We start from the raw sequence: 133,648 nt of genomic DNA, 5'->3' as shown, positions 1-133,648 counted from the left end.
CCTAGCCAGGAATGGGGTGGGAGCAGTCAGCTGAGATGCTGTCCATTTCTGACAGGTCTGAAACTGCTCAGCTCTGTGTCACAAACCCTTCAGCATTAAGGGAAAACCAAACAGCTCTTTTCTGCTGGCTAAACAGGGTTATCTGGAGTGGGCTTGTCAGCCTTTTAACTCCCTCTGTGATACGCTGTGTGAGTCCCCACACCTGATCCCTCCTCTTGGATTGCCACCAAGAGAGGCTGACAGGTTTTCCAGAGAAAACCTGGAGAAACAGAAGGCTACTACAAGGGCCTCAGAGGGGTGGGAGCCAGTCTGCATGCCCTCTGAGGTTGATGGTTTGTGTGGAAAGCAGCACAGCCCTGCTGTATGTGAGATGGTTTGAATGGCATAGGCAGTTCCTCCTGTCTCCCATCCTTTATGTTTGGTGGCTGGAAAGCACCTCATCATCTGAGGGTGGGGGACCCACCATGGTACTTCCTCCTTCTTTAAACTTCCTTTGAGCATGCATTTCACACAGAAAGTTCAGAGCAGAAAGCCAGGAGCCTGGACAGCTTTCTCTGCTGCACCTTGTGCTGGATCACTGTCTCCAACCGAACAGAGGGCCAGTCTGAGGGGTTAGAAGAAGCCCAGGCAGAGCAGGGTTGAGACCTGAGCAGCATTTCTTGGAGTGTCACTGCTGTCACGTCTGCAGTGGCTTTGCTCTAACTGCCTGCGACAGGGGCATGCAGCAGTCTCATCTTGCCATGCCATTCCCAATCCTGCTGCCTCCCTGTGATGAAGATGAATGTGGCCTGTCCCAGGTTATCACATTCCTGTGTGTGAGGCTGTGCGCACACACCGCTTGGCTCCTGAGAGCTGATGCTGTCGGATCAACCACAAGGAGGCTGTGTATGATGCAACAAGAGGGGGCTACAAGGAGGGAGTCAAAGAGGGTGGAGGAGCCTGGGTGTTGTGTGGGTGGTTGATGAAGGAGAGCTTGCAGTGACAAGATCAGGGCTTTCACCTCAGTTCCAGAGCACGGGTGACAAAAATGTCAGGAGCAGAGCGTGACATTCCTTGAACAGTCTGCAACCTTTACCACAGCCACTGTGTCACAGCACCAAGGGGCACTCCGTGTCACAGCAGCTCTCCTCTCCCTGGGGCTGCAGGGTGGTGTCGCTGGACCTGCCAGCCCGACACTTTAGGCTGAGGGTGGAGGTGGTGCAAGGTCTTGCAAGTCTTGATGACGCAGGCATGTATGGAGAGGAGAGTATGCCCTGCTAGCACAGCCTTTGCTCCTCTACCTTGCTGCATAAGTGGGGTTGCCTGTGAGTGTGTGTGAGTACAGATAGAGATGTGCATGTGTGGTGTCCTGCACGCTCAGAGCCACATCCACACAGTCCACTTGCATCCCAGCTCCATGCCTCTCCTTAGCCTCTCCTTGCAGAATGGCTCTCTGGCAGAACAGTCTGTAAGGGAAGAGCAGGGATCAGAGGAGCAGGGAGGGACAGTCCTCATGGGGTTTGACAGCAAGCAGTATATGGGGAGATGGAAGCAGGACAGACTGCAGTGAGGGCTACAGAGACCATAGGGCTGCTGCCCCATGAGGGCTATACTAGTGGGAGGGCAGCCCTATGTATGAGGCAGAATCTGGGGAGGGAATGTGGAGGCTATTTGAAGGGGCTTTGCAAGGTGAGGCATTTATCAGTCACCCCTTCCTTCTGAGGTACTAGGCTGACCTTAAGGAACCTACAGAAAAGACGTTTTCCACTGTCTCTTTAACTGTGATGGTGGCATCAAGGTTCCTGGGGTTGGCTGAAGAGGTGGTGCAATTTGTGCAATTAATGTCTAATCAGTTCTATGAATATTTATTGCTAGTCAGCAAGCCCCTGAGTGACAGTGAGGTCCTATCTGATTGGAATCACATTCACAGGTAAAGCAGAGCCTCTTTGGGGGTTCACAGACCTCACCACTGGGGCAAAAAGAGAAAGGGCCCCCAAAGGTATCATCACCATTCTGCTGCACAGGGGAGGCAAATGCACAATGTGCACATGGAAAATTGAATTCACTCCTGATTGAGGGAAGGAAGAAAAAACCCAAGAAGAGCTTTTAAAATTGACTTGTTGAAGAGAGGCACCTTGAAATAGTCTGATACATTAACAAATTTAACCCATGACTGAGTCTGAGCTTGCTCTTTTTCCCCCCCTTTCTTTTTAGTGTTGTGTGCCTGTGCTCTTTTAATTTCTATTGCCAGGTAGGAGAGGAAAATACAAGGGAGAGAAAAACAAACTCCTGCAGCTGTTTGAAAAGTCATGTACCAGGAATTTCTTGGAGCTTGTTGATTGATCCTTCTTCCAACATGACATAAAGTGTGCAGAAAGCTAGTATTTTATTTCCCAAGAAATATTACTTGGGGGGGGGGGGGAGGGGAGGGGGGCTATCTGTCATCATCATCAATTTGACACATCTCTCGTTTGCCCAGACTTTTTCTCCTTTCCAGAATCCCTCATTCTTTCCCTTTATTTATGTGGTGGGAGGATTAAACCCTCACGTTACCACACCCCCCTGCTCTAAACCTTTCACTTCAACCTCTGTCCACGCCTTCTCTTTCCCATGGTGACTTCTGCCCTGTGTTTTGCTCATCCCTCTTTATAAATATGTCACTGTCCTCTCACCCTCAACCAATGTCCCTCTTCCTTTTCTTTTATGTTTCTGAGGAGAGGTGCTGCCATTCCTGCCCTCCTGGACAGACTCAGTCTGCCTTGGCAGAGCTCTGGGAAAACCCCCTATTATCAGTGGAAAGTGAGTTGCTAAACCTGAGCCAAACTCTTCAGCTCCTGCTGCTCACCTGCAGCCTGGGTTTGTGCTGGAGGCACTGCCAAAAGCCTGTTATTACCTAAATGAAAAAGATACACAGCCCTCCCTCAGAAAGAAGAGACACAGATAACAGTGATTTGCCTGGTGCCTGCTGCCTTCTGGCTGAGAAAAACACCCCAAATTCCAGCTGGGCTTCCATGACCAGCCCTCAGCAGTAGGAGAAAAAGAGAGACAGCTCTGAAGATTTTCACTTTCTGCATGGAAAGGATCCTGTGGCTTCTGGTGGCAGAGTGAGAGATAGTCCTCTGGATTTGCACCACAGGTATCCCCACCACAGGTATTCCTTTCCTCTCATGGGATTGTTTGGCCTTGAGCTAATACAGAACTTGGGAAATACCAAAATGAGAGCAAATAACAGGCCCAAAATAAACAGCAAGGTAGCCAGGGAGGGCTGGCAAGACTTTAATCATGATCATAGTGTACAAGGACTCTGTTGTGCAGAGCTGTTTTCCTTGCTGCATTCTTCAAGTTACCTCACCAGCTGCACCACTGTGCTCTGGAGTCGTGATTTCAATATCCAGGAGCTAATGGGCAGCTTGACCTCCTTTCCAGAGGACATTCAGCAGAAGAAATTGTTCTTCACACACAAAGAGGCTATAGGAACTTCAAGGGAGGCAATGGAAAAGGACAAGGAGAAGCAAGCAGCTCAGAACTACCGGCTGTGGGGAAGAAGTGCACTCAGAGGTTCCTGAAAATGCCAGTCAGCCCCAAAGCCCAGACACAGACAGCTTTGTGTCTCACAGCTTGGTGTCCCTACAGTCATCCCCTTACTCTGATGCAGCCAAGGTTCAAGTAAATGTGGACAACACAGTGGGGGTGTAGACAATCCTTAGTCACCCAATGGAAGACACTCAGCAATGAGTGGCATCTCTGTCCTGGGACCAATACTTTTTAATCTCTTAATTAATGATACAGAGAGAGGGAGTGAGGACACCCTCAGCAAGTCTGCAGATGACACCGTCCCTGGAGGTGTTCAAGCGGGGATTGGATGTGGCACTTGGTGCCATGGTTTAGTAGTCATGAGGTCTTGGGTGACAGGCTGAACTTGATGATCTTTTCCAGCCTTATTGATTCTGTGATTCTATGATCATTCTGCCCGACTAGGAGAAAGCAAAGCTACCATTTTCATCTCAGACCCCTACACCTGCCCAGCTCACAGCTCAACCCACTTCTGACAAAACCTCCAGCCCTTTAGCTGTGGGTTAGTATCCAGCTACACTGTTATACCCTGGGCAGCTCTCACCCCTCCAGGCCCAGGTTTGTTGTCCTGAGCAGCCAGCATCCGGAGACGCAGTCAAAACCATGAAGCTCTGGTAACCCTCAGCACACCCTTGGGATCCTTGCTGTGGGGGAGGAAGGAGAAGAAGAAAGTCTCTGTCTTCTATGTAGGTTTGTGGGCTGCTGCATATTTCCTCTTCTCTCCCTAGAGCAGGCAGGCTGTGCCTGGGAGCTGGGAATTGTTAAGAGATTGAGATGCCTGGCAGGGGCAGCTGGAGCAACGGAGGGTTCAGCGTATTAAACTGAGCATACTAAAGCCATAATGGGATTTTACATGCTGCTGCCACCAGAATACTCAAACTAGCTCAGCAGCTCACCTCATCAGGCACGCTTTCAATACCTACTTCTTGCTCCAACCCCTCTCTCCCAAACTGTGCTGTGTCCCAGCCTCAGGGCTTTGGAAGAGTATCTATCTATGGAGAAGGGGGGGGGGGGGGGGGGGGGGGGGGGGAGCTTTACACCTTGGGCCCACCCAGGTCTCATAGGATTTTTGTCTTCTTCCTCTGCTCATTTTAGGAATGTCATTAGCATCATTTATAGGCAGGGATACCTCAACAGCAGAGGAGAGGGTAGAACTACTCCCTAGGAAGAAGGATAAGAAAAGTGACTTTCTGGGGAGGTGGGTCAGATGCCTGTGGAAGAGCAGCTTGGGAAGAGACAGGCCAAGTGACAAAAGGGACATGAAGGAAGGGCATGATGAAAACTGGGAAGAGGGATGCTTCAGGGAAAGAACTTGGGATGGCTTAGATTTAGATTGGAGATCAGGAAAAAGTTCTTTGCAGAAGGAGTGGCCAGGCACTGGAATAGGTTGGGCTCGATTATCTTAGAGGACTTTCTCAACCAAAACAATTCTATGATTCTATTTCCAATAGGATAAATTTCTCTTAGAAAAAGCCAGTTTGGAATCAGGAAGCTGGGATTTGCTCTCCTGCATCTGCCTCTCCTCTGGAAACCATTTGAGAGAATTCACCTTGTTAAATCCTCTGCTCTGGAGGAGCTGAGGAGGTCAGATGCCTTCTAGGGTACAGACACTTAGCAAAGATGTTTCCCTAGTGTTGCTGAGACCCCAATCCCCATGTCTCCTTCCCTATTTCAGGCTGTAATACCCAGAAGGAAGGAAAAAAGATGAGAAATAAAGGTGGATGTGAGAGTGAAGCCTCCTTCCATCATGCAGAGGACTGCCACAAGGAGCCCAACAACCCCTTCAGAAATGTTCTTTAATCCAAGAAGGAATTTTCACTCCTTTAATTCTTGAGCACCTGAAGACCAAGAATTCACCTTGAATTAGAAGACAATGAATTCACCTGTGGAGAGCTGAGCCTCAGACCTCCCAGTGTTGTTGGAGGTTAGCTATTTCATCTTTACCTTTTCCTGCCTTTATAAAGCAGCACTGAAGTAGCTCTCACTTTTCCCTGGGTTGCCTCATCTACTAAACTGCAAACTCTCTGGGGTGAGGTAGCTGCAGCAGCTGCATGCCATGACATTGTAATTCTTAGGAATAACCCCAGCACCCTAACTGAGGGGATGGACTGCAGACTCACTGATACCTTCTTTGTCATAAGCACAATCGCAGCTTGATTCCCTTTCTGGAGAATGTGACTCGTGCCCATGCATGCTTTCCTTCCTCTTCCCCCCTGGCTTTTCCACTCTTCTGTGGGTTTGGCCACTCCCTCTTTCTGTGGATTATCCCTTCCTCTCTTCTGAGCTCTTCAGGGAGATTGTGTTTAGCTGGCTCCTAACCAGTGCAGCGTCTCCCTCGCTGCAGTGGGAAGGTAGTCAGGGAGAGTAGGAGGGAACTTGCACTCTGCCTCTGGGGAAACTCCCTGCCACACTGGTTTGGTTTGCCTGCCATGAAGAACCATGCCCCAAAAGCCCACTTGATCCCAGGGCTTGGCCATCTTAATAGAATCAGAATTAGCCTCCCTCTCTCTCCAGTTTCCTGAACCCCAAACACAAGCCTGAGTGGAAGTGAGAGAGATGTGAGTCAAAGTAAGGCAACATTTGTCAGTGTCAATAGTTTAGCAAGTGGGAGTATTTAGGTGGCTACCTCTGACACAGTGGGCCCTAGCACAAGGAAGGTGTGAGACATTTCTGTGCACACTGCTCCTTTCTTACCTAGAGGAAGCCAGGAAGGTACCTGAAGGTTTGGTCTTCATCTGTGAGCAAGCTTGCAAGGAAATCTGCACTGTTTGGATCACTGACAGCTTGACTGGCCAGAGCCCCAGGGGCAATGCTCCCTAGCTGGCTGGGTAACAGGATCATCCATCTCCGAGTGCTGGCAGAGTGGCAGTCAGCCACTTGGTGAAAAGATGGATCAAATCGCAGCACAGCCAAGGAAAACCTGGGAGGGAGATGGAGTCCAGCTCTGTCAGGTCACACTGTGGCTGCTTAGCAGTAGAAGGACAAAACTCAGCTGTTTTTTCTCCTTGGCACTCTGGAGCATGAGGCCTGAACATGGATAGATGGAGCTGAATACTGTCACTATGAGCAGGAGGGAGAAGGGGCATTATACTTATCCCTTTATTAGGCCCCCCTTCCAGTATCCAAATCAGACACTAGTTGTGACATTGCTGTGCCAATAAAGCCCCACCACAGATATAAGGGGAGGGTAGAGCAGACTGAGGGGAATGAGTGGAATTAGCAAAGGGAACCTTGCTCCCTGATTACTCTTTTCTTTCCCTTTTTAATTTTGGTACCCCATGTGCAGTGGAGTTCCATCTACTCAGTGAGGAAAGGCAGGCCAGTTCCTTCCTTTCACCACCTTTCCACAGAGGGTCTCCAAGGGCTGGGGAATGACACTTCTCATTTTCTCAGTGTTCTGCCACAAAGAAGAGAGGCAAGTCACACCTGAGTGAGGGTGGTACTGTCATCAGAACAGAAAGACCCACGGGTCTCCAGCCATGTCTGTATCTCACTCCGTGGGGCAGGGGCAGACAACTCTACGCTCAAGCTTCCTCCTTCCCTTTGGGGAATGGACATGCCTCCCTTCATTCTCCTCTGTGCACTGTTTGGCATAAAGGAGAGCAGGTCTGTGTGGATTTTGGATGATGGCTTCTCACCTAGGAACAAGCATGCTGTTAGAATACAGCGTAGGATTGTCACCAGTACAAGCAGAGTGACAAAAGTAAGGTCCCTGACAAGAGGAAAGGGCAACCCCACACCCAGCGTGTACAGTCTGTTGGCCCTAATTTCTCCTCTGCTCTGGGCTCTGTGTGCCAGGATGAGATGCATCAGGATAGGTACCATTTTGCTAAATCTTGAGGCTGACACTTTTAATATCCATTAGTGCTGCTACTCTGCCAGGGAGCATTAGCTGAGACACATGGACTGTTCTCTCCCTGATCCCTAGCCCCAGCCCCTACCATTCCTCCTTTTGTCTCCCCAGCCCAGTCTGTCTGCTGTTCCCAGTACCAACAACATCAGTCACTGTAGGTTCAGCCCCCCCTGTTCAAGAGATCTGTCATTGCCATCTTTCACTCCACTTCTTGTCGAGGGTTTTTGTATCCTGAGGAAAATGTTTTTGCACGCAACGCACATGGATCACACCCAGGCACGTACCTAGCAAAGGACAGAAGGCAAGATTTACTCTCTTTTGCCTCCAAGAAACAAGGCAAAGGAAGGAGCAAGTTTGAAATACAAGATTCTGGCATTCCCTCTTGGCTGCATTTCAGGGGTCAGCAGAATCCTCTGCAGAGATTTGGTTTTGAGGCACTGTGCAAATGAGTTGTCAGAGCTGTGCCTGCCATCCCTCCACTTGCTGGGACTACTGAGCATTCAAAATCAGAAGAGCTGGTGCTTCTCTGCTTGGGGATGAACAGAGGTGAGGAGGGTGAATAGGATTTGGTCTGGATGTTTGTGACCAGGTTAGAAGATGGAGTTGGCCCTCTATGAATTGGCCAATTTGCCATAGACGCAGGGCACTAATTGTCAAATCCAGGTGGCCTGAAGCAGCACATACAGTTCAACTCTCCTTTCCTCTGCCTGAACAGGAGGCCATACAACGGCCATTTGCATTGGCTCTCTCTCAAACTAGGCAGGAACCTCATCCAGAGGACTGCTGATTTGTACCAGCCACAGCCATGCTGAGGAGTGAACAAACAATTGCAGTGTGGACATCCTGAGAACAGTGCTCAAAGTGCCCTGCACGTGTTCGGTGCAGACAAAGCCTCAAAGAGCTGTGGCCATGGGCCTTCAGAATCTTCTAGGCATTGAAAAGGCTTTGGGAAAAGAAAAAGGAAGAGAATGACAAGCAAGACAAGGGCTTTCTGCAAAGGGCTTTCTGATGAGATGACGTGAAATTATTCAGGCAAAGACAGCAGATGATTTGGGGAGCAGTGCGGTTTGTTCCGCACTGTTTAACCGCGGAGCTGTCAAATACCAGATATGGGAAGAAGATTATATCAGGATTCCTATTTTGGCTGGGTGACCATGAGCAGCAAGGCATGTGTGCAACCAGCAAGTGCCAAAGGCTGTGCTTCCACCCACGGTATTTTATTCTACCTCATAGGCTGTTATCAGGATCCAGCTCTTCCCCTCCCTCTCCGAGAGGTTCAGACAAAAGGAAAAACAAGGCAATAATTACCCACTACATGTAGCCACCCAAGATCAGCACAGTACCCTACAATCATTATGTTACCTCAGTGAAGAATTATTGAGGAACATGTATGTGGGCATGTGCTTAATGATGGAGAGAGGGTTTTTTTTGTGGCAGTAGAGGATGATGTACTTATATTTCTTTGTGTTCATAAAGAACAAATAGCCACCTGCTTGCAGTAAAGCAATGCCTTTGTAATTAGCCTGCATTACCAGCAGCTTTTTCTCCTCTCTTGTTTTCAGGTGATACTGTCCTCACCAGACAGAGTGGCAGATATGCATTTAGAATCATAAAGCCATTTAGGTAGGAAAAGACCTTCAAGATCATTGAGTCCTACTCTACCAAATCCACCAGGTAAACCATATCCCCAGGTACCACATCTACACAACTTGTCAACACATCCACTCAGCAGCCTCCCTGGTCAGCCTTTTCAACCCTTTCAATGATTTCCCCCCCCACACTAATGTCCAGCCTAAACATCCCACTGGTATATCCTGAGGCAATTTCCTCTTGTTCTACCACTAGTTACTTGGCAGAGGAGACCAATACCCACTTCACAACAGCCTCCCTTCAGGTAGCTGTAGAGAGCAGTAAAGATTCCCCTCAGCCTCCTTTTCTTCAGGCTAAACAGCCCCAGTTCCCTCAGCAGCTCCTTGTAAGACTTGTTTTTTAGGCCCTTCACCAGCTTGGTTGCTCTTCTGTGGACCCACTCCAGCATCTCAATGTCTTTGTGATTTCTTATGGCCAAAAAGAAAGATGAAAGCCAACTGTCAGAGAGCTACAAGAGCAGGACTCCTCCATGAAAGGGATGAATCAGGAACCAAGGCTAACATAAGCATGGGCATGCAAGTGACAGGAAAGGGGCAGGAAGAGTTACAGAGTGCTGTCAGATCCATGGGGTGTACTGGAGCCAGGAGAAAATGGACAGGAAGGGATCTAGGACTTTATCTGAGCAAATCAAAGAACAGCAAAAGCAGCAGCTTGTAAGGCCTTTCTAGTGCACATGCCAGGCAAGGGAGAGCTCCACTTAGCACACTGCTAAGTACCTAATTCCTATTTAGGCATCTAAAATCCCATTGATCAGGAAGGACTAGAAATGTGAATACTGGAGTCACTTGTCATTCCCTCACTCTGGTTTGCAAGGGCCAGATTAGCACAGAGACAGACAGCCAGCCAGCAGGAATGAATGAACTCTGGATTAATCTCAAGTTTAGCAACTTCCTTTTGTCCTCAGGAGGGATTAGATAGCCAGCATGTTGGTATTGACCTTCAGGATCTACTTGATGTTAGTCTAGGCAGCCCAAGGTTGATTTCCCTTGGATTTGAAGCAACTGCTGCCAATAATATGAACTCCAAGATGTAACAAGCCTCCTCATGAGATCTAATTTCCCCCCCCCCCATCCATTCTGTCTGCTCCTGCATCTTTAAACCAAATGAAGGAATGAATTTTGTTTGGGTTTCTTTTTTTTGATGATGATTGAAAGAAGGCTGATAAGAGGTAGGTTTTCAGATTAAGAATCCAATACTTGATTGCAGCTCTTGTATTTTCCCATCTTTCCCTCTTCTTCCCAACAGAAAATAAATTGCTTCAATAAATTACATCTTCAATTTGCATAGGGGACCAGCAGTCTGGGCTCTCCTTTTAATAATGCAGCCCATTGCAAGATAATCAACCCCTTCCTCTCACTGCGTGGAGCAAACTAATAAGATTCTAAACAATTCCATTATTTGATGATTTTTGCCCATTATTAATACAAACTGCATCCACTCCTTTTCAATTAGGGCATTTTTATTTCCTAACAAATCCCAGCCAGCTTCTCTCACACACCACCTAAACCTGGGGAGATAGACACACTTTCCATTTAAGCAAAGAATCCGTCACACTTGCATGCCTCACCTCCCCCTCTTTCTCATGACTTTCCTTCTCTCAACCTCTTCTTCCATTTTCCTCTCCTCTCCTCTCCTCTCCCTGTCAGCAGAACCTGCTTATTTTCTTCCATTACTGCTTTCTCCTAAATCTAATTCTGTGACCCTGTCTCTGGTGGGGAAGTCAGTCAGGCCACCCATTCACACTATTGATTTGTGCTGCTCCCTATCATTCTGCCTGCATTCCGGAGGCTGGTACAGCTCACAACTGATACAGATCCCTCTCTCCACAGGGCCTTCTTTCTCTGACCTGCCACATGAAAATGAGAAACTCTGCTAACCTTCAGGGGAGGGCTGCCCCTGTCCCGGTGCCTGCTCTGTGTGCAACACCAGCTCCAATTCCTTGCTGAGATGTTTGTGATGCATCTGTGCTGAAAGAAGAATTTCTGTGGTTGTTCAAAGTGGAGAGAGTGTCTAATCTAGGGCCAGCTGTAGCAAGCAAGGATTGCAGGAGTTTGCTGCTGCTGTGATTATGCTGATCATGCTCAGCTGCCTGCTCTCCACGGATTCTTGGGCAGATAGCTTGGCTTTAGAGGTTTTCCATCAGCTTTCTGGGTTGCTGACCACTGAGAGATTTGCTCAGCTTGGCCATTGGTGTGTCATCACTCCACACTGTGCTTATTTCTTTGTTTTCTGTCTCAAGCAGCACTAAGACCAATGCTGAAAGGAAGCAAGAAGGAGAGGAGTGCAGGCAACAGCTTCCCATCCCCAAGCCCTGGACCCTGAGGCTAGTGGATGAAGAGGCAACATGGTCACCATTATCTTAAAGCTGAAGGAGAAGGCTGTGGTTTGCCCCACAGGTCTATGACAGAACTAGAATCTCCCAAATCCCATAGGGCTGTGATGCTTCTTAATCTGAAGGTCTTGGGGGTTTTGGTGTTGGGTTTTTTTCTGGTGAGGTTGGAGGGTTGTGGGGTTTGGGGCTTTTAGGTGGGAGAAGAAGTGTAAAGGCCCTGAGGCTCATAAATGAAAGTTATTGAAGTGTTTGGGTGAAAGAAGTCTGAAGATGTGCACCAGGACTTACTGACACAGTAAAAATATAAGAACTGCTGTCTCAGGGTAGGTCAAAGATCTAGAATCCTGTCCTAAGGAAGGAGTGCTTAAAAACCCACAGAAATAAAAGATTTCATCCCCAAAACGGGACACTATCTTTTCAGAGGACACCAACTGTTGCACAGAACAGCACCAACTATCTTAGTGCTACCAACCAATCAAGTACATTCTCTAAATGATGCTGCTTAGAGCAGACAGAGGTGGCATTCAGCTCAGCTTTTAATGCAGCTGCTTCTGGGGTGGAAGCTGATGATGCCCTCTTCACTTCTGCAGTGCAGTGGCATGACAGGGAGAGAAGGAAAGATTCCTGGAAAGGTACCATACAGAGCAAAGGATGCCTGCAGTGCCAGCCAGGAGTGGTCTGGAGAACCCTTCTTAATGCTGTCATAGCACAGTTTAGGTTTCAGAAGAGTGCACTGCAGCTGGACAAAGCTGGGTGGGAGGGAGCCGCACCATGCATGCCCAGTACACGAGCAGCTCTCCCTTGGTACAACGCCTGGATGCGTCTGAGGTGACTACCACCAGCCTCAGAAGCTTACCAAAGGAATCCAAGCTGCTGTTCCCAGAAGACAATGAAACAAACAGGCCATAGGTTTCTTCCTACAGCCCATCAGCCCCTACAGCAGTATTGCTGCTGGCTGTCCTCCTGAGAGGTAGGCCAGTGGAAGCTGTCAGCTGCTATGGCAACACTGCTTTGTCTGGCAAGGAGTGAGGAAGAATGAGAGTGAAGGGAGGGATGGGAAAGGGTGTGAGGAGAGATGATCTGAGCCTGGTTCAGGGTAATCAATATGCAGATGTCATTAGCCCTCATCACTACAGCACAGCTGGGGCTCCAAGGGCTGCATGGCAGAGGAGCAGTGGATTGGTGTGGGGCGGACAAGCATAAGAGTGGGAAACCTGGGCTCCTGCACATGAACGGGCTGGCCATGAACTTCACCTCTTGCACTCTGGCCACATTGCTGGCAGTGTGTACCATGCAGCATTTCCCTCCAAACGGCTCCCCGCTCCACCTTGCCTCTCAGCCTGCTGGGTGACACACTGCTGTTGCACATCTGCATACCTTCTTCACAGCTATCTCCTTGACGTGCACAAAGACACACCTTTGCCTCCACCTTCGGGCAAAGCTGCCATGCACTGACCAGACCTGCAGCTGCACAGCTGTAGAGCTGTGGCTCCACATCCTGACGTAAACCCCACCCTGTGCCTGCGATCCTAGCCCCTCGACACCCGCACACAAAACTCGCACACAGACAGAAAGCACAGCCCCCTGCTCCCTTCCTGCATTTACACACACTGCCAGAGCCAACTTTCTTCCTCCCCTCCCGAGCAAATTTGCTCAAAGCTCAGTGAGCTCTCCAGCCGGCACACACACACATCCTCCCCTCCACCCCGATACTCCCTCCTGCCACGCCAGCCAGCGCCAGCCACCCCCGCAAAGACACACACCCGCAGCTCGGGAGCGGCGGCGGAGCCCTCGGTGAACTGCTGGAGCAGAACAGATGGCTTAGCAACCAAAAAAACAGTCATTTGCTCCACAAGTTTCTTCCTCAACGTTCTGTTTGTTTTCAGAACACGTTCAGCAGCGGCATAAAACCCGGGCAAGATGGGCTGATAGAAACACTCCAGCCTTGAGCCCCCAAGGTGTGAAGTCCCACCTGCTTTTTGTACCCTTTTGTTTTCACAGATCCCAGCTAACTGAGGCACACACTCCCCTCCCCTTCCCCCCCCCCCCTTCCTTTTCCCACTTGCAAATTCTTCCCCACTCATTGGCATGCAGATTAACTTCATCTTCCTTGGGAGACAATACACCCACATCTTGTCTTGTTCTTGTCCTCGGCTGGCAGGCACCTTCCATCGTTTCAAACGCTCTTTTTTCCCACTTCAGGTGTGCACCTAACCCAGAGGGGCACTTCAGCTCTTCTCTCCTGCTGGAGTCACCTCCTCAAGAAGCATTTAAAGGTTTGAGGAAGCTGCATGGTGGATGGGCAAACTGCCAGCTCTGTGGCAGTGGGTATAGTACCAATTGGGTAGCACCTGCTGCTAAAAGGAGGGAAGAGTTGGGAGTATGTTGCAGCTGCTTCTCTCCTACAATGAACTTCTGACTGAGATTTGGGCTATCAGATAAAGAGGGATTCTTATAAGTGAGGAGAAACTCTTGCTTTTACAGGCAGTAAGGAGAACATCCTAACCTTTTTCTGCCCTGTATCACAGCCAAGTAGGAGTTGTAGCTATTCCCTAGCACACAGGTCAATTATCAGGTCTGTCTTTATCCAGGACTTTTGGCAAGGGAAGAGGGAGCCTTAAATCCTGCCCCACCACAGGTCTTTGTCCTCTATGAGGTTTGGGGGTAACCCATTCCTTCCATGCATCAGCAACTGAGCAGTCCTGTCCATCACCAGAGGCTTCTGGGTCAAGCTGAGCTGCAACCCAAGGCAGGTCTTTGACTCCCTCTAGTGCTGTACAAAAAAGATGTGGGCAGACTAGGAAGTGTCCAGAGAAGGGCCACAAGAATGATCAGAGGACTGGAAGACCTACCTTATGTGAAAGGCTGAGAAGAGAAGGCTTAGGGGAGACCTTATTACCATGTACCAGTACATAAAGGGAGGCTACCAGGGGGCTGAAGAATCCCTTTTCACAAGGAGGCACATGGAAAAGACAAGGGGTAATGGGTACAAGTTATTCCTGAGGAGGTTCCAATTGCACTCCAGAATAAAATTTTTCACACTGAGAAGAGTCAGACATTGGAGTAATCTCCTGAGGGAGGTAGCAGATTCTCTTACATTGGTCAGTTTGAAGACTCAGCTTGCCAGGGTGCTGGGCCATCATTTGAACTACACCACCACCTAGAAAGGTTGGACCAGATCATCCTTGATGTGCTTTCCATCTTGGCATTCTGTGATTCATCTGGGATAAGGCCTCACTCCCCTCACAAAGTCACCAAAATCCAGGGCTGGCTGATCAAGATGCAAGGTCCAATCTCCCCTACCTGCTGAAACCAGGCTATTTATACAAACAACCAATTAACACTTAATGATGATGCCTCCTGGGAGAACTCGCCATGTGCATGAGGTGGGAGGTGGAAAAGCCCCAGGAAGGCAAACAGCTGGCTTCAGTGCAGTAGGAGAAGAGGAGGGTTGGGTTTGTTTGGGGTCATTCTATGCCTTCTTAACAAATTGTTCCAAACTTTGCCTCACCTACCCCTTGAGGGGGTATCTCTGCTCTTGCAACGTTCTCTGCTGTGAGAGAAGTGCACACCTGTATTTCATCACTGAGGACGGGCCCTGGGGTCCCACAGTGCAGCCAATTAAGAGCCATGCCATGCACAAGCTGCCTTTGTATTTCTAGCAGTGGCTGGGGTAGTGCCCTCCCCACACACCATCCCTCCCTACCACCCTCCCAGGAAGAAAGGAACACGTAAAAAGCTGCTGCAGGATGAAAAAGAATTTTTGAAAAGAAAGGCTAGATGAAGAGGTAAGTGATAAACACAGCCAGGGTGAGAAGAGGCAGGGAGAGGGGTGGGGAGCCCGTGGGTATGGGAAGGCAACGGGTTGTGTCAATGATTTATGAGGAGAAAGTGCTCCTGTGCTCTGGAGGCTGGTGTCCTCAGGCAGTGATGAACAGCTATCAGGCCAGGGCAGCAGGGAGGGGAGGGTGTCAAAGCATAGCTTGCTTCACATTAAACACTTGGTCCAGGCAAGCAAAGAGTGTGCTGAGATGGGGATTTGGTCAAAGGAGGGATGGAAAGCTTGCCAAGAGAAACTACTCCCTTCTGGGAGATGAACAGGGCTAAGGAGTACACATGAGGCAAGGTAGGATCTCTTAACCCTAAAGAAAAGTTGTGCTCCCACATAACTACCTCTAACTAACCCATCCTTTTATACTTAGGGGATCACAGTCACAGCCTCTGTTGCACTGCATTAAGTATTCCATAATGTGACCACTTTCTAGGACAGCAAGTTTCAGCACAAAGACAGGGACAGGGCTTTCCTGGGCACAAACGTGCTGTATGTGTCTGTGCATTACCAGCCTCTGCTGAAGGCTTGAGCCTGTCTGCTCTGTGAGGCTCAGTTGTGCCCCTGCCAAGGCTTCATCTAGACTGGATGAAGCATACCTTGGTATTCCCATCTCACCTCAATGAAGCCATGGAGACTGTAGCATGCTCACCTGACTCCCTGCCCTGCCACAGCAGGCAGGCACAGATGGTGTGGTCTCGCCACACAGAGGCTTGGCACAGCACAGGGGCAGTGACCACAGGGCAATGACCATAGCTGCACAGTGGTCTGGAGTGTTGAAGCTTAAATGTAGCCTAAAAGAGCTTTTCCTCTGTCCCCAAGGGCCCTTCCAGGGGAAGTGGCTATGAGTGCCAGCCTTGGCACCACTGTGAAATTGTAAGCAGTCGTGCTACGCAGCACAGCAACAACTGTGAAATCCCAAGGGGACTCACAGATTCATTTTACTGTAATGTATCTGGGTTAAAACAGGGCAGGCAGGGGGAAGTGACAGGACAAGGACAGTTGAAATCCTTCCTCCCAGACTGTCTCCCTGGTGAGTAAGAACAAGCACCCACAATGCCAATCTGGCTGCTGTCCTGGCTTGCTGCTGGAGGCGGCTGTGGCTCTTGCCAAAGGTGGAGAGAGGTGTTACCCTTGCACCTGTCCTTGCCAATTGGTCAGAGTCCCTGGGGGCTGCCCCTGCACCAGGCACTGTAGTAGCTCTGCCTGTCTCCTCCTAGAGTTGAGGCCAGGACAATAAGGAAGGCCACAGCCCAGGGAGGCTGGTGTGGATCACTGCCAGCTCTGCCATGTCATGCCATGTCAGAGAACATGCAACTGCACAGCAACATCTAGGCTTGGCCAAGTACCAGGGAAGAAGGGAGGAAAGACAGTCTCACTACATGTGCAGGGCATTGCTTTATTCCCTCTATCTCCCACACTCTTAGCTGGCATGCTTTGAGACCTCCCCTGCTTCCCTTCCAGTTCCAGCAACCTTCCTCACATCTCCAGGGGATGATTGTTGTCTCTGTCTCTTTTTCTCAGCTTCTTTTTTCTCCCAAAGTACTGACAGGTGCTGTTTCTCCACATTGGATAGCCCTCTCTCCAAAAAAATGGTACTGGCCATGTGCTATTCTGTCTGTGGGCCCTGGACATCATGGTGCTGAGTGTCCTCACCAGCTGCCAGGCTGAATGACCAGGGAGAATGAGAGTTTCTGCACAAAGTCAGTTGGTGCTCAAGACGCCAGGAAGGGCTTCTGATCCTTTCACATCTGGTCCCATGCACAATCTGCCATATGCCTCTTTCATCCAGTGACAACTAGAATTTCACCTGTCTCCTGCTTATCCTGGGAGCTCTTCCCCAGCCTCCCAGCTCTGCTTCAGTGGAGTGCAGTCTTCACCCCGCTCCATCATTGTGGAAGAAGCCAGCAGGGTGTGAGAGCAGGTCCAGGGCAAGAAGGCTGCATGAGGATTGACTTCTTCACCGTGGGAATGGTGAAGTCCTGGAATGGGTTGTCCAGGGAGGTAGTTGAGGGCCCATCCCTGGAGGTGTTTAAGACCAGGCTGGATGAGGCTCTGGCCAGCCTGATTTAGTGTGAGGTGTCCCTGCCCACGGCAGGGGGGTTGGAACTAGATGATCCTTGTGGTCCCTTCCAACCCTGACTGATTCTATGACTCTATGATTCTGTAGCAGAATAAGCTAAGGTATGACACAGCAGATTAACCTTTGGGCCTTCCCTGTGCTTCACCCATCCTTGCTGGTACAGTCCTCTCCTAACAGGCTCCCCCACAGCCCCCACCTGATGTGGTCCACAGCTGGTAGTTCTACCACCACAGGGCCATCTTTATTTTGGTTACCTTTTCCTCCTCGACACACCCACAAACAAAAAATGTGTTATCACAGAGGGCCATTATGGATAATTGATCTCCTGACAGCTCTGTTTACCAAGGGAAAGAAGCAGGAGCCAGCCTGTGTGGGGGCGGGGGGCTGGAGCCACTGCTCCAGCTGACAGCAGCATTCATCTGCAGAGCTGTGCAGGACCTAATGAAGGTGCAGTGATGCTGCCTGTGGCAGGTAGTGCCACGGCAGGACACCGGCAGGGAGGCAAACAGATTGGGAGGGAAATGGCAAGAAGGTAGACAGACAAGTGGAGAGAGAGGGAGGAATCAGGGGAAGGAAAGCAGGGTGATAAGGGCAGCCCATGTCTTCTCCATCACCTTGTGGCTGCTGCCCTCCCCCTGACTTCCCTAACAAATTCTGAACTGCAACGATTTTTTGTTTGTTTGTTTTCACCTGGCTGCTGTGGAGTGACAGCCTGTTTTTATTATTGCAATGTTAATGATGTCTTCAAAGCCCAGAGCAGCAGCCAGACCCCATGAGGGGTGGTAAGAGGTGCGGAGGCGTAAGGGCAGGGAGAGGAGTGGAGCACACAAAGAGTTTTTATTCTTTCATAGGAATTTTCTGCGCTGGGCTTTCGCTTGACACAAACAGCTCCACTCTGGGTCTGGGGAGCCCTGACCTTGTCATCTGTGAGCACACACCTGGCTGAAGTCTAGAGCACAGGGACAAAAAGGTGTGGAAGAGGAATGGAGCAATGTGCACGGACATCCAGAGGTGGCAGTAGGTTTTTGGCGTGAGAAGGTCAAATCGACTCATTTCACACAGCTGAGGGAGTGAGTGACACAACCCGTGATGTGGCAGGGGCAGACACAATGTCATGCAGCAGAAAACAAGATGCACTTAGAGTGACTGGAGAAGAGAGGTAGGAAACACACTGTGAGGTGCCTGTGCCTGTTTGCTGCCCATGTGCACACTGCTTTGTGCCCATGTGCCTTGTGCCCCTGCACACACAGACCTCGCATGCCCACGTGCTCAGGCTGTGTGTGTGCACATCCATCCACCCTGTGTGCCCAGCTGCTCATAGGCAGCCTATGAAAGATTAAGGGGCAGCTTGGATTTGTGCCTGCAGGGCGCCAGCCCAGGCTGCTGTTGCACAGTAGTGCAGCTAAGGTGGTGTGTGTGTGTGTGCACAAGTGTGTGCTGCTGCTTGCCTTCTGTGCCAGCTGAGCTGCCAAGGAGCTGCAGGCCACACGATGCCTGGACAGCAGCTCTGTGCTCATGGATGCTGTGAATGATACAGGCTAGCTGTGGCAGTTCTCAGCAGCTCAGGAGAAGGCTCTTAACTCACATAGACAGCTGGTGCTGGGGGCAGCTGGCACGGGGCTGGAAGCCAATCCATTGTGACAGCTGCTCTGCCAGGGGTGGTTGGGGGCTTCTCTCTTCTTGTTTTCACCACAAACTGGTTACCTAGTGTGAGGCTAACAGAGCTGCTGCTAAATCCAACAGAAATCAGATCCAAGGGGACAAGCAGAGAGTGCACTAAGCAGAAGAGCATCAGGAAAACAAAGTACTCGAGAGCTGCATGCTTCTTGGTTCATGCATTACTGATAATACACTCCTCATATGCTTGCTGCTTCTCATAGGGCTCCTCTTCCTTTCTATCTTCCACTGCTCCTCCTCACCTCCACCATCTCCTTATGTTTTCCCAAGCACCTTCCCTCCATGCTGCCACTGAGCACCCAGTCAGGAGGCTGAAAGCTGGAGCTTCCAATGTAGCCAGGAGTGGCTCTTTGCATAGCTTTTGGCAAAGAAATCTGTGTGGGGACTACAGTCATCTCCTACTGTTGCCACACTTCATTCAGCATCCCTGGCCTTAACCACTCTGGGAGGCCCCAGAGCTGGGCAGGTTGCCAATTATCACAGAAAGCTGCTGGGTTTCTGCTTCCCACCAGGCTCCTGAGAGCACTGGTGAGCCTCATGCTATGAATGAGGGAGAAAACAGTAACACCTCTAAGCCTACCGAGGATATCCAAGGGGGCTGTGATACCTCAGCATAAAGTTCATCCTTGTGGATAGGTAGAGGTGAGAGGGAGGAGGGCTTGAGGGCAAGCACAGAAAGGCTGATGCTCTGGGTTACTCTTGAAAATCACCCTGAGGTTACTCTGATTCTTTCGGGCTCCCTCATGCCCCATGCTGATCCTTCTCCACAGATTCCTTTTTTTCCCCCCTTGTCTGCTGCAGGAATGTTGGCCCTTTCTCTGGTCTCACAACCCAGCTGGAGGAGTCAGTGAGGAGCCAGTTTTCTAGCTCCACAAAGACTGGGAAGGGAAGAAAGAAAGAAAGAGAGAAAGAGAGTACAATACGTGACTTGGCAAAGGAAGCAGCTCTGTCGCACATTGCCCCATAAATCTCATGCCTGACAGAGTTTCTAATGCTGGAGTCACTTAAACCCATGGCATCGTGTTGGGTTAAATTGATGAATAGCACTGAGAGAGGGGACAGCCTAGAGCAGTGAACAGGGACCCTGCTGATGGCAGGCTCCCGTCCTCGTTCACATGCTGCTCCCTCTCTCTGCTAATGGAGCCTCATCTCTTTAATCAGAAAGTAAGTGCTCTCCAGATTACTGCTTGAAATGTTTGGAGACACTCTTTAGGGAGACCTGGATGCAGCAATGCTTGCCTTGGAAACTCTTCAATCAAGAGAGGACAAAGGAAGGTAAAGGACGAGTTGGTTCAGAGCATTTGTACATGAAGGGTTATGCCTCCTCGGTTGTTAGCAGCACCAAGAGCAAATTGTTGGAGAAGCTCAGTGCCAAGCCAGGCTTGGCCAGAAGAGTAATGATTACAGCAGCTCTCAGAAAAAGCCACCTCTAAACTGAATGATGTCCATGGCAATAACCTTCCCTCCTCCAGGAGAGGACTCTTGGGGCAGTGGAGATCTCACCACAGCAGGGCTCTGACCTTGCTGCAGCCAGCACTGGAGGTCTCATTGCTGAGATCAGGCCAACCCTTTTCCAGTATCTTTCTTTGACTCCCTGGTTTCATTGCTTCTCAGTCTAGTATGCTGCTGTAGAGAAAGCTTTAAAGGTATCTGCCTGGTTTGATGTTATTTCCTACCCTCTGGCCATCTAAATGCAAAACAATGGCAGACTATCCCACAATCCTGTGAAAATCCATTTTCTACTTCCATTCTGGGATCAGACCTTTGTCATTTATACTTTCCCCTGTTGGCTGTGTCTGCACAGCACCACGCATGAAAATGCTGAGCTCTTCACTTCTGTTACTTTGACCCTCTCTTCCACTGCTCCCTCATGCCCCATCCTCCTCTCTTTGCAGTCCTAGAATCCTGCCCCCTGCCCTGCCACTGCTCCTCAATGCATGCCTTCCCCACCTTACCTTCCATTCCCAACCTTCTCAGGTTGCCCTGCCAGGCACTGGATTTTCCCCACTTTGTTCCCAATGCATTTTTAACTCTTGGTGTTCCCCCAGGAAATCCCCTTCTCTTCTTCACATCATTTCTCCTGCTGGTGCAGGACTCAATGTGTACCAAATTTATTCATTAGGTGTTGAGTTCTCTTCCTTACCTTTTCTGGCCACCTCTTGTCTGGGGACACAACCTCCTTGTGGGTGCCCCAGCCATGGGGTAGGTACAGCTGCACCCTGCCCAGGCAGCCAGGAAGAACAGAGGGACCACAGCCATGACAAACTTTAACTGAGGGACTGAGCCAAAGAAAATCCTGCATGCCTAGGTTAGAGAGCTGTGGCTTGTGTGGCTGAACATACCTTTGCTCTACCTCAGCAGTGAGCAGGTGCAGGTTCCTTGCAGCCTTGGAGTATGGGAGCACAGGTAGGCTGAAGGCTTAGGAGCCCTGCTTGAAACTTGCCTACCATCTGAATTAATGGTGGTTTAGCTCATTGTGTGCAGATGAGATCCTTCATCCCCCCACTGAGTCTCCAGTGCCCCAGTATGTGACACAGTCACTGACTCTTCAGTTTGCTTCACAGTAGCACTCTCTGCACCTCTGGCATTTTTCAATTCTAGCTTCTCTCAAGTATCAGGTAGCTGGGGTAAGGGTGTGTGGGTGGCAGGTGAACTCTGTTTGTGGAAGAGCAGGAATTTCACATTCCTACCATGGAAAATATTGAGAAACAAGGCAGTCATGGAGAAGTCTGTAAATCTAACACCCCTCCAGAGTCAGAGAGGTGTTCTGGCTGAGGCTTTCAAAAGAAGTCTGCTCTGATTGAGGTGCCCAGCTCCCAGCATAGCCATCTGTGTCCTCTCTCCTTTAACTTCCAGCCTCTGATGCAGCCTTATTCAGCACAACAGAAACTCTGGGTGGCAATTCCTGCTCCCTCTTTTGCTCTCTTGGGACAAGACAGTCAGAGTTCAGCACCTTTACCATGTAGGTACCACAATCACTGCCCTCCGCCATCACTGGGATGCAAACATGAGGGTGGCAGGGAGACTCTGCTGGGTTGGAGAGGGGAAAATGAATAAAGCTTGCACTGCAGGTGCTTCAAGGGACATCTACTGAAATAAAGGCAAAAAGGAATGTGTAAGACTCCTAGAGAGCTGACATTAGGTAGGCTAAATAGAGCAAGGGGGTGTGCTAGGTACCGAAAGGGAGGAGGGCTGGAGTGGGGGGTGAGGTAGAAAGAGTGGCTGGCGGGGGGACACCTTCTCTACCAGCTTGGCTTCTGGCAGGGACAGTGACATCAGCTCTCCTACAGATAATGTCAGCTGTGGCACTTTCTAAATGCTGGCTGTGCTGATGAGCAGGGATGCTGCAATGAGCTTATCCTCTGGAGAGACTGCACACGGGGCCAGGAGCAGAAAAGGGAGAGAGCAGCAGGGTTTGGGATGGGAGGAAGAACAGATGACTTTGAAATGTTGCAGACTTCAATCTCCTCTGCTTGGATAGCTCCTTTGAGGGACTGGGGAACAGGTAGAGGCAAAGCCAGGAGAAAAAGACTGACATGCATGGTCCCTGCAGGTAGTGAGATCTGCTGAGCTCTTCTTAGCCAGATGTCTCCCTGTCAGAGCTGGGACTGCTTCCTGAGGCAAAGGAAGCTTTTCCATCCAGGACTAAACCATCCATGACAAATGTCTGCCACTATGCCATGTTCTATCTTCTCTGAAATCTTCCAAGCACCCCAGCTTTTCTAAGGTGTTAGTTCCCAGTGTCCTTGCTTTTGCTCTGGTTTGCTGAATATTCTCCCTCCTTTACATCAGCATGAGCCCCACCTTATCCTTAAGCAGAAAGGGACTCCCTGAGTTTCCTGATGCATCACCTGACTTGTCCAAGGGCTCATGAAGATGGCTTCTGCTTCCTGAGGTGCAGAGAGCAGAGTGGGAGCAATGTCTCAGTGTGTTTGTCATGGGACTGCTGCTCGGGACGCAGCAGGATCACTGGTTTGCAGTATGTGAGTTATTGCAGGGCTGGTATGGGCTGTACTGCTGGAGAGGGATGGATGGGGAGACATGGCAAGTGATGGGCCCCATGCAGTGGCCCCTGCTTCTTGCAGCTGGTGCTGCTACACTTGTCTCACTCACATGCACCACAGTGACTGAGAACCCTGTGTCCTTCCAAGTTGGTGCCTTCCCATCCCCTTTGGCTGTGTGTAACTGGCCCCACGCTCAGAGGGTATAGCCTGCTTCACTCCTTTCTATCTCAAGGCTCTGCTTGCCTGTACCATTCACTGCTCTAATCCTGATGAAGAGTGGCTGGGCAGGAAGACCCCACCCCTTTCCAAAACCAAGATAATTCTCCCTGCTGACAGCAAGAACATTTGGCTTCCACCTCCCTTCCCCTCTCTCTCCTCCTCTCTCTCCTCCTCTCTTTTTCTGTGTGCTAAATTTTCTCTTCTAATGAGGGCAACACCTGGTTCCCAGCCTTGTTTGAATCACTGAGCATCCTTCTCCTGTGAGTGCTACAGGGGAAAGGGTGGAAAGGTAGATAGACAGCACTGGAGGACAATTCACCTGGCCAGACCTGGGGTGCAGAGGCTGAACAGTCACACCAGCTCACTTGGCTACGAGTAGGAGAAGGACTGCTTATGCAGGAGACTTGCAAAACTCTGCCCCCCAGTACCTAGGTGTTTGGGATCTAATGTTCAGATTGTCATGCTAATCCTTCAAAAGATATTTCATAGCCTGTGTATTTCAAAAGCCCATGGAAGCATGAGCCTGCCCAGCCTGTTTAATCTGGGGCACACAGATTTAGTACCCATGCCACAACTACGCTCCTTAAGGCGTGCTGGGGGGATCCTCTGTTCCTCCAATTACCTATCCAGCCAGCCCAAACAAGGGGCATCCAGTGTATCAGCTTCTAAATGCACAGGAGAGGCTCCTAGGGGACACACTGTGAAGAAGGAGGGAGGGGACTGCTCTGCTGGTTGGCAATCCGTAGGAACTTGGGCTATAACTTGTTCATTGTGAGTTGAGACTGAAGACTGAGCGTTTCTAAGGGCAGCCCCAGCAGGTACCAGAGCATCCATATGCAGCTTTACTCTGAAGCAGAAATTCCCATCTTTTCACCATGCAGACTTGGATGTGCCAGCTTCCCAGCTAAACCTGGGGATTGTGCTAATTGGGAGCACAGGGAGATGGGCTGAGGCACATCAGGGGAAGATGGAGTGACTGGGAGAGCAGACATCAGCAGTGGCATGGGAGGACTGTCAGAGGGAGAAGGGAGGATTGCATGTAGTGGTGAGGGAATGGCAAAGAGGCTGAGGAGAAGGAGGGGCTGAATGAAGCAGAGCATTTGGGAGAGCAGGAGAGCAAGTGTCAGAGCTGCAGGGACTGAGGGGTGGTGTCACAGGCAAGGCTGAAATACAAATGGAAATCCTCACTGAGCTGGATCAATGCCATGCTGGTGAATGGAAAAAAATAAAAGGAGACTGAAGGAGTGAAGGAAAACAACACATCCAGGGCTGCCTATCCAGCACCTTCCCTGGCACCCTCAGTAGCAATGTTCCACTCCACTAGTGGAGGCTGCCAAGCAAAGGCAGGCAGTCAGCAAAGTGAAGCAGCAGAGGGGGACTAAGCCATTAGTTTGTCATTAATAAACCGATAAGGAGAATGAACAAAGACACACAGCCTGGGTTTGGTTTCTTTCTTGTCTTTTCCCCTGGCCCCCTCCTCCCTGGACCCTTCCTGGACAGCTCTGGTAGGTGTGGCAATCAGGAGGCCCCCTTTTCCCTAGCATCCCTTAACCCTCCATCCTCTGCCTCCTACAGGCTCTGGTTTGTGTTTGGGCATTTCCCATTAGGGCTCCAGGAGTCCATCATACATGGGGCTCTTACAGCCCCAGGTGTGTACATATGTTTTCCTTAGCAACTTAGTTACTCCTTGCTTCAGTCTGGTCCTAGAGGGACTGGAGAGGATTGACCCCATTAAGCATTCCACTTTTGGATGAGTTGGCCAGCACATGCCCAGCAGCCATAGGCAGCCAGGTTAAGAAAAGAGAGAGGTAGGGAAGCAAAGGGCAAAATGTCTGAAGTCAGAGGCAGTGCAGTGCCCTTTGCAGGACAGGCTGCTCTCTAACTCCCCTAGCTTTTTCCCCTGTGGCTTCCTCATGGCTGTGTTTCATTTAAATCATAGAATCAATAAGGTTGGAAGAGACCTCAAAGATCATCAAGTCCAACCTGTCACCCAAGACCTCATGACTACTAAACCATGGACCTCTTAAACACCTCCAGGGACGGTGACTCCACCACCTCCCTGGGCAGCACATTCCAATGGCTAACAACTCTCTCTGTGAAGAACTTTCTCCTCACCTCGAGCCTAAACTTCCCCTGGCACAGCTTGAGACTGTGTCCTCTTGTTTATGCTATTTAATGCTATTCTCTTCTTGGCCACAGCTCTACACACCTGCCAGCCTAAGTCTCACAGTCACCCCTAGCCCAAATCAGATCTGCCTTCATCTGCCCCCTTTAGCCATGCTGCCTTCTTCTCCCACATTCTCCTTTGTCTGACATCTTTCCTCTTCTCCCACCACTATACACTGAATTTCCTGGCACTGGAGAGGAGCCTTAGAAAAGGCAAAGCAGAACAGAGCATATCATCCCCAAGTTATGCCCTTCCCTACCATCTGTTTTTACCCACTGCTCATTCCCCTGTGTCCTAGGAAGAAAACTTCCTCCAGAGCATAGGGGAATGTCTTCTCAGACAGCAATCTAAGTGCTGAGAGTACAAGTGCTGCTGCCCCACTGGGGACTGCAGATTGGAGACACCAAGCACTAAGCTGTCAGTAACAAAAAGGCAGATAGGTGGATCAGTGGCTTCTTTCAGTCTGGATCTGGTATGATCTCCTAATGCCCTACTCCTGACCCTTGCTGTTCACAGCAAGATGGTGAACCTCTGGCTTCGAAAGCTGTGGAGCCTACAAGCAAAAGGGATACCCCTGTGAAGCACTTTACTGCAGTGGATTTATTCACACTGAGAACTTTGTGCCTTTCTGGTCACTCCACATGGGCTACATGTGCAAAGATACAAGCAAAAGTATTTCCATTTGATGCTGCTGAGGCTCAGGGTGGTATGCTACCACATCTAAATCCTCTGTCTGACACTAATGCCTGGCAGAAGTTCTCTCTAGGGAGGGAGGAGCATCAGAGAGTCCCTGTGTGTCATCACCATGACTCTGCTTTTGTGAGTGCCACTGTGCCACGAGAGACAGAGGGATTCCTCTGTCTAAATTGTACTGACTCAGCTTCTGCAGGGTAGAAGGAAGCATCATGCTACATACAGCCATTTCCTTAGAAAGAGCAACCTGGAGCTGTGAGAAGTGACAGTCACTCCAGAGAACATGAATAAGACTCGCTTACCAGGTCAGAACCACTCATGCAAGTGCTAAGAGGTTGCTAGTGCTTTGTGGAAGCAACATCACCTACATAGTGACACCTTAGCAGAGCCATGGAGATGTTTGCTTCAACATGGTGTGCCAGCAACACCAAAGTGGACTCTGCCTGGGGATATGGTGAGGACATTAATTCAAGCTCACTCCAGCAACATGAAACATGATCTGTTCAATACCTCACAATGCACTCAAACCTCAACATGGCTCCAGCAGTGCAGCATCTTTCCTCCTTAACTCAAAGGTGAAAATCCAGTTTTCCCCAGAGACCAGAGCTCAGGAAACACATTCCATTGTGCTCACTTGGCTCTAAATTGCCTGTTGAAGAGATTTCCCATTTGTCCCAAATCTGTTCAGCATCTTTGTCATCCCCCCTCCCATCCTGTAGAGTGAAAGAAGAACATCTCTCTACCCTGCATAGCACCCTCCCACCCCTCGGTCCTCATGAACATCACAGCCAGTTTCTGTGCTCTTGCAGCAGTTTGCTTCTCTCTTGATTTTTCACAAGTGATTATCAAAGTCAGAGTTTGTCACCCACAGAATGAAAGGAAAATGAACCTTCAATCACAGATGCAGGTCTACCTGCCAAGAAAGAAAGGAAGAGGGGGGGTAAGAGAGAAATGGGCAGGGGAAGGGAAAAGCAAGGAGAAGATGGGCATGTGAATGAGAGAGAAGAAACCATGAACAAAGTGTCAAAAATGAAGGCAGGAAACACAGGAAGAAGGTGGGGAGGGCAAGGTGGGCAGTGGAGAGTGAAGAGGCTGAGATGAGGACACTAAGTGAAGTAAAGCAACTAAGCCCAAAGGGGCAAACATAGCAGGAAAAATGGAGGATTAGGGTGGGGGAGATAATTGCATCTGTAGATGGAGCAGCAAGATTTTCCCATTCTCTTTCTCATCCCATTTCTCACCTGACCTAAACCCACTACCCTTATCTCTTCTCATCCTCAGCAGGAGTCTCTTTATGGTGCTATGCCAAGGGCTGCCTCCCCTTGAACCTGCACAGGGGCAAGGTCTGGCTCTTTGCAGCGCTTTGACCCCATCACTGACCTGAAGGCTGCCCCCACACACACTCCTGCACACGTTATTCGTGTCTCTCAGATGGTTCTCACACATCCTCTTAGTCATCACTTAGCAAAGCTAAACACATTTAATGCTTAATTTTCCCTCATCAGTCAGGCCTTATTTTGCCCCTCTATCTGCTGCTCTGCCCTGAATCTTCTCCATTTTCTCCTCATTTCAGATAATAAGCTGCCCAGCCAAGCAGAGCCCTCTCAAGAGGGGCTAGCAGCTCTGTTTCATGACTTGATGCTTCTTTAAGGACAGCCATTTCCCTCTCTACCCTCTTACTCCACTCTGTCTCCTCCAAACTGCAACTATGAATACCATTTTGTGATCTTCTCTATCCTTCTCTACCACACTTGCTAAGCCTAGCAGTTTAATGCCAGGTTCCTCTTCTAAAGAGCCAGTTACTGGTGTCAGATGAAGAGGGGGAAATTTGTGTTCTTAGAATTCTGTGTAAAGGTATTTGTACTTCTCTGGAACAGACAGAAGATTGTGAGTAAAGAAAGTTTGACAATAAGAAACCCATGTGTGTACAAATCCTAAAGACACCATTTAAAATTCATTATGATAACCATATCTCAGTTGCAGGAATCTAAATCTCCAGTTCTGGGCCCCTCATTTCCACTTCTGGGCCCCTCAATTTAAGAAGGACATTGAGACTCTTGAACACGTCCAGAGAAGGGCAGTGAGGCTGGGGAGAGGCCTTGAGCACAAGCCCTATGAGGAGAGGCTGAGGGAGCTGGGATTGTTTAGCCTGGAGAAGAGGAGGCTCAGGGGAGACCTTATTGCTCTCTACAGCTACCTGAAGGGAGGTTGTAGACATGAGGGGGTTGGTCTCTTCTCCGAGGCAACCAGCACCAGAACAAGAGGACACAGTCTCAGGCTGCACCAGGGGAAGTTTAGGCTCAAGATGAGGAGAAAGTTCTTCACAGAGAGAGTTGTTACCCATTGGAATGTGCTGCCCAGGGAGGTGGTAGAATCACCATCCCTGGAGGTGTTCAAGAGCGGATTGGACGTGGCACTTGGTGCCATGGTCTAGTAGTCATGAGGTGTTGGGTGACAGGTTGGACTTGGTGATCTTTGAGGTCTTTTCCAAACTTATTGATTCTGTGATTCTAAGGAACCTCACATTGCACCACAGTCTTTGTGGTGTCACATGATTTGCAAGATATTTATCCATCTATGCCTTCCAGGACCTTCCAGGCATCGTGGTTTTTAGAGCAGTGCTACCAAAGCCTTCCAGCAGTCCAACCAAAGCCCTCCAGCAGTCCAGTTCACAGCCCTGAAGCACCACGTACCAAAGCCCAGCAGTGTCTTCGCTGTCAATCGACCAGCCATGTACACACAACATAGATTTGCCCTTCTTGCAGCCTGCATGGCCCCAAAGTGACCTGACAGTTAAGGACAGCAGGATGAGGCAGCCTCAAAAGCTATAATGGAACCAAGGTTTGTCAGGTATCTTGCAGAAATCACAGCAAGAACCATGGAGAGAATCTCCTCATTCCTTCTGCTGCATTAGCAGTTTAACAATCACTTCAAATAGCTCCAGCACACAAGCTCAGAGAGGTGCTGGACTGCATAGCCACACACACATCCCACTGAGAAAGGAGAAAGGAACCCAGGACCGGGCTATATGTGTCTGACAAGGATGAATACAAAAAGACACTGCAGGTTTAATGATTCCTAGGGAGCCTGCATTTGCTTGTGGGTAAGGATCTGAGTGGATTTTTAATAAGTTCTGCTGCAAATGGATTGAGTGTCCTCTACCGAGGTGGATTTAGCTGCTGTGCTTGTTCAAAATGCTTCCAGGACACAATTAACCTCCTGTATGCAGCATTAGTGGTCATCACCTGCACATAGGCTTACACCACTTCCCAAGACAGAGAGGTATGTAAAAGCAATGCTGTGTTTGAGAGAGGAATAAAGCAAGCAGAGCAGTCTGGTAGAGCATGAGATAACAGGCAGGAAGGGGGAAAAAAAACCCCAAACACTCAGAACAGCTTGAAGAAAGTGCTTAAGGCGGGGGGGGGGGAAATGCCTCCTTGTTTTTGACTTAACAAAGCAGCACTTTATACTTCCTTGGGAAACAGAGGGTGTCTCCAGAGAACTTCCTAGGTCCATACCAATTTGTCTTCTGAAAGGAAAACAAAGCTCTAACTTCAGCCAACTTAAACCAAAAAGATGCAACACATTCTCTGGGTATAAGACCAGAGTAGAGACCCTGTAATGTACATCATCTCACCCCACAGCACCTCTCACACTCATTTCACCTCTTCTCAGCACTTAGCTAGTCTGAAGCGGGTGGTCTCAGAGGGGCTCTGCTCTGCTCTCTCTCCTACAGTAGCATGTATGTGCACAACAGGTCAGCAGCGGCCAGGGAGCAGACACAGAGCTGCCTGCACAGCCACCCTGGTCTCTGGGTAAGCAGAGGAAAGGGAGAAAAGGAGATGACAGTAAGATCTGGGGAGGATGGGCAGGAACATACCCAGATCCTTGCCATTTCTCTGTAGGCTGACTTTCCCATCCTCTACCTTCTGCTCCACTGCAGCCAGAGGGATGCTTTCCCTGTTGACTTCAGAGGCAGCAGGAGCCAGCCACTAATTAGGATCCAGTATGACAAAGCACAGAGGAGCCTGACACTGTTAGACCAGAGGTGCCTAGAGGCAAAGGAGACAGTGCCTGCCTGAGGATCAGTTTCATTAAGATGAAGAACATCAAACAGCTTTCCCTGAACTGACATCCGTCTGTCAAAGGAGCCTGCAAAGAAAGGCAGAGCTGACAGGGGCCCTAAGGAGAATCTCATTAGGATGGTTTTACAGGGGCCTCTTGATGAGAGAACTGTGGGGACTATCTTCTCCCTCCCATCAGGAATGGCTTGTGCCTGACAGTTTGTTGTCTCTGTTCTCAGAGGCTGATGGGGACGGGCAGGTAATACTGATGGAGGTCACGGGCATGGGAATGTGACCGCAGAGGAGGCACTGGACTGAGGGAGAAGTCGTGGAGCAGGGCACCACAGGGCAAGTGCATGGGGAGAACATTCAGGCCTTCAAGGAGAGGGAGCTGCTGTGAAGAGCAAGTTACTATAAGAAGTACTCCAGGCAGTGCTGAGCCCAAGGGCAGCCTGGTGGGAGGGAGAATGGCATCCCACCAACTTGGGCACATGTGCACTCTGCAGAGTCGAATGCAGACAGATACCCTGTGCTTTGTTCATAGGATCTAGGCATAGATTTCACTCCAGGTACATGTGCACATCCCTCCAGGCTCATCAAATCTCAATCCAGCGTGAATTAACCCACAGCCCAGGCTGATGGGTAGGGATGTGCTTCCTCTCTCCTGGGAGCAGTGATGAAGAAAGCTTCCTTTGCTTCACAGACAACAGCAACATGCAGGTTTGGATGGCAGAGGTATAACCCCAGGGACGTATGGCTCTCTGGCTCTCTGGGTTTGAGCTACAGCCACATGGCTCTAACATAGACCAACGATTTCTGGGAGGCTTAAAATGAGGCATTTATCTAGCACTGTAACTCTCTCCTGAGGCACTCCTGCTGGTAAGTGCAGTCAGACACTTGCCCTGCAGTACAATGAGAAGGCATGTGCTCAAATTCCCCAGCCAGCTCTGATTAAGTAATCACAACAAGTGTTCATTAGTGCCTGCAGGGACAGCCTACTTATTAGGAGTGGTCAGCTGGGCATTACACTCTGTTCAAGTGGTTCACCAGTCTTTAGCCTCTAGAACTGATATTGCAATTGACTGCTGCACAAGTTGGTGACATCACTGAGTGTCTCTAGAGGCTCATATGGATGAGAATTGTTGCCTTTTGTTAGAAGTTGCTGCTCACAGTCTCTCCTTGTAGAAGCAAAGCATGATGTTTTCATTTCCTTAGAAAGGTTGTGCTGTCTTTGTGGTTATCCCTAGGGCTGCACACATGGACCTCATTGTTTTCTCTAAATCAAGGGTGGAAGACCAAAAGTCCATGAGCTGGAAATAGCCTGCAAGAGTTCACAGGCCTGGGACGTACCAGAGACACACAACATGCTCAAAAGACCTGAACCTGAGCCACACAAGGGGTGCCCCAGGCACAGACCAGAGTCTCTGTGTATGTTATCAGAGTCTCAGATCAAAGATGCAGCTCACAAACTACATTCCCAACCAGCACTGAGAGCCACACAATGTTCTCACTTTGTCTTAGTGCTGTGTGGTGCTAAGGTATGAGCAAGCAGCTGGAAGGTGTTGGGCAGACCTGCTCTCCTGCCAGGAATGCACAGGCTCCTCAGCCCTGCACCACAGCTTTGCAGTGGTGACATCACCCAGGCTTTGAAGAGCTCTGTTGGATGATGCCACATGGTACCTCTGAAAATCTGCAGTGCTGATGCTCTCCCTGGTTTTAAGGGTTAGCACAAATGATGTCAGTCAAAGAGTGAGTCAGAGGCCCAAACACTGGTGTTCAGTGCAAGGTCATTCGCCCATCTTCAGTGTCTCCTCCAGAATACCTCCCACACATTTTGTGTGGTACTTGCCAGCACTGAGCAAACGTTTTGGATAAACCAGGGAACCAAAAATGCCTCTAGAAACCAGAACATCACCCTCTGGATCCCTGAGGACCTGCAGCAATGGTGCCATCTTCCATCTGCAGAATTTAAGTGGGATGCTTTTCATCCAGCCTTTGCTCTTTTCTGAGGACAGTCACTCAAATGTGGAGGACTGCTCCCATCACCCAGGCTCATGCTGCTTGTCCCTTCAGCTGACAGAGAGCTGAGCTGCATTTCACAGTGCATGAGCACAGCACAAACCCTTGTTTTGTTACCATGCTGATGTTTCCCTCACCCTTGCAGGGCTTGGAGAGGATTTGTCACTGAGCCCTGACCAAAACTGAGGGGTCTCTGAGCACTGATGGCAGGCACTTTCTTCTGCAGAGGGGATATGCTCCGGCCAAGCAGGTGCTGGGAAGGGACACAATGTTCCCATCTCCTCAAGAGTGGAACTTTAGACAGGACTGAGTGTCCTGCTGCAGGATCTGGCTGTTGCTGTACTGGCCATTTGGCTCTGTGGAGGAGCCTCCTGCAAGCAGAATGAAGGCTGGCTGCCTCCTGCTCCACTTACCAACACCACAAACACAGAGGCAGCAGGACTGGCTGGGTGAACCAGGGAGCAGATGCTGACCATCGAGACCTTTGAACGAGATCTCTTTAGCTTCCCAGTGCACATGGAAGGGAGAAGGTTCATTCAGCTGCTCTCTCTTGCTTCCATCCTCACCACCAGTGACATGCCCAGTGGTATTTCAGGTTCAGTGGGGATGGAGGACAAGCTCCATAAAGGGGAAGGCGTGAATGCAGGCAGGAGTTTGTTGCAGCTCCCTAGCTCCCCTTGGTATTGACTTGAGCCAGAAGGCTCATTGCACAGCTCTTAGGACTCTCCATCCCCACCTGAAATGAGCCAAACTGCCACAACTCCAAGCCTCCAAAGTGGCCTCCCAGGCAGAGAGGAGGTTGGAGAGGCTCCACTTCATCTCACCCTTCTCCTTGTGCCTGGCTCTCATGCTCCTGCTCACATGCATGCTGTAGGTGTCTTGGGCTCTCTCTCACAGCCTGTCTCACTCACACACAAGCTCTGACACAAACATGAAAGCTATAGGATATGTCTCTCACAAGTGATATAGAATCCCTCTCTCTCACAAGATGTCCATTTCACACATGCAGTCTCTCTCCCTCACACTTGTGCCTCCATGTGCCTCTTTTTCTTCTGCCTCTTTCTCTTTGTAGCATTGGTGGGAGTTTCAGGGGACAAGGCTCTGTCTTACTCACTCTGTCACAGATTCTGGCTCCCTGCTAGTCTGGACCATTTGTTTTGCTGTATTACTACTATTTCCTTTGCTCAGAGCTCAAGTCCCTCATAGAATTATAGAATCAATAAGGCTGGAAAAGCCCTCAAAGATCATCAAGTCCAACCTGTCACTCAAGACTTCATGCCTACTAAACCATGAACACTTTCTGAATCCCTCCCTCCAAGGAGGGCCTCAAACCCTTATGGCATAGCAATAAACATGTCCCAGTTCCTAGGATTCACCAGACATGCCTTCATGAGCACAAGGGGTTTGATTTAGACTCAGATCTGTTTGGCTGCATCATCTGTCAGTGATGCTTCCAGCATGTGGCATGTTCACATGGGTTAACCTGAACATCAGGTGAGTTTAATGTGATAACAAGCTATACAGTAGCAAGGATCAGCCCTGGAAGACTACCTGTTGAACTGCAGGTCATCTACCTGGACAAATAGCTGATCCTCTTCCTCCTTATTGTGAGTGTGGATTAGCACAGTGGGTATCTGTATGCAAATGAATCATCAAAGAGTTCCTTAATCTCCTGCTTCTTCTTCCCAGCTCACCAATCAGTGTAGGGCATGTTGCTTTTATAGCTGAGTCTTCATGATAATAGTGTGATGGGTGAAGACTGTAAGAGTGCCAAGGTTTGTAGAGAAGAATCAGCTATGATACCAGCAAAAAGAGGTGGACAAAGCATCAAGCACACAAGCAGGTCTGGAGGAGATAAATGCAGCAGGTCCAGAGAAGAGCTTGTCCAGATTTGCATTCAGTTTGTCTTGTCCAGAAAAAAAACCAAAACATAAAAATAGACATTTATCCTCCTCTACAACCCTTGCATCACCAACATTGCTCCCACTTGGCAGGAATCAGAAATGCATGAACTCCTCACAGCAGCATCACCCCTCTAAGAAGACAGAAGAATTTCAGTTTCATCCTTCCCATGATTTCATATAGGTTTAGATCTTCCATGGGGACATTTACATTCCTCCAGTCCTCAGGCACTTTCCCTAGTCACCATGAGTGTTCAAAGATTATTTAGAGTGACCTGGAAACTACATCAGTCAGATTCCTCAGCACTGCTGGGTACATCCCACCAGGGCCTATGGATTTGCATATGTCCAGTTCACTTAAATACACTCTGATCCTCTTCCACCCATTTTCCCTTGGCTCCACATTTTCCCCTGGCCTGCCATTTCTGCAGGCCAGCCTTGCTAGTAAAGCCTGAGCTGCAGAAGGCATTCAATACCTCTGTCTTTTCCATCTCCTGTTGTACCAGGGCACTTGCCCCATTTGCCAGTGGACCCACATGCTTCCCAAGTCTTCCTTTTGCCATTTATATACTCTTGTATTTTTGTCAGCTTGAAGGTTCTGGGCAATCATGGAGAAGTCACCTGGAAGCCTGCTCAGAGATACTCAGCATTGTGTCCCATAGGCAAGCAGTGCAAAGCACACCTACCATCTGCTCAAGAGTAGATGTGAAGCTGACTGCATGCAAGGTCATCAGCACATTTAGCATAGACCTACATCTTCTGGGATCAATCCCACAGGGACTTTCCTGACTCAAGACCTCTCTCGGTTCAGAAGGGGCTTTAGGTCACATGAAGCTGTATGTTTCAGCTTCTTCCTTGTCTATTTTCACCAATAAAATCCTCATTTCTCCTATCCACTCCCTGCAAACATTCCTGTGTCAGCAATTGCTGACATCAGCATTCTTGTCATGAGGCTAATTTTGCTGCTAGGAAGATTCTGCTGCCCTGGACCATGGGTCTTTCACATCACCTGATGTACCTGGCCTTGGTCACAACACCTGCCAAGGAGCTGAGCAGGGTCATCGAGAAGACTCTGGTTCCGAGGGTGAGCAACATCTCGGGGGCTGTCCTGGAGAAGAGGAGGCTCAGGGGAGACCTTATTGCTCTCTACAACTACCTGAAAGGAGGCTGTAGCCAGGTGGGGGTTGGTCTCTTCTCCCAGGCAGCCAGCACCTGAACAAGAGGACACAGTCTCAAGCTGCACCAGGGGAAGTTTAGGCTTGAGGTGAGGAGAAAGTTCTTCACAGAAAGAGTAATTTGCCATTGGAATGTGCTGCCCAGGGAGGTGGTGGAGTCCCTAGAGGTGTTCAAAAAAGGACTGAACATGGCACTTGAAGCCATGGTTTAGTTAGTCATGAGGTGGTGTGTGATAGGTTGGACTTGGTGTTCTTTGAGGTCTTTTCCAACCTTGTTGATTCTGTGACTCACACTGTTTTATTTGATGACAAGCCCAGGCTAAATGTAGTTCTTTCTCCTGTTCATTGATCTGATTACTGCTGTGTATGTCTAAGCTTTCTCCTACCTGAGCATCCTTCTTGCCCTTTCAGTTCCTGCCAAATAGTTACAAGGCCTGAATTTCATGCAGATGCTTGCTGTGTGCTGGGAGAGCCATCCACAGCATCTGCACAAACTCGGTTCTGAAACTGTGCATCTCTCTGCTGCAATGTTTGGAAGCTTCAGATGCAGCTGTTTCCCCATCAGGTCTGTCAGATGATCTTAGGATCAGGCAAAGAGCTATCTGGCATTTCAGACCACTGCAGCAGCCTTGCTGGGTAGACCTTGGCTCAAGACTGACAGAGGTTGAATAAGATGCACAAAAATGCAGAAGAACGGATGCACTGTATCAGCACAAAGGACCATCTGTCCCAGTACTCCATCTCTGATGCTATCCAGGCAAGAACAGGGCATGAGCCTTCCCTCTTCTCTGCTCCCTGATCCTGGCCACCAGCAGTTAAACACTCCCAGAGGTTTGCTTTAAACACTTAGGCAAAGGAGCTTCACAAGATATTTCTGTGCCATGAGTCGATGTTTTCCTGGGATTTTCTCTTACCCCTGATCATTTTGAGGGTACTCAGTGTTCTCACAGTGGAAGAAAGAGTCAGTAATTTTGCCCTGCTTGCCTTCTTCAGACCATTTGTAATTCTAGGACCGTCAGTGGCAGGGAAGATGCAGGCAGCTCTGATTCATGCTGAGGCGGCATTTTTTTTTCTGTTTCTGTTCCACAAGCGGTTTCCTTCATTTGGAAGAAAGGCCATGTTCCCTGAGCAGATAAATCTGCCCCATCTGCATGGAGGCAGGGGCCAGAAAATGGGCATTCTTCCCCTGGGCTTTTTTCTTGCCTAAGACGCTAGCAATGGAGGAGTAGCTGTGAGGGCTGCCCCCTCCGTGGGCCGGGAAGCCCTCCCACCACGGCAAGCCGCAGGGAATGTTTCTGGCAAGGACCTCCTGAATGGACATTGCCCAAGGAACCTTGGTCTAGATCCAAGGAATATCTTCTCTCTAGATTGTTTCAAGTGGTGTCAGCAGAATACTGGGAGAAAGAACTGACCCATAAGAGGAATCCTTTCCTGCCCACCAACCTCCTTCATTCATAATGGCAGGTGGGGAGCACATGCTCCCCATCACAGAATCACCAAGGCTGGAAGAGACCTCAAAGATCATCGAGTCCAACCTGTCACCACAGACCTCATGACTAAACCATGGCACCAAGTGCCACATCTAATCCCCTCCTGAACACCTCCAGGGGCAGTGACTCCACCACCTCCCTGGGCAGCACATTCCAAACCGAATCACAGAACCACCAAGGTTGGAAGAGACCTCAAAGATCAGCATACCAGAGGACACCGCTGCAGCTACAGAGCTTGATCAGGGCAGGATCTGTCTCCAGACCATCACAAATTGTCAGGACAGCCATAGCCTCTACATTGCTTGGACACTCTATGTCCCAGACCATAACACACAGCTTGGGTTCTGATATCCTGGTAAAAGAGAGAGGTCTGGTGCCCTGCAGATCAATCACAAGGTCTCTGCTACCACTCTGCATTGTCACTTTCCCACTCTCCTGTTGTATGCAGTCTTGCTCTGCATCAAGGCCCACCACTGCATGAAGTACTGTCTGAAGCACTGACAAAGCAGAAGCCTTTCCCTGCACCTTCTGTTCAGTTTGATGGATCCCAACAGAGGAAGGCAGTGAATTTAGCCTAAGACCCAGCTGCAAACAGCTGATTCAGTTAAATCTCCACATATTTTAATTTTAATTGGCCTTCTTGTGTCTCTCACTGCTGCACTCAGAGACCTTGATTTTCACCTGAGAGCTCTCTATTTACTAGGAGTCTTTGGAGCCTGGCTTCAGGGCTCCTGCAAGTGAGGGAAGAAAGGGTCCCAGTTAGCCTATTCATGAGCAAGCTGCTAAAAATACCAGAGCCATGTGGGATTAAACCTGTGCTTACTGTACACAGAGATGCAAATTGTTTAATAGAGCATTGGAACACAAAGGCATTCATTGAGAGTTTTCCTCTAACCACCAAAGCTGCTCCCTCAATGAGCTGCTATGTGTTGAGTCAACTTCTTCTTAGAACCTGAGTGGTGCTGAGGTGATGCCCCTGCCTAAATCTGTTGCACTTCCTCCACATTAAGCCTTCATTAAAAACTTCCATTCTGTGGGTGACATCCAGAAACTGCAGCAGGTCATCTCTGGGGTGAAGGTTACAGTTGAGAGTGTTCAGTAAGTTACCAGGGGAGCCTTGGGGAGGACCATCTGTAGGGGAAAGTATCTGATCCCACATGGAACTACTTTTGGGTGTCCATGGATACTTTTCAGTGTTCATGAATGCTTTCAGTGTTCACCAGGTTCCTATTTCTGATTGTATGGCACCATGTTAGAATGAATCCTGGAATCATAGAATCTGGAAAAGACCTCAAAGATCATCAAGTCCAACCTGTCACCCAAGACCTCATGACTACTAAACCATGGCACCAAGTGCCATGTCCAATTCCTTTTTGAACACCTCCAGGGATGTTGACTCCACCACCTCCCTGGGCAGCACATTCCAACAGCTAACAACTCTCTCTGTGAAGAACTTTCTCCTCACCTCCAGCCTAAACTTTCCCTGGTGCAGCTTGAGACTGTGTCCTCTTGTTCTGGTGCTGGTTGTCTGGGAGAAGAGACCAACCCCCTCCTGGCTACAACTGCCTTTCAGGTAGTTGTAGAGATTAATAATACATAGAATACATAGAATAAACCAGGTTGGAAGAGACCTTCAAGATCCAACCCATCAACCAATCCAACCCACCAAAACAACTAACCCATGGCACCAAGCACCCCAAATAAGTAATAAGGTCTCCCCTGAGCCTCCTGAACCTAGCCCTGCCCCTCTTACCCCACCATCAAGTCCATCTCTGTCAAAGTCCACAACTGGGGCAATTAGGGCAGAGGCACCACCTCAGAAAGGACCAAAGCAGAGGATATCCAACTGCTTGGTAGGCTGCATTTCCCCTTCCCTTAGTTTGCAGGGCTGTGCCTTCACTTTATTACAGCCCTTGTTCAATATAAAAGAAAGGTTCAGCGTTCAGCAGGCTCTGTACTTTTCCCCCTAAAATTAAATTTCTTTCCTGACTCAGCCTAGAAGGACAAAGCTGTAGGACTGTGTGTGTGTGTGAAAGAGGCATTCTAAGTTTGTTTCACACACTGACTGTACCACAGCTGCCTCTCAGCTCCCACCCTCTCTCAGCCCCAGCGCGCTGTAGTTTGACCCCACTGCAGCGCACGTCTGGATCAGAACTTTAGCAGGCCTTTGGCTGAAACAGTGATGCAGATAACCCCCCAAACCTAGTGGTGAATACTTGCTGGGACAAGTTTTGCCTTTCTTCAGCCCTTCCTCAGCAATGAGCTGGCTTTTTTTTTTGCGCTTTCTTTCTCTTTTTTTCTCCCTAGTTCCTTGGGTTTTTTCCACCCCATATGGTCAATATTTAATTTCTGGTGAACAAAGATATTTTTTTCACATTCTGTTTCCCTGCAGGAAACCAATTCCTTGCAGGTTTGGATGACTCAGGATGTGAGGAATTGCATTAGATATTACAGAGGAGAGGAAAATAGGTGGACAGGGGAGGAGGCAGAAGGGGGCGAACGGGGGGGAAAGAAATGGGAAATGGAAGCATGTAGAAGGTGGTGAGTGAAAGCATCAGGAAAGGGAAGGGGAAGAGAGGTGGAAGAAGTCATGATTCCCTAAGAAACAGAGGAGAGGGACAGAAAAGTAAGCTGGAGAACCCAGGAAAGAGAATAAAAAGCAAGTGCCAGGGGAGTGAGAATGGTGAGGAAAATACAGAGTGCAGGAGAGGAGAAGAGATGTGATGGCCATATCATGCCAGATAAAGCAAAGGTGAGGAAGGAACCTGTGCCCTGTTCTGACAGTGCTTTGGATGGCTGGCTGCTTCTCACAGATAAGTGTCCAGGCAGAAGAGGCCCTGAGGTCTGATTACCATCATGTGTTTGTTGCCTCTCTCTATCCACCACACTGATTAGACTTGAGATTTAGTGAGATGGAGGGAAAGTGAGGGAGACAAATCTCTTCCATTTCCCAAAGACACTGATGAAGTTTATCTGGGGAATAAGGGATGTGACTTTCCAAAGGACCCAGAGAAGTCCATCCCTCCCCTAGAGCCAGAAGGGAATTTTTCCAGGGTTTTTTAAGACCCAGGAGCTCTACAAAGGTGTAAATTCACAGCTGTAGTAAGCCTGAAGTTCATAGTCTTTTGTGGAAAGACCACATCATCCACCAGAGTGATCACTCCAAGGCCTTCTAGCAATAGGACAAGTTTTGTATTCCTCCAAGAAGGCACTGGGGTGTTGAGAAGCTGCACTGATAAAGGTGACCTCTCCAGGGCAACAACTCCAACTAGGGTGGAGAGCTGTCATCTAACCTGCCTCACAGGCTGGCTGACCTGCCTCAGCTTCACCTTCAAACACTGACTACACAACAGTGCTGGAGAAATTGGTGCCCCTTTCTCTGCTACGGATTTGGATGGTGATGAGTGAGCAGTGTCTCCTCCTCATCCCCACAGATGAACAACCCAGCACTGGCAGAGTGGATGCAGTCAGAGCAGATCATCTGATGGGGACAGCAAAACCTGGAGAATCATCTCTCTCCTTCACACTCTACCACTGCTCTGGTGCTCTTGTCCACTGCACACACAGCCACAGGCAGGCTAACCTTCTCAGAGAAGCAGGAGTCATAGAAGGGTCCATGATGTCTTCTTACAGAAGCAGGCCACACATGCCAGAGCAGAGTGGTCACCTGGCCACTGTGGGTGGACAAGTGCCTTTAGAGATCACTCAGGCCTTGGTGTCTATGGATGCTGCACTGACAAGCTCTTTCTTCCAACTCTCCCTTGCAGATGCAGAGGAAGAAATGAGGAGTAATGGGGAACCTGCTCCCCAGCTATCCCTCCAACATGTGACCACAGCTTCATAGGGGTTCAGAAACTCATTACCTCCACCACATCAGCCATTACACCTCAGGAACAGCTCAGGTTGACCTGCCTCCTCAGGGCCTCTTCTTTACCTGCTGGGTTTTAGAGATCCACTGCTTTTGCTGGAGCAAAAGCTGAATCCCATCAGCTGGTGCTGAGAACTGGGTCTCTCAGCTGCATTTTCTACACCATCATGTGTCTTCACTGTCTCACTTCAGTCTGCATCCAACCATGTTTCTCAATTTTCCTCTCCAGCACCTCCAATGCCACTGGAACACCCTTCTCTTTGCCACCACAACCGCCATCAATGCCACCAGCACCTCTTACTCCTCTCCCCCAAAGGCACCATTCCCTACAACGGCTGTGAAAAGAGGGCACTGTCCTCTTGGAGTATGGTAACATAGCCCTGGAAAGCCCCTAATTAACTTTAATTATCTAATTCATGGCTTCATCCTGGCAGCTCCTGCCACAAAGTGCTCAAGAGACAGTGTCAAAAATACCAATTATCTCCCTGGCTGCCACTTGAGAAGCAGAGAGAAAGAGAAAGGGGTGTCACGGGCAGGAAGCCTGGTGGGTGATGGTGACACAAGATAGAGACAGAAAACATGTGGCAGAGAAACAGAGGCAACAGCCATCTCCCACCTTATCAGGAAGGAATGAGAAGCTGGGATCTCATGTTTCTTGTGGCCCAATGCCCAATCTGAGCAAAGCCCAGCACGAAACCCCTTTCCCTGCTGGCAAACAGGTATCATGACATTAAGCAGCCACTTTGCTGTGACTGAAGGCACTCATACACACCAGGGGCAGCCACTTCAGCCTTTGTAGCATTATCTTGCCAGGCCTAGCACCTCTCTGCCCTGATGAACCTACCCTATGACACAGTTTTGCTTGGCTTGGCCATTTTTGTCAGCTCAGGACCTTTATCCATCAGCACATGGGCCATTTTCAGCTGTTAGAAATCCCCAGCCTTAAATCCATCCTTGGATAAACTCCAGATGTTCAAGAAGGGGAAGAACAGAATGGAAGGAAGTCCCCTGACCTGTGTAAGCAGGCAACACCTCATAGGTCTGCACACAAGCCTGGCTCTTTCTCATGCTCCCTGGCAGAGGTCCTCAGCTTCCCTCGCCCTTTCATCAAGCTCCATCTTGTTATTCAGGTCCTGTTTGCCCCTTGATGCTCATGGCAGAGCCTCCACTGTCTTTGGAGCTGGAGTAAGACAAGTGGGACAAGGCACTGGGCCGGAAAATTGGGTGCAGAAGTTGCAATGAATTCTTAATGATGCCCTTTCTGGTGACACACACAGAGATGGAGCCGAATGCTTTTCCCTTTCAAAGTGTTTGTTATTTAAAAAGTGATGAGGTTTTGGATCCATTTTCCACCACAGCATTGGGCAGGCCTCTGCTTACTTCTGCCATGTGTAGCAGGAGCCACCAATACAGCTTCTGGAACTCACTTTTGATGCCATTCCCTCCTCCTTTGAGGATGCATGTCAAGTGTCAGCCCTTGAGTAGGCTGGTGTGGCAGTTTTAGGCTGATGCCTAAACTTGAGTAGAAAGTGATCTTGAGTAGATCTTGAGTAGAAAGTGATAGGATGGAAAGAAATTATCATTGGATGCAAAGGGAAAATAATGATCAGGTCCAATTAATCCCATTGGTCTGAAAACTAACACAAAGTTAGTTGTATAAACCAACTTTCTTTCTTTCTTTCTCAGCTTCTTCACTCTAGCAGATACTAGCTGGTGGTTTAGCTTGGCTGTTGCTGACCTTGGCTGCCTTCTTGTTCACAGGATCACAGGATCTCAGGGGTTGGAAGGGACCCAAAGAGATCACCAAGTCCAACCCCCTGCCAGAGCAGGACCATACAGTCTAGCTCAGGTCACATCCAGACGGGCCTTGAAAGTCTCCAGAAAGTCTCCAGAGAAGGAGACTCTACAACCTCCCTGGGGAGCCTGTTCCAGTGGTCTGTGACCCTTACAGTGAAGAAGTTCCGCCTTGTGTTGAGGTGGCTAAGTACTAGCAAGCTACTTTATGCTCTTCTCTCTCTTTTACCTTGTACAAGGCAGGGGGTGGGGAAGGGAGTCAAGAGGGGGAAGCAGTTGGTAACCCCCTGGTTTTGTCCAGGGGAGTTCTTCTGTTGTTTACAAATTGTAAATACCTGCAAATAATGTATATTTGCTACATATTCATTGCATTCTGTATTTCTAGATTGTAGCTTTGCTTGTAAATACAGCTTCATTTGCTTCCATCAGAGCTGGTCTGGCAATTTTCTTTTGTTGGGGGGTGTGTGTGTGTGTAATTTCAACCCCCCCCACATCTGGCAATCCCACTGAATCATATAACCATGTTGTGAAGATGGATTCTGTTCAAGGGAGCCTGATGAGGGAAAGGAAGACACAGATCTCTCTGGGATACCTGAGAAGCCAAGGTGTGGAGCAGCTCTGCATCCTGCCAAAGTTTCACCAAGCCTGGGGCAGAATCTTTTGGACAAAAATGACAATTTAATTTCTGTGTTGTATGATCTGGATGTGCTGGAGCATGTCCAGAGAAGGGCCACGGGGATGATTAGAGGGCTGGAGCCCCTCTCCTATGAGGACAAACTGACTGAGCTGGGGGCTATTCAGTCTTGAAAAGAGAAGGCTCCAAAGAGACCTTATTGTGGCCTTCCAGTATCTTAAGGGGGCTACAAGAAAGCTGGGGAGGGACTTTTTAGGGTGTCAGGGAGTGATAGGACTAGGGGGAGTGGAAAATAACTAGGAATGGGTAGATTCAGATTGGATGTTAGGAAGAAGTTCTTCCCCATGAGGGTGGTGAGACACTGGAACAGGTTGCCCAGGGAGGTGGTAGAATCCTGGAGGTTTTTAAAGCCAGGCTGGATGTGTCTCTGGGCAACCTGATCTAGTGTGAGGTGTCCGTGCCCATGGCAGGGGGGTTGGAACTGGATGATCCTTGAGGTCCCTTCCAACCCTAACAATTCTATGATTCTATGATTCTAATTGTCAACTTATATTTGAAGGAATGACTGTTAGCAGTGCTTCAGATCAAAGCTTTTCTTAACTTTCACAGTGCTGTAAGCTGTCATTGGCTCCAACAGAAGCTCAACACGTTTGGCTCTGTAGTGATGTAGCAGTGATACTAATCCAGCCATCATCTTAACTATACATGATCCTTGTATATCTGAGACCTCCTTCCACCTCTCTTGTCTTTTCACTTCCAAATCTTTCACTCTCAGGATGTTTGAGTTTGCCTTCTCCCACCTAGTTTTTCCTCCAAGGTTGAGCAAGCAGATGTAGAGGCATGAGATTGAACACATCGAAGTGCTGGGTTCTACACATTGGCCACAACAACCCCAAGCAGTGCTACAGGCTGGGGTCAGAGTGGCTGGAGAGCAGCCAGGCAGAAAGGGACCTGGGGGTACTGGTTGATAGTAGGCTGAATATGAGCCAGCAGTGTGCCCAGGTGGCCAAGAAGGCCAATGGCATCCTGGCCTGGATCAGGAACAGTGTGGCCAGCAGGAGCAGGGAGGTCATTCTGCCCCTGTACACTGCACTGGTTAGGCCACATCTCGAGTACTGTGTCCAGTTCTGGGCCCCTCAGTTTAGGAAAGATGTTGAGGTGCTGGAACATGTCCAGAGAAGGGCAACAAAGCTGGGGAGGGGTTTGGAGCACAAGCCCTATGAGGAGAGGCTGAGGGAGCTGGGGTTGCTTAGCCTGGAGAAGAGGAGGGTCAGAGGAGACCTTATTGCTGTCTGCAGATACCTGAAGGAAGGTTGTAGCCAGATGGGGGTTGGTCTCTTCTCCCAGGCAACCAGCAGCAGAACAAGAGGACACAGTCTTGGGCTGCACCAGGAGAGGTTTAAGCTGGATGTTAGGAGTAAATTCTTCATAGAAAGAGTGATTGGCCATTGGAATGTGCTGCCCAGGGAGGTGTTGGGAGTCACCATCCCTGGAGATATTTAGGAAGAGACTGGATGGAGTGCTTGGTGCCATGGTTTAGTTGATTAGATGGTATGGGGTGATAGGTTGGACTTGATGATCTTGAATATATAGAATGTATGTATTCTATGTATGATCTTGAAGGTGTTTTCCAACCTGGCTAACTCCTATTCTATTCTATTCTGTCTATTCTATTCTACTCTAGACTACTCAACTTCTATTCTATTCTATTCTATTCTATTCTATTCTATTCTATTCTACTCTACTCTACTCTACTCTACTCTACTCTACTCCACTCTATTCTATTCTATTCTATTCTATTCTATTCTATTCTATTCTATTCTATATTGTTCAGTGACATCCTTTGCTCCCATGCTAAGGATGGCTATGGCCTGTGCACTTACACTCCCAAGTCCATCTGGGCTCTGTGTAGATCTCAGTCTGTCCTCCAGCTCTGCATGACACACATCTTTGTGTTTTAATTGAGTGCATCCAGGACCTGGGAAAAGATGTTCACCTAACCATTCCCTAGCATTCTTCCATTGAAGGACAGCCCTTGTGACAATTGTCAGCAGTGTGGCCCTCACATCCTGCTCCATTTGCTCACTGCCCTTCAGAGCTGCTGGCTGCTGCTTCCATTGAAGCCAGCATTATCTGGAGGTAAGGGATTCCTAACAGCTTGGCTCAGGCTTGGCTCAGGGTTCCCAGGCAGTGGAGCTGCGGTGAGCAGTGATATCTCCTGATCTGACCTGGCTGCTGTAAAAACCACCAGGATCCAAAGAGAAAAATAAAGCTCAGAAAGGATGTAAGCTCTGCAGTGGAAACAGAATTCATCTGCGAGGCTGCAGTCCCACTGGAGATGCTCTGCCAGTGCTGCCAGTCAGTCCAGAAGAGGGCAACATTGCCCACTTGCCTTCTCATTCCACAACACACGTGCACATGCATGCCCACTCCTAGCAGAGAGGTTTCTGCTGTCCTGTGTGGTTTCCAGCAAAGGCTCTGTGGATAAATCAGCTCTTTCTGTGCTTGGGTAAGTTACTGAAGTTCATGGGAGTGAAAAAGAACCACATAAGCATGAACCAACCATACAAAATGGTCTTCCTGAGCCTGCAGCCAGCCTAAACCAGAAGGTTATGGGGAGCTGCACTGTTCTCTGTGATGGGTTTGCTTGGCAAGCCAGTTCTCCTTGGCCACTCAGGTGACTCCCTCCCTCACACTGCCCACTGCAGACACTTCAGTGTTTACAGAGCAGCATTTCTCCCACTCCACAACATAGGCATTATAGCTCACCAGGCAGGCTCTGGAGGCAGAGGTCAGTGTGGTTTGCTGGAGGGATTGCATCAGTTGGACACAGTTATATTCAAAGGCACTTGAGAGAACAGCACAGACTCCCAGGTGCAGCTCACACCTCATGCCTTCCCTGGTCACACACCACATTACAGACTTGGTGCACAGCAGAGGACTCCCAAGGTCTCTGCCTGGAATCAACTGAATGCTGCTTAGATACAGGCACTGCTTAACTCTTTGATCACAGATCATTCTGTCCTGGAGGGCTGACTACAGTGCTTCCATGTCCTCTCAGAGCCACAATTCTCAGCTGGCTTCAGGACATTTGTGATCACTTCAGCCCTAACAGTCCTCTCTTCCCAAAGCTTCCTGCTTGCCCTAGACAGCATCTGCAGATACATCTTGTCCTTCCTCATCCCCGTGGCAGAGCAACCAGATGAAATGTAGGGACTGTGGAGACAAAATCAAATCTAGCAACAAAATAAACAGCATGGGGGCACTCCACTGATTAGATTACTCCTCTTTATAATTGGTGCATTAATTCCTCCCAAAGTTTGAGATTCTCTGCCTCACAAGGCCCATATCCCTGCACTGCAGATGTGAAGGTGCCAGGAACACTGCCTTGACCCAAAGATCTACCTTTCCACCCAGCACATGAAGGTCTCATTAACCCCAGCAGAGCTGCTCTATGTTACGCACCCCTGTCCACCCCCCAGAGGTGCACAGCCCAGCACCATTCCTTCCCACACTGAATCATGCTTCCCAAGTCCAATGAAGAACGCGTCAGACTGTGAAGCATCTGCCTGTAGTAGCATCTGCCCCCAAGGCCGCTCTAAAAGCAATTCAAGCGTTAATAAGAGTCATCAGCTACTGCAGCGTGTATATCCAGGAGCTGAAAGTCACTGTTGTGTTTATATTCACAGCCCCCTAGGATCATTTATTCCTGCCCCTCCCTACACTAGGAGCAGAGGCCGTGAGCTCAGCACACCCAAGAAGGAAACTCAGAATCCACGGTTAGACCTATGTGATCCAAGCTGGGTGTGCCAGGGCAGAAGAAACCCTCTGAGCCAAACAAGTGTGCCACTCCTGGAAGAAACTAGGAATGAGGGAAAAAAAATACCCACAGGAGGGAGAGAAGACATGCAAGGGAATGGCTGCTATGTCACCATACACAAATTGGCCTAATTAAGTATATAAATGCACCAATAGACACGGATTTGCTGTCTGTAGTCTCGACTTTAAATATTGATGCTTAGGAAGAGCTGAGATCAGAGTATCTGCTGGTGGGTTAGGCTACAGATTGCTCAGTCATTATCCATGGCCGAATCACCTGGCCTGGACTGCCTTCTTCCAGAGAGCTCTGGCGCTTGGGCAGAGGATGCTTCTCACAACCAGCTGAGGATTTGTTATGTCGGTGATGGGCAAGGAATTGGTGCAGGAGGGGATCAGTATCACAGCAGAACTGAGGACTGAGTGAAAATGAAGCTGTGTCCAGACAAAGTGATATTCGAGGGCAGAGGAATGGTGTGTTTGGGGGGAACAGATGATCACTGAGTGCTTGGGAGAACCCACAGTCCTACTCCCACACCCCATCCCAGCTTCCTCCGTTTCTCCTGTACCCCGTTCCGAGCCTCCCACCCCACCCCAATTCCTCCACAAAACAAGGCTGCAGAAAAAAAACTGGACTCAGAAGCAGCTTTTCATATTCTTTGTTTGTTGTTTTTTGGATTTTTTTTTTTTAAATAAGAAATTTATTGCAAATATAGAAATTGATTTTCTCCATACAGGAATCTCCGAGTTGAGGAAAAACGATTTCGTGCCATTCAGTTTTAAAACAGGAAAAGAAAAGGAAAGAAAGAAAGAAAGAAAGAGAAAAGGAAAGAAAAAGGAAGAGAGAGAAGGAAAATTTAAAAGAAGAGAAGAAGAGGAGGGAAGTAAAACAAGAAAAAACCAAGAAGAAGAAAAGAACATAACTCCAACTCAAATCTGTCCATACACAACCGGGGGGGGTCACAGGGTTGGTTGTTACAGAAGGAGGAACACCAAAGAGGCCACAAGGAGCCAGTCCCAGCAGCTGCCTCCCAGGCCCTTCCTTACATTCAAGGGCTGATGCCCCTGGCTCTGTGCCCAGCAGCTGCCCGCCCCTTCCCACCCCCTCGCCCCAGGTGCTGTGCTTGTGGATGGACCAGCCGGACCAGCCCTGGAGGGTCTGGCCTGAGCCAGCCAGCCTCTACCTCTTCCCCCCAGGGAAGGCGGAAGGCAGGCGGTGGGGACAGGCCACCCAAGAGCAAGGCCTCACAGTGGCGGTGGTAGTCATGGGGGAGGCAAAGGCCAAGCCAAACGCGCAAGGATGGGGCAGACGGAGGGGAGACTGTAAAGAGGAGAAGGTTATTTACCTCCCAGTGGGGTGAGGAGAAGACAAAGTGCCCATCCAGTGGGAGAAGGAGAAGCTGGGCAGAGACTGCCCTCTCTCCACGTGGGGACAGGGGGTAGGTTGGGGCAGCCCCGCGGAGAGCTGCCCTGGTGGGACTGCGCGCAGAGAGGTATAGAGACATCTCCCCGCGGCAGAGGGAGCCGAGGGAGGCAGACCAAGAACGCCCCTCACAGTAGAAGGCCAAAGCGGCTGGAGGGACGGGATGCAAGAGTGCGTGCGTGTGTAGAGGGAGGCAACAGACACTCCTTCTGTCCCTTCTCTGGGGAAAGACCCAAAACCACCTGCTTCAGCCAGGGGGGCAGGGGGCAGCTGAGGTGGGGCAGGCTCTGTCGACGCTCCAAGAGACCCCCATCGCTCAGTGGAGGGTGGTGCTCAGCGCTCATCCCGCGTCAAGCCACCCCGAAGATGCTTCCTCCTGCTCAGCCGCTGGGCCAGCGGCAGGCTGGCTCCAGCAAGAGGGCACAGCTCCGTTAGATTCTTCTTGCCTGCGGCTTGTGCTGAAGGAGGTGGTGGCAGTGGAAGGGGCGTTGTCCAGGCTCCCCAAGGCTGTGTGTCCTTCCAAATGCAGCTGAGCTTTCCGGTCAGCAGCAAGCATGGTGAATGTGCTTTTGGGGCCCTTGGTCCGGCTCCCACCCATGTGGCAACTGCCCACCCTGTAGAGCTGAGCTCTGTCTTACGGGCAGGGGCCACAGCTCATCATGAATTTTGCCCAGCCTTTTTCTTCAGGCACTGTTGACTTGCTCCCCACCTCCTCTCAGAGAGCCTCCACTCCTCCACTCAACTCTTTCTCTTACTGGTCCCTTTTCCCTGTTAGCATCCCATTCTTTCCCATGTGGTCATCTCTTCTTCCCCTGGTCTTTCCAACCTGTCCCTCTTCTCCACTCTCTCCATATCCCTCTGTCTGTTCGCTCCTTGCCTGCCCATTCCTTGGTCCCACTTAACCTTCCTCACCTCTGCTGTGTTTGCCCTTCCTCTCTTCCTCACTTCATTTTCCCCCCTTCTGCATCTCCCTCTCCTGCACCTCCCTCTCCTTCCCCCCAAGCCTGCCTGGCAGAGCCTCCTCAAGGAAGGCTGGCTGATTAGCATTGCAAACACACAGAGGCCTCCTCAGCCCGACATAAATCTTCATTTGTCAGTCATGAATATTTCACACCTGCCTCAGGAGGGATTTATTCAGTATGGAAGACTGAGGAGGGGGAGAGGGGAACATGGTACTGCAGCATAAGCTGGGGCAGCACCAGTAGGGGTGGGGAAGAGCTTTACCCCAAGGTAAAAACGAGGCTCTCACCTTTGCTCTTCTGGGTATAGGAATTCAGCCCAGGCTGCCTCCCCTAAGCCTGTTCCTGGGATGAGATGGCAGGTCAGCACCCAACCTCATTCCTCCTCCTCCATGTTCTCCAGTGAGGTCAACTAAACCCTTGCTTTCTGTGCCAAGAGTCACCAACCTAGAAAGAAAATGTCAAAAGGGCTGGTCCTGGCTCTGACCTATGGATCCACTTTGCCCTGGGAGAAGGCAGGGGTGAGGGACTCTGGCCAAAACAGCCACAGAGGACTTAGGAACTTCAGGCAGTCTCTCTGCCCTTTTCCCATCAGGTTTCATCATGTCCAGCCCTCTGCCAGGACCACCCACGGGAAAGGAGGGGTAGGACAGACCTAATCCAGAGCTCCCTGCAATCAGTGGGAGGGGGGGTGGTGGGAGGTCTTCTAAGGGATTGCAACCAGCTCCACACCAAGGTTTTGCTGTATCAGAGACTTCCTTGTAGATGAAGCACTTCTCGTACCCCCAAGAAGAGCCTTGCTTGTAGATTTGGGGGAAAAGAAACAAGGGTATGGGGATGGCAGTAACCATTTCTCTTATGAGATCTATCTTGATGGACCTCACTTTTGTTTCTAAACAATTAAGAGAAATTATGACCACTAGAAAGAGCAGGCCTTTGGTATATAACACATCCCCCTTCACACACACGACCCTGAAAAGCATCTGAGAGACCACGCTTAGGGCAAGAGGAGGAGGAGACTGGAAAGAAGAAGGAATGGTTTTTATGGGGCTGATTGTGTTGGGTTCTCTTTAGGGTGTGTTCCCTGCCAAACTGGTAGGAGTCTCTCATAAAATCACATCAGGGATGAATGAAAGGAGCAGGGAAAACAGGGACAAGGACAGGAGAGACCTTGGGGGAGGTGGTTAAATTCCAACAAACTGGCACATACACAACAGGTGTTTGCTCAGAAAAAATACAGTAAAATTGTCATGCAAATAGAACGGTAAATCTGCTTTCCTCCAACAGGGCTAGGGTCACCTTGTGAGCCCTCATCCCTGAGGAGGGAGCAGGACAAGGAAGAAGGGAGCAGGAAGGAAGGGGGGATTCTTTGTTCCCCTTCCTTGCCCTCTTCCTCCCACAAAACAGTCCATCTTGTGCAAACTTCACCCCTTGGTGTGGAGTGGGGGGCTACAGCTGGGAGAGAAATGACTGCTCCCTCCTACCCAGCCTTACCCCCACCACAGGCAAAAGAAGGGCCTGATGATGTCTTTATCCCTGACCTTTCTTTCTGCCTCATTGGGGTGATGGGGAGAGAGGGCAGAAACCTGTAGAAGTTAATGCTCTCCTCAAAAGTATAGACTGGATGGGACTGATTACAAGACCCTACAGCAGAGAAGCACAGGTAGGGAAGACATGGGAAGAGGAACAGGACTCCATCTCCCCATGCCTGTCATCCCTTTTTTCCTGTCCAGTTCTGTGCCCCAGCCGTTGGTCTTTCTTGCTTGGATGGTTGCCATGTTGGAAGATCACTGGGAGTTCTCCACCTGGTAGCTGGAGAGGTATCTGCTGTGCCTAAGCATCTCCCACAACATTTACCATTCTTGCTTTGCTGTGTTGTCCCAGCATGGAGGAATGCCTAGCAGCACTAATGTGACTTCCCTGCATCCTCCTGCACATATACACACGTCTGTGTACATGCAGCCCTTCCTCTGGCTTGGACTGGTTCTTACAGTGTGGAATCAGCCCCAAGAATACCTGTGGACTCAAGGCAAAATGATGCTTTGACTGTAGGAAAGCAGGCTGACAGTGAGGGAGGCTGAGGCAATGAGATCAGGACCTGGTCTAGGATTATACCAGCATCCCTACAAGGAAGGAACCCCACAGATCTTTGTAGGTTCAGATGTTGGGGATTCCCACTCTGGTTTTTGCACACCAAGTTCTGCCTACTTCTGCTCCTAACTTACAGAGGAAGTCATGTCACCTGCAGCACAGAAACCAGCTCTCACAGCTGGCAGTGCTATTACCTGACAGATAACAGGCAGATTCTCTGCAGGCAGCACGTAAATCCCTCTCAGAGAAGCTACTACACATACACCATTCTCCCAGGGCCACCCAAAACACTGGGGCTTCTAAGGAGCAACTCAGAAAGAAAATAGCTGCTTAGGAAAGGCCAAAATAACACAGGTCCTCACCATGATCCAGACTGAGAGGAGCAGTTATCAAGAATTAGGGTGTGCAGCTCCTGGAAAGGAGGTCCACTGTGCTACATAAAGATGCACTCACTAGGCAGCATCCCAGCCTCACAAGAAAGCTTTGGGGGAGATGGCACCAAGGCTGTGCTTTGTTGGACTGCTCAGAAATGGGGCAAAATGGAGAGAGCAGTGGGCTCCTTCCCAGCTTTGTGGCAGATCTTTTATCCAAGGGATAGAGGTTGGGACCTAGCAAGTGAAACTGGCTTTTTAGTAAGTTAGCAAAGTATCCCTAAGAAATATTTGTCACAGTTAACTGTCAGAAGATGGAGGATTTAGGAGGTGATAGGTTGCTCTGACTCTCATGAGGGTCTCTAAGTATTCAAAGGAATACTTTCATCCAGAGGCTGGTATCCTTTTCTACCCCAGCATGCACAGTGTAGCTGCACACAAAGGGAGCTTCTTCTGGAGCCATCCCTCTTGGGCTACTCCCAGGCCCCAGTCTGGCATCCCTTTCATTTCCTGTGCTTCTGCCTTCAACCTAGGCCAGAATGTCCACAGACTATTTGAGCAGAATCTACTTTGTGGCTTTTATATCAACCCAGTGATGTGAGCAACTCAAATCCTACCCTTGACACTGGATGATGCTCTTCTTGTGCATACCCACCCCATACTCCATGGTGCAAGACAGTTGGGAAGAGCTGCAAAAGGTTCATGTAGAACTTGTTCTGAGCTCCTCTCAAGGTCCCTTCCTTACAGCAAAGGAAATATGAGCAGAGTAGCAAACTTAGTGTACAAAGGCAGCCTGAGTATAAGTGTGTATGGTGGGGAGGACCTCTGACCTGTGAGATTGGTGGAGAGTTGGGAACCCTTTACACCTCTAAGAGACTAGACCTTCCTGTCTTTTCCTCCACCACTCCTTGAGGTCTTGTCTTGCCATGACAAAGGGCACATTCATACCATCCCACCAACTAGCTCTGAGCAGACCCTGTCACTCCAGGATTGCTGGTATTCAGCATCAACAACATGGCAGGAGAAGGGAGCCAGGAAGATCAGCAAGGGCACAGAGCTGTTGCACACAGGTCCTACCTCTCTTGTTCCTTCACACGTCTTCTCCTTCCTCTAGGGAGAATGGAGGTTCATGAAAGATCTAGACAGAAAGTGCAAGCCTAGGGAGATTTGACAGAGAAGGGTGGGGAAGGGCAAAGGCAAAGAAGCAGATAGTTTCTTCCAATAAATCCCACCTATCTTGGAAGGGGACAGGCCTCCACTGCCAAAAGAAATGAGGGTAAAATGAGTGATGGAATAGTTGGAAAACCAGGCGTATCAGGTGGGCAGACAAGCTTTCTAAACCAAAGTCCTCCCCCTCCCATCCAAAAGAAGAACCAGCCCTGAACGGGAACAGAAAGAGCAAGAGTTCACAACTGTTTCATGTCCAGTGAGCGTCTATCCCTGCCCTCCCTCCCCCTGCCACTGCTGCCACCCCCTCCCAGGCCATTCCCACCCAGCCCTGCTCCAGTGTTGTTACCACAGTGTCAGAGCAGGACACTCCTCCCAACCATCTGCAGGCAGAACAATGGTCCCCATAACACAGTAGAAACAATTTGGCGTGTGTGTGTGTCTGTGTGTCTGTGTGTGAGAGAGTTTGTTGTTGTTGTTCTGTTGTTGTTGTAAACTTTAAGAAACGATTCTGTCAGTTTTGTCTTTGTTGGGAGGATTTTGTTGGTGTTTATTTTTCACAGTCAAGTGGCATGGGTTGTGTCTTTGTTCTGGTTGTTGGGGAGGGGGATCTTGGTTTGTTTTTGTTTTGTTTGTTTTGTTTTTCCTTGGAAAGAGCAAGGGAGAGTCACAGCTTCTGCTGAGCAGAGACTCCTTTCCAGTAATCCAGGATGTCATGCAGATCCTCGTCCTTGGCAAACTGCACTTTCTTGCGCAGGGCATGCCCAGCCGCCATGTAAACCTCCTCCCTGTGGTGCTTCTTGTAAGGCCGGAACCGCTCCCAGATCTTGTGGGTGCTCTCTGATGAGTACTCAGGGCTGGAAGAGTAGCCTGAGAAGTAGTGTCTGGGGGAGAGCTGGGAATACGTGGAGTCTCGCTTGGACCTGGAGAGTGGCTTGAGGAATGACACCCTCTGGCTCAGGGTGTCTGCACTTTCCTCATAGTACAGGGCCGGGAAGGAGTGACGGTGCTCACTGCAATGGTAAGAAGGCTTCACCTCCAAGTGGTGGATGGCGCCCGGGGACACCAAGGGAAGACGATCCAAAGGGCTGTTGAGTGGGCTGCCCTTCTCAATGTATTTGGAGTCAGACTTGCTGAGTGGTGGGTGGTCAGGCACATCCAAGCTGAAGACCTTGGCGCTCTTGATGGAGCCACTAGAGGACACGCTGCAGGTCTTTCTGGCCACGGCAGCATCAGCGCTGAGCTGACGCTGCAAAGGGTGGTGGGAGCTTTCCTTGTAGGCTGGGGAAAGAAAGCTGGGCCGCTCTAGCCCACCCGAGGAACTGGCTGGGATGGACTGGCACTCAAAGGCCATTTCTGAGTCAACACCAGTCCCACCACCCAGGAAAGAGGCTGTGTCCAGCTTGAGGGCATCAATGCAGTTGTTGATGATCTGGTTGACCTTGTCTACCTCCTTGGCTATAGTAGAGATCTCAGCAGCTGAGCCTTGCCCATTGTCAAGCTCTCTCAGATCCTCATCCCGCTGGGTTCGCTCCAGCCCATCCCCACCACCAGTCCGTACCTCAATGTAGTTACCTTTAGTGGTGACTTTAGGAGTCTCCATCCCAGCCTCTATTGACTTTGATGGGGGCAACTTCTCCCCAATCATGGAAGGGATGGAGGACATCCTTGAGACAGGGATGACTGGTGGCTCACCCAGCTTCTGGGAAGGATGGACCATGGTACTGGTATCAATGTCTGACCCATAACGCATCTCCAGAATGGTCTTTTTGACATTGAGGGACTTTTGTTTCTCCTCCTGCATCCTCCGCTTCCGCAGGCAGTAGTACACCACCCCCAGGACAATGACCATCCCAAAGAGGCAGCCCAGGGTGGTCATGATATAGTGGGTAGTTGTGGAAGTACTGGAAATAGGGTCCTCCCTGCCTTTGCTCCGGGTTGCAAAGGTCAGGCAAGTGTGGTTGTAGCGCCTGTTGTTGCGGATGGAGGCCACGCAGAAGGTATAATCAGTGTGGGCCTTCAGCTTGTTGACAGTGACATATTCTTTCTTGCTTTTCAGTGTGGCTATGTCAGAAACATAGCTGTTGTTGTATTGGACCAGCACATACATCTTACTGTAGGGCATCGGGATGGTTACCATCAGAATGGCTGAGGTGATGGTGACGTCGTGGAGCTTGATGCTGGGACTGAAGGAGGAGTCGGTAGTGGAGGAGGCTGGAGGCTTGACTGAGAGGAAGTCACCAGGGCTGATGGCTGAGCCTTCATCGAGATCTCTCTGGGAGTCAGGTGTATAAGGGGTGGGGTTGACCCTGGAGAGGGAGGGGATGGTGCCACCTCTGCACATGGACTGGAAGATGGTGATGGCATTGCGGTTGTGGTGAGGCCGAGGTACCAGGAGCGGGTAGCCAGCGAACTCCCGGGGAGTCTCACACTGCAGCCGGTCGTAGTTCTTGGTGACATTGTTGAAGAGCGCCAGCCAGTTAAGAAAGCTGTAGAGGCTGCAGTCGCAGTTGAAGGGGTTCCCAGCCAGCTCACACACCATCAGATTGCTCAAGCTGGTGAAAGTGTTCCCCTCCAGGCGGCTGAGACGGTTAGATGACAGGTCAATGCTAATCAAGCTGGGGCACTCCGAGAAGGCAGTTGGGGTGACCAGCTCGATTAGGTTGTGCTGCACAAAGAGGAACTGGAGACGGGCCATGCCCCGCAGCATGCCCTCCGTCAGGTTGGTGAGCTTGTTGTAGCCCAGCTGTAAGACCTGGAGGTTTGACTGGCCCATGAAAGCCCCGTCCTCAATATAGGAGATCTCATTCTTGGTCAGGTTCAAATCAGTCAGGTTGCCAAAGCGGTTGAGGGAGGAGTACAGCACCACTTTGAGCTTATTCTCATTCAGCCGCAAGTCGTGCACCGTGCTGTTGATATGCTGGGGGATGGTCTCATATGGGGGCTGGTTCTGGCTGCAGATGGCCAGCCACACATAACCTTTGTCCCCCTCGATCAGCCAGCAGTCACCTCGCACAGTGCCAGGGGAAAACAAGCAGAGCAGGGCAGCTGTCCACAACCCCAGGCACATCATGGTCTGCAGTGGTGCCCTCACCAGGAACAAAAATAAATAAAAGAAACAAACCAACCCCAAATCTCAGGACCACAGTGAAAGGAAATTAAGGGGCAAGGGGGAAGAGAAAGGAGCAGTAACTAGGGTTTAGCAATAGAAGGGCAAGAGCATCCCAGTTCTAGTGGGTGTCGTCACCATTCTTCCTTTTTGCCCTCCAGGTCAAGCCAGGAGCGTGGAGCAGGCGGAACAGGCACAGTCTGCTTCCAGCACACCCAAAAGCTGTGAGCGTGGATGACTGGTCTGGAAGGGACCTACCTTGTGCTTCTTTTCTAAACAAAAATTTAGACTGAGGATAACTAACCTTGCCTGATGAGGGACTCACCCACCTTCTCCAGTTTTCTCCCTCCCACCCACCCCCCACCCACACTGAACTCACCCCCAGAAGCAAACCAAGTTCTCCCTGCCTCTAGTCTTCCCCCATCCCTCCACGGTGTGATTTCCAGATCACAAGAACAAGGTAGGGCTGCCTCCTCTGTCGCTCACAGTTCCTTGGTTCCTTCTCCTTCTCTTCCTTCTCTCCAGAGTTCCCTCTGAGAAGCTTCAGAGCTTCAGATCAAACACATCAAACCCAAAAAAAGCCACCAGAGAGGGAAAGAGCAAGTGTGCACGAGAGAGATCCATCTGTCACTGGAATCTGGAAAACAAAACACAGGGGAGACAAGAAGAGACATCAGTTGGAGGGGTCTTTGTGATAAGAGTATTGACAGCAAGGTTTCATCAGAAAAGGAAGGTGGGGAAGACACAGGATTATGGGGGTGGGGGAGGGAGAGGGTTCAAGCAAGAGAGGATGCCTGGCACACTGATAAGCCTTTGAGAAGGGAACCCTCACTGTATACTCCTGTATCAGAGGAACACAGAAGGGTACCTGGGTTCCCTGAAGTAATGTGAACACAGACAGGGAGCTGGGGGAAGGCAGTGGCATGGGGATAGAAGGGGAAGGGGATGGAGGGTGGGAAATACAAGGCTGTTACTGCAGGCAGCTCAAAACTCCTAGTGTAAACAAAGGCAAGCCCCAGGCACATCCAGAGCCATGGATTTTCAGCCACCTGAAGATGGTGTGCACAGAATACTTGAAGCAGAGAAGACACACATAAATCTCTTCCCCCTGACAAGAAAAAAACTAACACTTTTTTTCTTTGTTTCCTTCCTTCCTTCATGCAAGAGGGATAAATAATTCAAGCCACGTGTAACCACTTGTGCTCTAAAAATTGTCCCTGCCGCTTGGTGCAGCGACAAGGCTGTTGAGGTGAGCCAGCCTGGCTTGAACATGCTGAGGGGAGGCAGGGTGTAAGCAGTGTGTCAAACACCAGCCTCCAGTCTCTCACCCAGAAATGCCAGCAGTCCTGAGCTGGAACACATCGCCTGACTAACCCCCGCCAAAGAGAGGTGCACAGCTTCTGCCTTCCCGCTTTGCCACCTTTCCTTGGGGGCTTCTGAACTGCTGTGGGAAAGGACACCTTGCAGGAATCAGCATCAAAGTGACATCTGCTTCAGTGTGGGTTTGGGCTATGGGCAAGATCCTGATTCTGACTGAGAAGGGCAGCCTGGAGCACCTTTCCCTCCAGCCACAGCTTCAACGCTTCTCCTACTGAGCTGAGACAGGAGCCTGGCAGGGGTGTTCTCAAAGGAAATAATTTCATAGAGCAGCTAAAACATAGGCAGCACACTTCTTTTTTTCTTTTCCTTTTTTATTTTTAATTTTGAGGAGATATAAACCAATAAAAAAAAAATAGAGGAAAGATTCTTAGTCAATGAAAAATAAAGATTCCTTCTTGCCCCTTTCATTTTGGGGAAAGACTGCTCACTGAGGATACCACTGAAGCTTTTGCTGCAAAAGCCGAACCAATTTCTGGCACAGAGACACAAAGGGCAGAAATGAAATGAAGGAAGATAAATGGAGGAGGAGTGAACCCTTGAGGAACAAGGCTTACGTCTGTGGCGACATCTGAGCTGATTTGGGTCTGTGGAATTACCAGGACAGCTGGATTAAAGGATCAGAGATAGTGTCACAGAGAAACACTTACATATTCAATAATCCTAAAAGTAAAGCCAAGATGGAGAAGGGGAGGGAAAGAAGAGCCAGACCAATGGAAAAGACAGAAAGAAAGCCTCTGTTCCCCACAGCTCATCATCTGAGGCCCTGAAACTCATGTCGTTTGTGGTTGTCATATGATGGCCTCCAGCTGCTGCCTCAGCTTTGCAGCAGCCAGCACTGAAGCAGAAGGCAGAGGTTTTTACAGTCTGTTGCTTTGTTTCTCAGCCTTACAATCCAATGAGAAATAATTTCCTGACACTGTCTCCCCAGATGCATCAGAGAAGAGGCACATCTGGCACTCTACAGGTTGAGACCCCCAGGCTTCTGATATTCTTCAGCGCCTGTCCCTTGCCTTGTTCCACCTTTTCCAGAGGTGACTCCATGCAGAGATCCAGCCAAACATCCACACCTTCTCTGTCCCTTTACTTTTCTCTCTGATGCTCCTTCACTTGGCCTGGTCTCTTCCACTGAACAAAACTGTGGCAAATACAAGCATGCTTTTGTGTACACTTGATGTCAAAATTGTGTCCACCCTGAAGAGGCCAGAGGGTGCCCCTCATCAAGCAATGAAAAGCTTAGCCCAGATTTTTGTCAGCATCCTTCTATGAGCATTATACCTTGGCCTGTCTGTCTCACCTCACCAAATACCCTGCAAAACATCCAGCTCCACACAGGAATCTCACAGCCCCTTTGCTTTGACCTTTTCTGGTAGGGCAGGCTGCTCCAAATGTTGGGCTGAAGTCATCAGTGCCTGATGTAGCTTGTTTATGGTTCACAAGGAGAAACTCTTGAGGCCACCACCACACTCCTCTGCAGCTCCTCCCCAGTAATTGCTATGAGCTACCCCATCCCAATCAGGGAGCTGCACTCAAGTAGCACAGAGAGGGGTTGGGGAAGGAGATTTCCTAGCAGCCTGAAAAAGTAAGCTGTGACAAGGTTAGGAAGTGGATAGAAAAGAAGGTGGTGACCTTATCACTCTCTACAACTATCTGAAAGGAGGCTTGTTGAAACAAGGTGGCTGTCAGTCTCTTCATCCAAGTAACAAGTGATAGAACAAGAAGGAATGGCTTCAAGTTGAACCAGGGGAGGTTTAGATTGGGTATTAGGAAAATTGTCTTCACTGAAAGGGTTGTCAAGCTTTGGAGCAAACTGCCCAGGGAAGTGGTTGAGTCACAATCCCTGGAGGTATTTAAAAGATGTGGTGCTTAGTGATACAGTTTAGTGGTGGGCAGTGGCAGGTTAACAGTTGGACTTGATGACCTTAAGGGTCTTTTCCAGCTTAAACTATTCTATGATTCTATAACACAAGGGGACCATGCAGACAAGACCTGCTTCAAGTCTGTCTCCTGCAATGGCTGTGCAACCTTGCCTCAGCCACAGGCCAAAGGAAGGGCCAAGCCCTTCCTCAAACTGAACACTGATCCTCTTGGGTCTCCAGAGCAGCTATGTGCAAGAAATATGCAAACCCTGCCATTCTTCCCCCAGTGGCACCCATCTTCTGACTATTGCACTGGTTTTAAGGGCCAGCCCAACATGTGGCCTCCTCCAGCCCTGCTCCCCTTTCAGCTCATCACTCTGCCACCAGCTCCTGCTGCAGCACTGCCACAGGAGTGCCAGTCTCCAGCTCCACCACAGCCATGTCCTGCGCTTTAGGGAGCAGCTGGCAATTGACAGGCAAGGGGAGGCAAAGGATGAGGGTCAGCACCATGCCCTCCCTCGGCTGTCCAGAGCCAAATGAACATAAATCAGATGGTGTTGGAATCCAGCAACACAAGGAAGCAACACTCCACAGGTCCTTTTTGCTGGCCTGAAAAGTGCTGACAGTAGAGTTGGCTGTTTCACTCCCTCTCTTGCTTCTCAAGCAAAAGAACACAAAGAAGCAGGGATGGAGAAGAATGGGCAAGAAGAACAAGGGCAAGCAACTCCATCCCAGAGGAGATCTGAGGAATGGGGACACATGAGTCGTAGAGAGCCTGGTTTGATGGGAGGCTGGAGTTACAGACAAGAGGCAAAGTTGAGATGTGGGATCTATTTTATAAGGTTGGTACAAGGTCACCACCCCTGTATGTTGAGCCTATACCTCTCTGTAGGGCTCCAGCACTCTTCAGTGTAACCTAAAAGGCTGTTACAAACGTGCCTTTGGTTTCTGGCCATCCTCAAGTGTGCAAGAGCACCAAGGAACAGTAATGTCATTGTGTCCATGAATGGCTGTACCCTTCTTGGCTGGTACGAAGTCAGCCCATCAGCTCCAAGTTCCCAATGGTTTCCCTCAGGTTTATTTCCTGCTAGCAGTTGCTTCAATATTATTGGCATTTCTTTGCACCAGAATGCATGGAAAAGAGCAGAAGGACAGGATGATTCCCCTGTCCAGAGGAGAGAATAGGGAGGGGAAAAGGGAGGGAGGGGAAAAGGGAGGGAGGGGAAAAGGGAGGGAGGGGAAAAGGGAGGGAGGAGACCCCCAAATGTAAGTCAGGAGATGGTTGTTCTGATAGACCCAGACAGCCCTTTGGTTCAAGGATCAAGGTGGCACAGGGGATGACACAGGAGTACAGTCACTAGTTAGATTTCCAGGTATAAGACCAGGTTACAGCACAACCACTCAAAGTATGGGCAGGAATGATATGAGGGACAGAGGCAAACAGGGAGCTGGGTGGTTAGAAAGACCATGAGTGAGGATACAAATTATAGAGGCCACACTATGAAAAAGCAACCAGAAAAGCCACCACCAGCAGCAATTTGGGCCTGAAATTCTGACCCTGTCAACCTTGTCCTCCTGGGGCCCACTGCACTGGAAAAGCCATCACTTAATTCTACCCTTGCTTAAACGGTGCTAAGAGCCTGCCATTAGAAATGCATGCATTAAAAGCCTGCCAAACATTCTTGGCTCCTCTAGGGACACCCCGAAACCAGGCCAAAGCTCCTGCTGCTTTCTTATGCTTTGTGCTGCAGCTGGGCATCAGCCCTCTTCCCAGCTCAGTGTGCTGCCTGCTCCTGGTGGGACTCAGGGCAAAAACACCACCTCCTCCAGGCTTTGCCCCTGCATCTCTTGACTTCAAGGATCCTCCCAGGATTTCCCTAACCCTTTGCCCAGAGGTGTGTCATACTGGGAGTTGGTGCCTTACTTTAAGGGACTCTCCACACCTACTGGATAGTTTCTGGGATACTTACTGCTCTGAGCATCACTGCAGATGCTTCAAATCACCACCTGGAGATGGTCCTTGCTTTTGACCTTGTCTGTAGTGAGAGGGTTGTGGGAGAAGCTCACAGCAGGGGTGTGACAGACAACAGCAGCCCCTTCCCTACCAGCCCCACTGCTTTCAGGGATGCTCCCATTTCTTGCAGGAGTTACCACTGAGCCATGGTGTGAAAAAATTATGGCTGTGCCCTGAGATGTTCCAGCATCCCTGAGTAGCTTGAGACCAAGAGAAGAAGGATCAGGAAGCCTGATGACACAGCCCTTTGTGACCTGAAAAACATTTGTGTGCATGTGTATGAGAGAGAGAGCAAGAATGTCTTCTACTGCAGCTTCTCTGATGTCCAGTAAGGGTTGGGCACACACAGCTCTCGATCCTTTAATGGATCTCTGCAAAGTTTTCTCTCTCACTTTCTCTATTCACTAATTTATCACCCTATTTTCATGGCAAATGTGAAATCTCAGCATCTCTGAGACCCATCCCATTTGTTTGCAACTGGCCCTGTAGCTTCAAAAACCTGGAGGACAGAAGAGCTGGCCTTGGCAGAAACACAGAAATAAAAGAGAGGTTGTAGAGCTACCCTAGAAAGTCATGCAATAGAAGGGTGTTTTCATGTCACCCATCAGACCAAGCCTTCATCCCTTACAGAGGTTGAACTGGTATGAGTGGGTCCTGCTGAAGGGTGACCACTCACTGTTGGAGGCTCTCTGAGTTTTGGCAGAGCACTGCCACAAGGGAAATCTCATGGTTCAGCTCCGGGCAGGTTCATTTCACTATACACTAACCCATAGTGCCTGCTGGGAGAAAAATCACCCCTCTGAAAGTTGGGCTGGCCCTGCCATGAGTGGGGAGGAAGCTCACAGCTCCCAAACTCCAGCTGTCCCTGACACATGGAAGTTCAAAGTACTAGGATCCCAGCAGGACACTGTGGTGAGGAAGCCCACAGAGGATCTCAGCTGCTTCTCACAGGACACTGCTGCAAGGATGCTTTCAGTGCTCAAATTCCAGCCAGCAACGATGGAGCCCTGCAGAGAGGAAGGGCAGAAAATTGAAACACAGGCTGCAGGACTCCCCTGAGGAGATGCTGCTCTGCAGTCCTGGCTTTTGGTCAGTTCAGGGCATGGGAAGGGTTTAGGTGTTAACCTGAAGTTCCATCTGCCATACACACACACCCAGGCTCAAGCAAATGCACAGCCCTTGACTCAAAACCTTTTCTGGGCCAAACAGCTTGAAGACTAACCATGGGGAAAAAAAAAAGAAGGGAAGCCAAGAGGAGTCTGTATATAACCCCCCTGCTCTCCCACCGTGCCTCCCCAGCAGCGATTAGATGCCTAATTTGTTAGGCAGCAAGAAAGAGAGAATAGGAAAGCTCAGGGGACAAAACCGAAGCAGCTCAGAAGCATAAAAGAAAAGAGAGAGCTTTAGAAGCTTAAATCTTATTTTAGAGTGATAAATGTTGGCAGAAAGGTCTTTCACATGCCAGCAGTTCCCTGGCAGGCCAGAAAGCCACCTTTGTTTTCCAAAGCAAAATGGTTACCTCTTATATTAATATGATTATTGTAGATTAAGGGGGATTTACATCAAGCCAGCTCCACCCAGACAGCCTGAGGAAGCAGCCCACATACGTGTGCATGGGGGTAGGCATGGGAAACAGCCTTCTCCAGGTAGAAAGGAAATCAAGAGATTACAGGTTCTATAAAAAAAATATATCAGCAGCAGTAAAGCTGCTTTTGTCACTCTCCCTCTCTGGGAGAGGGGGGCCTGGGAAATAGCACTGCCTTCAGTGTCATCCCATGAGCCCAGGCATGAGGCAGTGAAAAGGCTTAGAGAGAATTGCTGTTGGCAATGGAGAGGGAGCATGGGCTCTCTGTGACCGTCTGCATGGACCTGCCACAGGGAGGGCAACAGCAAGATGGCTCTGCCTGGGCACGGGCACCGGTGTGCATGAATGGTGGAATCACCTGGCTGCAAAAGGAACATCGAGTCCAACCATAACCTAACATCTCCCTGTGCACAGCTGTTAAAGAATGTCCCCAAGCAATTCATCCAAACAACTTTTAAACAGTTCCAGGGGTGGTGACTCCTGGGAAGCCTGTTCCAGTGCCCAGTGACCCTTGCAGTGGAGAAATTTTTCCTAATGGCCAAAGTAAACCTCCCCTGGTGCAACTTAAGGCCATTTCCTCTTATCCTATCACTCATTACCTGGAAGAAAAGGCTGTCCCCCACCTCACTACAACCTCCTTTTAGGTAGTTGTAGAGAGTGATGAGGTCTCTCCTCAACCTCATCCTCTCCAGCCTAAACAACCCCAGTTCATGTGGATGTGAGTCACTGAAGACAAAGGGGTGGTGGTGTTGGCTCCAGGGGCACAAGTTGGAAGGGGAGTATATGTGAAAGAGTTGCTGTAGGTGATGGGGTAGCCATGCAGGCCAGGGGTGTATGGGGGTTAATCACTTTGTGCAGCAGAGAATGAGCACTGAATCCCTGGCAGGGAGAAAGCGCCAGAGGGAACCAACCATGTGGAAAATGACTTGAAGGTGCTGATGGATGAGAAGCTGGCCATGAGCAGAGAGTGTGCATTTGCAGCCCAGAAGGCAAATCATATCCTGGGCTGCATCAAAAGAAGTGTGGCCAGCAGATTGAAAGAGATGATTCTGCCACTTTGCTCTGGTAAGACCTCACCTGGAGTACTGTGTCCAGCTCTGGAGGAGCCCTCAACACGGGAAGGACATAGACCTGATGCAGTGGGTCCTGAGGAGGGCCATGAAAATGATCTGGGGGTTGGAGCACCTCTGCTACGAAGACAGGCTGAGGGAGCTGGGGCTGTTCAGCCTGGAGAAGAGAAGGCTCTGGGGAGACCTAATAGCAACCTTCCAGTACCTGAAGGAGACCTACAAGAAGGATGGAAAGAAACTGTTTTACAAAGACCTGCAGTGATGGGATGAGAGGCAATGGCTACAAACTAGAGAAGAGTAGATTTAGATTGGATGTTAGGAACAAGCACTTTACTGTGAGAATAGTGGAAGACCAGAACAGGTTGCCCAGAGAGGCCCCATCCCTGGGGACGTTCAAGCTGAAGCTCGACAAGGCTCTGGGCAGCCTGATCTGGTTGAGAATGTCTCTGCTTACGGCAGAGGGGGTTGGAACAGATGACCTTTGGAGGTCCCTTCCAATCCAAACCATTCTATGACTCAGTGAAAGTAGCAGCTGTGAGTGTCTGGGTGGGGTTCATGAGTGTTTGCCTGAAGGAGTCAGTGAGGAGAAAGGGGTGGGAGTGTTGGCCGTGGGTGTGGGGCTGCAGGGCCGGTGGTGGCAGCGCAGGCTGTGCGTGGGCATGCGTGGCTCACAGGAGATGACTCTGGGTGTGTGAGTCTCTGTGCGAGAGAAGGGCTGTAGGAAAAGGGGGGGTGGGGGTGGGGAAGCACTCCTATATGTGTTCCCCACCATGAATCACAGCAGGCTGTGAGGTCTGGCTGTGTGCATCTGCACATGGGAGCAAGTTGCTCTAGGAGTGGCCTCTGCTCTCCATGAGCTGCTGTGGGGAAAGGAACAGGAGTGGCAGCTCTGTGTGAGTGTGTGTGAGTTGCTGCAGGGAGCAGGCCAGGAATGGGGGTTCTGGGTGCATGGGAGGGAGCTTCTGTAGGGAGCAGGTTGGGCACCCTGGCCCTGTGTGTGAGACACTGCTGCAGGGGAGGGCAGCATGTCCAGCATGAGACCAAGAGAAATTCTTGAGCTGTATGTGATGTCACTGCGAAGACATCCACCCCCTGAGGGTTACTGTGACACATCTGCTGCCCTATTCCTGCAACAGGACCTCCTGGCTTTCACTGGGCTGGCTGTAAATGGCAGGTCCACGAGGTATTTGAGAGATGCTCTCACTCAGACTGAGCGTATCTTCAGTACTTCTGGATGATAAAACATCCCCGGCAAGCCAGCTGTTTGGACTGCCCCAAAACATGCTACCTTGCTGGTAGGGCAGGGAAGGGGCATGGAAGGGGTTAGTCCTTGCTCACTACTGTTTCTTGCTGGAGGGATATAGCCTAAGGAATCACATAGGTCCTGGGCTGGCTGAGGGTAGCAATCACATTACAAGGTGCACTCGTGGCCAGTCATCCTGTAAAGGATGCCTCCAGGCCTGCAAACTCCTGCAGGGTACAAGCATTGACATTCTAGAATCCTTCAACACTCTCTCCCCTTCTAGCTAACCTTCCCCTGGGCACCCATCTGAGACAGCTTCCCTTGCTGGCAGTGAGACCTCTCTCCAATTAGGACAAACTGCACCCCAGAACAGCTCCAGTATAAAAGCTCCATAGCCATCATTCCCACGAAAGGAAGAGGCTGCCCTTGCAAGGCCTTTCCAGCCAGAACGGCTGTTATCCTGAGTCATTAGTCTGCAAGCTGCCAAAAGAGGGGGCAGCCCCTGTGCTCAGGTTTCCTTCAAATGGAGAGTCAGTCAGAAGCAGAAGCTGTTACAGACGATGGTTCAAATACAGCAGATGCACTGCTGATCCGGTGAGGGGCAGAAGCAGAGGAAAGGTGTGGAGGGACACGGAGAAGCTAGTTCAGGTGACCCAAGAGTGAAATGATGTGGCAGCTTAGGCCAATGGGGACATTTCAGCCCCCCAGAGCTCTTCCTCTGGTCAGTGGCTGCCTGGATTCAGCAAGGACTAGTCCCACGCAGTACAGAACATTATGTTTCCACACGGCTGCTTCCACCTTCCCTCCATTCTCCACCCTCAGGCAGCGGCAGCTCGGTCCCGCTGGGGAGGGACCCTCCTCCCGGCCAACTCGCTCACCTATAATTCAAACTAACGCCTGACACGCATTTTGACATGCTAGCTGTGCCTCCCTTCCCTTTTTCCCCCACTACCTTGCCTTGTTTAGAGCCTGTTTTTTCCTTCCATTGCCAAAACACAATGACTGTTATAATTAACAGATTATCTCAGTGCGACAGCTGCAGTCCTTTGAAAATTAGGTTGAATAACAGGATCCTGCCGTATGGTAATTTCTTTTCATCCCTCAAATATTTTCTCTCTCTCACCCTCGTTTCTACTTCATTTCTTCTTTTCTTTCCTTCTTTCTTCTTTCTCTTCCTCCTCCTACCTTTCACCAGCTCCCTGACTGCAGGAGTGACACCTTGGGGTGAGACAGGCTGAAGGGCTCTCTCCTACCTTCACCAGCTGTTTTCATTCCTCTCATTTTATTACCACACCCCACAGAGTGGCAGTGTTTGCAAGTAGGAGAAAATGTACCCACCAGAGGCCATGTCAGGGACCCTCTCTGAAGCCCCACTGGCTCAGGAAGGCAGACCAGGGAATTGCATGTTAGGGGAAGAAACCCGGGTGAGGTAGCCTGGAGCAGCACTGCCTGCACCTTTCCCACAAGGAGCCGAGTGCAGTGGTGTGGCTGAGTGGCTCGTACCGAGCTAGCCAGGGTGCTCCACCCACCTACCTACCCGTCCGCCTTCTTGCTGACTCAGTATCTGCCCCTGACTCACCACTTGCTCACTGAATGGGGACTGGCAGTACTTACACGGCATCCTTCCCTCTCTCTAAGGCAATAGCTCTGCCACTTACCACCCCCTCTCCCCATTATCCACCTACATCTGTCTCTCTACCAACTCAATCAACCCAAGCTAGCCAAAAAAGCAGCTTGCTGGAAATTTGGAGTCTCAAAACCAAAATAAGAATTGGTGCTGCTCCCAGCTGGACCCAAACTGAAGGCTTCAGTAATCTCCTCCTCCAGGACTGGAGATGCCCTGGCCCCCGCTGCAAATTGGACTGATCCATTCACTGAGGCGGCTGCACTTCTCAGCCTCTGCTGGGGCAAACTTGCTAGCACACAATGCTTCAGGCTGCAAGGATGACCAGCCAGACATGTGGGAAAAGGCTGTTAGGCTGTGGCCCTGGATTTGGAAACAGAAAAGTTTCAAGTTCAGCACGTTCCAGACTCAAGGAAGTCAGCAACTTTGTTGTTGGCTGTACCAGGAGCACTGGTTATAGAATCATAGAATTGTTAGGGTTGGAAGGGACCTCAAAGATCATCCAGTTCCAGCCCTCCTGCCATGGGCAGGGACACCTCACACTAGATCAGGTTGCTCAGAGCCACATCCAGCCTGGCCTTAAAAACCTTTAGGAATGGAGCTTCTACCACCTCCCTGAGCAACCTGTTCCAGTGTCTCACCACCCTCATGTTGAAAAACTTCTTCCTAACATCCACTCTGAATCTACCCATTTCTATTTATTTTCCATTCTCCCCAGTCCTATCACTCCCTGACACCCTAAAAAGTCCCTCCCCAGCCTTCTTGGAGCCCCCTTAAGATACTGAAAGGCCACAATAAGGTCTCCTTGGAGCCTTCTCTTCTCCAGATTGAACAGCCCCAACTCCCTCAGTCTGTCCTCATAGGAGAGGTGCTCCAGCCCTCTAATCATCCTCATCCTGGTTAATTATTCTCCATGCCTGGCTTGAACTCATGCAAAACACCTTGGTGCTGCACCGCTCCTTTCAGCCGCGTCCATAATCCACAGGACTTTGTCTGTGACAAACGCAGCTTTTGCCTTTTGAAAAGCAGGGCACTATTCCTCCACATCACTCTTCCATCCCAGCCTAATCCACCTCTGCAATGGCTAGCTCCAGCTGAGTCCTGAGCCTCCTCCTGCCTCCTCAACACAACCATTTCCTCTCCTCCCATGGAGTTCCACCTCATTTATTTCCTGAATCCTGCCACAGTAGAACAGAAACACTTTGTCACCATTATTCTGCCAAAAGCCAAAGTAGAGTCTTTTAACACACACTCAGGCATTCCATTGTATTTCAGCAGTCTCCAATAACGCTCCTCCTCAGTTGTCCATGATCTCTGTCTTTTCATCCTTCACCACATTCGCCCTGCATTCTCCCTCCGCTTTCACTCCGGGCCCCATGTTGGCTCATGGTGCTGAGAGCACATCGCCTCATTCATTCACTGTCACTTATCCAAACGCTACCTTCACTTATTAATTCTCCTTTTTTTTTTTCCCTAGTAGCATCCCTCCTCTGAGTGCTTTGTACAATCCTACTTACGTATCCAATAATAGTATTCTCCCAATGACTGACTCATATACCCCTTTGCTGGCATTTAGAATTCTCCTTGTTCTCTGAAACCCATTTATTCATCTCCCCCTCTCTACAATGATCTGTGTCTACTCCTGGCGTTGCATTTCCTACAGCAGCTGTGCAGCAAGCAGCTGAACCATGCAAACAACCCAACAGAATAATTCTCTCTGCTGGTACCTTGTCATCCTCCATTTTAATTATGTAGGCCAAAGCTAATTCAAGCTATGAAGCCATAAAAAATAAGGGACAGCTTAATTTAAGAAACACCCCTCCCTTTGTTTTCTCCGTGCTCAGTCCAGATTCCAGTCTTCCCCCCCACTCCATTTGCTGCTCTGCCTATTTTGATGCTGTTAGTAGCAGAGTATATGGAGGCTGCAACTGGTATTAGGCCTCAGACTTCCGAGGTGCTGCAAATATGTTCAGAGGGAAACAAACTTTGCTCCAGGCCATTTCCAAGCTGAAAGGACAGGAAAAAAGGAGTTCCACTCAGCCAGCAAGGTCATGTGAATGTCTTACCCACTAACCCAGGTAACATGCACTCCATGACCAGGGAGTGATGCCACACCACCCTAAATCTGATTCTATGGTCCTGTGATCTCTCTCTAAGGGCTTCCTCAGGTAGCCCTAGCAAGTAATTTATCTTTCCTCATTTCTTACCATATTCCTTTACCAATTCACTCTTTCCTCATTCTTTATCATAGCCCTTACTCCTTCCCTCACACTGTTCTCTGCTTCTCTTCCAGTCCTTAGTCACCCTTGCTCATGCCCTATTTTATTCCTTCCTTACTACTCCTCTTAATCTGCATAGGCCAAACTCTAAGCTCTGTAGTCACCCTGACTCATATCCTAGCCACAAAAAAACAAAGATTTAAACCAGTGGCCAAGCCTGTGATGTTGATCTGGACAGACACTGCACAGGGCCTCCTGCATGATTATCTCTTGTTACCTTCTTCCTCATTCAGGTCTCCATTTGGCAATATACTTAATCAAGCACACAGCTGTAAACCTGTGCAAGCCCCATTCAGCTTCTCAATTGCTTCCTTCTTCAGCATCTGTGTTGATGGCTCCCACATCATCCAAACACAACAGATTCTCCTTCTGTGCTGCCCCTTCCTAGCCTCTTTGTTACCCACCCACCAGCATCCTTTCTCTCGCTTTGAGAAGTTTGCACTTTTCCCTTTTCTTCCCTTTGCTTGTTTAGATTTTCTCATTGTCACTGCTGCCCAGGGACTCCAGCTTGTAATATCACCTCCCTTTTCCTGAGATTGCTGTGCTGCATAAAACACTGACTTTCCCCTCTACTCTCCAGCATCCTGAAACAGCGAATTGGGCCATTAAGGGGAAAAGCTTAACAGCCAGGACTGCTGCCTCTGATATTGAAACAGAGCCGGCAGTAATATTTACAGGCTACTTTGAGAGCTCCAGGGATGGCTTGTGGCCAAAAAATTATTATATCCACCCCCCCCCCCCCTTTTTTTTTTTTAATGATGTCTTGCTATGACTCAGTCTGGTCCATAAGTCAAAATTCTCCCTTTAAACAGTGAGAGCAGGAGCCTAAGAACAGAAAGCTGTAGCATCACGGACAGGACGAGCTACGTCACGAGGAATGCGACTTGGGGTGTCCTTGGTGGCTTTAAAAGAGGCAGAACAAAAGGCATATGTCCTCTTTCCGGAGAAATGAGTTTTGGCAGAGCTAAACTGGCAATCGCCCTGAGTTTTCTAAACTTAGTTTTATCTGTAAGCAAAGCAAGAAACACGCGGGAAGCAAGAGACACGGTGACCTCCAGGGCTCATGACTTCCTGGGCTCAGCAAGGAGCTGCCATGCCCTTTATTATCCACCATTGTACAGAGTCTGGGATAAAGGGGACGGTGTAGGGGGAACTGTGACAGCTGTTTCAAAGTGGGACTGTGGCGTACCAACGCAGCCTGCCCACACACTCTTACCTCTGCCTCCAGCTATACACTCTGCAGCAACAAACAGCCATTCAAATGGCTGAAAACGAGCAGACCACTTAATTTGCTCCTTGCCTTCTTTGTCTGCCAGTGGCAGGGGAAAGTGCATGTTTGGAAATTGGCAGTGTTGGGTATGGCATTACCAGGCTGGAGTTGCGCTGACTGCTACAAGGGGGGGAAAAAACCCTCACATAAAAACACAATATAACACACACACACGAAATAATAAAAGCCTACAGGAGAAGAAGGGAGAAAGCTCAGAGCTGGGAGGAAGGATAAGCTGTGAGTGAGGGAGAACCAGGCAAGGAGAAAGGGAGAGAAATGAGACAGTTTTGTATCCAAAACTAGATACTATAATGATGGGGACATTAAGGCTATGATAGATAGGCAGGAAAGGAAGGCAAACAGAGGCAGGCACAGAGAAAGAGACAGAGACGAAGGAGAAAGGGAGGGCGGGAGGAAGGGAGAGGGAGAAGGAAGACAGAAAGCCAGAATTAATTTAGGAGGAATATACTGAAAACATAATCTTCTCAACAGAAAGAAGGGGGGAGGGGGAAAAGAGAGAGACAGAGACAGAGAGAATTAAACAAACAGCAACAGGAAACTAGGAAAGAATATTTTTTTCTTTATGAGCTTGTTAACATTTGTGAAGTTAAGTAACCCTAAATTTATGCCATTAATTTGCATGTATTATGTTTTTTTCTCTGTTGCCAGTTTATAGTCTCTGTGAAACCTTTAAAAAGTGTCTTTTTTTCCTCCTTTTCCCTTTGCTTGTGTTAATTAAGGCTTGTGATATATGTATATTTTTACACTGCCGCTGTGCTCTAGCATTTAATCATCAAATGGCCCTTTTTGCCTCTTCTGTGGGGCTGCTCTTGCCTCTTCCCCACCCTAGAAGCATAAGAAGGCCTGGAGGGGGTTCACCCATCCTCACTGGTGTGAGGCTGGGCTCCCATTAATTCTCTCCCTGTGAAACCAGGTGGCTGTCACAACAGGGAGACAGGGGAGCATCTTCAGCTGCGGAAGAGTTAACAGCTCAAATCCACTTGGGCAATCACATTGCCATGCTGGAGCACGCTGTATTTACACATTAGCAATCACTGGGGAGCCTTAAAATCGGATTCTCTGGGGAAATCCAGCCAAAGAACACAGTGAGATTCCTAATGAAGGTACTCGTGGCCAAAGCTGGGGGAGGCACAAGTGATGGACACGCTATAATCTCCTGCTGGCAGAAAAGAAGATGCAGGTTGCCCTCCAGGGCTTTGGTAACACCTAGAAATCTCCAGACTAGGACACACATACAAAGAGCTGCTGTAGAGAATTCAAGTCCAGTTTCTCCTCTCCCTCCGTGGGACTGCCCCACCCTGTTCCCCGGGCATGGATCCCTCCTCTCCTCCCAAGGACTCTTCTTTCCGGGCAGACCGATCTCTCTCCCGAGCACATCGCCAACTTTGGAAGTGCCCAAGGCCAACACAAAGCATAGCTGGTGGAGCCCTTTTGGCAGCTGTCCCAGCGAGCATATTTCTGAGCTCAGCTGGACAGGAGTCATGGTCCTAAATGTGCTTTGATTGCTTTGCTCCTCTCTAAAGGCTCTGTATCTCCCAGCTGTAAGCAGAGTTTGCTGAAGCAAGAAGCAGGTTGCTAAGCCTGGTTTGGATGCTGTTTGGTCTCTAGTGGAGCTAATGGGACTCATCTTGTTAAAAGCCAGCTGAGCTGAGACCATGAACACTGAACATTGATTCAGGCCTACACACCTGCCATGGGAGACACGGCAATCGGAGCAGGGAATAAAGATGATTGCTTGTGTTCCCTCGTCCTCTAAGGAGAAGGCTTGTGATCTCCTTAGTGCTCTGGCAGACATAAGACAGATCTCTGGAGGGTCTCTGCTGAACTCCAGTTGAGAAGGAGAGGTAGGGGAGACAGACCAGGCTTTCCACAGTCACTATTATTTTGCTGTATGGGGGTGTTGAGCACCGGAGAGGATATTCTGATTTACTCCCTAGCTTACCGTTGCTGTGGCAACAGGAGAAATACAGGCCAAGCCAGGCTGCATCTGCAGTGTGGTGGTAATAGGGAGTTTGGGTTCCCATGTGTGTGTTTGTTTGTTTGTTTGGCTGTTTGCAGGAGCCACATGGTGAAAAAAACCACTGTTGCAATGAAAAGGCAATGGGGCCTGAAGTGTGCCCAGACAAATACGCCCTCCTCTCATGCAACAGCAAAACACTCATGCATGAAGTCACATTCACAGCACACAGCCTGAGGAACACCAGCATGTGTCTCTTTGCCCACCACACATACACATCCAGAGCTGGAGGTCCCCTAACTACTCTCAAAATGTCCCAAGAAGTCAGGCTTCTTGTTTTCATAGACATAAAGCCTTTAAGCACCAGCCATTTGCTAGCAGGGCTCTGAAGGCTAACTAGAATCTGGGGCCTACCAGCTTTTGTCAGCAAGAGACTGTCCTCTGCCATCAGGTCCACACACCCTGGCTAGCCACGGTGCACAAACCCTGGATTGGCTGCTGAGCAGCAAATACTCCTCCCTGCAAATACTCCTCCCTGCAAATACTCCTCCAGCACATCATAGTAACCAGTTCTTACCCCTTGAGGTGATCAGCAAAACAAATTTGGTCCTGTCTTAACAGTTCTAAGCCCAGCTGGGAGTCATAGCCTCCATTCCCAAAACCTGAGTGAGCCTTCAGGTCACATAAATTGACCTGTTGCAGATGCCAACCTCCAGCTGTGCAACCACCATCTTATGAGTCTGCACAATTCCCACTCCAGGAAGCAAGCTGTAGAGCAGAGTTAAGTACAGTCTCTTTCCTTCCCTCTCCTCTAGCCTTCTGAGCCCTGAAAACTCCCAACCTAAACTGTGGCCTTTGGAGAAAGGCTCAATGTCCATTGCATCCGAAGTACTGTCCCTCTTTGGGTCAAAGAGAAGAGAAAAGATAATTTTTTCAGCTGACCCTCAAAGCCTCACAGCTGCTCCCTGGAGAGCTGGAAGCACAGAACAGCCTTATAGCTAGGCAAAGTTGCTGTTTAGCTACATCATGACCTGTTCTTCTTTATCCCATGATGGCGTGGGGAAGAAAGGGTTGATGTCAGGAGAGGAACATGGTTTCCTCAGACACAGAGGCCTTGGGGCGCCTGGAAGTCAGACTCCTAATCAGCTTTTGGAGTCACAGACACAGAATGTCAGGGGCTGGAAGGGACCTTGAGAGATCATCTAGTCCAACCCCCTTGCCACAGCAGGATCACCTATACCAGCTCACACAGGAACTCATCCAGGCAGGTCTTGACCATCTCCAGAGAGGGAGTCCTTTGTTGCAGCTTTGGCAATGGAGAGGCAAAGCCACTATGGCAGAGATAAACTGAAAAATGTGGGGGGGAGGGGGGAGAAATAAAGAGGTCGAGGTTGTGCTGGGAAAGATGAGGTGATGAGATGAGAGACTACAAACATCATGCAGAGAGGAGAAATCCAACTCAATCCCAATGAGGACAAGGCAGACAGAGGACATGTGTGGTGGCGGCATGTGTGCTACAGGGATGCTGTGAGTTTGCAGAGCACCTGGCCACCCAGGGCCCTGTGCATGAAGGAGAGGTGAGATGGGGTACACTTCCCCCTCCTTTGACTCCTGGATGCCTTTTTTCCCATCATTCCTGAGTCTCCATCTGGCTTCACTATTTTTACACACATACACACAAAAGAGGAGAAAATAAACACTTAATTTCTAACCTAATCAGCCCTTCTCTCACTAATTAGCACCCTCTGAGCACATTCACAGGCAGTGAGAGAGACTCTGGGGCTGATAATGACCCCCAACCTGCACTTGCATATGCTGGAGGGTCAGCAGAGACAAGAGCAAGCCAAGGGAGGCAGGGAGCAGAGCAACCTTTGCCTTTGGGGATTTTTTTCCCCCTCAAATCTGGGATACTGGGAAGAGGCTGTCTCCTTTTTGGCAGGATCCCTCGTGTGTGTGTGTGTTTGTCGGTGAGCCTGTGAGTGTGTGTGTGCATGTGTGCCGAGGAGGGGGATGCTGAGGAGGTTTGGAGGGAGGGGACTGAAACAAAATTCTGGCACTTAGCCCAAAGCTGAAACACATGCCAATTTGTGCCTCTTGCTGGTGGTAATGAAGGGCTCCGTTCAGGACACGCGGGACACTAATTAAGGGGCTTCAAAGGCAGCTTTCTGCAGCGTGCTCCTTAAAGGGGGGCTGAGGGGAGGAAGGAGCACAAGAGGGGGGTGTTCTCCAATCAATGGAAGACTTCTGGCTCCTAGTGCTGCTGGAGAAGGCACTTTTTTTTTCCTTCTCCCTGTCTCCCATAGCAACTCCTACCCATGAGAGCTAAGAAGGTGCAAGCATCTGGCAGCTCTGGGCAAGCCCTCAACAGCTAGCAGGCAAGGCAGGCTCTGGTACAGAGTGTGAGGTGCCACAGGGAGGGGAAAGCTCACAGTGGAGGTGGAAGGACAACATGCTGTAAAAAACCAAAGGCAGGCAAGAGCCATAGTATAAAGAGAGAAAAGAAGAGAAAGAGCTGGAAAGGGAGAGGCAGGGACATGGTGTGACTGTTTTGCAAAGGTGGCATCTATAGGAACAGGATTTGCCTTTAGCCTCCAGGGATTTGCAAGGAATTAAACTCTGGATCACCACAGATCAAAACTACATAGCTGAGTCTTGTCAGCTGCATCCTGTGGGGTTGTTTCTCATGAAAGACTGGATGGGGAATACTTTGTGAATGGAAGAATGGGCAGGGCTGGGAATGTGTCAGCCTGAGCACAAGGCTCTGGGCTTAGCTGTGCACCAATCCAAATGAGCACTGCATGGGCACCCAAAGAGCTCTAGCCTGCTTCCAGGAGCTTCACAGATCTTGGCCCTTCAACTTCTAAGCATGCCAGATTCCCTCGCAGCTGTAGCATTCCTGTGTCAAAGGGAAGGAGCCAAGCCACATAATGGGTGACATGACTCAGCCATGTCCACCAAAGAGTCTCAGCTCTACCTTAACCACACAGCTGCCCATCCTTCCTCCATGGGAATAAGCATGAAACAGCAGCTCTGGTGGAAATCAGGCCTGTGCTGAGATTGATTAAACGGGGACAGAGTGTGGGAGGAAAGAGAAGAATAAACTGTCAGAGAGAGCAACAGAGCGATGGTGAGAGACGGAAAGAAAGGATGAGTGAGAAAGGTGGTGAGGAAGAGAAAAGAGAGAACAGAGGCTTATCTGCAGATTATATTCACTAGGCCATGCACCAAGCATAGAAGGAAAGTAAGGGAGAGACAAGAAAAGTGGTATAAGCACATGAGAAGGACAAGAAGTGAGAAGAGACTCTCAAAGAGCAAGAGAAGCAGACAGACTGAGAGAGAAGTAGTGCTTCACTGATCTTGCACAACAGCATGCTCCCTGCCATCACTCACCACCCTACAAGCTGCCAGAGTGCCCCACATCTCCCCTTAGCTTCAAAGGGAGCTGTCTTCTTTATGCCAGACTGTCTCAGCACCACACACAGATCATGCCGACGCAGATGTTTGGGAGTCGGGACCAGTCCTGCCGTGGTGATCCCTGGGTACACGATACTCAACCAAGGTGAAGCAGAAGGCTACCTGAACTCACCTTTCAGTAGTCTTCTAATGCTTCTCCACAGCTGCCCAGATCGTTAGGGTTTTTTGACCTTTCTGTCCTCTCCTGTTCACTATCCTCCAATGTACTAGCCTACACTTAACTGTTTATTCCAAGTGACCTGCTCCATGTCTCCTGTGTTTAGTGTCACCCAGCCAAAAGCACTGCTCAGAGGAGTTCAGCAGGGCTGTGCCTACTGATGGAGGAAGCTTACCCTGGGAGAAGCACCTGGAACAAGACTGACTGAGGTAGGATTCAGACCAGTGACTACCAGGGCACAGTGAGCAAGGCAAGGCAGCTGTTGGGCAAAGGTCTTCACAGCCACTCCCTGTCTCCCTTCCTGCTACTGCCCATCAAGAAATCTCACTGCCAGGCCAAGCACTTTCTGAGAAGAGCTGGTCAGATTCCTAGGCAGACAGAGTCAAAAGGGTTTGGATGAAGAAACAAGTCATGGTGCTGGAATCAACCCCACATCAGGTCTTGAAGCAGTCTGGGCTGAGGAGCATCTGGAGTCTGCTGGGATCTGCAGAGAAAAGAGATCAGCCTCAAGGAGGTGCAGACAGCCTCAGACACAACTGCAAGACTCAAGGGCTTAACTCCATCACTGTCTCTTGCCTCATGAAAGTGTAACAACCACAGCACAGTTCAGGGAAGTCCAGAGCACTGACATGCCCTGTCTCCTTTCATCCCACAGACCACTAAATGCAGCCCATCAGCTCCTAATTGCTGCTCTGAGCCTTTAATAAGAAAGCCAGAAAAGACCTAAATCAAATGGGAGAGCAGGGCTGATCACCAACCTCTCCTGACCATAGGGAAAATCACAGCCAAGACTTGCAGGTTCACAGGCAGATACCAGCTTTAGTTTCCATGGAGAGAGGAAACAGGGGCACACTCCAGCCTCTCCCCTTTCCTTTCCCCATTCTTCCTTCTCCCCCCAATCCTTCTGCCCTGTGCAATCCAAATTGGATGCTGTGCCAACGACAGATAAACCAGCAACTAGCGAATCATTGTTATTAACTTGGAACTTATTATTAAAGAGAAATTGAAAGAGAGGGAGAGAAAATCAAAGCTGGGATTACAGGCTTAGCAAGCATGAGTGCATATTTAGCCTACACTGTTCTCTTTGTGGCTCTGTCACACCGGTAGACTGCTAAGAGAGTTATACCATTACTAACATGACAGCATTGTCCTACCCAGCCTGGATTAGAAACCCCAGTGGATGTGTGGAGGGGAAAAGTCCCCTGGCAGTGGCAGGCACCTGGCCTCATGATGACTTCCACTCATAGCATGCTGGCCAGGCAGGGAGAAGTATTCAATTATCAGGCAGGCTCTGCCTTCTCCTAGGCCAGCTTTCTCATATTGTTTGATGGCTTTCTCCCTGACCAGTGATGCTTGAGAAGTCTGTCACGCTAGAGAAGCTCAAGATGGTCCAGGCAATTCCTGAATCAGGCAGAGTTCTCACAGCTGAAGTCCTCCTCCTCCTCCTCTCAAATACACGGTCTTCCCTGTGTGCAGACAGGCTGTCCGGTCTGCAGGCAGTGAATGTCTCCTTCACAAACACAAGACCTCCAACAACTGCCTGGAAAACTGGATCTCCTGTTCCCTGCTGGGCTGGTAGCATCAGGCAGTTGTGATTCCTTAGTGCTTCTCTGGCCTAAAATCGTCCTACAGTCACAGAGCTGAGACTGACTGCCCTCATTACTTTCACTCCCTGAAGCAGGACCCCAGCAGTTTTGAAATTCATTAAAGATGTGTGTGTTGCTCTGATGCATTTTTCAAACATTTCCTGTTTCAAGTAATCCCCCTATAAATACCACCCCAAACACCACAGCAGTCAGATCAGCACTCTCATCCACTGTGCTGTACCCCCTGCGATGTCCCTGGGGGCTGCATCTCCTCGCTGGGACAATGCTGTTTACAGTGTGTCTGTAACTGGCACAGACTGACAAAAAAAGGCAGTTCACAACAATAAAATCATTACCCTGGCCAGGATGCAAAGAAAAGGAAAGGTCATTGAGCAACATGGTCTCTCGTTGCCCTGGCAGTAGCTAGGATTTCTGCTCATGTGGTCACTGATGCTAGAGGACCAGCTTTGGTATCACTGTGGGAAAATGAAATAGATGCTGTGTGAATTGGCTCTGTCAGTCCCTGGATATTCAGAGAGGGAAGGAAGAGCTGGACTCAGAGTGAGAAAGGCAAATGAGCTGAGAGGAGGAGAGAATTGGGTATGCAGTGCCTGGAGGGTGAGGGTCAGGACCAAGAGCAGCAGAAGGAGCTGGCTAGGACAGCTGCTCACCCAGATGGTCTCCAGTCTGCAGCCTTTGGATCTTGCCTTAGCTCCAGCCCTGTGGCTGGTGCTTGTGGCCTCATCTCCCCACAACCCTCTTCTGCAGCCAGTAAAGCCACTGCTGGGGCAGGCTCTGTACAACCGAAGGAAATGTGGCAGGGACCGTTCCTCATTCGCAGTACCTCAGTACTACTTCTTCTGTCTCAGCCCAAAGAGACAAGGGAATAAACACATTTCTTTTTCCTTTCCACAGCTGCCCCAAGGCTAGGCTACAATATTTTATGGCCCAGTTCTTAGCCTATTTGCATTTTGTATTTTTACTTCAACTGCTGTTTGTTTCCAGACATTTGGGATGCCTAATGATTTTCAAAGCACTGTTTATTTTAATCCCTCTAATTTATTAATACACTGGTTGGCCTTGAAGTGCTTGGGAAAGAAGAGTAAGGAAGTTGTAACCAGTGCTTTGAATAAAGCATCAAACTGTCATATGATCACATCAAAGCAGCAGCAAGAAGCTCAGTTTGTTGGCTACATCATGATACTGCCTCATGGGTCCTCCAGCTTAGTGTCAGGTTGCCTCATGCATATCGCCCTGCAACACTACCAGGCTCACCAACTCCAAGGATGAAGTAAAAAATAGCAGTGCCCAGAGGCAGCTCCCCATGAAAAGTCTGCCCCTTCTCACCCACCTGCCTGCTGGGAGAAGGGAACATGCCAGTGTGGTGCAGAGAACATAAACCATGCTGACATCCACATGCATTTGCAGGCAATCTTGTAATCTCTCAATAAAACAAAGGGACATTTGATCTCCACCTTCCACGATGCTGTCTTCAGCCCAGTGCTTGCTGGTGAGAACACAGTTCCACACACAGGGCAGTCCCTGAAAAAACCACAGAGCAGAAGCCCTGCTCGCTGTGCAAATGAGAGGGCTTTGGGGCTCTGCTGGTCAGTCCCACCAGGAAAATGTCAGATTTCCTCAGGACTAAAACACAACTGATAGGTGCTGAAAAGCATAGGACCTGCCCTTGAATACCTTTTCCCATCTCCAGAAAAGTGGTGAGTGTGTCCCATGGTGTGTTCATGAGCCTGCCCTTGTCTAAGTCAAGGCCTGAACACCACAGCCTTTTGCAGCTGACACCTTCACAGCATCCTTACAGCTGCATGAGCACTCAGAATCACAGAATCACCAAGGTTGGAAGAGACCTCAAAGATCATCAAGTCCAACCTGTCACCACAGGCCTCATGACTAAATCATGACACCAAGTGCCACATCCAATTCCCTCTTGAACACCTCCAGGGATGGTGACTCCACCACCTCCCTGGGCAGCACATTTCGATGGCAAATGACTCTCTCAGTAAAGAACTTTCTCCTCACCTCAAGCCTAAACTTCCCCTGGCACAGTTTGAGACTGTGTCCTCTTGTTCTGGTGCTGGTTGCAGCAGTCCTACTGAGCTGAAGACCCCCTTTCTCCCACCTCATGCCTACTAAGAAAGCTCACATCAGCACAAATTGCCTTGTCCACTGCTACTGGTATTGTTCTGATAGCTGCCCTGTGTGTAATGACAAAGTTAGTCATGGACACTGCTAGCAGAAAGCAGAAGCCTCTCTCTTCTGTGCAGGCAAAGCTTCCTGCAATTGTACATCTTGTGCTAAAGGGCTGAGGTGATTCCACAAACAGCTCTGTGAATGCAGCCTGAAGTTGCTGCTGGTTGTCATGATGAGTTAGCTGTGCTAGATGTCCTCCAGAAGCAGGGCTCTGCCTGGGCATAGACAAGGGCTGTTGTTTACAGGGGCTGAACGCATCCTGCCGCAAGGAGCTTATTACAACAGTCACTGTGGCTGACTGGCAAAGGCAGGAGGTACCTGCACCAATGTTCTCCTTGCACTTGAAGACATAGCAACAGAAACAGGTGCCTCAAGAAGGACAGTGATGGGATAGAAGCTCTTTCAACCAGGATGCAGGAAGAACAAAAACCATTTTACAGGGTCAGGTGCAAAACCATTTCTGGAGCAGCTCCCTTTGCTGAGAGCACAGAATCACAGAAGAGTTTGGGTTGGAAGGCACCTTCAAGATCATCTAGTTCCAACCCCCCTGCCATGGGCAGGGACACCTCCTGCCACCACCTTGGTGCTGACTTTATAATCAGGTTTCTTCCTGTTCTGGCAAGGCACCTTAGTCTCCCTCCTGCCTGTATGCCTGGGGCAGAGAGCTCACTGCTTTAGCAAAGCCTGATCTCCCAGGCAGCTCTCCTAGGCTACAGAGGAAATAAAAATCTTTGAAGCAGGATTTGAATTAAGTCCTCAGTTTTATGATGTCCCACTTAAAGAGAAGGCCAGGGTGAATTAACCCTGATCTCTGTTTTCAACAAGATGTACCAAGTGATGAGGACTTTGGAGAGAAATATCAAGAAGGACAGCAGACAAAGCAGCTCTCAGAGCCTTCCCGAAAGGACCATAACCAGCTCATGTACTTAAAGGCCAAAACCCTTCTCACTCTCTGTAGGTTTCTTGGTGTCTCTTATTCTCTTGTCTCTATGATCCCTCAGTAGAGAGAACAGCCTTGGCAACCAAGCCCCAGCAGGGAAGTCCAAGAAAGGCCAAGCCCTCCAGGATCATGCCTTTCTTTTCTAAGAGCACAGGCTAGGGCAATCTACTTTCTCCATCACTGACAAGCACTGAGGCCTTGGGAAAAGGAGCAGAACCTGGCCAACATACAGTAATGGCTCCCCAGGCAATTTTCATGAGTTGAATGTGGTCCCTATGAGTTTACTAAACCTTATGAAATTCTTCCATCAGGACCTTAACCAGTCTCCCTTTTAACTGCACTTTATTGTTAGACTTCATAGATATGTGTCAGGTTCATTTCTGGCAGGAAGGAAGGAGACAGTAGAAGACCCATCCATGACAGAAAAGACTGGTTTGCAGTCTTCTCAGCTCTGGACTCCCCAGTTCAAGAAGGAACTACTGGAGATAGTCCAGTGGAGAGCCACTGAGATGATTGGGGGACTGGAACACCTTACCTTACAAGGAAAGACTGAGAGAGCTGGGTGTGTTTAGCCTTGAGGAGACTGAGAGGCACTTCATTAATGCTTGCAAATACCTAAAGGACAAGTTTCAGGAGGATGGAGCCAGATTCTTCTCAGTGGTGTCCAGTGACAGAACAAGGGGCAGTGGGCACAACTGGAACATAGGAGGTTCCAGTTTGAAATAAGGAAAATATTCTTCGTGTTAAGGGGGCAGAGCACAGAAACAGGCTGCCCTATCTTCATCTCTGGGGGCAGTTAAAACCCTCCTGGATGTGTTCCTGTGTGATTTACTCTAGGTGATCCTGCTCTAGCAGAGGGGTTGGACGAGATGATCTTCAGAGGTCCCTTCCAACCACTACCATTCCCTGGCTCTGAGGCATGTTCCTGCAAGCAGGAGGGAGAGCAGGTCCTCCTCTTTCACTCCCTCTGTAGGAGTGACTGGCAGACATGCCAGGAAGGGCCAGGAGCACTTGGGTAAGGCAGATGCACCTTTGAGTAAGAGAATGTGAGCCAAAACAGAGAGACCATCCCTGTGCCTGCTCACATTCGTTGTGCCTGTAAAACTGCCTGGTGCAAACCTTCCCCTGAGAGCGTCCACGCATGATGTGGCTCACAGTGGGCCCTGGGACGTGTCCCCAGCCTGTGAGCACGTGAGCCGACCCCACAGGGTGTGCTGCCAGGCTCCCAGGGTGCCTGCCCACTGGGGAACTTTCCATCCAAACCATCTGGCAGCTGCTCTCCTGAGTTTCCTGGACACCAATAATGTTTTCCCTTTTCTAATCTCCCTGATGTAAATCCATTCACGATGAGTGCCTTGAGACTTCTAATTCCATCGGCATTAAACTGACTAAAACCTCTATTACCAAAAGCTTTTAGGATTTTCCCCAGAATCTACAAGTCAGGTTCATAATATGACAGAACTCCACCTCTCTAGGGTGTCTGAGAAATTAATTTGTGCTTTCCAAATGCCAGGATCGCTGACCAAACACTCAAAGTTTTCCCCTTCCTGTCTGCTAGCCTCAGTGGCTGATATGACACAGCCATTCCCAGGTGCTGAACTGTCTTCTGAAACATCCCAAACAGTGTGAGAAATGCCTCCATCCCATAACAGGCAAGAGAAGATCATTTTCTGCCACAGCAGAACAGTTACCAGAGGTTCACAGATGCTGCACAAAGAGTAGGAATGGGCTGCTGCAATGGTCCCTTATGGGACTCAGAGCTGAGGGCCAGCAAATGCATCACACCACCAGCATTCCCCAGCACCACAAGAAGTGAAAAGGTAGCAAGGTCTCATCTCAGTGCTGCACAGAGCCCAGTGATGTAAAGGCACAGGGATTATGCAGCTACACCTCATCAGAGAAGGTGGCTGGATGCTGAGACAAGTTGGTGGAGAGGGGAAAGCAGCTGTGAGTCAGTGAGCAAGGTTTCTAAATGCTATAATGCTCCAGAGATGGTCCATTTATCCTTTGGTCCCGGAGGTTCATTGGCTGCTGTAATAGAACAGAGAGATGCAATCATCTTCTGATCCCAGAGGTCTTTTTAGGTGCTATAATACAGTAGTGGTGATCAAGCTGTCTCTGAAGCCTTGGGGTTGCTGGCACGCAGCAGGGGTGACGTCAGTGTCTCTCAGCCCCCGCAGTACCCAGATCCTGGATTCCAGGAGAGGTGCTGGAGCTGTTGCTTCCACCCCAGAGGTTTGTAGGGGCTGTGAGGATGTCAGCTCTGAAACGGTGCCAAAGTTCCCTCTGGTCGTCCAGAGCTTTTAACGCCACGGAAAGGTGTGATGCTGAACCCAGATCTCTCAGCACAGGGACATGAGCCTGGCTGCTCCCACTCTATCCAGCATCAGTTGCAGTGGGTGTAGCTGCAAGGTACCCACCAAAACAAATCACAGCTCCAAGAATAAAAGATTGCTTAGAGATCCAGCAAACAGTGTCATGCAGAGATGATCCTCAGTGTTTGTTTTCCTGGCTGAAAAAAACATTTCCCTGCACAAGGAGTCACTCCACTCACACTTTGTGGGCTGCCCAGCAAGGAGACACTTAGGAGGAGTCAGAGACTTATGTGTGCTACACACAAATAGCTAGAAACCAAACTCTGTGAACGGGCTCAGCTAGCCAAGCTGTTAATGACTTCAGCACCCTGTATCATGCATTCAGCAAGAAAACCCCAAGAACTAGGATCATGCTTCTGGGTAGGGAATGCTGTAGGACGGAGAGGATGTGTTTATAGACTCAGCTCCTTACACCGAAGAGAGGAGGAAATAATTACATAAGGTTTCCAAGTTTCTGTAGGCTCAGGGATTTCTCTTGCCCTTTCAGACCCGGCAGAGTTTTCATTCTGGACTCCAGCTTGGCCTGGCAAATGGAAAGGCCACAGAATGCCAGGTTGGAAGGGACCTCAAGGATCACCTGGGCCAACCTTTCCAGGTAATGGTGTAGTTCAAAGGAGATGGCCCAGCACCCTGTCAAGCTGAGTCTTAAAAGTGACCAATGTGGGGGAACTCACTACTTCCCTCAGGAGATTATTCCAATGTCTAACTGTTCTCATTGTGAAAAAATTTTCTTCTGGAGTCCAATTGCAGGAGTAGCTTGTACACATTACCCCTTGTCTTTTCCATGTGTCTCCTGGTAGCCACCCTTTATGTGCTGGTACATGGTAATAAGGTCCTCCCTAAGCCTTTGCTTCTCAAGACTGAACAAACACAGTTCTCTTAGCCTTTCCTCCTATGGCAGGTGTTCCAGTCCTCTGATCATTCTGTTATCCTGCACTGATTCCTTCACCCACAGTTCAGGCAGGAGGTGGAAGAATGTGCAGTCTCTCAGAAATGGCTGGAAACTCCCCATGTTAGGTTTCTGGTCTCAGGCAAGTTCAAGAGGTTTGGTGGTTTTCCATTTTTCCCCTCCGTGTGTGTGACATTTGTCTGTCACTGGAATCGAGTTGAAACCAGAGGCTGAAAACTCTGCTTCAGCAATGATCATACCAGTTGATGGTAGGAGAGACTCTGACCCCATTCTTCCCTGAGCTTGAGGATGTTCCTGAACACATGTGATGCTAGGAAGAGTTGGGACATGAAAAGAATTTCACTGCTTATGTCCCAGCAAGTGTTATTAAGGTGAGGTGCACACTGGGGAACAACCATTCCAGATCAGAGAGATGTCAACACTGACTCCCATGAAAGACACCAACAGATTTTTAGGGGGGAAAGGTGGAAAAACCTCAAAGCAGGCAGATGAGGGAAAATGTGATCCTATTTTCATTTTTCTGTTTGCCACTGTGAGTTGCAGGTTAATGCAGGCTCTGAAGACTGAACCTGAAAGTTCGGGGTCCAAAATTTGGCTCAGCCTTAGGTAAAGCACAGTTGTGCTTTCCACAAAAAAATACACAAGTTTGCTGCAAGCCTTCATGAATTCTTGCTCCTGACAAAAAAAAACCAAACCAAAAAAAAACCCAAACATGCCTTAGGGTTCTGCAGTCCAACCTTGTGACCCTGAATCCCATGCATCTTAATTTCACTGTGCATTCCCTCGCTCCTGTGTGATGAGGAAAGGAAGGACAGACGTACTCATAAGTCTCATAATTCTATTTCCTTCCAACATCCACTGCCAGCCCACTCCCTGACACTGGCAACCCCAGTCTCCTCCATCTCTTCACTTGGGGATGTTTTGTCTCACCTCAGTGCCCATTCAATTCTCCATGATGCCTTCAGAAAGAGGTTAACCCTGGCCCAGCATGCAATGCCAAATGAGGCAGCTCCACAGGTGTCCTGAGAGCCTCGCAGCCCTTCCAGACTACTCTCTACCCACTGCCTCCAGAAGCAAACAGCTATTTTGCCCACCCAAGAGCCACACAACACGGGCCAAAGCACTGAGAGGGGCTCACTTACATCCACCTACACTTCCATTTGGCTGACAGCCTTCATTCAGGGGTATCTAAGGTACTGCGAGTCCGCCATGCAATACAAGTTGCTTTGAACACACCAGCACCGGGTTTTGTTGATCAAAGCACAGCACATTCACATCACTTAGCTCTCTCCCCCTGCCATTCCTCATAGCCCTTTCTGGCCACAGCCAACTTGGTAACTTTGTCTCATCTGCAAGTTTTCATACAGCATATCTCTCCTCCCACCTTTCCAAGTCATTAAACAATACAGTAAATCACAGGGGATTTAGAGGAGAACCTGGAGGCCACAGTAACCTTTTGCTGTGGTGAAACTTGGCTGTTTAATCCCCTCATTCTTTCAGTCTCCCACTCAGCTTTTGATCTATGTCAATATTTTGTCTCTCACTGACTACTTAGCTTCTTTAGTCGCTCTTGTGCAGGATCTTTCAAAAAGCCTTTTGGTTCTCCTTTATCCACTGCTTTATTGACACATTCAAAGAGTTGTAAGAGATCAGCAAGATGCCTTGGTTTGGGGTTTTTTTCCTTTCCCCTGCTGAACCAATGATGGTTAGGCCCTATCAGCCCACAGTCTTCCAGATGTCTTTCAGCGTGGCTTTTTAATTATCATTCCCACCAGTTTAGCAGACACAGATGCAAAGCTTACTGATGTTTAATTCCCTGGATCATCACTAGAGCCTTTTTTTTTAATATAGGTACAACATTTGGTCCTCTCCAATTCCCCAAATCAGTAGCTTGCTTTCCCCCTCCCCCTCCCTGTCCCCCCCACCAAGAGATTGCATATTATTGTTAGCAGCTCAATCACTTAAGCTCCTTCCAAACTCTCGGATTTAACCATCTGGACTTGATAACTTATTGTTCAGGGAATGGAAGGGAGGTTTTTGTGTTGTGGATTTTGGGTTGGGTTTGTTGGTGGGTTTTTTGGGGTTTTTTTCAGTGGGTTTTTGGGGGTTTTTATGATTGGCTTTGTCCCAGCACCCATTATTCTACCAGCAGAGTTTCCAACAGTTCCTTATCTAAGCAGATATGGGAAACGAATCTCACAAACACCGTTGGTAGGGACTGATATAAGAGAAATCATAAGAGAATTCAGCTCCCCAGCAACATCCTAAAAATGGAGATACTGAGTCACTTTAAGCACAGGAGGTGACTGGAATTGATCAGTGCAAGTTTTCTTGGATAACTTCCTCTTTATTCTGACTGACCAGGCTAGCTTTGCTCATTTGTTTGGGTTTCTTGCTGAACAGTGATTTTCTGTCTTGACCCCAGAAGATTCGGGGCAGGAATGGAGCTAGGGTGATTATATACAGCCTAAGCTACAACAAAAAGAAAGAGACCTCAGTGCTGGGGGATGTATGAACCTGGGAAGAGATGAAACCCAGCAAGGATGAAAAGAAGTAAATCAGAAGGTGAGCAGAACAGCGATGGGCTGTTAGCTCCATTGATTGCCTTTCAGCTGAACCAGGCCCAAGACATGAAATGCAATGGGAAATGATGGGGAACTCAAATAAGTAGCCCCATTATATGAGTGTTTCTCTTTGTGCCAGGCTGGTTCTCGATAGCTCTCACCATGCTGGCTGACTTTAAAAGGCAAGGGAGTTCAGAGCAGGGCACAGCCACTTCAAGTCACGTGGCCTATTGGTCCTACAACAGAGGGACAGAGAAGAAGCTCAAGATGGGCAAGAAGCACTCCCAGGTTTGTGTCACAGTGAACTCAAGACTGGCTGTGGGTACCTGTTCACCTGCAAGCCTGTCTGCAGGCCAGCACTGACATTCCAGCTTCTGGAACCTGTTGTGCTCCCATTAATAATGACACTCAGGACATCTGTATGAAATCTATCTACCCTGTTACAGACCTGGCATACCTAACTTCCCTGGCAGATACATACTCAAGCATATTTCATAAAAGAAGAAGAGAAACTTCCCTAAATCCCTCTTACCTAATTGCTGCTATTCAGTTTTTATGGGACATAGAATCATAGATTTGTTAGGGTTGGAAGGGACCTCAAGGATCATCTAGTTCCAACCCCCCTGCCATGGGCAGAGACACCTCACACCAAATCAGGTTGCTCAGAGCCACATCCAGCCTGGCCTTAAAAACCTCTAGGTATGTGGCTTCTACCACCTTCCTGAGCAACCTGTTCCAGTGTCTCACCTCCCTCATGGTGAAGAACTTCTAATAACCAATCTGAATGCCCCCACATGTTGGTGGGGCAGTTGGTGAGAAAATTCTGCCTCACGTAGTGTGTTCAGTTCTTTCCCTGCAGATACTGTGTGGCCATAAATATTTTGGAGCAGCAGTCTCAAGGTAAGCCTGCAGCTCCCTTCAAGACCTCACCAACAACCTTCCAGTACAGAGCATGGCAATTGCCATCAGTGCTGGTCAGCATGCTCACCTCCTTTGGCCAGGAGGACAGATGACATGGGGAAAGGTTTCTCAGCAATGCTCTCTCCTTCATATTGGGAGCAGAGGAACAGGATCAGAAGACAGCTCAGAGCAAGAGAAGGGCTGGTTATTCACTGAGTTAAGGAAGTGGATGGGAGATGAGCAGTCTCCTGTGCAGAACTGGTCCTCCTGCCACAGCTTTCCAGATCAAATCAATGCCCAGTAACAACATAGTCACTTCAAACTGTAATAGCTCTATGAGAGATTTCCACACCACATTGTCACTGCAGACATGCTGCTCTTTTCCTGCCTCCCTGTCCCCTCCTCTCTTCTTCTGCTGCTCCTTCCCTTTTCCTCTCAGGTCCTCCCTATTTCCTAGAGTCTCCCTCCCTTCCATACCACCTGTGTGCCTTGTAATCATCTTTCCCTCCATGACACCTCCTTCCACTGCCTGAAGGTCTCCACCTCCAAGAAGCAAGGCAGGGCTCACACCTGAAGAAGCACAGCAGCGATGAGACAGGGGAGGAGGTCGGGGAGGAAGAGACCTTCATTCCCTGAGCCAGCTCAACATAACTCCCCAGCCTGTGACCTGGCTCCACACAGCAGGCATGATCTTGATGAACATGCCTGCTTGGGCTGGAATGAAGCAGCATGGGCACCTGCACAGATGCTGTTACCACACATGGGCCAATCCAGGCAGGGAAGCAGCACAAATCCCATCCAGCTGCTCTTCTTGCGAGGCTTTGACTCCTCTCCCTTTCCTCACATGCATAGGTCTGTCATGCATGTGCATCTTGAGCTGCCCTCGTCTGCTCAGCAGTGGCTGTGCAGAGAGTACAAGGGGGAGATGAACTGATGGGGGACAAGAATGGCTGCCTGTCAGTCATGGCCTGTACCAGGGGTCCTTTTGCTCCCCTGACACACACACAGATACACAGCATGGCTGCCTGGGGTGGCCCAGCCAAGAAACCTGCCCTCTACCACTGAATCCCCACTCTGTTTCCCAAGTGACAAGCCACAAACTCTCTTTCTCTTCACAAACAAACAGAGGCTTGAGTGAATCACTGCCTCAGCCCTGGCACTCAGCACTCTCTTCATTATGAATTCTTCTCCAGCACCCAGCTCCCTGTGCAGATCAGCACACAGCCACGCCGCCAGAGTCCGCAGGCTGCACCTCTTTCTCCCCACAGCAGTCCTCTGCGCAGCCTGAGGCACCATGCAAACAGTAAGGGTGATTTCACATCCCTCCTCCCCATCCACCTCATCTCCTCCAATACTTATGGCTGCATAAATATCACATTTAAAGCTAGAGGAAAGTGAGACATAGCATAGGGACTGGTGAGAGACCTCACCTGGATTAGGATTCTGGAGACCTTGGCAACAAGGTATTGTAGGCAGTGTCATCTCTTGGCTTCAAGGCCCCAGAGTTCATCTTGCTGGGCTTTGAAAAGTAAAGCTGGGTTTAGACTGCAAATCCTGGTCAGCAAACATTCTTTCTTATCTCCAGAGGCGTGCACATGTCCATACACAAGCATGAGGCCAACCACCCCTCACCGCCTCCCTGCCCTTTTTCCCCACCCCAAACAAAACTACTTCCCTCTGCAACACAAGCACATGAAAAAGTCCCTGCAGCATAACAGTGAGGGCTTGCTCCTACTCTGTCCCATGTGAGCACCTGCCTCCAATGGGACTCTTTCAGCTCTTGTCCACAGTGCAACCCCATCTTCTGCCAACATTATCCTATGAGGAACAATAATGCCTCCTCTGGACCCTGTGCACTGACCATGGGGCTGTAGAGCGGTCAGGGCTGGAAAGCAAGATCCTTCTGCTGAGACAACGCTTTCTTTCCCCTCCCCTTTGGTGTGATGCCTAACCTTTTTCCAGCTGGTGTCATCCTCTCATCCCTGCACACAATCTCCAGGGCAGAGGGCAAGGCACTGCTCAAAAGCCCTTGGGCAGAGCCAGGCAGAGATATCTCCACCAGCCAGAGGGGATGCCTGTCTCTTTAGGATCTCACTGGACCTGAAGTGGTGCTAGGAAAGATGGAACTACCGAGAGCTGTGTTTCTGCCTTGCCATGCATCAGTTCTCAAGGCACGTGGGAGGCCAGGGCTGCTGTAACTCCTGAGAGCGGAGGGCAGCTGCCTGGTGTGGGACATGGCTCGCTCCCTCCTAAGGCTGTAATTCAACCCTCTTTAAACTGGCTTGCTCTACAGGAGGGACTGAAGCGGGCTGGCTGCAGCGTGCAATTGCATCTGTCAAATTAGCCAGAGCACACCCCATCCGGAGTGTGTGCCAGATGTGGAAGGACAAACAACACTCGAGCCAGCAGCAAGCTGGAGTTGTGCAGACAGATAATACCCAACACAACATAAACCTTGCCAATACAGAGTTAAGCCAACATTGTTTTCTAAACAAATCTGAAGCAGCAGAGTGAGTTTGTACCGGATCAGCATTTCTACCAGAGAGCTGCAGCAGTTTTGACCCAGTACCAAGAGCCCCAGAGCTGGCTTTATTGTCTTGTCCACCCTGAGCCAGTGCCAAAGACATGTCCTGAGAGGGCTGAGGAATTTAACCAATGCCAGATGAGTTCAGGGGCTCCATTTGGGAAGAGCCTGCCTTCTGCAAACTCCCCAATAACGAGACCAAGTGCGACTGCATGGTCACACTCCCCACCGGGCCCCAGCCAAGAGGAAGAGTGACACATCCCCAACACTACAGGCACTCTGTCACCTGCAACACACACACACACTCCCGCTGAGTGGTGTGAACCACAGGGGAAAATATCACTTCACAGTATTGTCAGCTGGCAGCATCATCCAGAAATGATCCTGCCAAAGAGCATCAGCCTTTCCTGAGGCTGCCCAAAGCTGCTCCCACCCAGCATGGCGTGCACCGAGGGCTCATAAGGGATGGGAAGTGCTGGAGAGCGAGTGGGGAAGGGTGCTGGTGAGAGGAGGATCAGGGGTATCCCAAAAGAGGAAGAAAAACAGTTCACACCACCAGACAGAAGTTGAAGGCAGCAGACAGAAGTTGAAAGCCCAAGTTCTAGTGGAAGAGTAGGTGTCAGGGTGGTCAGAGAGTGAGCAGCAGATGAGGAGGGCTGACAGAATGGTACCGTGGTGGCAGCAGGGGGACGCACTGGAACGTCTACTCTCCTTGCTGGCATCACCAGGAGCAGAGCAACCCATCACTTCCTTCAAGGGATACCACATCAGCACAGACCCTGCCAGCTTTTTCCCTCCAGAGAAATGCAGCAGCCCCAAAATCTGATTTGGAAAACGTTTGCATCTGCCAGAGTCTGTGCTGAGCCCGAAGGCACAGCCTGACAGGTGCAAGCCACTAAACCTCCCCTCTAAAATCTGTGCCTCTGAGGATGCCCTCTGCCTGCTGCCTTGCCAACAGCTTGTTGCTTTAAGGCCTTTTTCTGGAGAAAGGCACCTCCAGGCACCTCTGTGCTCCTTGAAGTCCAGCAGCATGTCTGGGCCTGCCCAAGCAATGGGAGAAACAGCTGCTTCCAGCTCCTCTCCCATCCCCATGCAGATCTAGCAACACAGACACAGAAACAGTGCCTTCCCCACAGAGAAGCTGGGGAAAGGGACACCCATGGCAGCACAAGGCAGCAGGAGACCCTTTCAGGTTCTCCCAAGAGCTTTGCACCCCAAAATGGGTCAGGCTCAGCACAGGGCTGAGCCAGTGCCTGTGCAGGGCACACAGCATTCCCAGATTATGAAACACATCTCCAGCAGAAAAACATCCCTTCCAGCTGGGCAGGAGTGCCAGGGGACAACAGAGAAGCAGTGGCAAAGAGCATGCCCATCATCCCAAAAGCTGTGCCAGGCTGGGCTGGCTATTCAGAGGAGGTACCTGGCTAGGAAATGGAGGCCAGCAGCCTCCTTAGGGAACTAAGGGTACCCAAAATATCGTGAGATTAGGAGAGAGGGGGAACCCCCGCACCGCACACCTCAGTCCCGGTAGCGTGATGCCTACTCCTGCTCTGCTGCAAGCCGCAGCTCTGAGGGGACCCAGGCCAGGGCCCTCAGAGCCTGGCTGAGCTGCTGGCTGAACCAGTCTGCTGCTCATCTGCAGCACCATCAACCCGAGAAGAAACTGGGCAGGGGGAGGAAGATGCCCCCGCAGGGAGAGGAGCAGACAGGTGTGTGCCGAAAGAGGGATGGGAAAGGAGCGGAAGGCACTTGGGACTGCCTGCGGGGGACCTGCCGCGCTTCCCCCTGCTGCTCCGCAAACGCACGCAGGGCTGCAAGGAGAGCAGGTCGGAGGGGAGGGAGCAGCTCTCCATTACTGGGCTGGGGGGGGACTGATGAAAGCCTAGATTTTGTTCACAGCATAGCAGAACCCCCGCCTTCCCCCGGCCTTTCCCTCCCCGCACCTCTGGGGAACAAGCAACGAGAGGGAGGGAGGGGAGGGAGGGATGGAGAGAGGCACAGACTGAGGTGCCGAGGTTGGCTTACCTGGCGGTGCTTGTGCTGGGGGTGGCCCGGTGTGCGGGACATAAATCCAGGGCTCTGCTCTCCTCGGCATGTGCTGGGAAAGGCCTCTCTTCAGTCACATCAAGGAGTGGCCTGTGAGTAGGTGCTCCGGCTCACCGCTCGATCCGAGCTGCCATGGATTCATTGCGAGCGACTTCGCCTTCTGTGAGGAGAGGAGGAAAGGGGAGGGAAAGAGGGGGGGGAGAAAAAAGAGAGAGAGAGGAAAAAAAAAACCCAACAGCTTAAGACTTGGAGGGTAGATTCACTTCTTTCTTAGGTTTCCAATGGCAACTGAATATACCACAGATGAAGATCCAGGGTGTGTGTGTGTGAATGTGTGTGTGTGTGGGAGGGACGGAGAGATGCACAGCTGCTTGAGTCCACAGGCAGTGTGGGGTGTGAGCTAGCCAGGGTGATTATGGGAGCAGACAGCTGGACACAGGCAGCAAAGCAGACAGACAGACGGACAGATAGAGGATGGCTTGCATCCTAAGAGCGTAGCTGTCCCGCTGCTGGCAAAACCAAGCCAGCACCTGGCCCAGCACAGGTCAAGGTGCTGATGGAACTGCATCAGAAGGTGAGGTGTGCCTACACACATGGCTGCAGGCATGCAGACAGGCTGTCCCCCAGCCCTGCAGGCATCACCCAGGCACACCCCCTGCAAGCACACTCTTCGTACTCAGACTGCTACACAGATGCTGCATGCACACACACTCACTCACTGGCCTTCTCATACCCCCAGGCACCAGCTTGCATACATGCCCTAAAGTGTCAGAGTCCCTCCAAAGGGTGAGGTGCTTCTCTTCTTCACATACACCCTGCACCTACAAGATTGCACAGCTGTGTTACCATACATCAGATTCCAGATGACCATCACACAACCACACCAACTGCACAAGACATTTAAATCCAGCACCCAGAACCCCAGCCATGGCACAAACCCATGCTTAACATCTGAACATACCCACCACACAAAGACTCCTGACCACTTAGGTGTCACTGTCACTGCACAAACACATTAGCCAAGGCTGATGGTATGAAGTTTGACAAGGCCAAGTGCCAGGTCCTGCATCTGGATCACAATAACCCCAGATGTGGTACAGATCTGGGGACATGTGGTTGGAAAGATGCAACTTGGAGAGGAACCTGGGGGTACTGGTTGATAGTCACCTGAACATGAGTCAGTAGTGTGCCCAGGTGGCCAAGAGCGCCAATGGCATCCTGGCTTGTATTAGAAACATGGGGACCAGCAGGACAGGGAGGTGATCATCCCCCTGTACTCGGCACTGGTGAGGCCACCCCTCGAATATTGCGTTCAGTTCTGGGCCACTCACTACAGGAAGGACATTGGGGTGCTGGAGTACATCCAGAGATGGGCAGTGAGGCTCGTGAAGGGCACACAGCCCACAAGGAGCATCTGAGGGAGCTGGGGTTGTTCAGTCTAGAGAAGAGGAGGCTGAGGGGAGACCTTTTCATTCTCTACAATTACCTGAAGGGAGGTTGGAGCAAGGAGGGGGCCAGCCTCTTCTCCTTGATGATAAGCAACAGGACTAGAGGAAATGGATGCAAGCTGCACCAGGGGACGTTTAGGCTGGATATTAGGAAATATTTCTTCACTGAAATCAAATCATGGAACAGGCTGCCCAGGGCAGTGGTGGAGTCACCATCCCTGGAAGTGTTTAAGCAGCGTGCAGACCTGGTGCTTAGGGATGTGGTTTAGTGTTGACCCTTCGGTGCTGGGTCAAGAGTTGGACTGGATGATCTTTAAGGTCTCTTCCAACCAGCTATATTCTGTGATTCTGTGATTTAATAAGTCCACCTCCATAGCAAGGAGCAGATGTAACCCAGGCAGCTGCATCAGTGCCAAAAAAGCACACCAACATTTCACAACACACCTCTCTCTAAGGAAGGAAAAGCACACAAAACAATGTCCCCTCTCACTTAGGGACAGAAGTCAAGCGAGCACCACTGGCTGCATGTCACACACTATGCTTACAAACTGCCTGCAGCATACAAACTGATTGCATCAGATACTGTTACCTACCTAGCTCAGCCCACACAGAGGCACACCATCCTTCTGGATCCTAAATGCTAGCCCCAGCACCACCAAACACTAGCCATATTCTGTCAACATGGAAAACACAAATGCTCATCACCATCCAGCACAGGCAGACAAACACAAACTGCACACGAAATGCAGACAGACAGAATCACTCCCTCCCCCTGCCTAACCCTAACCCCCACCCCCCCCAAAAATGACATCCTTGGAAGTTCTGAAGCTGGGGACTCACTGTGGAGACAGCTGTATTCTGATTCTGTCCATCAGCACAGGCACACGTGCACACACACAGACATACCCCTGCCACACCAACTCTCCTTAAACTGCCTAAATCTCTGAGTTCTTTAGGTTTTTTTGCACTTTTCTTTAGCTCTGCCCCTTCTACCAGCTCCCAGCAAAGCCCATGTATTTATCTGCTGACACATGTGGCAGCTTCTGGCTGCAAAGTCTGTGGAGCAGAAAGCCTGTAAAAACATCCACCCTCATCCCTTCTCCTTTCCTCCATTGTTCTGGTGTGAGATGTGCATAATATGCATGCAAAGGAGAGTGCAAGGGCCCAACAGCCCTGAGTGCTCTGAAGCTGGCTGATAGTGGCATCAGAGGACGTGACTGCAGAAGCTAAGCATGGTGGAGAAGTACATAAACCCTTATGGGAAGCAGAGGTTTGGCCAGGAGAGCACCAGCTTCCCCTGGGCCTCAGGAGAGACAAGGAGATTCACGAGGTAGGTAAGAAGGGGCAAAGGAAGGAGAGGAGATTGGCCTGGCACCAGAGATGGCATGCCAAGCACTCTGCCGGTCTTGTTTAACAAGCTCAGTAGCATCACAGCGTGATACTGCTGTTGATGATGGAGAGCAATCAGCGTTCAGCATCAGGGCAAAGGAGTGGCCCTGTGTGCCCTGGGGAAACAGGAGGGGCATGGGGCCTCCAGGGGGCAAGAGCAGCTGGGTGTGGGTGCATCTGCAAGCATGTGATGTAGGAGTCTGTTGGGATCACTGGAGCAGTGGGTACTGTCACAGGGACAAGAGGATGAGCCCACAGACATGAAGGGGCTGGCATAGAGGTGACTTGGACACAGGCAAAGCAGGGGTTGTCACTGGGTCTAGCCCTAACCACATGGAGGGAAAATGGAAGGAGTTCTTTGAGCTCTTGTCCTGTGGTATTGGATGGGCATGGGCTCTGAGCATCAGTGTGAAACAGTGAAGCATGCATTGCACAGCCTCTTCCAGGATCTCCCTGCCCTCCCACACATTGCATGCCCCAGCCCTCCACAGCTCTTCACCAGGCACCCCCAGCCCCCTGCCCCGCACATACAAGTACACCTTCCCCGCTTTACTCAGGCACGCAAACTCTCCGCTCCCCAAAGCCACCTACTTCACACCTTCCCCCAGAGCCCTCCCACCTTCCCACGCACACACCGCACTCGTGTGCATGTGGCAGCATGAGAGGAGCCAGAAGAACCATGTGGGGAAGCCTCCACCACCACTTCAGCTCCTCCAAACAACCCCCTCTTCCCATCTACCGCCACCACTGCCACCACTCGCTTTGCAGAAGTGCACTGAAGGCGGAAACGTTCCCTTTCTCTCCGCTGAGCCTGGCCCCTGCACCCAGGCACTTCCAGTTTGCAAAGACTGTTCCTCAGCACTGTGCTCAACTGTACCTGCACGCCCTTTCCCACAAACATCCATTGTGCATTACAGGAGATGAATAATGCAGGCTGAAAGGGGACAAGTGAGAGTCTTTGAGGCCTCAGCAAGGCACGTGGACAGAGCAGAGTGGAGATGGAGTTGCCTCATTTGGACAGAGCTAACAGATGCTGCTGAATCCAGAAAGCCACCGTGGCCTGAAGTGCTGCTTGGGCTGAAGTACAATCATGAGGACCATTTAAAGAGCCTTTGGGACTCAGGATTTCTAATAGGTGCTGAGAGGTAACACAGAGGTGTCGTGTGTGGATACTCAAGGAGGATCTTCATCTCTCAGATACTTAGCCCTGAGTTAAGCAGCCGAAGAGAGCCACTAGTAGAAAAGGGAACCATCATCCTAAACAAACTTCCAAGCCATCTGTTCCTGCACTTCAGGGGCAAGGAATAAGCACCACGACTGGCTAAACAAAGGAAAAGGGAGAGTGAAAGCAAGGCAAGCTGGAGCCAAGGGGGATGCATAAGTGTGTTTGTGTCGGTGTGGTGCTCCTCTTGTTCATCTCAAAGGCATGTGTTCAGCCTCACCATCACCTGCCAGTTTTGTGCTGGCAAGCAAGGAGACCTGGAAGACACAGAAACACGTGTGTCTGCCAGTGCTGCCATGAGTGTCCATCTGGGTGGGACAATGCTGAAAGTGGGCAGAATGGACAATGTGGTGTCACCCTGAGCACATGGGCGTGCAGGCTCCAGGAGCTTGTGTTTGCTGTGTGCATCCACCTGCTGTGCTGCAGGGTGAACAGTGCATGTGTGTGTGAATCTGTTCCCTCCTGAAAACTTTGGTGCATTTGTGAGGTGTCCTCTGTGGGCTGCTTATGTGTGTGGCAGCTTTTGTACCTCTGTGGGACACCGGGGTGTGACTGCATACCTGCAGAGTGCGCACCCTTGTGAAAGCAAGGCTGTGAGCACAGCACAAAGCTGTGGTAGTAGTGCATGTGCTGCATGCACCACTGGGTGCATACAGGTTTGCAGGGATGGGACTGCTGTCTGGGCAGAGCAATCCATCTGACTCCTGCACTGCAGCTCCTTCTGGTCTCTGCTTTTCCTTTTTCGCCTTCCCTCAGTTCCCCTCTCTTGCTGGCAGCAGCATACTCTGCCCTGGGAACCAACTCCCACTCACCAACACACAGCAAGGGAACTCCTTTCCCTGCAGTTCCCTGGTATCTTCCCATATCAAGAGCCCAAAAGTGAAGAAAAAACCTCACTGGGCAACCTGAACTGAACCTGTTCCCTTTCCACGTCCTTGTCATCTCTTTCCAGCCCCTGGGAACTGCATCACAAACCCACAAACTTTCACTCAAACCCACAATATTTCACCTAAGACACAAACCTCCACTCTAACCCCTGAGCACTACAAACCAGACTCATGGCTCACATCCAAGCCATGGGCCATCTGAAGCTGACACAGCTCAGGTAAGGAAGCTCAAAGGAACAGAGTTAGGAGACAGCAGTCCCTATAGTTGGGAGTACAGAGAGGCTCCTGCAGCTACAGTGATACCTGTCTGACACCCACAGCTGGGTTTGGTGTAAGAAACCTCTTTGCACAAATTGCAGTCAGCACAGCTCAGACTCACACCTCTGGAATCAAAGCAACACATCTTAGCTGCTCTGTCATTGTTCCCATAGCAGAAGGCTTTTGGCCAGATCCATCCAAAGAGACCTGGGCAGGTTGGAGGGGTGGGCTCAGGAGAATCTCATGAGGTTCAAAAAGGCAAAGTGCAAGGTTCTGCACCTAGGTCAGGGCAATCCTTGATATCAGAACAGGCTGGGAAGGATGAAATTGAGAGCAGCCCTGCAGAAAAAGCCTTGGGGGTGCTGGTGGACTACAAGCTGGACATGAGCCAACAATGGGCACTTGCAGCCCAGAAGACAAGTGGCATCCTGGGCTGCATCAAAAGGAGCATGGCCAGCAGGTCAAGAGAGAAGATTCTGCCTCTCTGCTCTGTTGAGACCTCACCTGGAATACTATGTCCAGTTCTGGGGTCCCCAACACAAGAGAGACATGGATCTGCTGGAGCTGGTCTAGAGGAGGACCACAAAGAAGATCAGAGAGCAGGAGCACCTCTCCTATGAAGAACTGGGGCTGTTCAGCCTGAAGGAGAGGAGGCTCCAGGGAGACATTATGGCTACATTTCAAGATCCGAAGGAGACCTGCAGGAAGGCTGGGGAAGGACTGTTTAGAAGGGTTTGCAGTGATAGGATGAGAAGCAGTGGTTTGAAACTGGAGCAGGGTAGATTTAGGCTGGACATAAGGAGGAAGTTCTTTACAATGAGAGTGGTAAAATACTGACACAGGTTGCCCAGGGATGTGGTTGAGGCCCCATCCCTGGAGACACTCAAGATCAGACTTGATGTGGCCCTAGGCCATATGTGTTGGAGGTCTCCCTGCTCACTGCAGGGGGGAGTTGGACAAGATGACCTTTGAGGCTTCCTTTCGACTTGATGCAATCTGTGAATCCCATGTACTGAGCAACCTCCAGGCTAGAGCACAGAGCCTGCCCACTTGGAGCACCTCCAGAGGCAGTGAGATGTGAGCAAGAAGAAAACTCCAAAGACTTTTTTTTATGTAATTCCTTTAAACAAATCTGCAGATCAATACCTTCCTCCCAGACACCCTACCCTGAGCTACACATATTTGTTCTGGGGATGATCTAAATGAATCAACTCCTCAAATTGAAATGCAAACAACTGGCCTCCATTTCAGGCTTTGCTTTTGCCCTATATCCCACTCCACAACTATTCCCTCTGGAGGAAAAAAATCTAGCACATAGCAGCCAGATGTGAAAATATGCACACCTTCCCCAGAAGGCTTCACAGGCACCCAGCAAGACCCAGTTTCATCCAGGCCCAGGATCATACAGTTCTGCCTTGAAAATACAGCCCTAACACTTAAGCTTTGCCTCAAGTGCAATCAGGAATCTGTGATATGCCCAAACTTCATCTAATCTTATATACTGAAAGCCCAGCCCAGCCCAGCCTTTAAGATCTCTTTTGACACCTTTAATTTGTCCCCAGGTTTCTTTTGAACAGAGACCCAGCCTTTCACCATGCTGCTCACCAGCAAGGAAGTTTACTCTTTAAACCTAGGAGTGCTCAGTGCCAGATCCCCTCCTCAACATTTTCCCCACACCACACAACAAGACAGGCTGGCAAAGTCTGCCTCTGATCCACCAGGTAGTGGCATCCATGACCCATGGTACAGGTCTCTGGGAGCCAGGCCAGGATCTTCCTGGGTGTTTTTCCCCGGAGAGGAGACCTGCTCAAAGCTAACACCGTCTGGGTGACCTTTTCACTGCTGGCAGTCATGACCACAAGGGACAGTCCTTTGTGTTATTATCTAAATGCCCACCACAAAAAGCATGCAGCCAGCAGCAGTGCCTGTTTAGGGCTCTCCTCTGTGCAGCAGCACCACCAGCATCCCTACTCCACTCACCCCAGTTCTTCCCTCACCTTGAGGTCTCTTCCCCCCACCCTCCCCTCCTCTCCTCTCCTCGGCTTCACAAGCCACTTCTGCTGATGCCTTTCCCAAGTCCTGCCCTGCAGCCTCACCAGCTTTCCTGGCTCTGCTGGGCCTGCAGAGTGCAAGCCCCTGATTACCATTCAAGCTGGATTCTCATTAGCCAGAAATGCCCCTCTAGGAGATCCATTAACGCTCCATAAGGTTAACTTAATCCAGCCGGTCTTGTGTGGTCTCTGCCCAAATTCCCTATTACATTAGCAGTCTTGAGCCTTAATTAGCATGTGAGACAGAGGTGGCATAATTAATGGAGATAATACAGACCATTAAGAATAAACAGGCCAGGCTGTCTCTCCCTGACCATGCATGCAAATCCTCTTCTCTGTGGAAACCACGTGAGCTTGCCCCACAGGCAGCACACACAGAGGGGCTGGGATGCCCTAGACTGAAGACAAGCCCTGGGCTGTACAACCAGCCTGCTGAAGGAGAATGATGGAGAGCAAATGTGATCCCAAAGAGGTCCTTCATCTGCCTGGGAGAAGCAGGGATGCTAATGAGAAAACAATGGTGTAGCAAGTCCTGTGAGGGAAATCCTTGCACTGGGGAGGAGCAGTCATATCCCCAGCTAATCCAGCCACCCCATCTTTCTGAGAGGCTTGGGAAAGCAAGACTGAGATTGTGTGATTCTCCATTCCTCTGAATGCTCAATCCAGGCTGCTGAATACGTGCACATAGGATAACACAATGGGTATGTGCCCTTGAACACGATGTGCAAGGGAGGAAGCATCTGCCAAATGGGGAACAGTCTGTAGGAGCTAGCTGCAGCTGGGGAATGTGCTCAGGAGTCTCCTTTCTGATCACTGAGACCCAGTATGATGAGCACACAGTACAGGACAGAGAGGGTATAGATGAAGGAGGTAAGTGGTCACCTGTGGGATCAGAGGAACAATGGACTGGGGCTCCTGCTTGGCACAGATTCACTGTGCAGAGGGGAAGGGAGAGGTCCCTCTTGGGACAGGCTGATGGCTGGGTGCACAGCTGGGTCATCACAAGTGAAAGGGCAGCCTCAAGCAGAACCTCTCCCACCCCAGCCAGAGCCGACTGCTCCCTAGAGAGGAGAGACCCTGGGTGAGAGGAGGGCAGAACTGGTGCTGCTGGCAGCAATGAGACATTGGAGGAGCAAAGGCCACAACGTGGTAGGAGCTGCAGTGTGCCAGCCAGGCTGTGCCAGCAGAGCCTGCGTGCAGCCACTCATCCCACAGCCCTGACTCTTTCCTCTGAAACATGCACTTGCAAAAGCATAAGACAAAGCAGGGGAGGAGAGCAGCAGAAGCCAAGCCAAGGAAGCAGAGACTAATGACAGCACCTCTGGGCTGCTAATTCGCACATCCAGCAGCACCCAGCAGGCTGGGGAGAGAGTAGGAAGCTTGCCACAGGGACCTGCAACTGCAGAGCACGGCATCCTGCCTTGTTCCTGAGGCCTAACCCACCCCATTCCAGCTGTACATAGCTCTGCTGTGATCAGCATGGCCCTCTAGGCTCTGCAGAAAGGCTTGTACGGGGGGCAATGATCCCTGAAGCCCAAAGCAGTCCCCTGTGCCTTGGCCCTGAAGCACCTGTCTGGCTCTAAGTAGCTTTGCTTAGCAAAAAGCTTCAGGCTGAGGCTGCTCTCTCCCAGGGCAGCATCAGGAGTGTGCTCAGCAGCAGCCCAGCTGCCTTCACATGCCCACTGGCCAGCAGGCAATGGTTGAGGCCCCGAGCAGAGCCTGTGTTCCCCACTTTCCAGCACAGCAAGCAGCTCCCACTCCCCCAGGCCCACCAGCCAGCCCCTGCCAAATCCATTTGTCCAATCTTGCGCTTTCTACTAATCCTGTTGAGCCATCCTTTAAGTTGCTCTAAGGCAGAGATAGAAAATACAAGTGATGCCTTAAGATGCTTCCCCTGACCTTGCTCAATTCAAGATAAAGGGCTTTGATTTAGAAAAATTACAGTGGGGGTCTGTCACTGATCCATCACATGGATTAAAGGAAAACAAACAGAGACATAGCAGCCAGTGCTAGGCAAGGAGACGGGGAAGGGAAGGAAAGTCACAAGCAGCATGGGGGAGGAGACAGAGGAAAAGAAAAAACAGAAAGAGATAGGGGAGACAGAAAAAATACTTTCTCCCTCGCTGTTTCCACACTTCACTACTGTCAGAAAATCTTTATACACACATGGTGTGGTACAACATGTCCCACCACCTTCCTTGATCTGTAAAGAATGATGCAGCTGCAGTGTCCTGTGGTGTGACTAGGCTGGGAACCTGCTGCTGGGACTGCAGAAGAGCTCCTTGGTCCATGAGGTACACTCAGTTGGGAACAGAGATTAAAATCTCAAGGTGTAAATTGTTGCTACAGAGGTCTCACCACCTACTGACGTTGTGCAGGTCTTTCTGTCTTTATGCTTTGTCCCTTCCTTCACACTAAACCTCTCCCCTCATCTTCTCCCCTTGCTGACAGTACTGTCCTTCGTTCTCCCTGCTGCCTGTCCTGGCCCAGGTTACATCTGACAGTATCTAAGCAGACTTTCTACCACTCACCTCAGTCTCCTACAGTCCTTTATTCAAAGGTTACCCTGAACAGTTTTCCTCTGGAGGAAGTGTCCTAAGGGCCACTGAGGGCACCTCCTTCTTTTGCTCCAATACCACAAGGCTGTTGCACCACAGATGGGAATTCTTCCTGGCATGAGCCTGTTTACTCCCTCTGAACGTATTCTGCTTGAAAACCACTCACAAGATGGATGATGTTTCAGGTTTAGTCATTTTTTATCTCCATCACCCATGAGAGGGCCTCAGCTAGACAGTAAACACGAGAAAAGTTTTGTTTCAACAGGAGTTTTGTCACTAAATCTCTTGTCCTGACCTTGGAGCTGACTCCTGGGTATCTCTTTCAAGTGGGTCAGGATGTCCCTATGCTTTGCTCAGGTCTGAGAGCCTCCTTGTAGGTAATCCATCTTCTCTCAGCTTCTCCTCCCACTCTCCTCCACTTCAATATTCCTCTTCCTATTTTCCAGTCCTCCTAGGATCCAGTCCCTTAGCACCAGTGCTGGCCAAGGGTAGCCTCAACTAGTTTCAAATGTTTTTTTGCACAGCTTCTTCCTCTCCTCCTACAACCATGCAGCTGACACAAAAGTTTTCACCTGTGTGGCACGTGGCACAGCTCGTCTCTGTGATGTCAGTTCCCACATAGCAATGTCCTATGCTCTTCTGTCACTGCAAAGTTGCACTGCTGTAAGCAAGAAAGAGGCAGCTGAGAGATGCAGAAGATGAAAGGTGAAGGGTTGCTGGCAAAGAGACAACTGAGATCATAAAAGAAGACAGGTCTATAAACCCACAGGTGACACAGGAAGAGTAGAGGGGACAGGTGTTAACTGTCTCTTCCCACACAGGAATCAAGGCAATTAAACCAGAAAGTAACATGTTCAAGACAAACAAGAGGAAGTCTTGCACTTCATGCTGCATGGTTAGGCTGCAGAGCTTCCTAGCATGAGATTTTGTGGATGTCAAGACTTCACCTGACTTGAAAACTGGCTGGACAAATTCAGGGAAGAAAGAAATCCATGGAGGCATAGGAAACGTACAACAGATCTTCTAGCACAAGGCCCTTCAGCCTCACATCACTGGAGGCTAAAAGAGTGTTCAGAGGGAGTTTTCTTCTACAGTTGCCCTGCCTTTATGCTCTTCCCTCTTTCAGCCACTGTTGTACATACTGAAGTGGAACAATCTTGAACCTGGCTCAGTAGGGTCCTTCTTATGTTTCTGTGGGTTTGCATAGCCAGGCTGACCCAGAAGTCATGGGCAAATAGTAGCTGTGGGTAACAATATCATTTTGGTGCATTAGGTCATGTTGATGGACAAGTGAACAGACAGCAGAGGCCATTCCAAGAAGGGCTTTTTTTCTTTTCTCCTAAAGCTGGAAGGAGGTCTGAAGCCTCCTTCAGACCAGTTATCCCAGTATGGATTCTTGCTGGGAATAACACCTGTGCTTGAGTGCCAGCCCCCTTGATGCCTTGTTCCAGACTTTTAAGATCAAATCTCCTTTCCTGTTTGATAAAGACAGAGCCCTTTCATCATACCATCTGCAACAGGGCCAGCCCCCTTGAATTCCCTTCCATTCCTCTGACCTGTCTAACGCTCTGTTCACGGCAGCCTCTCCACACTAATCCTTTTATTATGATCTGACTCGATTTTCCTGGCCTCTGACTGCAACAGGGGGAAAAAAAGGAAGGGCATTAATCCTTCTGACCTTGTTGTCCCAATTCTGGACCATCTGTGACTAGGAACTTGGAGAAGGAAAGTCTGATTGTCCTGACCCTGCTGTCCTCATGCCAAGCCGTCTTTGTCTGAAAAGAGGGAACTGCTGGCTTTGGTAGGTTCAGCCTGCCCCCTCCTAGAAAGTTGTTGTGGCAGAGCCCCTTTTCATCTGCAGGAACTTCTCACAAGGTTGCTTCCTAGACTACCTCTCCAGCCAGAGAGGATGGACAGATGGAGAGGATAATGCCCTCCACCTCCATCAGACTCCATTTATCCATTCCTCCCATGCCACCTCTCTGCTCCCTCACCAACAGTGTCTGCAGGTTCTCCCCAGCTATGAGACAAGGAATCAATAAAAGGTAACAGACAGGTTGGACTTGATGATCCTTGGGGTCTCTTCCAACCTTAGTTACTGTGATACTGTGACATTCAAACATCTCCCCAAATTTTCCTGGCAATGCTGCAGAAGAAGAAGAGGCCTTGCAGATGACACCACCTCTACCAATGGCCAAGTCTAGCTTGTTCTCTCCACCCCTTTGTGTTCCCTTGCTGCAAGCAGTTGCATCTCCATAAACCTGCCAGATGTCACAGACCAATCTCACAGTCAGTCTGAACACTCACACCCAGGAAACTTACATGTATCTTCAGAGCCAGCCAAATATTCTCCTCTTCACTCAGGCTCATCCCATCCCTTTGTCAGTCTTTGCCACCTTAAATAATCTCTTCTTCTCTGAGTCCTCAAATAATTGTAAACTGCTATCCTACCATCATTTAACCGAGCTCTACATATTTAGTTCTTTTAATCTCTCCTCATAAATAAGTCCCTCCAGCCCTCTCATCTTTTTATTGCTCTTCTCTGAATTCCCTCCAATTTATCATCCTCCTTCAGCTAGTGTAACAGCCAAGTTTGAATGCTGGGTTTTCCAGACTGGTCCCACTGGAAGTCCTGGAAATAACAGGACCTGGGCCTCCCTTGTGCTTCAAGGCTCGATGCTTCTGGAGGTACTTGAGCACATGAATTTCAAGAAAGCTAACTCACTTCATATATTTGGCACCAAGTAACACAACTGAAGGCTATCTCTTAAAGCACAGGACCAGGGAAAGGAAGAAGCAGATTCCTGAGAGGTGAGGAGAAGATAAATGGACAGACAGAATGGATGTTCTCCAGCTGAACGTGGTGCACGAACACTTACATCCTTACACCCCTCAAGAAGAGACATCAAGAGCAAGAGATGGAAAAGATGCACACACACACACACAAACACAAATGCTCACTACACAGCCCCACACACAATTACCTACAACAGACAGAGGCACCTAGACAAATGGGCACAGGAACACATACAGATGGACAACACAGACAAAGCTGAGGAGGGAATGACACACATGTACATACTAACTATGAAGGTGTGTGGCTAATAATAAGCCAAGAGAAGTGCTCCTTCCCCTCTACTCTGCCCTAGAGAGGCTGCATCTGGAGTACTGTGACCAGTTCTGGGCCCCTCACATCAAGAAGGACATCAGGAAACAGAGATTCCACCACAGAGCTACAAAGATAATTAAGGGAGTGGCACATCTTCCTTATGAGGACAGGCTGAGGGAGCTGGGGCTCTTTATCTTGGAGCACAGGAGACTGAGGAGTGACCTCATTCATGTTTATAAATGTGTGAAGGGTGAGTGTCAGGAGGGCAGAGCCAGGCTCTGCTCAGCAATGTCCAGTGACAGGACAAGGGGCAATGGGTGCAAGATGGAGCACAGGAGGTTCCATGTGGGCATAAGGGAAAACTTTTTTACTGAGAGGGTGACAGAGCACTGGAACAGGCTGCCCAGAGAGGTTGTGGAGACATTCAAAACCCACCTGAACACATTCCTGTGTGATCTACTCTGGGTGATCCTGCTCTGGCAGGGGAGTTGGACTGGATGATCTTCTGAGGTCCCTTCCAACCCCTAACATTGTGTGATTCTGTGATTTATGCATGCACAAATAGAACCTCTGCATACAAGAGGATAGGACAGACGAAGCCTAGCAGAAAATGGCTCTCTCCTGTTCTCAAACATACATGTCCTCATGCATAAACCAATGTTCCCAGAGGAAGGATAGCTCATGGAGTCTTCATAGTAACCTAAAAATACACAGGCAGCTCTGACCCATCTGGTCTACAGATTGAGTGCATGAACCATGGAAAGAATGAATACAAACATATGACACCTTGCCTTAAGGCAACTGGTAGGCTGTACACCATCCTGAGACACAGTCTGCACATCTATAGCGCCTTCCATGGTGATTAGCTTATCATCCAAGCCACTCAGAAGTGAAGCGAGTGCTGGACCGTCTAGAGGGAAGGAAAGGGGCTTCCCCACAAGCCAGCTGTGGCAGAGCTAGGGATACCCTTCTGCTGCATTGTGACCCTCTTCCCAGGATATGTTACTGATGATCCATCCTCACAACAGTGTTTGTTTCATCTCTCGGCTGTCAGACCGATACCCACAGGAGTCAAAAGAGCCCCGAGTCTCGCAAACAGTCCTTCCTCCACAGCTTATCAAAACCAGACAAGTCTTAATGTTGTGTACTGGTGTCTCTGTATAAGAAAGAACATGAGTTCATGGTCCCCAGGCACATCTTCCCAGCTCTGTGATATTCACATTCACCAGCAGCTCCTCAAAGCATTGTCTGGAACAAAATTCTACACCCAAGGACTGAAAAGCTGGAGATGTACTCCCTGTAGATGGGGAAGGATGGCCCCAGTGCATCAGTTAGGTCAGCACAGGAGCATGAAGAGGCCTCACCTTCACCAGCTGGACAAACTTTCCTATGGGATTTTGATGCCATGCTTATTTCCATAGCTCATTCCATTTTATAAGGCACCATGTAGCCACTGTGTCTATCCAAACTGCCTGGAAACCTTAAAGTGTCCCTGCAAGAGGCAACATCTAGAGACCAAACTCATCAAGTCATTCACTTCAATCTGGCTCCTAATAGCTTGCTTCCCATCCCTTACAATGCCATGGAAAGAGTGACAACTGCCTTGCCCTCCTTCTGTACCTCAGCTGGTCAGCTGGAACTGGGTTTCCTCTTGGCTTGGGAGTGTTGAGCAAATGAGGTCATTTCTCCTCAGTGACAGAAAATTATCTGGTCAGTCCTGTTTGTGAAAAAAGTGGTTCATCTCAGGCAATGGCTAGGTACCCCTCAGCTCCCAGGAGACCCAAAGAACTGCTATAATCCCTGAAAGTGGGGGTCAGGGAACACCAAAGCAAGCCACAACAGTAACACCAGCTAAGGAGCACAGGAAAGCCAGGACACAAATGCAGCTCTGCTTAAGCGAAGCTGTCAGACCGTCTTGCCACTGAAGCAAAGACAACAGCGGTCCTACAGTCACTGTCACCTCCCAAGTGCCAAGCTTGACTCATCTGTGGCTTTAAATACAGCTTCCATGTGGTTCACAGCTGCAGGAAATCCATTCTGGTCCAGCAGAGAGAAAGGGATGGAGGTGGGTCACAGCCCTTTGGTCTGCTCCCCAAGATTTGCTCTCTCCCCTTCCAGCCCAAAAAGAGGACTTCTCCCTCTGACCCCAGCATGGGAGGTTGCTCCTGTGCATTCAGCCTGCCTCCTTTCAGTGTCACAACTCCTTCACTCCTCTTCCCATATAGAAAGGCATCAGGAGAGATTGAGCTCTGCCCCTACAGAACCTCAAAGACAGCTCAAGCCCCTGCTGTAACTGCATCAGGACCAGCCTGGACAATCCCCACCAGCAGAAGCTGCAGCGCTACTGGGCAAGCTCCAGCTTCCTCCATACCTGCCTGCAGCCTGGGATCCCTCACTGTTCAGAACAGCTCTGTTCTTCCATGAGGGAGAAAAACAAAAGCTCCTCTGTTCCCAGAAAAGGAGATGTCCCAGAGCTCGTTTGCTCTGCACCTAAGCTGCTTGTGTCCTGTGCTGGTGCACAGGGATGGGTGAGGGCTGTGAGAGTGTTTTGGGGACATCACACCCCTCTGCCCAGTGCATGATGCCTCTCACAAGAGCATGAGGGCAGTGGTGCTCCCTGCATGTCCCTTGCCCTCCATCACAGGAAGAACTCAGACCAGGTCCACACTTCAGGGCACCAAGGGAAAAGCCACGGTATTTGGGGTGAGGGAGAGAGCAACGCAGGTCTCTCACTCCCAGCAGATGTACTGATATTTTCTGACACGGCTGCTGACAGCACTGGGCGGTTTCAACAGGCCCTGATGTGACCACTAGCTTTTTTCCCAGGTGAACAGTGCTCTCCACCACTCTTAAACAGGGTCAGATGAGGCAGCTGCACTTTGCCTGGAGCTGCATCTGGCTTCTGACATGACCCAGGTAGGAACAAACATCACGGACATCATCAGAGCTACACTTGCTTGCCTCCTGCCTTCTCCCTCTTGCCTGTGCTTTTTACCTTTCTGATTTTAACCACAAGCTTCCCCCCAGCAAAAAACTACACCTCTGTATGCTCCCCTTTCCCAAATGCCCTCTCTACCCTCCAAGCAGCTTCTGCTCCACAGCTCAGCTTCGCCCCAGCGCAGCAGATCAGGCAGCACATTCCCAAATACCTACTTTGCCTGGAGCTGGGTGAAGAGAGGAAAAGGCCATGCATCCACGGTTCTTCCCTCAGTGTCGTGGTTTTTGACAGGGGAAGAGCAATGAAGGCAGCTTGCTTCACACCAACAAATCTGCATGCTTGTGGGGTGGATGCCCTGCAAGCCAAACACCTCCCCAAGGCAAATAATGAGGTGAGGAGCGTGGCTGGCTGGGAGGGAACTGTAGAGGGGAAAGGTTTCCAGGCTGGGGAAATCAGTGGGATTACAGTGGCTGTTTATCACCTCAGGCACTGCATCAGCACCCCTCCGCTCCCTGCAGCTTCCTCACTGCTACTGGTAGGGCCTGCATGGGGGAGGCAGAAAGGAGGGGGGGGTGTTGTATTTAAATATATTAATAATGCATGCTCCATGCAAATGAAGCTTCCACTGAATATTACATTAGTGATGCTGCCAGGCTGCGCTTCCTGGACCCGGGAGAGGCAGTATTTATGGGGACTGGAGGGGCAGGATGCAGGTCATGAGGAATCCCTTCATATCCCAGCACAGCCCCCTTTCCCCCCTCCACCCCAGCTCTCCCATATCACACACACTCCCACTACCCTCCCACCTCCCAGCACACGACAAATTCCTTGGCTCACAGCATGCAATGCAGCCAGGCTCCCCAGTCCCCTAGGCAACCTTCAGGGACAGGGACACCCCCTTCCTCCCCACCCCCCACACAATCTCCAGCCCTGCTCCAGTCTCAGCAATCCTGTCCCTGCTCCATAGCTCGCTTTATAGTTCCCTACCTCAGGGTGGGAAGAAAGGTTGTGCTCTCCAGCCTTTGGGAGGAAAAGAAGGGGAACAGCTCCTAAGCCTGGCCTGCACCTTTGCACCCACTTTGTGTGCAGACACCAGACACCAGCCTCCAGCAGCAGATACTTGTGCGAGCCCGGAGCGGGTGCCAGCGGACCGCGGGCTGTGCACGGCCGCAAGATGCACGCACCCGCAGCGCACGGCGAGCACTGCTCTCCTCCCCACCGCCGACAACTCCTTCCCTGGGAGCTTGCGAGGATGTTTGCAAGCATCTTGTTTGTGCACAGCCACCGCTGCCTCCGCACACATGGACACACACATGCAGTGCACACGCAGGTGCTCCCATGCATGCATGCAGAGGCAGCGGGGCAGCCACACCAGCACACACATAAGAGGGCAGCTCCCAAATATGCTGCCTGCTGCAGCATTAGCAGATTTATGCTGCCTTCCCCCGGCCAAATCCAAGCTCTGGAACGGGAACAGCAGCAGCTGTACTCTCCTGCCCGTCCTGGGATGAGAATAGGATGCGTCTGTTCGTCTCTCTCCCCCACCCCCACGCCTCCTCCTCCCCCTCCTCTTGCTCCCATTCATTCATTCAGCTTCTCCTCCCCCCCATCCCATGCCCCAAAGCAGGAGGATCCTTATGCACAGAAACGTGGGCATGCTTTCTCTGGTGGAATAAATGGGCATACAGACACCCAGCAAGCAATGTCTATCCACATACAGAAGCTTTCGAGTAGCTGTCCTGGGCCCCTACACAAATACCCGGCTCCCACTGGCGCCACACACACACACTCACACCCGACAGACACCACGCAATGACTTTCTGCAGCCAGTCAGCCTCCCAGCAGAGCAGTGTAAAAGCAGAGCAGAGATTTACTCACACCCCTGCATCCAAACCAGGAGAGTGTTCACACACACACAGACACATGCATCACTGTCTGCAAAAAGGCTCCCCAACAAAGTTTGCAAACAGGCAGGGAGCAGGGGGCTGTGGGATGAGGCTGCCTGCTCTTCAATCCCATAACTGCAGCTAATACACATATATGCCTGTATCTATAATAGATGCACATGCATGTATGTGTGGGAGTATATACATGTGCCTATAGCTATTCCTATACATTTATATGTATACACACACACACACATATATATATGTATATATACATATGCATCCCTTCCTCTTGCAAGGTCTGAATAGAAGAGTCAAACCCAGCTGCATGCAGCAAGTCCTGGACCTATTCAGCATCCTGATCCTAAGCAAGTGCACACACACACCAAAAGGGAGACCTATCTCCAAGCCTCTCTCCCTCCCATCACCCCATGTGGGCATTATCTCCCCCACACACCCCACCCCCTCTCCAGCCCCAGCCACTTCCCCATCTCCCTTGCACTCACCCCTTGCCTTCATCCTCAGATCAGAGACATCCACCCCCCAGGGAGTGAATGCACGGGCTGGAGAATGGCAATCCATCCATCCTGCCCTTCTCCCCAACCTCAGTCCTGCCCCTCCAATCTCAGCCGCTTCTCCATGAGGCGACACGGACGCCAAGAGGGAGCGGAGGACACGGCGAGGCAGCTGCACAAGGACTGCACACACGAACGTGTCACGCACACGCACACGTACCTGCTCCTGGAGGGGCGATTGCTCCCAGCTTCCAAATGGGGCATGACAAGAGACGAAGTGGAGGTGCAAAAGACCCCTGTCTTCAGCAACTTGCAGCCCTGTGGATGTGTGTGTGTGTAGGAGTGGGGGGGCGAAGAGGAGGTTATCCCCCACCTTGTGTCACTCCTTGAAGCTGTGCTGTCCCCTGCCCCACAGCTGTCTCATTCCCGGCTGCACCTAAGCAGCTCTTCCAGGCTGGCACACAGGCGAGCACGACAGGCGGGGAGGGAGCAGCAGTCCGGGGAGGGCACACACAGCCGGAGGATTTGCTGCCTTCGCCGCATCCGCATCACTGGGGAAAGACGGCAGAGAGGGCTGTATTGGCATTTAAAACGCGAGTGATTAATTCGGCACTGGCTCGGCTGATAGGGCTGTGGGACCAGAGCCGGCACTGCTTCTCCCAGCTGGGAAGGCTGTGGCAAGCGAAGGTCCCTCTCCCATGGAGCCAGCTCCGAGCTCTCCTTGCCCGCACAGCCAGCGCTCCGGTGCAGGCAGAAAGGGGTGGGCCTCCACCGTAGACATGAGCACGCATGCAACAGCTGCTGAGGAACTGCACACACACACACAATTCCCTTACAACAGCTGCGGGAGAGCTACACACAACATACAACAGCTTCCCAGGAACGCATGTAAGCAACAGCTGCTGGGGAATCACACACAGAGGCTCAGAGTCAAGCCACTCGCATGAAAATACTACAGCTGCTAGGAATGATACAGGTACAAAGCAGCAGCTCCTGAGGAGCTACATGAACACACATATGCATGCAACAGCTAACACCTGCTGACACAGGTATGTGTTACAGCCATGGGAAACTATGCCTTGGTATATGCCCCTGTGGTATTTGCCAAGGAAACAGGCACTTGTAAATGCAACAGGAGGTGGAGGAAACCTTTCATGTATGTGATCCCCCTGGGGAGACAGTCTTTCATATACCTCCTCAAACTACCCCCCCCCCCCCCCCCCCCCAGAAATGCAACAGCTCCTCAGAAATCACCCACAACCACATCCCCTCAGGTACACACAACCATTTACTATAAGACCTTCCAACTCCCCGTGCCCAAACCCCCACATGCTACCACTGGCAGAGATCCTGCCAACAGTCACAAACAAACATCCATATGCACCAGGTGCTGGGGAGCCGGTCACAGGGAAATATCTGCTAGGAATCCACCTCACCAAACACAGGGTGACCCTGAAGAAATTACTCCCCAGCCCCTTTACAGAAAATACAAACATGTATCACAGCTGGACTTAAATAATCCCAGTGCAGCCAGCCAGACACACAGACCACAACTGATGGGACACGATGAATGCCTCACACTCACCACAACTGTGCAGGGACTCCCTGGCCTGGACACACACAGACATGCAACAGCTGCCAAGAAACTTAGGAACATAGGACACTGGATGGGAGCTGCCTTCCTGGATGCACAATCCAGTCTCCTGCTATTCCAGGCAACCACATCATATCAGCTGGCTCAGAAATGTCTTGAGGTCCATCCTAGCCCTGTGAGACTATTTGCTCCCTGCTCAGAGGCTGGTCTGGCCCCTGGCCCCTGTGATGTGATACCTGCCCCAACACCTACATTTACTCGTGACCAGTGCACACCCACATGTCCCTGTGTCACCTGCCTGTGTCCTTTACATGGGCACACACAGGGGTTGGAGGAACAAATGGAAATGCTCTGAAACCTCCACTTGCAGCTGAACAGGGACCACCTGCACCCCTGCCTCACACAAATGTACACACATGCAACAGCTGGGTGAAGACCTTCCCCTCAGCATAAATATCAACACATTTACAGCAGCCTCTAGGGACACAGACACCTAACCCTGCCCCCTGCACCTACTCACACAGGTACAGACAGACAAACACAGGTAACCTCTGCTGGGAAACCAAAGGCTTTCTCCATGTGGTCCAAAACCTGCAGTGGAATTACTCTGCCCCCCACAACCCACTGCAGGCAATGCTGTAATTAAATGCATTATATCATGATGTCCAGTTGCATCTGAAGAATCATAGAATCATTTTGGTTGGAAAAGACCTTTAAGATCATTGAGTCCAACCATTACCTTACTACCAAGTCTGGTGCTAAACCATGTCCCTTAGCACCACATTTATGCATCTTGTAGACACCTCCAGGGGTGGGGATTCAACCATGGTGATCCTATTCCAGTGTTTGAGAACCCTTTCAGTGGATAAGGTTCTTCTAATATCCAATCTAAACCTCTCCTGGTGCAACTTGAGGCCATTTCCTCTTGTCCTAAAAGAAGCTCACCTCTGGCCCACCTCCCCACCCTGCTAGTTGTTGTGTAAGTACAGAACAGTGTAATTACCTCATCTATCTGCAGCTCTATAGGGAAGTGGAGAACTCCTTTGACCCTCCTGCACATTTTTCTCTCTGCTGGGAGAGAAATCATCACACAGAAAACAAAACCCAGCAAGCACAGGATTGCTCCTGCTTGTCTCACATGCATACAACGGCCTCAGGGACAGGATGCTAAACCCACTAACACTGTACACAGAGGGGCAAATGATAAGGTGCCTAAAGGGAATGAGCTGCTTCCTTCAAAACAAAGGCAACAAGTGTGAAGCATCCACCCACAAAACTTGCCCCAGACACCACATACAACACCTAGATGGCACAAGGAGACAAGTTGGTCCACCAAGTACAAACATACAAGGTCATGAGCCCTGTTGAAAATGCCATCTAAGAAGCTTTTTGTGTCCTCTTTTGCTTGAAACCTGCAAACTCAAGCGGGCAAAACCACACAGACACACACACACTCCTCAGAGAAACAGGAGATGAGCAGCTCTGAGGACACTTCTGGATGTTCCTTGGACCATCTGTAGATGGCTGTTCCCAGTGGATTAAATGCCAAAGTTACTCACTCAGCCTGGGATGAGAAGAGAAGGAAGGAAGGTTGTCTTGGCAACGACAAACTCTGGTTTCCTTGCCTTTATCACTTTGGGGGGTTATGACCATGGGGTTTTTTCTCCACACTCTTTCTTTGAAGCTAAAAGCTAAAGGAACAGAGACTTGCTTCCATCTTTTCCTACCTCTGTCTGGACACACACTGCCTGCTCTTGTAGGGTGTTAAAGTAGGAGAAAAGGTTTCCGTCTCTAAATGAACGCAGGATTTGCTCCTGCTTGAGTTCCTCCAGGATCGTCTTGCAGCCTGTTTGGGATGAGACTCTCAGAGGCTCTTCTGCTGGCACAGATCTGTTCTGGACTCAGCAGTGCTAAGGAAGAATCCTTGTGCTGCCAGGGCCCACGGTGGTAAAATACTACTTATACTACTGCTGACCTAGGAAGAGCACTTATATCCAGCAGGACAGAACAAGCAGAAGCAAGCACCACATCCTCAGCAGTGTGGGGCATTTGGGTCCTCAGTTTGATTCAGAGCCAGGCTCCCACTGTTTATTTGTCCCATTGCAGATAATCATTCAGAGGATACAGGAGCTCACCTTCATGTTTATTTTGCAGAGTCTCTGACCTTGTCAAAAGCCCTGGAAAGATTCTGTTGTTTGTTACTTCTTAAGTAAGGGGGAAAAAAAACCATCAGCCAGCAACCAAAAAACTTTCACCAATTAAAAAACCTCCTAAGGACGTCACAGATCCTTTAAGTCAGCTGCAGAGGTGTCTCATTCTCCATGTCCAGCACTGCAGAAGAAGAATCATCTAATACTTTTGTGACAGCGTCCCTGAGACCACCACCCTCCAGCCAGGTCTAACCTCTCTGCCTCCTTAATGGGGATGGAAACAGCCCTGAGAACCACCTTGGTTTGCACCTTGCTTCTCAGCTGCTGCTCTGTTGCCTACATCCTGTAAGACTGGAGATGCTGTTATAGGGATGAACACAGGAGCTGACCTTATTAGAGCAATTCCCTGGTGTTATTCCAACATATGCCGGGGAGCTAATAAGTCCCAGAATATCCCAGAATCTGGAAGTCACAAAGGTGATGATAAAAGGGAATTGTTTTTAACCCTCTGTGACCAAATACTGGAGGTAATATTCAACGTGCACAGTACCTCAAGGGAGTAGGGGTTGGGAGTGCAGGCAGCCGTTCTCACCCTCTCCCCATCACCTGGCCCTTGTGCCGTTTGCCTGCCCAAGGAGGGGAGAGTCGGGCAGGGAAGGCAGCCATGCAGTCTGCCTGTGCTGCCTTCAGTGCTTGCTGCCAGGGAAGGGAGTCTCTCCGGGAGTGCTTCCAGCTCTCAGAGGTGATGGATCAGCTCTTCTCCCTCTCTGCCTCTTCCCCTGCCCATCTGCCCATCTCCCCCAGGGGCACAACCAGGTCCCAGAGCTGGGGAAAGCGAGCCCCAGGAGGAGGCTGGGCTCTGCCCTCGCCGCAGTCAGAATCTCTTCACTGATCTATACTGCGGTGAGCAGTGACAGATTGATTTTACAGCTCTGCTTGGAGCCGGCCGCTGGCCCTGGGCTGTGGATGAATCAGCTTTCTCTGGGCCTTGGCTTTTATTTCATTATTTTCCTGCAACTTCCCTCACAGGCAGCTAAAGAAAGAGAGAGAGAGAGAGAGAGAGAGAAAGTTGGCAGATTTCCTTCCTTGTTCGTGTGCTCCCAGCCTCCCAGTCTGGCTTTGGGACTCTGGGAGGAGGGAGGGAAGAGATTGTTTTCCAGGGACTGACAGCTGTCAGGAATAAAGACATGAGGCTCCTTCTGTATGGGTAGCTGCACATTGCAATGGCCGTGGGAGATGACAAGTGCTGCATAAGTGCTATGTAGCATGGACAGTTCCTGCAGTGTTATGCTGATGCATCATTCTTTGCCAAGTGGAGTGGGGCCCGCTTTTCATTACAAGGGGCATCATGTTTGGAGTGCACTGGAGTGCAAGTATGAGTGCACTGGACACTAACCTGCTTGCAGCCTCCCAGACAGAAGTGTTTCCAGCTTCTCCCCTAATATCTGTGGATCTAGAGAAGGGTGCAAGGGCTGTATGCTGCTGTCTCCATCAGGCTGAGAGGCCTCCGAGTATGCCACAGATAGGAGGTTCTTCTGGGATTAGGTAGCTCCTCCAGGCACGGAATCAACCTTCTTCCCTCTTATGGCTGGGATATTGTGGACATTGCCCAGGGGGAGGCAGGCTCAATAGTAACTCTCATGGTCTTTGTGCCATCAAGAAGAGCAGCAATGAAATGAAGCAAGGAAGGGGTAGCAAAATCAAAGGGCAGAAAGGCATTGGTTTTTCTAGCCCTGGTCTCAAACTACAGCGGGACAGTTCAAGCCCTCAAAGACCCCATTAGCAGAAGACAGTCTGGAAAAAATGGTGTTCAAAGGCAGAGCAGAGAATGGAGGGATCAACCTAAAGTGCAACATGTCCCTCTCCACACTCCCAACACCTCTGGAGTGAACAGGACCAAATCTCTGCTCTATCAGACTTGGTGCTGAAAAATCCCTGTCAGAGCTGAGGGTCTACTCAGGGGATGCCTCACTTGTGCATCACTTTGTGCATCTGCCCATCATCAGGAAGAATAACTGAAGGAACCCATCACCACTTTGGGCTGCTCCAGCCTTCTTCCCATGCCCTCCTCTCCCAAGAGGAGCTTCACATCACCCTGGGTGGTATCTTCATTGCAATGGGTTCAGGATGCCTCGGAGATTTTTCTCGCTTAAGCTGCAGAACTCTCCAACAATACAGACTGCCTGAGGAATGAGGGCTTCTCAGGGGAGAAATGCTAGAGTTACTGAAGATGGACAGCTAGGACATTATGTCAGTGGCTCCCCCAGGCTTACACATACCCTTTCTCTCTGCACCTACCCCTGAGCAAGGATCAGAGAGTGGCCTTGAAGATGGCCAGAATGGCTCAAACTGTCAGAAGGCAAGGGCCTCTTGATCTATAAAGATCAAGGGGTGGGAGGGGAAGGGAGGAGAAGGAAGACGGGGAAAGCAGGGAAGAGAGGTTTCCCAGAGGTCTGTCCCAGCAAGAGGGAGGGTGGCAGCAAAGTCCAGCTCATCCACTTGGTATAATCTTTTAATCTCTTGGGTTTTAATCTTTTGCAAAGGGAATGAGACACATCATTAAGAGTAGAAGAAATCCCAGTTGAAAGAGAGATGGGGCTCTTTTTTTCTAGGCTTCTGCCTTATTCCCTTTCTCTGTGTCTCTCTCTCCTCCTTCCTTTTTCCTCTGTGCTTACAAGCAATGACCTGTCAGACACAGAAACACGCTAGGGGGTCTCATCACCTGGAGAAAAGGCAGTGCCATGGTCTCTGTGTGATGCAGGTCAAGCTCTCCTGTGGTGACAGGCTGTAGTTGTACCAGAGGCCCCAGCTCCTCTTGAAAGGCTCTTTCAGAGTCAGAGGAGAACAGCAAACATTGCCAAGAACACCTCTTCTTGTCAGAGGCAGGATGACCCCAAGAAGGCAGCCCACTCCTCACCAGGAGAGGAGAGACAAGTTTTTGGAGCACAAGGGAGGACCTGGTGGCACCGAGTGCCTTGTCCCACAGCCTCAGGCTGGGCGCTCCGCATCTCAGCTTCCCCCATCTGTCCAATCCTGTGGATAATAATCCTCACCTCAGAGGGTGCTTGTGAGAGGTTAATGAACTGACATTTGTAGAAGCTTTAGATAAAGGGCTGAGGATTATTGCTGCTGTTAGGCATGGAAACAGCTCCTAACAAGCCTTTCCCACCTCATCCCTCCTGCGATCATGGGAGGGGTCATTTGACACAGATCCTGCCACACAGGAGCTCCCCCAGAGATGGAATTATGGAGAGAGTAGCAGAGAGGGCTGCAGGCTGCCAGAGACACTAATCAAGGCAAGAAAAACTGGGGGCACTCTATCAACCAGCAACTCAGGCCAGGCTGTGGGAGCCTCTCAAGGCACTCTCTAACCACTACTGACAGGTCCATCCCACTCTTATCAAAGTTCAGCAGCAAACAGCTGCTGATTTCTAACCATGGCAAGCCAGCCTCTCCTCTTGCCCTTTTCAAGGCTGTTGACTGACCTGAGATAGTTGTGCAAGATACATTTACTTTAAGGAAAGCTTAATCCCAAGAGGTAGCTCCTGTGCTGCTGGCTGAGGGCAAGATCAGAAAAACCCCCAGACAGACACTTCCTTCCTAGGCACAGGAAGAGACTAGCTGGGATCAGACTTTACATCTCTCCCTTACACACAAGCATAACCTCAAGAGAGAAAAGCCCTCCCTCCCTAACTCTCCTACTATAAATACACCAAACCACTTTAAATGGCTACATTAAAAGAGAGCTGGTAATTTGATAGTGGTCTCCACTTAATTAGATTAGGCTCTTCTTGAACTCGAGGGCTGCAAGCAGCTGATCCTTCTTTCTCTTTCAGTATTATCCTGTCAGCTGCCAGGCTGACGTGACCATCAATGACGTGGCTGTCGAGCCTCCTCTTGCCCTTTCCTGGGATGCTGACAGGGAAACTCTGGGGAACCAAGACCTGTTATCAAGCAGTGACCCAGCAGAGCATTTCAATAGAGGCCCCAAACCCTGCACTGGCTTGCTCACTTGATGGTGCAGGGGCAAAGGTTCAAGCCCTGCCCTGCAGCCAGGGCCCAGGGAATGCAGCTAGGACAAGCGTTCTGCTGAGACAACAGCTCTTATTCCTTGCTCAAGGAATGCTCTTCCTGGCTTTCCTTGCCACATTCACATGCCTTCTGCCTTCACTTTGCAAAATCCACAGCAAGAAAAATAATGAACCAGAATACAGTAATGAGTGTGAAGGTCATGTGGAGACAGAGGCTGGCCAATTTTTGCCCAGGATGACTGGCTAGGGACCTCTACAGCACCCCCCTTGAATGCACATTTCCATAACAACCCACACTGATGAAGAGGGAATGGATGGGTTATGTGCACATCGTGTCACCACTGATGACTGGAGAGGAAACCACGGTGCTCGCTCATGCTCTGAGCAGCTGGATCACCAACCCTGCCGTGGATCACCTCTGTGCCACACAGTGCAAAGCTCCAGATCCCAGAGCAGAGTGCCCTGCCTGGGCTGCTTAGCATTGCTGTGTACAGCTTGGTGACAAATTCTGCCAGTCACATTTGGGGTAAAAGTCAGCCTCCCCATGCTGCAGTGTGTGGGAATTTGCACCTAAGACAGGCAAATAGCAACTGGCTGCTCTGCAATGAGATACCAGGGGACAGCACTGCCTTGGTCTTCTCCTCAGGAGACTATGGTAGATGTTAATAAACCACATCCATAGCCAGAAGCCTTTTAAAAATCTCTTGTTTTCCTGATTTCTCACTTGGAGGGAAATAAGTGACATCTTTGGAGGTTCCTGGGGCTGTCTGAGAGTCTATAGCCTGCACATCATTGATAGTAAGACAGAAAGTCACCTGGAAGGGAGAAGAGAAGTTATTCTGGTCTCAGGGCATGGGATGGACTTGATCAACTCTTGAGGGCCTTGTCAAGCCTCCCTAGCAGTGCAGTCAGCCAGCCAGTGTCTTCTTCATGAGACCAGGTGCTGATCATCCTGGAATCTGATCCATTTCTCACTTCAATCCAGGCTAAGTGTGGCTGGATTGGACTGACATCCTTCTTACCTAGGTCCTTCAAAATGTTATTCTGTCCTTATCAGGGCTGTGTGCAGCACAAGTTGCCCCTTCCACAGAACACCCCTAGGCATGGAGAGCTAAAATTCCCAGACAGAATCACACAATCACCAAGGTTGGAAGAGACCTCAAAGATCATCAAGTCCAACCTGTCACCACAGACCTCACAACTAAACCATGGCACCAAGTGCCACATCCAATCCCCTCCTGAACCCCTCCAGGGATGGTGACCCCACCACCTCCCTGTTAACCATCCCAATGGTTAACAACTCTCCCTGTGAAGAACTTTCTCCTCACCTTGAGCCTAAAGCTTGAAGCTGGAGGTGGGGAGATTCAGGCTGGATGTGAGGAGGAAGTTCTTCACCATGAGAGTGGTGAAGCCCTGGAATGGCTCTGGCCAGCCTGATCTAGTGTGAGGTGTCCCTGCCCATGGCAGGGGGGTTGGAACTAGAATACATAGAATAAACCAGGTTGGAAGAGACCTTCAAGATCATCACATCCAACCCATGAACCAATCCAACACCACCTAAACAACTAACCCACGGCACCAAGCACCCCATCAAGTCTTCTCCTGAACACCTCCAATGACGGCGACTCCACCACCTCCCCAGGCAGCCCATTCCAATGGGCAATCACTCTCTCTGTATAGAACTTCTTCCTAACATCCAACCTAAACCTCCCCTGGTGCAGCTTGAGACTGTGTCCTCTTGTTCTGCTGCTGGTTGCCTGGGAGAAGAGACCAACCCCCACCTGGCTGCAACCTCCCTTCAGGTAGTTGTAGAGAGCAATAAGGTCTCCCCTGAGCCTCCTCTCCTCCAGGCTAAACAACCCCAGCTCCCTCAGCCTCTCCTCATAGGGCTTGCACTCGAGGCCTCTCCCCTTTTGCTCCCCACCAACAACGAGGGGAGCTGGCTTGCACAGCAGGTGATTTGCTGTTCAATGAGTTGTTAATTAATATTCAAATCTGTGTCAGGTTGTTTTGTTGTGGGGTTTCTCTTTTCTTTTTTGGTTTTTTTTTGAATCCTCTATCTCTTGGTTATTGATTCATTTGGATATTTTTTCTATTTTACCTCATTAATACAGGGGTGATTTAGATGCAGTTTCCTCTCTCTGCTGCACTTAATGAGTCGTCAGCTTTATTCACTCTCACCCCGTGTCCTCCTGGGAGCATGCTTTGATTTTCTAGTGGGTGCATGAAAACACAGATTAAAGCAATTAGACAGAAATAATCTTAGGGAAAGGGGAGAGAGATCCAGAGCTCCTAATTATACCATTTTAATCAAGATACAATTATGCAGAGACTTTTATAGATTATAAATTAACCAAACTCCAAAGGCAAGGGGATGGGGGGGGTGGAAAAAGTATCATTTTAAACGTGGTTCATTCTGCTTGTTGTTTGTGCCTTGTGATCTCTCCCCAACTGGACTTCAGGGTTCATTTAGGGGGGAAAAGAAAAATGGAAGGGGGGAAAAAAAAAATGGAAGGGGAAGAAAAAAATGGAAGGGGGAAAAAAGAAGAAGTTCTGTATGGGGCTTGCAGAAATGGAGGAGAAATAGTCTCAAGAGAGCCTGGTTGCTAGGACCAGGGTCTGGAAAGTGCCTGTGGGAGAAAGCAGGGACTCACAGCCATATTTCTCACTCACTGAGCTCACCAGGCTTTTTTTCCTCAGTGAGTGCACCTGCTGGTCGGCCAGGCTTGACTGGAGAGCTCCAGCTGCCTGCATGGCTCAGGTAAGGAAAGGCTTAGTCCAGAGGTCTGGGGTTTGCTTTGCCCTAAGAGGCTGTGCTGAGCTGCTAGTGAAGGACTGTGGGTACTGTAGTCTAAGCAGCAATTTCCCGAGCTACAAACACTCCAATTAGAAACACAGTGAGTGGGCAAACAAAACACATCAGGCTGGATGTGTTTTCTTCTGAACCCTGGAGGAACTTAAGCCAGCTGCTCCAGATTTATAGCTGCTCCAGATTTATTGCTGCAAAACCACAAGGCGCTCAGGCTCTCAGAGCACGTTTGAAGGTTCTCTGCTCCTGCCATCTCTGCAGAGAAGCCAGGGACATTCCCCTGCACAACAGTTCCAGGGAATCCTGGTTTCCCCTGTAGCTATCATACTATTATGTGATGGGGAAGGTGTCCAGAGCTCAGGCAGAAACAAGCAGGCCACTTAAGCCCCCCCACCGGCTTTTGCAGCCCAGCAATGTCTGTGAGGCATCATGCTGCTCACTTTGCAGTGAGCACAGCACAAGCAATCCCTCCTGCACTGGCCTGCAGCACTCCTGGAGCTGTTTGCAAAGAGCTTCCAGGTGTTAAGGAGACAGGAGAGGGCTCACTGCAGTGATCCTGGGCTTCCTGCAGGGTTTGCCAGCAGCTCTCCTCTGAGGTTTTGCTGCAATGTGGCCTTTGCAAAACTCTTCTCCACGAGCCTGCTACTAGGTACCTCCCAAAAGAATGTCTCAACCCATCAGGGCTTCACCAGGCCCCTCTCCATTGCCATGGCCACCCCATGCCACGAGCAGCAGTGCCGAAATGGTTGCTGTCTGCTCCATTAAGGGCAGCCTTCTCATCTGCCAAGGGAGCAACCATGACCATCTTCCACTTGCAAGTCAGTCCTGGTGACACTCATGCTGGCTGTCTGCAAAGTGGAGATGGCTGGAGAGAGATGGTCTATCTGAGTGACAGGGACACCCCAGGATAGGCAGCTGGGGAAGGGGACAGACAAGTCTTGCTATTGAGCCTGAGGCTCAGCAGTCCTTCCAAAGAGTGAAAGGCAGTGCCTCCCCTCAGCTGCCCTGTGCTGCCAACCATGCTGCACTCATTGCCTCAGAGAGGAAAAGCCTGGACTCTATGCACTGCACCCACCACCCGTGTCCATGTGGTGGGACTGGCACAAACTGATGGGAGCAGACACGGATAGCAGGGAGATTCCTGGGACATCTCTCCCCTTGCAGTCTCCTCACCCATTTTGTCCTTCCAGAAGTGAAGAAAACACAGCTGGTGGCTGCTGCTCTCGATCCCTGTTGCCTCCTACACCCAGAGCAAAGAAGAGAAGGGCTGTAGGGCTTTGGGGGTGGCCTCGTTCCCCACCTGAGGGCTCGGCCCGGTGGGTGAGTGCTGGTATCGGAGTGCCCTCTGCTGGCCCCACCTCCGCCCAAGCCTTGCACACCTCCAGTACCCCTGGAAAGTTTGGTCTCGGCTTGCCCCTGCCAGGCTTTGACACCCCAGCCATGGCGGGCACTGCTCCCACGGCAACACGAGCCAGCCCACCAGCAGCACAGAGTCCTGTCACGGCTGGGTCACAGCCCCAGAGGAGCCCACACGATGGGGAAGCGGGGACAGAAACAATTGTATGGCAGCATCGGGCTCTGCAGCTGTGGGGGAGTATGAAAGTGCAGGCATCACTCTAACGCTTACTGTTACTGTGGAGATGTGGCAGGGACTCCCAGGGGCTTTCTGGATATGTGCCTAATTCTGTGAGAAGAGAAGTCCATCCCCTGCTCAAGAGGCAGGAAAATCAGAGGTAAGGTGAAAGTGGCTGAGGAGAAGCACAATCTCTCCCTTTGGGAGGTTCAGATGGTTGACCCTGTGATAGGACAGGATGGTCTGGCCACTTTGAAGGAGTCTCCAAGGAGCTGGGGCAAGACATCCTGGCCACTCGCCTGCTCCAGGTGGCTGGGAACCTCCATCACACTGGGATGTGCAGGCCTTCACCCTAAACTTTCCTCCAGAGCTCCTGCAGGTATCTCCTCATGTTTTGATCATCCCAGTCTGCCATGTTGAAACTGGTAGGGAAGGCTGGGATCATTCTGCCTGAACACAGGACACCCAAGGGTGGATTCCCAGGTTGTGCTAAGCAACCTCCCAGAACCATGCACACAGAGCAGGGGTCTGAAATCCCTGTGGGTCTATGCTGATTTACAACAGCAGAAAACCTGACACACTATCTGTAGGCTGGGGGGCTACAGAGGTGACCTTCTATTGTTATCAACAGAGAAGAAGAGAGCAGGATTACAATCCGAGGAGCTCAAGTCCCTGTGTGGAGTTGGTCACTTTGTGCTTTGGCATCTAAGTCATTCAAGCAGGGATATCACTGACCTGACAGATAAGATGTGAGCTAATTAGCAGTGCTCTCTTTGAGCTCCTTCCAAGCTGAAGCGCTGCAGAAATGCTGACTACCAAGGCTGGTTACTGTTCAAGGCAATCGTTACTCGTGAAGAGGTAATGGAAACTGGAATATCCAGGGACTCTGAGACTGGGCTACTGTGCTGAGCCATTTGGGGGCCTATGAGGGAGAGGTGCTGGACATGCCAGCAGCAGAGAGCCTGATGGAGCAGGGAAGAGTCCCAGGTGAGTCCTGCAGGAGAGTCTCTGAGGAGAACCTTCCTCCCACGTGCTGTGGGTAGGCAGCTGAGCCCTGAGAGCACTTCAAGAACTGCATTTTGTAAATATCACAAAATAGTGACAGGGAAAAAAATATGCAGAGGAAGGAAGGCTTTTTGTAAAGGAGCAAAGAAAGGTGTCCTGCAGCCCCAGCAAGTGGAACAGCGCTGTGTCCTGCACTGGAAGAAGCCATTGAAATTGCTTAGAGATGCAGTCCATCAAAAGAGTTCAGCATGAGACTAATACCTAGTGCAGGCACCCTCACTGGGACTGCTTTTGGTCTTGAAATGATGTGCATGGCAGCTGCCTGCCAGGGAGGGAGCTACCAGTGGCTATCCTTCTTCCCTGGCCTTTGTTAATGTACAAAGTAAGATGCTAAGCGTCCAAAGTGGAGTAGGAACTTTACTTTCATCTCCCTCAGCTTTTCATTAAGCACTGCTGCAACCACTGCCCTCTCTCCCCATCTGACTGTCATCTAAATGTCGAGCCTCAGACAATGTGGAGCCAGCCTCTGCTCCTATTAACCCAAAGTGCTGCAAGAATCGCAGGCCAGCAAGGCTTTGTCTAGTGAAAATGGAAATGCCACTTCACAGACAACAGCTCCAGCTTGACACAAAAGCCACTGCCTCTTCCAAACAGGTAGTAAGCTCTTCTGGATGCCATGCTGGGTCTTGTTGAGCAACCAAACTTGAACACAACTGCTGTTCTCCCAGACCCATCTACTTGGTCTCCAGTGCTGCAGTCCATTTACCTGTGGAAGAGTTTGTCATTGCCACAGGGGCTCCCATTTCAAAAGGCACCAAAAAAGGTGAAAGACAGTCAAGACTTTCCCTTCTCTTCACCACTCAAATTCTGAAGCCTAAGGTGTTGTCATGGATCCCATTCTCCATGCCCCCCCAGCTAAATCCCAACCAAAGTGGTGTCAGGCTGGGACCTGTAAATTAAAAGGATTAAAAGGGCCCTGGGCTCCTGTAAATTAAAAGGATTTTCAGCAACTGAAACTGAGATCCCTTTATCCCAAACTGGAGCACTTTCAAGCAGCACTGAAGCCCTCAGCCTCCTTTCTTGTCACCTAGGTACCAGCTTCTATCAAGCTCAATGCACATTACTGGTGTCCTGCAGCAATACTGGAAACCTACTTCAGGGACATCTCAGAGTCTCCAAAGTTCCCAGGGGGAAGCCATGGATGATTCTTGTGCCACTCAGACTGGACTCTGAGGAGAAGATTGCAGAGATAGAAACTTGCACTGGAGTCCTGTAACAAGCCCTGACTACAAGACTCTGCAAGCTGCTTCTTTCCCTCCAGGTCTCTACAGTATTCTGCCACATTCCTAGGCTGGTTGATCTATGTGGGCACAAAACATGAGAGAAACAGACCACAGTTCTGAGACATAGGAAATGTGCTTTTTTATCAGAGCCCTACCCAATCAATCCATCCATCAGCCAGTGACTCCAGCTGTCTCCCAGACTGCTTGCAGCTTTAATTCCTTCCCTGTGATTGCTTTCTGTCTCCACCACCCTGGAAGTTCCTCCTCAGATCAGCTGGAAGTCAAGGGGCAATGCATAAAACAGTTAAGTACCCTGCAGGGGATACCTAGCTTCAGAAGCTGTAGCAAGGTGTCCCCCCCCCCCCAGAAAAAAAACAGCACATATTCTACACCTGACCTCAACATGCAGAATTCCAGGGCAAAGAGGGCTTTCTGTGAAAATGACCACAGAGAAACACCAAGGAGAGGGAATGAGAAAGAGAGACACACAAAGGAAAGCAGTAAAATACATACATTTGAGGGCAGCGGAGACACGAAGAGTAATGTGAAGATGCAGAGCAGCAGAAAGTGAGCAGATGAAATTATAGTCACAGAGAGCTGGCTATAGGGACAGAAAAGGGGAGGGAGGCATATAGAGGGAAGAGCACAGATGCAAGGAAAGAGAACACAGGGCAGGGAAGAGAAGAGGAAAATCAGACGGGGGGGAGGAAAAAAAGGAGGGATCTGGAGGGATTGCCTGATGTCAAACCTGATAGAAAAGAGGATTTATCTGCAAAAAATAACCCAGATCTAAGCCACAGCTCCAGAGCAGCTGCGTACAGAGCCACAGCACTGTGTATTTGTTCTTAAGCAACAGCAAAAATGGGGCTTGTGCAGGCTGCACGCCAAGGCAGGGTCGTGCCATGCCAGGAGGCAGCCTGCAAGCCTGAACCAAGATGAAGGGGGGAAGAAGGAAAGGGGGAAGAAGGAAAGGGGGAAGAAGGAAAGGGGGGACGAAGGAAGGGGGGAAGAAGGAAAAGGGGAAGAAGGAAAGGGGGAAGAAGGAAAGGGGGAAGAAGGAAAGGGGGAAGAAGGAAAGGGGGAAGAAGGAAAGGGGGAAGAAGGAAAGGGGGAAGAAGGAAAGGGGGAAGAAGGAAAGGGGGAAGAAGGAAAGGGGGAAGAAGGAAAGGGGGAGAGGGGGAAGAAGGAAAGGGGGAAAGGGGGAGAGGGGGAAGAAGGAAAGGGGGAAAGGGGGAGAGGGGGAAGAAGGAAAGGGGGAAAGGGGGAGAGGGGGAAAGGGGGAAAGGGGGAGAGGGGGAAAGGGGGAAAGGGGGAGACAAAGAAAGGCACGGGGAGGCAAAGGCAGCCAAGGCAGGAGCAGACAGGGTCCTCCGTCCCTGTCCGTGGTGCTGATCAGAGACTGCCGTCTCCCAGCCTCAGACCCCACAGTCCCCCCACGTCCTCCTGACCCCTCCCCTGCAGAGAGGGCAGGGACCATTCATGAGACTCGAGCCCGTTACAAAAGACGTCAGTGTGCTTCCTGCAGTGAGCTGAGCAAGGGGAAAAGAAACACACAGTCAGCTAGATGCAACAGATATTTCTCCCCTCTCTCTCGTGGACTCTCTAAGGGCAGGACTGGATGCCTGGTAGTACATCACGTGCCCAAGGCTTGGGGAGCTGAATGAATGTCAGACACCTCTGGCTCTGCATTTCTGCCCCGTCTGTAACGGCCTCCCCTTGGCCTGTCCATACAGGACAGATCCCACTCCTCCTTGTGCTAGGCTCTCAGTACTCCTAGCCTGTGTTGCCCTGGATGTGTCTGGGTGCTGTCTGCCCTCATTGCTGCTGGATCCCAGGGTCTGGGCATTCACAGAGGAAAAGCAAAGACTGAGATGGCAGGATGGACTTGGATATCCCACCTGCACCTGATCTACCCAGACTGTATGACCAGGAACTGGCAGTCATACAAGTGGCTCTGTGTGTTGAGTGACATTCATCACCAGGCAGCTTTTGGTCAGGAGGTTTCTCTCCATGGCCTTGAGGCTTACAAAAGGCTTAGTCTGAAATGTGGTCTTAAAATCATGGTCCACCCACAGGGTGGACAGGTGCTCTGCCTCCACAGCAGCTCAAGCCCCTGCTGTGGACTGCCAGGTCATTTTGCAAGATTAAAGGACTGGAAGGGAAGTGCACTCCTCTGCCTCTTTACAAACATGTCCTGGCCTCACCAGGCTGTTTTTGTTCCAGAGAATTGCAAATCAGCTGCCCCACAGAGGAGAAAGCAGGAGAAAGAGAGCCTGACAGAGCTGCTCCATGGGCATCTACAAATGGATGTTGGCACAGAGCTGCAGAAGAAACCTGTCCTTCCCAGATCAGCCTGCTCCAAGTGCTTTGTCACCAGCAGCCTCGCTTCCTAATCTGGCACCAGCGGTCTGGACCAGAGCAACATGTTTGAAGAGTGCTGGAAAAACATCTGACAGAAGGGGTCTAAGATGGCTGATCCTGCTGCAGGCCTGGATAACCTCCTGGGAACTCAATAACCACCTCTTTAACTGTCTGTGATTCTAATATGTGACAAAGTCAAAGTGCAAACTCTCCAATCACAGACTCCTGTCAGCACAAACATTTCTGGGGTGGGTTGGAAAAACTTTAAAGGCATAGCCTGAAACTACCACAGTTCCTTTGCAACACTGAAATCTTGCTCACACTTAACATGTAGCAGGAACACTGATTCCTGCCATGGCCACTTAACAGCAGGCACAACTTCATAATCATCAGGTCACCATGGAAGGCAAAATCTCCTTCCGGGGTGCAGCTGTGGGGCATCAGCTGCTTCCCAGCTCTCCTGTCAGCAAAGCAGGGGGGAGCGATGCCTGCCCCCATCTTTTGGGATGACTGAAGCAAAGAAAATGCACCAGAGTCAGTACAGCACAGCCCTAGGCCAGCCAGGATGAATTACTTGCCTTGTGGCGTTCTCCCCAGTTCTGCCTCCCTTGGCAGTGCGGTGCCCAGCAGCTGGCCGAGTAGCCACCCCTCTGCCGTGGGCCAGCACCACGTGTCTAAGCTGGAACATTATTCTCCAGTTCTAGGAAATTGGATTAAGGGTCAGAGAATAGTGACTGTTATTTACCTTTGATTAAAACCAACCCTCCTCCCACACTGGGCCAGAGAGGCCAATGCTGCTGTTATTTACTCTGCTGCCAAACCTGGAGTTCAATCCCTGCCCTGCGGCACTCAATAAAAGCCATCGGGGGGGAGGGGGAGGAGGGAGGGGGCATAGGACAGGCAGGGCTGTGTGGGTGGAAGGGGAGTGATTATCCAGGTCACTAAGTCCAGTTTGTTTCTTCTGCAGTCAGGCTCTGGCTCAGCAAGGACAGGGGTGATGGAGGTGCCTGCCCCCATGGCTTGCAGCGCTGGCAGGGATCCCGTGCAAGCCTTGTTTGCCCCCATACCTGCCTCTGGTCCTCTCCCCTCACCACATTTCTACTTTCACAAAGCTCTCCTTTCCACACACCACCCTCCCACACACCCCCACACCACCCCCGCTCCGAGTCCCCCCAATCTTCACTTTCACCCTCCTCTCCTCTTCCATGTCCTCCACGCCTCCCTTTTCTGCCTTCTCTTCCGCTCCCTCTCCTTCCCACCCTCTCCCTGCACCTCCTTCCCTCTCCCTCCACCCTCCAAGCCGCTATTCCAGGACAATAGAGCAGATGGCAGGCTGTTTGGTTTATATGTCCCTTTGGAAAATCAGCTCAGCTGTTGAATCTGCGACTTTTGCTAAAAACAGACACTGTCCAACACTAGCTGCATGCTGGGGAAAGGGAGGGGGCTATGGAGGGGCCCTGCTTTCCCTACCAGCTGCGCTGAGACCTCGTCTGTCTGCACTCCCCACCATGCCTTTGGAAACAGGTCTGTCTGCGAGCCCAGAGCGGAGCGTGGTCCCCTGCACACTAGAGGAAACACTACCACAGTCAGAGAGAGCTCAGGCAGCTTCTGCAGTCAGCCTCTCCCCAGCCAAAGCTGATGGTGGGGCGGTGAGGAGGGGGCAGAGTCTTTTCAGCACATCCACCCTGCTCATTGGCCCAGCCTGCTGCTTCTCCAAGCCCTCATGAAAGCCAGCCTGCATGCAGCCTCCCCAGACAGACAACAACACAGAATAAAGGCTGATGACATTTTCACACTCCACCTCTCCTCCTCTGCTACTGGGGTAGACATGAGTGAGAAACCATAGGTCAGCACCGAGTGTGTGATTGGAATAAAAGAGCCCTTGCCTTTTGCTTTCCAGCTTTCCCTTCTCTTTGTTGAACCCCTAAGACTCAAGGTACTGGTCCTCAGGCCAGCACTCATCAACAGCCAATATGGCCATGAAGAGGATGTAAATTTTGTTCTGGGTCTTTCTCTTACCCAAATTACTTTCTTCATCTTCACTTCTCCTTTCCCATGTGCTTATATCAACCATCCTTCAGATCTGTCACCTCATGGTATTTTTGGGTGGAGAGGAATCTTTGCTCCTGAACTCTGCCCTTCCCTGTCCCAAAGGCCATCTTGTTTCACCTGTTTAGATGTGACAATACCACCTCATCTATCCTGTAAGCCCTCCTCTCTTTTCCCACCCTGTCTCTGCTTGTAAGTGTTCCATTTTTCTCTCAGTCCAGCATCAAGCACAAGCTGCCCTTGGCTCACAACTGGGACTGCTGGATTCTCTGTCAGAGCAAATGCTGGATATTTCATGCCATATATTCCACATGACAACATGGCCAAAGGCACCAGCTGCAGATCCTCTCTGTGCCCCACTTTTGGGGGTGGGATAGGGAAAGCAAGGCTTCAGAAAAGCAGCATCTCTCCCCATGCAACCACCCTGTCTAGCTGCACTTCTTTTTCCTGTGTTGCTAAAATCAACACTGCCTTCTTCTCAAGCAGCAGCAGAAGGGTCAGGGCCAGCAAATCCACGTACAAAGCATTCAGTTTAATTTGTTCTCAAAGTTTGCTATGAATCAGACGTAGCTCCCAGCAAAACCAAGGGAGGCTTGACCGAAGCACAGTCAGAGGTAACATCCAAAGAGGCTCCTTAGCCTTGCAAAGTCCTGGAAGGCAATTTAAACATGAGAGATAGGCAAGGAGCCCATTCTCGGGGTCTGTAATTAACCACAAACAGTTCAAACAGAGAGGGAGATGAGCTTCCAGCTTTCTTGAAGTCTAGGCTCGACCAGAGAGTGACAAAAATCTCAGGCTGTCAAGGAACAGCCTTAAATAGGCAAAGCCAGCTGAGCAACAACAGCTCAGCCCTGCACTCCTTTAACCTCCCACATAATTGGGCAGAAAGTCTAGAGGAAAAATTCCTTCATCAGCTGGTAAGAAGAGACACAGTTATTTCTGTATTTGTGAAGCTGCTCTTCTTCCTGGTCTTGGTTATGTCTAGAGTAACACTTGCATCCTCTTCAGTGGAGTCGTAAGCCAAGCAGCATTTGGGACAGAAGAAAGTCCTAATTAGTTTGAGACCCTATCTCTGGCACCAGCTGCGAGCAGGTGCCTCAAGGAAGCACACAAGCACGGTGCATCCCTCTCTATGCCAATACAGTCACCAATCAGAGCAGGCACCCAGGCTTCTTCACCTTCACATCCACCCAGAAGAGTGGGGTCAGGTGAGCAGAGCCCCGTGGCCTGCAGTGCAAAAGGGCAAGCAAGCTGTCTTGCAGGGCTTTTCAGGGACTGAAGACAAAACTAATTAAACAAATGGATGAAAAGAGCTGCTGATCCCACTCCTGGACTCTCTGAAGAGCCTGCATTTTAAGCAAGGGCAGAGGAAGCATCCAAATTAAGAGGCAAAATCTGCTGGGAGGAATTGAGTATAATTGTCAGATTAAAAGACATGAACCTATCTGGAGTGTTAGCTAAAAAAATATACCAGGTTTGAGGCTGACCAACCTGATCTCACCCCTTCCAAGGTAACTCACATCCTGGGCTGGCATCCTCTGTGGTAATGGCGGGCTGATCCACAAAAAACATCCAGAGCTGGGGCCCCGGGCAACACTCTCTTGCCTGCTGGTGCTGGGCATTGCTGGGCATCCCCCAGATGGCACTTTCAATGGGCAGCTGAAATTCCCCTGCTCTCCTCCACTGGGTGGTTTCTTTCCTTCCACTCCCCTATCTGTCTGCTCCTGGCTCTCACCTTTTGGCTTCTGTCTAACAAACTGCTCATCTTCTGAAGGCTGCATATTTAGGAAGAGGCCTGGGCAAAGAGCTGAAGGCTGCAATCAAGGCACAAGTTGGGTAAATCTTTCAGTGGCTCAGCGATAGGATAGGATAGGATAGGATAGGATAGGATAGGATAGGATAGGATAGGATAGGATAGGATAGGATAGGATAGGATAGGATAGGAGAGGATAGGAGAGGATAGGAGAGGATAGGAGAGGATAGGAGAGGATAGGGTAGGATAGGATAGAATAGAATAGAGTAGAATAGGAATAGAATAGAATAGAATAGAATAGAATAGAATAGAATAGAATAGAATAGAATAGAATAGAATAGAATAGAATTAACCAGGTTGGAAGAGACCTTTGAGATCATCAAGTCCAACCTATCACCCAACACCATCTAATCAACTAAACTATGGCACCAAGTGCCCCATCAAGTCTCCTGCTAAACACCTCCAGGGATGGTGACTCCACCACCTCCCTGGGCAGCACATCCCAATGGCCAATCACTCTTTCTGTGAAGAACTTCATCCTAACATCCAGCCTAAACCTCCCCTGGTGCAGCCTGAGACTATGTCCTCTTGTTCTGGTGCTGGTTGCCTGGAGAAGAGACCAACCCCCACCTGGCTGCAACCTCCCTTCAGGTAGTTGTAGAGAGCAATAAGGTCTCCCCTGATCCTTCTCTTCTCCAGGCTAAGCAACCCCAGCTCCCTCAGCCTCTCCTCACAGGGCTGTGCTCCAAACCCCTCCCCATCTTTGTTGCCCTTCTCTGGACACCTTCCAGCAACTCAACATCTTTCCTAACCTGAGGGGCCCAGAACTGGGCACAGGACTCAAAGTGTGGCCTAACCAGTGTGGTGTGCAGGGGCAGAATGCCCTCCCTGCTCCTGCTGGCCACACTGTTCCTGATGCAGGCCAGGATGCCACTGGCTTTCTTTCTGGGCACACTGCTGGCTCATGTTCAGCCCGTTTTTCTCTTGTGCAGCAGAGCTGTTAAGTGGAGTTGGCAACAGAGACAGGAGAATTGTCTAGCATTTCTATTCTTCCCTCTCCCCTTCAGGACTTTAGCAACAACTGCAGTTTCCCACCTATTTCAAGTAACTTCTCTTCTCCCCTGAAGAGAGGGTAGTCATTAGCATTATTTTTTGTGCAGTCAAATAGGGGTTTCCTTATAAAAATTCTTCACAGCTAAGGGGGAAAGTGAAGAAAGGATATTGTTAACATGAAAGCCTCACTTAATACTTTGCATTCAAATACTGTAACTGCCTTTTTTTTTTTTCCTTCCCCCCCCCCCCCCCTTCTCCTTTTTCTGAATCTTCAGTGTACAGCTTAAACATCATTAATGGTGTTGGTTGCTATGGTGTCGGGCAGGCAGAGGTCTCTGTACTTGAAACCTTGAGCTACACTTAATGTTGTACAACAGCAGGGTCCTGCCAACACCTTTGACTTTGACCCCATTTTTTTTTCCCCCAGTAAAATATAAAGACTATGTCTCCAGCCCTTTCCCTTCTTGGGAGAGGTGGGAGTTGGGTGTTTTTTTCTGCACCGAGAGAAAAAGGGAGCATGAGACAGAGAAAGGGAGATATAAATAAAGAGAAAGAGAATGGGAATCATCACAGAATCATGGAATCAGTCAGGGTTGGAAGGGATCACAAGGATCATCTAGTTCCAACTCCCCTGCCGTGGGCAGGGACACCTCACACTAGATCAGGCTGGCCAGAGCCTCATCCAGCCTGGGCTTAAACACCTCCAGGGATGGGGCCTCAACCACCTCCCTGGACAACCCATGCCAGGGCTTCACCACTCTCATGGTGAAGAACTTCTTCTTCACGTCCAGTCTGAATCTCCCCACCTCCAGCTCCACTCCATTCCCCCTAGTCCTATCACCACCTGATATCCTGAGAAGTCCCTCCCCAGCCTTCTTGTAGGCCCCCTTCAGACACTGGAAGGCCACAAAAAAAGGTCACCTCAGAGACTTCTTTTCTCCAGACTGAACAGCCCCAACTCCTTCAGTCTGTCCTCACAGGAGAGGTGCTCCAGCCCTCTGCTCATCCTTGTGGCCCTTCTCTGGACACCTTCCAGCACCTCCAGATCCCTCTTGTAATAGGGGCTCCAGAACTGGACGCAGTGATCCAGGAGGGGTCTCACCAGAGGTGAGTAGAGGGGGAGAATCACCTCCCTTGACCTGCTGGCCACACTTCTCTTGATGCAGCCCAGGATCTGATTGGAAAAAAATTTTATATATATATATATATATATATATATATATATATATATATATATATATATAAATAGATCCAGTAGAACCTATCCCAAAACTTGAACTGTTTACCTCAGCAAACCACGAAGGGAGGATTGAAAAAGCAAGAGGCAGTCCCCGGAAAAGTTTGAGGGGAGGTTGGTTCTCATTTTCCCGAGCAGCTAAACATGGTTAATAAACTAGGAAAATGAGTCTGTAAAAACCACAGCATCTGACAGCAAGCCCCCAGGGGCAGGAACCATTCCTGAGACTAATTTTAACTCAGGTTTTAACGCTGATCAGATTTCATGTGGCGAATGTCCCCTTAAGCTGTCTCTCTGTTCTTAGAGAAAACCTGGTTCCTTTTGTCGACTCTGAGAAGCTATTTTCTTTCCACTGCACTGTCGTCACAGGCAGAACAGGATTCTTCTGTCACTCCTTTCTCCACAGCCCAAGAGATACCTTGCCCCAGACATCTTCTCATCTGCTCTGAGTTTCCTTATGAGATAAGACATTTTCCACCGAAGTGGCACTTAACTGCTCCAGCAATGAAGCCCAGTCTTAAATCAGTCCCTGTGCAGCCACTCAAGGACTCAACCCATTTAATATC

At 50.1% G+C, this 133,648-nt stretch overlaps 1 protein-coding gene and 1 long non-coding RNA gene across 2 annotated transcripts; both read right to left on the bottom strand.

The window, feature by feature from the left end:
• Positions 1-47,487: 47,487 nt before the first annotated feature.
• On the bottom strand, positions 47,488-56,270 carry ELFN2 (extracellular leucine rich repeat and fibronectin type III domain containing 2). The gene has a single exon (XM_054167839.1). The coding sequence runs from the start codon at positions 55,902-55,904 to the stop codon at positions 53,499-53,501; it is 2,406 nt and encodes an 801-aa protein (XP_054023814.1). The 5' UTR covers positions 55,905-56,270; the 3' UTR covers positions 47,488-53,498.
• Positions 56,271-56,320: 50 nt separating this feature from the next.
• Positions 56,321-110,904, bottom strand: LOC128897844 (uncharacterized). Its single transcript, XR_008462609.1, has 3 exons — positions 110,405-110,904; positions 91,903-92,083; positions 56,321-56,577 (listed from the first exon to the last, which is right to left on the bottom strand). It is a non-coding gene; the product is annotated as an uncharacterized LOC128897844 (long non-coding RNA).
• Between the last annotated feature and the right edge of the window lie 22,744 nt (positions 110,905-133,648).

This window comes from Dryobates pubescens, chromosome 15 (genome assembly GCF_014839835.1).
Source record: "Dryobates pubescens isolate bDryPub1 chromosome 15, bDryPub1.pri, whole genome shotgun sequence".
In the NCBI taxonomy this organism is placed as follows: Eukaryota; Metazoa; Chordata; class Aves; order Piciformes; family Picidae; genus Dryobates; species Dryobates pubescens.
Note: the sequence above shows the minus strand (reverse complement) of the source record. Positions and strands in the feature narration are given on the sequence as shown.

Bases quoted from the DNA above. Each gene is read 5' to 3' on its own strand.
- ELFN2 (XM_054167839.1), bottom strand. From the start codon at position 55,904: ATGATGTGCCTGGGGTTGTGGACAGCTGCCCTGCTCTGCTTGTTTTCC.